Raw genomic sequence first — 144,179 nt, forward strand, 5'->3', positions numbered from 1 at the left:
CTTTAAGAAGCCTCTCAAACACCTTTATTCACTAACCCACTTTTTCCTCCAGGCCTAAATTCTTAAAAAGCCCTTGATTTCTTAAGAGTATTGTAAGTCCAAATGATTAATATCTGCATTTGTTTCTAGTTTATGCAGCATATTTTAGACAGACTAAATAAAGTCGATGAAAAATATTATTAGAGATTTATGATACGGGTATATTCCAAACATTATGTATCGACTGGATGATATCAGGGATCCTGAGAGAATCAGACCACTATGACCTGCCTTGTGCTCCATGATTAAGAGAACTGAGCCCACCAAGCTGAGGGTACCCACCCCCCACTTCTCATATTCACTATTTATAGTTTCCTTTAAAAAGAAGAGCCCAAGACCCCCAAAGCTTTTATCACCTCAAAGCTTTTATCTCCCTTTGAGTGCATATCCTGCACTACAGCTTGCTTTCCTAGATAAACCTCTTTGCCTTCTTAAATACATGTTTGTGCCCCTTTTGATGCATCCTGAAATTCCTTTCTGTGGCATAAGTCAAGAACTTACCAGGGCTGAGGTGAGGTCCATTTCCCTTTTCTGGGGATCCTCTGCAGACCCTCTTCCAGTGGCAAAATTGCAAATTTACCTAACAAATACTAGCTTTGCAAGGACTAATTATGGTGGGTGGGGTTGGGTAGAGGGCTAAGTGATAATAATAGTATCCTCAGGGTGCTCAGAGCCAATGGTCATATACATGTTTCAATATACAAAACAGAAATTTCTATCTTTGAGAGAGGATGGAGACAAGAGTTTAGAAGTAACAGGCAGTTTATTTATGGCCTGAAGAAAATTAGTTATGGAAGAATCATACAGAGGCATTTGAACCCAGATATAAAGGATATGGGTATGTAGAGGGGTATGTGTGGAGAGGAAATGGTGCTCCGGGTAGAGGGGACAGGTGGGTAAAGGCACAGAGGAGGGGAAGAGGGGATGGCAAGTTTGGGAGTTTGCACTCCATGTGGGTAAGCTAGGAGGAAGAGGGCTAAACTGATCAGGGACCACTCCTTTACTTACAGGGTGTGGGGGAAGAAGAGCGAAGGAGCTGGCAGAGGAGACCAAGAGCACAGTGTGATGCAGAGTTCAAGAAAGTGACAGAATGGCATCCCACAGAAGGGTTGTTGGGTGTGATGGACATCTGCTGACTCAGCATATGCTCTCATCCTTATTCTAATAGCAGTCACTGAAGTTGCATTGGTGGGAAGTCCCTCTCCTGCTTTCCCAGGACACTTGGCTTGGTGGAACTAGGGGACTGCTGGTCTTGGGATTGAGCTGCTCACCCAGCTCTGCCTATCCCAACAGGACATTTTCGCAACAAATACTAGCTTTGCAAGGACTAATTATGGTGGGTGGGATTGGGTAGAGGGCTAAGTGATAATAATAGTAGTCATTGTAGTTGCATGGGTTCAGGGGTGGGCATGAGCCCCAAAAAGACTAATTATGACCAGGGAGAGTAGATCCCAAGATTTCTGTTAGAAGGAACAGACAAGAGGCTTATTCTTTCCTGCTGAACTTGAAGCCAGGAGGCATGTGTGAACAAGAGACTTGTGGGAGCCATCTAAACAACACAGGGGAACAGCCCTCAGTGAACAGAGTGAACATGAACAGCAGGAAGGAGAGACAGTGATACACTGGTTTCTCGAGACACTGAGCTCTGAAAACCAACCCTACCCCTTCCCTACACTTCCAACCTTTTGCATGAGCTGGTTTGCTTCTCCTGTTGCTTGTGAGAGTCAACTGACAGAGACTAGGGAGATGGTTGGAGTTTAAAGATTCAATGTCACACGTGACCCAGAGATAGTATTTGTAATAGTAGAATGCAAAGTATTATTATTGCTAAATTTTCTCAAGCCCAGATTATCCAAACCTCCAGATAATTAAAAATTAGAAAGCATCAATAATATAAAAGCTCCAATAGATTGGGCTGTCAAGCCAGGAACAAAAACCCAAGAAAGTTACACAAAGTATTGTCAAGGGACCTTTGTATGAAGGTGAAAGGGGGTAATTATGCACATAATGAAACTCCTACACACTGCTCAAGTCAGCACCACCCAGAGAAAGCAAGATTGGATGTCAGTGGCGACATCCTTTCTGAAACGATTCAGATGAATGATTTCAAAAAGTTTCTTTATCTTGGACATTTTATATCATGAAATGCCCAGCAACACAACACAGAACGAACTTCCCACCTTAAATTCACTTCAATGGTTGTCAGAAAAGGGGTTCTTGGAATGTCACCTATTGGAATAATTTTCAGTTTACAGCTAGCAGCTAGCAGCTATGTGCAGCTTGGAGTGCTTGAAGAATCTACACTTGTTCAGGCCTGATAGGAATGCCTGCAGGATAGGGTGCTCTGCTCTAGCGAGCCATTAGTGAAACCACATCCTTAGCACTTGTGGTTAGCGTTGCCAAACTGCCAGGCAAGGAAACTGAGAGCCAGGAGCTTCAGGCATTAAAACTTCTTAGAAAACCCCTCCCCTAGGGACAAAGACCCTTCCTGATGATAGCAATACTTAGAGCATCCTCATAGTGTGGTTACATTGGCAGAAGATGATTGGCTTATGGATACTATCTTGCTTTCGAATGATTGATGGGCACGCCCCACTCGAACCCTATAACGATTGTATGCATTCCAAAAATAAACTGAGCTACTGGACTCTGACTTGAGGATTATCTCCTGCCAGTTCTCTCTCCAGCTCCTGGAGTCTGTGTGTTGATTCCACATCTCTACCCGCCGCGACTGAGGTAGCCGAGCAACATCAGTGACCAGAACAACAGCAGTCACCAAAGTAGGGGGAGGGATTATTCATTGAGATTCACCAGCAGTAATAGAAGAAAGAGAACATTCCAGAGAGAAATGCTGGCTGGCAGAACAGAAAGGGGTTTTCCCCTTTCTAGCCATCATTCCTGAGCAATGTCTTGCAGGGCAGAAGGCTGAATGGGACTAACACGCTCAGCAGAGGAAGCCTGTCCTTGGAACTTCTGTTTTCTTGCCCTACACCTGGACCCTCAGGACCCTCAGAGGACAGTGATCAAGAATTATGGGGATATGATGTTGGCACTGGGAGGAAGGCAAGAAGCAGGACCCCTGTTGTTTTACATTCTTGCTGGGGAAGTAATCAATTTGATTGAGTTAATTATCCAGACATGTCTGAGAACACTTTGCTCCTCAGAGGAGTAATTTGAAAGAAGGATTAGAAAGACTGTTGAGGCCTAAGAGACACACATCTGCTTTGAAGTAAAGATGACAGCAATCTGCAGGAAGAGCTTCCCAGAGCTGCCACAGAAATCCAGAAGTGCAAGCAGGTCTTCCTTCACGGAATGGTGCTGGTGTTTTGGAAGCCCACCAGGCCCTGCCGTCCTCAGCTATCTGGAGGTGCCCAGTTTGCTTTTGCTATCTCCTGCTCCATCACCCACACTCCTCCCACAGGCTCCTGAGGGTCATGAGAAGCTTTTCAGACCATCAATTCTACCTAACAGAAGAACTCTCAGTGAGGCAGAAGATGGGGCAGTGTGAGGGTATGTGTGAGCAAGACTGAGCAAGAAGATGTGGGTATCTCAATGGCACATCTAAGCTAGGATCTGTGGAAACTCCAACTCTACGGCCCGCTCTGTGATCGTTTCCTGGTAGGGTGATGAGTTATATCTGGATCAGTGTGGGGACCAGGGGTGGAGAAAGGTAGAGAGCACAGAGGGTTGGAAGAAAATTGAATGAGAAAATTGAATGAGGAATTTCATCCTGGCTCCCATGTCAACTTCTGGTGTGACGCATGGGCAAGTCACTTCATCTTGGGGCCTTGGTCTCCCCGCCTGGAAAAATGAGATCTGGGTTGATGAGAGTTTATATCTCACCCTTTGCACTTTCAGAGTTTTGAGTTTCTGTGAAGAGGGAGTGCATTTCTGGTGTATTTCTAGAATTGAACCTTCTTGGGTCCTGATGAGTGAATGGAAGACCAAGTTTCTGGGTCAGAGGGATCACTTGGAAAGGGAGCTATGTGCAGGGTGTAAAACCCACAGTCACCAAGGGGTGATGCTTGGTGGGTGCTGTGGTTTGAATGCTCATGCCCCTCCATAATTCTCACAGTAACTTAAGTGAGTAACTAGAAGTGAGCCATGATATAAAGAAGTGGACCCTTTGGTGACTGATTAGGTCATGAGGGCTCCTCCCTTGTGAATGGGATCAAGCCCTTAACATAGGAGGTTTAATATGGTATTTGGCTCTTTGCCCTTACTCCCTTCCACCATGAGAAGACACAATGTTTGTCCCCTCCAGAAGATAGAGCAACGAGATTCCATCTTAGAAGTAGCCCTCACCAGAACCTTCTAGCCTCTTGATCTTGGGTTTCCCAGCCCCCAGAACTGCAAAAAATAAACTTCTGTTGCTTGTAAATTACTCAGTCTCAGGTATTTTGTTACAGCATCACAGGTGGACTAACACAACATGGCTGGCTTTAAAGTTGTAAAAATGAATAGGGACATTTTTATCACTGCTCAGTGATATGTGAAAAGATAGGCAGGAATGACCCTGATTCTGCAGATCTATTGAGAGAGCTGGTTCAATGTGCAACTCCAGAGTGCAATCATCCCTTAAGCACTGCACCTGGGCAGGAGAAATGGCTGCCCTGAAAAACAATACAGCAATAGCTTAGTTGGTTTTTTGTTGTTGTTGTTGTTTGGTTGGTTCTGTGGATTGTACCTGGGGTGCTTTACCACTGAGATACATCCCAAGTCATATAGGTTGTTAAGGCTGGGTTGGAATTTGTGATCCTCCTATCTCAGCCTCCCTAGTTGTTCCAGGTGTGTGCTACAGTGCTCAGCTAATTGCTAAGATTTATTGAGCACTCACATTGACAGTATTGGGCCAAAATATTTACCTGTTATTATTTTACTTAATCCTTACAGCAACTCTTTGAGCTAGGTACTACTTCTCCCTTTAACAGATAACCCTTTTGAGATCAAATGATTTACTTGGGGTCACACAGCAGCAAAGTTGGAGGCAAGCCTTTCATTCTGGAACCTGTAATTTATGCCTTAAGTAACACCACACTCCAAAGCCAAATGCTTACCAGTATTTACTTTTTGTTTTAAAAGCCATTTGTAACTTGGAAGTGCTGTTCCTATCCCTGCAAATATAACAAAATTCCATGATGTCAAGGTCCAAGGCCAAAGGTAGAACTTTCTGGGATTTACTACCACCTTTCCAGGAATCCTGGGAGGCTCTGGCTGGAGCAGGGAGAGCAGGTGCTACTTCAGAGCCCTCAACATTTTATTAGAGATATGTAGACATGATGTTGTTAGGACGTAGACAACCTCAATGTAAAGAAGCCAGACCACAGGGTACAGTGAGGGCAGGGAGGTGTGGTTCCTTTCACCTGCACTTCCTCCCACTTCCTCTGAGGTCAGACCCCTTCTCTCTCTGCACTGTCTGTGCCATCTAATTTTACTATTTTTGTTTTTCTCTGATATAAATTGAAGGTGATGGAGTTGTGTATCTTTGTCACTAAAAATGTTGTTCTCATTAAACAAATATTTCTAGGGTAAAATTTCTCTTTTGTTGCAGGAGGTACTCATTTAGAACCAGACATGGTAAGTAAGGTGATTTTGTTGTAGATCAAGAATAACACCTGGCTATCTAACTCTTACACAACCGTGTACTTAAGGAAGCAGTCTGTGAAGTTCTGGAAAACAAAATCTGTATCAGATATAGTTTTGGATTCCAAGACCTACTTCAGAGCTCAGTGGTAGGTAAGAAGAGCTCACTAACCTCAATTTCACCTTGTCCAACTTGTCTTTACTCTGGTGAGACTTTAGTGTTTGGTCTGTATTAATAAAGACTACAGTTAAGAATCTCTTGAAAACTTCTTTGGATCTCCAAACTCACCTTTAGCATCATTTCTTTTTAATTTGACTTTTGGCTTCAAGGTAATTAATTTGAATGTTAAGAAAAACAAGTTATTGAACTAATTGTGTTGGGAGAGAAATAATTGTAATGCTGAAATAAACCACTAGATGGCTTCTTGAAAAGACCAACTATTCCTTTGGCTTGCCAGGCAATTTGCCATGGAAAACACAATAGAACAAAAAACTAACCATGGGGCTGCTGCACTGCTGTGCCACCCACCCACTGCCCCATCTCCAAATGTGGCCTCCTCCATTTGGGGACACCAGCCAGGTCCTGGAGGTCCATTGTCTAGGTGCCTGTAGCTTTGGTTGAACCTAGGGTTCTCCTGCTGGGTGTGCTGATAGCCACCATCTTGATGCAGAGGTGGGAGAGAGCCAGACTCTCCCCAGCTCCACAAGTCCTGAGGTGCGAGCCACAGCGGGTTGGAGGGTTGGAGGAGGGTATGAGGGCATCTTGCTCTCAGTTCGCCCAGCCAGCTGGTCCAGCACTCCACTGGGTTCTGGGCCCACTCCAGCCAGCATATGCTGGGCCCTAGCACCAGACCAGTCCCTGACTCTCTCCCCAGTGGAATCTACTAATCTCCTTGTCCCGCCAGGTCCAGCATCAGAACAGCACTCCCCAGCTCCCTGGTCTCCTGTTTCCCAACCCCTCCCTATCCACGAATCCAGCCCAGCCTGCACAGCTATGTGACCAGCCTCAGTGCCTTGTCCTGATCTGCCCCATACAGGATAGCATTGTAAGACAGGTGCACAGGTCCTGGCACTCAGCCCCTGGGCCTGCCAGTGAGAGAAGCGCTTGATGTTTTAATGGGAACTATTTGCTTTAAGGCTTTGTATTTTTTGCATTGGTGTTAATATTGATCTCCCCCTTAAACGTATGGTAATGGAAACCTTTAGGGACACTATAAGTCTACAGCATAGAAACTCTCCTGCCTCAGATCCACACTGCTAGATGGGAAGACACACAGACAACATGAAAAACAAGGGAACAAAGCATCCCCCCCAAACCAAGATGCTCTAATAATAGAATCCATTGACAACACAGTAGAAGTGTCAGAGAAGGAGTTCAGAATGTACATATACTGATACTCGACATAAAGAATGATGTAAGGAGTGAAATTAGAGATAAATTTCAGGAGGTGAAAGATCACTTCAATAAAGAGATAGATATTCTGAAAAGAAATGAAGCAAAAATCCTCAAAATGAAGGAATTAATAAACCAAATTAAAAATTCAGTGGAAAGTATCACCAACAGACTAGACCACTTGAAAGACAGAACCTCAGGCAATGAAGACAAAATATATAATCTTGAAAATAAAGTTGACAACACAGAGAAGATAGTAAGAAACCATGAATAGAACTTACAAGAATTATGGGATAACATGAAAAGACCAAATTTAAGATTTATCGGGATAGAAGAAGGTATGAGGATACAAACCAAAGGAATGTACAATGTTTTCAATGAAATAATATCAGAAAATTTCCCAAATCTGAAGAATGAAATGGAAAATCAAATGCTAGAGGCTTAAAGGACCTCAAATATATGAAATTATAACAGACCCACACCAAGACACTTATAATGAAAATGCCTAGCATATAAAATAAGGACAGAATTTTAAAGGACAAAAGAGAAAAGTATCAGATTATATACAGGGGGAAAAACCAATTCGGATCTCAGCTGATTTCTCAACCCAGACCCTCAAAGCTAGGAGGTCCTAGAACAACATATACCAAGCTCTGAAAGAAAAGGGATGCCAATAAAGAAATTTATATCTAGCAAAATTAAGCTTCAGATTTGAAGATGGAATAAAAACCTTTCATGATAAACAAAAGTTAAAAGAATTCACAACTAGAAAATCTGCACTACAGAACGCTGTCAGCAAAATATTACATGAGGAGGAAATGAAAAAATAAAAAGTGAAAACCAGAAAAGGGAGAAACTACACTAAAGGAAAAGACAATAAAAGGAAAAACTAAGTCAAATTAAGAACCATAAATAAACCAAAATAAATGGGAATATAAATTGTATTTCAATAATAACCCTGAATGTTAATGACCTAAACTCATCCATCAAAAGACATAGACTGGCAGATTGGATTAAAAAATAAGACCCAACAATATGCTGCCTACAAGAGACTCACCTCACAGGCAAAGGCATCCATACACTGAAGATGAAAGGATGGGAAAAAACATACCACTCACATGGATTGTGTAAACAAGCAGGAATGTCCATCCTCATATCAGAGAAAGTGGACTTCAAGCTAAAGTTAGTCAGAAGGGACCAAGAAGGACATTTCTTACTGCTTAAGGGAATTACACATCAACAAGACATAATAATCATAAATATTTATGCCCCCCCCAATGAAGCATCTATGTACATCAAACTCTTCTCAATTTCAAGAATCAAATAGTTCACAACACAATAATATTGTGTGACTTTAATACACCTCTCTCACTACTGGATAGATCTTTCAAGCAAAAACTGAACAAAGAAACTATACAACTAAATAATACAATCAATAATTTAGACTTAATGAACATATATATAAAATATTTTATCCATGAAGCAGAGAATACACTTTCTTCTCAGCAGCACATGGATCCTTCTCTAAAAGAGACCATATGTTATGCCACAAAGAAACTCTTAGCAAATACAAAAAAAATAGAGATACTACCCCCATTCTATCAGATCATAATGGAATAAAATTAGAAATCAGCAATTAAAAAAAATAGAAGCTACTTTAACACCTGGAAGCTAAATAATATACTACTGAATGATGAATGGATAGCAAAAGAAATTAGGAATGAGATAAAAAAATTCTTAGAGGTAAATGAGATCTGATACAACAAATCAAAATCCCTTGGACACTATGAAGGCAGTGCTAAGAGGAAAGTTCATTGCATTGAGCTCACTCATTAAAAGAATAGAAAGTCAACGAATAAATGACCTAACATTACACCCCAAAGCCCTAGAAAAAGAACCACAAATCAATACCAAAAGCAAAAGATAGGAAATAATTAAAATCAGAACTCAAATCTAAAATTGAAACAAAAGAAACAATTGAAAAAAATTGACAAAAAGTCAGTTCTTTGAAGAAAAGAAATAAAATTGATAAATCCTTGGCCATGCTAATGAGGAGAAATAGAAAGAAAACTCAAATTACCAAAATTTGTTATGAAAAAGGAAATATCACAATGGACACTACTGAAATACAGAAGATAATTAGAAACTACTTTGAAAATTTATTCTTAAATAAAATAGGAAATCTAGAAGCCACTGACAAATATGACATATCCAAAATGAGTCAGGAAGACATATAAATTTAAACAGATCAATTTCAAGCGATGAAATAGAAGATGCCATCAAAAGCCTACCAATCAAGAAAAGCCCGGGACCAGAAGGATTCTCAGTCGAGTTCTACAAGATCTTCAAAGAAGAATTAACACCAATACTCATCAAATTATTCCACAAAATAGAAAAGGAGGGAACCCTTCCAAACTTATTCTATGAGGCTAGTATCACCCCGACACAAAAACAAGACAAAGTCACATTAAGGAAAGAAAAAAACAATATCCCTGATGAACATAGATGCAAAAATTCTCACTAAAATCCTGGCAAATTGCACCCAAAACCATATTAAAAAGATAGTGCACCACGACCAAGTGGGGTTCATTCCAGGGATGCGGGATTGGTTCAACATACAGAAATCAATAAACATAATTCATTGCTTCAATAGACTTAAAGACAAGAATCATATGACCATCTCAATAGATGCAGATAAAGCATTTGACTCTTTATGTTAAAAACACTAGAAAAACTAGGGATAATAAGAACATACTTCAACATTGTAAAAGCTATCTATGCTACACTCAAGGCAAATGCAAAATTCTAAATGGAGAAAAATTGAAAGCACCCCCTCTAAAAACTGGAACAAGACAAGGATGCTTTCTTTCACCACTTTTATTCAACATTGCCTGGAAACTCTAGCCAGAGCAATTAGACAGATTAAAGAAACTAAAGGGATACAAACAGGAAAAGAAGAACTCAAACTGTCACTATTTGCCAACAACATGATCTATATTTAGAAGATCCAAAAAAATTGCACCAGAAAACTTCTAAAACTAATAAATGAATTCAGCAAAGTAGCAGGATATAAAATCAACAACCATCAATCAAACATGTTCCTATACATCAGTGATGAATCCACTGAAAGAGAAATTAGGAAAACTACTCCATTCATAATAGCCTCAAAAAAAAAAAAAAAACCAAAAAACTGGGGAATCAGTCTAACAAAAGAGGTGAAGGACCTCCATAATGAAAACTAAAGAACACTAAAGAAAGAAACTGAAGAAGACCTTAGAAGATGGAAAGATCTCCCATGTTCTGGGGTAGGCAGAATTAATATTGTCAAAATGGCCATACAATCAAAAGCATTATACAGATTTAATGCAATTCCTATTAAAACCCCAATAACATTCTTCATATAAATAGAAAAAAAATCATGAAATTCATTTGGAAAAATAAGAGACCCAGAATAGCCAAAGCAATCTTTAACAAGAAAAGTGAAGCAGGAGGCGTCACACTACCAAAAAGTGTGCTGGTGGGACTGCAAATTGGCACAAACATACTACAGAGCCATAATAACAAAAACAGCATGGTATTAGCACCAAAACAGACATGTATACCAATGGTACAGAATAGAACACACAGAGATAAACCCACATGAATACAGTTATTTCATAGTAGACGAAAGCACCAAAACATTTATTGCAGAAAAGATAGCCTCTTTAACAAATGGTGCTGGGAAAACTGGAAATCCATATGTAATAAAATGAAATAAACCCCTATCTCTCACCCTGAACAAAACTGAACTCAAAGTGGATCAAAGACTTAGGCACTAGAATATAGACCCTCCACCTAATAGAAGAAAAAGTATACCCAAAGCTTCACCATATTGGCTTAAGAACTGACTTCTTTAGCAAGACTCCTAAAGTGCAAGAAATGAAATCAAGAATCAATAAATGGGATGGATTCAAACTAAAAAGCTTCTTCTTAGCAAAGGAAACACTCAATAACATGAAGAGAGACCCTACAGAATGGGTGAAAATCTTTACCATATGCACCTCAGATAGAGCATTAATCTCCACTGGAGGTATATAAAGAACTGAAAAAAATGCAATATCAAAAAAACAAAATAACCCAATCAATAAATAAGGTAGGATACTGAACAGAAACTTCACAGAAGTTTTTTTCAACAAATATATGAAAAAATGTTCAACATCTCTACAATTAGAGAAATGCAAATCAAAACTACTCTTAAGATTTTATTTCACTCAGGTCAGAAGTCCAAGTATCAAGAATATAAGCAACAAAAAATGTTGGTGAGGATCTGGAGAAAAAGTCATACATTGCTGGTGGGACTGCAAATTTGTGCAACCATTATGGAAAACAGCATGGAGATTCCTCATTCCACCATTTGTTCCAGTTATCCCACTCAGTTTATACCCAAAGGACTCCAAACCAGCATATTACAGTGACATAGCCACATCAACCATTATAGCAGCTCAATTAGCCAGACTATAGAACCAACTTAGATGACCTTCAACAGACGAATAGATAAAGAAAATGTGGTATATAAACACAATGGAATATTACTCAGCTGTAAATAAAAATGAAATTATGGCATTTGCCGGTGAATGGATGGAGCTGGAGAATATCATGCTAAGCAAAATAAGCTGATCCCCCCAAAACCAAAGGCTGAATGTTTTCTCTGATATGAGGATGCTAATTCACAATGGGGAAGGGTGGGCAGCTAGGGAAAAATAGAGGTACTTTGGATTAGGCAGAGGAGATTGAAGGAGGGGAGCGGGGTATAGGGGTAGGAAAGGTAGTAGAATGAATCAGATATTATTACCCTATGTACATATATGATTACATGAACGGTGTGATTCTACATCACATATAAGCAGAAGAATGAGAAGTTACACTCCTCTTATGTATGATGTGTCAAAATGCATTCTACTATCATGTATAACTAATTAGAACAAATTAAAAAAAGATGATCATAAGAAAAAACAAACAATGGTGTCACTCTTGGGGAACTGATAAGTGTAATGATATATAGTTTTTATTCTGTCTTCAAAATAAAAAAGGAATATGACCCGTTTCTTTGTTGCCTTAAATATGACTTAACACATCCTTTTATGGATATCTATATGTTACAAGTCCAGCTTGATAATATAGGATTACAACTTTCTGGATTTACACAATCAATGTATTCTTCACATTAAACAAAGTTTTCAAGTTATCTTTAAAGAACCCATATTTGAGCATGATTATTCACTTCACAAGATTTGTTACGGGAGTTCTTTATGTAATAAGCTCTGTCTTGCATTTCAATATTATGTAGTCCACATACATTTGACTTACATAACCCCATAGTCAGGTATTTAACTTTCACCTTAGCTGTACTTGAATATATCAAGTATACTTAATGTGTACTTGAACCCTTGGGGAAATCTCAAAATGTTAATGCCACATACAACAAAGTAACAAGAAACCACATTTGTTTAAAGGCGGGGGCGGGAGCAGAGAAAGTTATTCCATCAGTCTCTAATTTTGAAACATCTCTAAAATTATTCTCTCATTCTTCCATCCCATGTGTTTATTTTTTGAATTAATTTATTCCTATTTACCTTTTTACCTAGGAAAAGATTATTGTGTATTGCATATTATACATTGGAAATCTGCATAGATGACTTAAAAATGTAAAGCATTTTTATTGTCATTAAAAAACCCTGAATTTTCTTTACAACGAGTCTTCAAGGGAACAAAAAAAAATACTAGAAATAAAATAAATATGCACAAGTACTAAAGGCAATAATCTTTCATTTATTGTAATTTAAACAAACCAGTATTCAAAAGGAAAGATAAACTTTCAGAGTTACAGCAGTGTACTTTGAGCTAGATGGTTTATAAAAGGAGAAAAAAAAAGTTAAATGGATTATAATTAGTCTTTCAATTAGTAAAAATTATTCAGTGTTCTTAGGATTCAAATTTGTTTTGGATACCGTTTCATGCCTGTCAGGATGAGCCCTGCTCCTAACATTTGTAGTGCCCAGGGTGAGGGTATGAACAGAACTCTCACCCCTTTTCCTCCCACCTCAACTCCATCCTGTCCTGTGAGAGGCCTTGTGGTCTTCCATGCACGTGGGCACCCTAGCTGTGGCAGCTCCACCCTGGGAAGACAGATCCAGAGAAGAGCCGGGCAGACCCTATATGTGGGCTTAGGCCATTTGGATAGGAAATTCTGGGATTCTGAGTATTAAAAATGTGGTTTAGAAGCTGGTCGGGGCTATCATGTCTCCCTGACCCTGTGGATTCCTTGCCCTTTAGGGACACGTTAGAGGAGAACCAGGAGAACCTTCTAAGGCAGGGTTCAGGGTGTCAGGTCAAGGGTAGAACTAGTTGGAACAAAACTAGTCCCTCCATAAATATTTATGGAATAGTTGGTGAGTTTGAATAGGCAAGGCATTGGATTTAAGCCCTCGCACGTATGATCTCATTTCTTCAAGAACTCATTGGGGTAGGAAACATTGCTTCCATTTTACAGATGTACAAACTATGGCTCAAACAGGTTAACAGCCAAAGTAATATAGTTACGTTGATTAGAATTTTAGGCCAATGGTACCCTCTACATTGTTGACTAAACAAATGAAAATGAGCAGTATTTTCTGTTTTTAACTTGGCAAAGCAACTACTTTTCTCCTGCAGAATAAGCAAGGTTATGTACAGAGGAATAACTATGATTTAATTCCAAAAGCAAACTGGGAAAAAAAAGAATGTTATTTGTAATTTTGTTTTCTGATCTTTTAGAAACAGCTTTATTGAGATACAATTTACCTACAATGGTTGACCCACTTGAAGTACACAATTCAGTGGTTTTTAATAGTTTTGCAACTTTCAGTCTAACCTTACAAAATTCTCACTGTCCTCCAAAAAAGTTTTTTGTGTCATTGACTAAGACAGTCTTAATCTTCCCCAACTTCACTAAACTTCATAGGATGACTTCCTAACTATAGCTCCCCACCAGCCTTTTCTTAAGAGCATTTAATTCAGAAAACCTCTTTAATTGCAAATTATTTCTTTGTCTCTTTGGAAAGCAGGTACAATTTCTCCTGATGTCTTGCGGGCTTTATAATCTAGAAAAGCTTTTTCAAGGACTTAAAAGTAATCATTAAGGAAGATGGTGTCATCAGCTCCCGCCTCTGTGGAAGGATAGGAGCTTAACCTCAAATAAGAAGACAATTTGGCAAATGCAGATGACCTAATCACACTAAGTGGTCTCCCTCTCCTGTCCTCCAGTACCTCTCTGCTAGCTTGCCCAGCCCGAAAAGGCCCCCTACCTTTTGTTTCAGTAGACTCCAGTTGGCTCTCCTCTGTTGCAACAATCTTGGTCTTCCTTGCCTATTCACCTCTGTCTAGCGCAACTTTTCTTTGACATCCACCTCCTCTCAAATTCCTTTCCCCTTTCTTCAACCCTAAGCAACCACTACTCTATTTTATGTCTCCACAGATGTGCCAGAAATCTGTGACTTGCATATAAATGGGATCATACAATTTGTGTTTTTTTTTGTTGTTGTTGCTGATTATCTATTTATCAGGTGATGAACATTTGGCATTTTCCCACTTCTTGCCTGTTAGGAATAAAATTGCTTTGAACATTTATGTGTAAGTTTTTGTATGAGCATATTCTTATTTCTCTTGTGTATATCTCTAGGAGTAGAATTTCTGGGTCATTTGATAACTCTATATTTAACTTTTGAGGCACTGCCAGACTGTTTTTACAAAGTGGCTGGCTTGTTTTGCATTCATGATGTATGAGACCTCCAATTCATATACATCCCTGCCAACACTTACTAGTTATTTGACTAGAGCCATCCTAGTTATTGTGAAGTCATAATTTTTCAATCTTTATGTGTTGTAGAAAACATATATGGTTATAAAATAAAACAAAGAAACCTTACTATATGGCCATTAAAATTTTAAATAGAAAATAAAATCCCTCTACAATTGCATAAATGAAAATATGGTAATTAGAGTTCCAAAAGTTACATTGCTTCCAATCCCAAAGGCAAAGTCACTTATTAATGCTATGTGAGGTCTGAATGGATAATAACAGCTGTTACATACTTGTTCTGAGGATTAGAAGTGAAGTACTTAAGCCATGTTGTGTTGTGATCGGTACGAATAAATGTTTGCTTTCACTGTAAACCAAGGAAATGGGGATAGGGAAATGGAAATTATGTTGGGTAGTAAAAATATCAAGTAAATACGGCAAAAGTGCTAAGTCGAAACAAAGGAAATAGGAATGGAATGCAGTTAAAATTCACAAAATGGAACACAACATGTAAAATTTACATTGAAGTAGACAACTAAATCTATAAACTAAATTAGGTAAGCAATTTCTGTTTACCTGAAATAGGCTCAGCAGATAAGATAGAAACATGTAAATATTATTATAAAAGTTGATTCCACTGTATTGAAATCAAGAACAGTATTGAGTATTGTTTACAGGCTGCTTTTAAATCACATTTCTGAATGGAAATAATTTCCGTAATTTCTAGCCCAACATGCGACGTCCATAGGAGGTAGTCACGTCTTTCCTGGTCTGAGGCTCCACAGAAGTCCTTCATTTGACTTCTTCATAGTAAAAAGGTCTGTGCCAAGATCCACTTTTACTCATTAAACCTATTTTTTCATTGAGAAACAGTCATAAGTTGCCTTGTAATCAAGAGAGCAGGACAGTGACTATAGTAAGAAAACCACCCTTCAGGGAGCTCAGGTGACACACAAGCACAGTATAAATGGAGATAGCTCTGAAGAGTGCAATTGCATTTAGAAAATTAATTTGTAATATTGACAATTAAAATGTAAAAAGACATATGCATAGCTCTATTTTTCTTTGATCATTTTGGGAACCATTAAAGGATAGGTGTTATGCATTTTTCAGATGAGACAAGACTTGACTCTTTGTAGTGGAACCAGAATTCAAACTGCCACGTGCCTGATTCCAAAGCCCCTACTTTTCTATCTCACTGTGCTATATTATTTCTCTTAAAATAAAGCTTTTAGAAGGATATTAACCTTCTTTAAGCTTCAGCTTCCTTCCAACACATGGGGAAACCACCCTAACTGAAGTATTAGCATCTTTACTTGAAAACAATCTTATAAAATTCTTTTTGAAGGGTATTTCATTATTAATAAATCTTGTGTCCTACATTAACACAGGGTGACTGTAATGTGCTAGATCTGGTTTCCAAATTTTATTAATCCTCAAGACCCTTTGTTCAAATAAAAATCATAGGGGGAAGTCCAAGATACAAATATAATTACTGTTAGAAAATATTAAGGTTGAACAGTTTACCAACATTCCTACTCTAACCATAGCCTTGTTTATTGAGCATTTACATATGTACTTAACCAACATTGCTCTGCCTTATGGACAGAGTCATTAACTCCTCTAAACTACTATTATGATCGTATATATCAGTAGATCAGTTGAGGATGTTCCTCTGTAATTGAGAAGCCTATCATAACTGCATAAATATGCAGGAGTTTATTATTATTTTTTAATAATAAAAAATTAGCCAGACCAACACTGATGTAGCTGCTCAGCAATATCAGACTTTTTTTCATCCTTTTCTAACACCCTTAAAATGAGGTTCTTCTCACAGCTATTGAGTATGCAACTAGCAATATTTGCTACAATGAAGGAACTAAGTCATCTGACAATTACTAGGTTCCACAGTCCTGTAAAGAACTCACTGGGAAATTTCCTCTGGCCCTGGGCTCTAGAGGATCCTGTGTGTCCTTAGCCTTGGAATTCCACTGGACTCATCACAAATGGGCAGTTACATTCCCTTCTCCCCTTTCTTGCTCTTTCTGACTTCTGTTCTGGGTTGCAATTCCCTTCCAGGATTCCAGGAGTAAGCACTTTTATGTTTCCATTTATCTTCAGAAACTACTGTTATTTTAGGACTTTCCACATCATCTTTTATATTCAATATATCTTCTATATTCAAACTTCAGAGATGTTTTCTTTTTAAGATTTAAACAATGGTGATACTAATAGCAAGCTGTTACAAAGCACTATGAGCCAGGTGCTGTTCCAAGAGCATTCCATATTTTAATTACTTAATTCTCCAATAGTCCTATTATTATCTCCATTTGAGACAAAAAGAACTGAGTCAACAGTGATTAAATTACTTGCTGAAGGTCACATGCTAGTAAAGAAAGAATTAAAATTCAGGTAATCTGGCTTCACATTTTTGCCCACTACACTGTTGTCCCTAAAAAAATTTAAAGTAAATATTTTATAGGTTATGATAACATATCATGCTACAACAGAAGCTATTTTAAATGTAGTTGAAAAATTACTTCTAATTGATAAATACTTACCTGATGAAATGTATATTTAAATGCTATGACTTCTGACTGAATATGCTAAGGCAAATTGTTTTACCCTGATATTTGTAATAAATATAAGACATAATTAACACAGTTGGCATATGACTGAGAAGCTGATATGCTATTAACAAATAAATTCCCAATGAATACAGTAAATTTTTATCCTTAAAATATTAACTATGGCAACTCAGTGTTTTTTAGGAATCAGGTACTGTGCTGTGATGAAAGATGTGTCACAAGTTCTTTGCAACTGTTGCTGTTGTCAAGAGTGGAATCTCTTTCTTTCCCCACTGAATCTGGATTGGCCTTAGTGATCTGACAATTGTGGTAGAAGTAATATTCTAGGACTTCTGAGTCTCAGTCATAAGAAGCTTTACAGTTTCTGCAGAGGTGTAATGAAACACTCTTGGATCACAGCTTCTACGCTCTAAGGAAACACAAGCAGCCAGGAGAGGCCCACCTGGAGAACCCAAGGCTCCCGTCCTAGGTCGCAGCAGCCAGCCATGTAGGTCAGCTCTTTTAGGAACATATCCTCCTATCAAGCTGATGCAGAGCAGGATGAACCAATTCCACTAAGCTCTGCTTGTATTACTGTTTTGTTAGTGGCTGAGGTTGCTTTACACATAAAAGTTGGGGGTAGTTTTGTATGCAGCAATAGATGGCCAGGACTGTGCTAAGGCTTTCACCAATGCTCTCTTAATTTATTTCTCACAATAATCTTATGAAGTGGTGAAGCAGACCAAGTACCCCCACCCAAAAGATGCGTGTCATAATTTAGCTTTTCTTCTTGTCAGAAAGATTTTTACAAAGGGTGTCAACAGGTATTGGCAAAAAATTCTGCAGAGAGCATTCTGGTTTGAAGTTTTCCCTTTCCTATAAATGCCAGGTTTGCAGACAAAACATGAAACCTCTATCTAGCTTAAGAATATGGGACAAGAAGTAACATTCCACTGAGTATAAATCTAAAAGAATTTTCAGACTTGAGGTCCAGAGATTTTTAGGGGTTAGCCCCTAGGGACCACTGCAGCTAAAAATAAATCTGCTTCCTGAAAATTCCAGCCTCATCTGTCTTACATCAGTAGCTACCATACTTCAGAGAAGAACCTGAGTCTCAGTGAGCTTGCATGATAATCCAGGTACATCAGCTCCAATGTCAATGGGTATTTCTCCTGATTGATAAATTTCACTTCATTTTATGATCCATGCTACTCACAAGACAGCTGTTGAGGGAGACATGACTGACATTAAATCTTAGTTCTGTTCTTGGATAAATAGAAGCAAGTTTGTTTCATAGGATTGTGAAGATTCCAAAGACATATAAAGGACTGTGATGAAGACAGGGACTCAACGATGAGTAAATATTATCTGCTTGGAAAATTCTTTCCCACAAGAACAGAGCAGATAGTGGTAAAAGGCTCTTAGAAATTGTCTTTGAGAATGGAATATACACTTACAACATAGAATATATACTCACATTTAGGGGCAGGTAATATTTCAAAAAAATAATTCTAAGGAAGAAAATCCTGCAATACACGATGGTAAACCATGTGTGCATATACCCCTTGTATTTACAAGTGTGTATACGTAACATGGGTATATAACAGATTTACAGAAAGTCTAGAAAGTTTCTCAATAATCAGCTATTGTTACTTCCTCAGTTTAAAAGATTTCAACCCCAAAACTTTGTAAATTTCACTTTGCTTCCTTCTACTCAACCTTGGGGAAAAACACAATCACAGTCAATTTTCAACTGATGCACTGTCCATATTCAATTTATAATCTATATGCTATCCCTGAACAATACCTCAATGCACTGAGTAAAGACATTCCCCTCACTGCCTGCTTCTACCAGTTTTTGAAAATGGGTTCTGCCTGAGTAAAACAGGTCCCATCAAGTTGCTGTCATCTCACTTTGAATTCAGAAGAAAGGGACTGAGAACGATGAGGCATATTGGATAGAAGGCAGCAAAGAGCTAAACAGCTGTAAACATTACTGGGTCTGCAGAAAGTACTCAATATATACCTCATAAATTGAATGCATGCATTCTTCCTTTATCCTTTAACCTGTCTTACCTATTTATTTCCAGCTTACAGTGGATGAGAGGAAGCAGTAGTAACCAAATCCTCAACAGCTTATAGAGATAGGGCATGAGCCACTGGCCTACAGCACACCTCCGAAACAGTTCTTTTGCTTCTTTCTTCTTCCTTCTCACTAACACTAGTGACTCTGACTGACAGAAGACTGGAAGACCAAGTTACTGCACAGAAGACCTGAACAACAAATTTAGCTAACATCTACCAACATGTATATCCTGTAAAAAGAGAATGCACTTTTAAAAAGTTATCTAGGAATCTTGGAATATTTTAAAAATTCAAGACAATATACTTCTAAAAGCATATTTTATATTCATATTGTTTTTGATGCCATAAAAATAAAAATAAAAGAATCAGAAAACAAAACTATCAGCTACATCAAAATAATCCCATTATTTGGGGAAAAATGAGGGGGGATTTAAAAAAACAAAAAGAACAACAACAAAAAAACCTTTTGGGTTAAAGAATAAATAAAAAATAAAACCTAAGGGCTTAGAATATAGCCCTGTGGTAGAGGCTTGCTTAGCACACACAAGACCCTGGGTTTAATCCCCAGAACCGAGAAACAACAAATCCTGAAATTAAAAAACATCTAGAAAATAATAGCTAATTATTTTATTAATAATTAAAATGACAACACTAATGCATCGAAATGGTTTAGCTTATGCAGTACTCAGAATTAAGTCCATGCTTTAAATTTCATATTAATAAGTAAAAAGAAATAAATGAATTGCTAATTGAAAAGAGTTAGGAAAAAAGCAGCAAAATAGGATAACAAAAGCAAAAAAGTAGGAAATTTATTGAAGTGAAAATCAACTAATTAAAAAGAAAAAAAATAGTGACATACAAGAAATGGACGCTTAACGGAAACAACATACCATGTACACACACATACACACGTCTCTTGTGTCCCTTGTTAGTTGTTCGAGATAGGGTCTTGCCATGTTGCCCAGGCCTTGGGCTCAAGCAATCTTCACCTGTCTCCTAACTAACTGGAACTAACGGTATGTATCACCACACCTGGCTAACTTAGTTATCTTAGCCAAGCAATGGAGGAGAAATCATAATACACAAGGAGGAAAGAGTCATATACAGAGGATAACTTTGCTCAACAATAGCCAAATAAAGATGAAATGGGTAAAAATGGTGGTTCCTGATAAAATACAAAAACTACATAGACCAATTACCACAGAAAACAACAAGGATTTGTTGAAGAGCTATTTGCCAACTGTCTATCAAAACTAGATAATTTCACTGAAATTTTAAGAACCAGAAAATGCCAAAGCTGTTTAAAATGTTCTGAATCATAACAAAGCAGGAAAATTTTATGCCACTAGATAACATTAATATCAATTTTCTCAAATATAACATGTGCACACACAGACACACATCTATAAACTTATTTCACTGACAAATATAAATATCTCAAATAAAATGGTAAACATAATCTTGCCACAAATTAAAAAATACACATGGCTAAGTAGAGTTTATCTCAGGAATGCAAGGATGAGGATGGTTTAATATTACAAACTATATTAACAAAATTCATCATATTAGGACTGGAGGAGGAGAATGATGAGTACCCCCACAGCTGCTGAAAAGACGTGATAAAATTCAACATGCAGCCTTAAAACCTGTTTAAAACTGGGATCAATGGATAGTCCTTAATATGATTAAATGTCTGTATTTCAACCCATTTCATTATAGCCATTGTTATTTAACATTAGTCTAGAAGTATGAGACAATCCAAACAAGACACAAAGTATGCACACTGGAACAAAGGTTAATTATCAATGGTTGCAGATGACATGATTGTGTAGCTGAAAAAACTCAAATAAGTTAATTGAAATACTATTACAGACTAAAAAAAGGTATCTGGTGGCTAGGTGGAAAATTAACACAGTAAGTCCTCAGCCTTTACATATACCAAAATTAGTCTAAATTATAAATGGAAAGGATCTCATTAATAATGGTAATAAAATGATGAAATCTATAAGAATAAACTCTTAAAAACATATAAGATCTCTGTAAAGTAAAATACAAGTGAAATATTTGAAAGAAATAACAACAACAAAAAAGCATTAAATAAATAGGTGTCATTTGTAAGGAGGTCACCATGATTTAGATAAAAAGTTTTTAACATGATAAGTGTTGTCAAATTCTCTAAGTTAACTTGTAAAATTAAAACTAGTCCCTTCCCACAAAAATATTTTTTTTTGGAATTCAGGAAGTTGATTCTAAAGTTTATATGTAAAAATAAGCAAGAATAGATGAAACATTTTTAAATGATGGTTATTAAAACAATGTATTATTGGTACAAAAAGAGGCAGATCAACTGAAGAGAATAGAATTGTCTATGAACATTATTAATACTGTGGAAATTTACTATATAAATTTCTATTTTAAGTTAGTAAAGAAGATTTATTATTTAATAAGTAGTTTTGGGAAAACTAATTAGACTCCTAGGAAAAAAAACAAAACAAAACAACAAAAACATAAAAATCTCCCCTTGAGAAAAGTTGTAGAAAAATGTGCAGCATAATTTGCATTATGATATATGGTATTCATATGCATATGAATACATTTATACATTATGATATTTCTGGAGGAATATATAAGAATCTGGTGTTGGTAAGTATCTCTATGAAAGGGAACTAAAAGACAGGTGTCAGCAGTAGTTACTCTCTGTATACTAATACATCTCAGGAAGATGTATTAGTCAACTAAAAAAATAAGTTAAAACATACACCAGAAAACCAAAAACCTGAGAGTTGACAGTTGGTAGAATCTAGAAGATTAATTTGGGTTAGAATGTGCTAACCCAAATTCTGCCATTATTCTATAGGAGTCTGAAATACATACGAAAATAATATGAAGAGAGAATGGATTGAGTAATTAACAAGATAAAACAATTAGGAGGCAGTTTTCTTAAAGGCAGTGATATTCAGGTCCTTAGGGAATTTTACGTTCAGTATGGGTGTATGCTACTACTTTACTACAAAGTGGTGAAACAGAATATACTTCCTTTCATTTTTCTCCCCAGATGTATTACATATTTTATGGCCTGAATCTGTATATGCACCAAAATTCAACAAAAATAAATAGCAAATTTGATTTAAAAAGTACCTCAAGGCAATAAAAAAATCATTTTAATTTCTGATACATATTAAAACATTTTAGTCAGTTCTTCCTGACAGCATAACACGACAAATACACAAGACCTCAAACATGCTTTAAAATGACATTCAGCAAAGTATTTAAAAATTTAATAAATAGCAATAATCACACACAAATACATTTTTCATACTCAATCATTAAGCTACTAAAACAGACGGCTAAAGAATAAATAAACAGGAACTGACAATAAAAAAAATAAATGGAGTTTTGCAATTCACTCTACTTTAAAAAGGGGGGCACAATCCGAGTGATTTCTTAATTTGCTTTTCTTCAAGATTATAACATGACCCCCCCCAAGAATAAAATATATTGAGAAAAAAATCACTCGTACAATAATGCAGTTTTTAAATACAACAAATAAATATGAAACTTGCAAAGCAATATCAAGTTGTAATAAAAATGTTCCCCCAATCCCCAAAAGCTATGGAAATATATAGTCACTGTGGTAGCAAATAATAGTATTTAAAGTGATAGTGCTTGTGCACTGAACTCATCTGAGACCTTGAAACGATTTTAGTGCAAATCCCTAGGGTCCAACACGAGCATAACCCTATATTAGGGAAAGACATTATCAGTTGGAACTTATCATGTACAATTTTTGTACATATTTTATAAAGTTCAAGATTTAATGCATAGTAGAATATCTTCATCCGCTTAATTCTGTTCCTAAATAGAGATGAAAACAGAAATGACTTGGGATTTTATCATTTGGTTTGTACCATATTAGAGTATTAAAATCAACAATAGAAAATCTATAAAAGAGTTTTGTTTTTGCAATTAATTTATCTAATTCTACCAATTCCACATCACTGTATGTTAAACGTAAGAGAAAAATTTTGAGGAAGATTTTTTCCCTTTGACAAATTGATATTGTGATGAACTCCAATAACAGACAAATGTTATACAAACAAAAGAGTGTGAGGGTTTGTTTTCTTTTTGTACATTAACAACCTTCACATTTAGTATATTAAGTTACAAGATGTATTGGCAACAGCATAAAAGATTCAATTAAAAGAAGGTATTATTTTGTACAAACCTTTTAACGTAGGATAGATAAAATGACAGTCAAATGAGTTTAAGCAGCCATATTTCTACTATGAACTACAGTACCAGGATAAAAACAATTAGAAACAAATGGAACAACATTACTGAACAATATGAATACATAATGCAATTTTAGCTGCTAAATTAGTAAACTCTAAGTTCATAGAGTTGCAAGTTGTTTAATTTAACCATGCAGGCTAACATATAATAATAAGAAATCACCCTGCATCTTGTTTTTTCTCTTTTTAAACTAAAACTAGTTTAATTTTAAAGTTAGAAAACAATGAATGGATATTGCTCCAACTTGTATACAATCTTCCTTATGTGATTTGTACCTAACAAAGTAACAAAGCCTCATCATCGCTTGTTTCATTCTTCAGTGTTGCTTCTAAGCAAGTGTCCGGTATCTGGGCAGTGTGGACAATACCACAGCGCTCACAGGGGCCATCTCGATTACTTGGCCTCACTCCAGGGTTTGATGCACTGTACGGTTGTCTAAACCCTTGTCCTTGATCTGAGGAAAGATCAAGAAGTGGTCTTGAGCAGTCATTGACATCAATGTCTGAAGCTCCATCAGAAATTGGAATTAGCATTTCAACATCATCATCTTCTTCTCTTCCATTTACCCCATTATCAAGTTGTCTCAAAGGACTTTGGTTCTGATTTACGGAACTTGAGCGCCCTAATGTAAAACGTACCCAACGTAGCCCCTGAGTCATACGACTTAATGCACTTGTAAGCTGGTGACGTGCTGGACTTACACTTGGGGGTTCCACACTTGTCACATCCCTTCCATTATCTGTATGACCAGCTCGGGTGTTCTGAGTTGAAGAACTTCCACCTGCTCCCACTGTGGCTTCTACTGCTGTTGTGGGAGGAACTTTTTGGGGCAAAGGAGCTGCAACTCCACCAGATGCTCCTGCTGTATCTCTTCTCTCATTTTCTGTGTCTGTGTCATCAGACTCCACGGAAAACAAACTTCTGTGAGTATGGTTTCTTTCAGGTTCTCTACTGTTACTCTGACTAGGGACAACCTCATCTCCATCTGCTGAAACCAAAGCCAAGGACCCTGAATGACGTGATCTTGCAAAATTAAAAATACGATTCCAAATATTGCTGGATCTGCCCGCCATAGGAAGCCTGATTGAAGTAAATCCAAGCTGAGATCGTACAGCTAGCCTCAGGTTTTCCAAAACAGAAGCCTACAAAAATAAGAAAGATTTTAAGACAGCTAACAATAAAGTATTGAAATGAAAAACAGTCTTCAGAAACTATTGTGGCTAAAATCCTACTACCCATTGTTACTAGAGTCTAGGGAGGATGAATTAAATTACCTCATTCTTATTCATTCATCCCTCTACGAAATCTAATCTATAACTTGAATCATTGCTTACTGTATAAAAAACTTCCTTGATACTTAATTTTATACAATCAACTTTATTTACAGTGATATTTAATGTCAATTGATAAGTTATTTTGTTTAAAACCTCATATAGTAGCCAATTCCTAAAAGTATACCAAAGGTAGAAAATAAAATTGATACTTCTACAACTAGCAACATAAATAAATTTCTACCATATTTTAATAAGTGACCTACTGTGCCCTATGTGTTTTTTGGTTTTTTGAAATAAAGTATAAGTTAGACTTGATTTACATGGCTGAAACTTTTCCTAAACATGGTGAGAATTACTCTATTCACAGAGCTGGTTCTCAACAATTTATTGAATGAATGAATACTAAGGATTTAATTATATTGTCACAAATAAAGGAATTAATATACTTATATTAAAACACAGAAAACAACAAAAACAATAAGAAAAGATAAAGAAATTAACTTGTTTATAGCATTCCACAAAGATATCTAGACATCTGGATTCTTTCTCAAGCTTTAAGGATTAAGTTTTACTTTCTACAGTTTAGTATTAAGCTTAAATCATATTATACTTTGAAAAACTGGTAATTTTTAATTAGTACATGTGGAAAGTAGGTACACTGTTCAACGGAAAGAAAATCTATTCTTTTTTCTAGATGAGCTAGATTATTTTTTTAAATGCACAACATTTAAATGGTCTTTAAGCTCCACCTAGTGGTTATAAAAAGAGTATTCAAACAGAATAAACAGCTTTTATCAAGCTGGCATGTAGCATTTACAATATAGTATTTCTAGGAAATAATGGTGAGTTAATATACTCCTCCTTCAAATGAAATCTGCTTCCCTGTCAAAACTATCTGTTGCCTCTCCTCTAATAGAGAAAAGAAAGAAAGCAAAGAAGGAAGATATGATAACTTATGTTCTCCATTTGTCTTTGTGATAGGCATTGAATTTATTTGTGATTTCTACATAGGTCATTCCATAGTACTGAGAACATAATTCATGGAAAGCAAAGAAACTACTGACATAGGAACATTTCATGGTCTAGTTTTAGTAAAGCACAGACTGTCATTAAGAAATCTGAATATCAACATACATGGACTTATAGTACAAATAGGTCAGATTTTTTTCACCATTTGAGGTGATATAAATGTTAATTTAAGTAAAAATAGTGATTCACATCCATAATGCATTTCTCCATAGATGTAGCATCCTCAAAATCTAGCATTCAAGTTGAGTGCTGTCTGTATAAAGGTTAAGATACTCAGGAACAAACAAAAGTTTCTTCAGTTCTAGCCTCTTGTGTTCTCAGCTGTCACCCATTAAGATCAACAATGTCATCAGCATACTTTAATAATGACTTCAACATTTAGTTAAAAGTCTGTTTAATTAAAAGATAGCCAATCTAACAGCAGATTCTATACGGGGATCTCATGGACATTCTAATTTCCTATGCTCTTTTAGCTTAGAAGCAGCAAACATCTCTCATAAAGTATTTCATTTTAAACAAGATAGTAAATTACAATGTTATATTTTTATAATTATATGTATTATGTATTATATTCATTCTGACAAAATAAAACATGCAAGAAATTGGTTTTTAATCCCCATTTCCCCTCTTTCCTTCCTTCCTCCTTCCCTTCCTTTCTCTCCTCTCCTCCACTGATTTCCTTTATTAATTTATCTTTGGATGGTATTTTCTGTATATACATACAGGTGAAATTCTTTTTGATACACACACACACAAATACACATACACACGAGATGGTTACGTTCATTCCATATTTCTTTCCCTTGGTTGTTTTTCTTTTTAAAAGCTGCTATGGAGGGCTGGGGCTGTAGCTCAGTGGCACAGCGCTTGCCTAGCATGCATGAGGCACTGGGTTCGATCCTCAGCACCACATACAAATAAACAAATAAAATAAAGGCATTCTGTTCACCTACAACTACAAAAAAAAGTACATGTATGAAGACACCAATTAGTGTCAACATATTTTATATACAACCAGAGATATAAAAAATTGTGCTGTATACATGTAATAAGAATTGTAATGCATTCCGCTGTCATTTATTTTTTTTAAATCAATAAAAAAATAAAGTTCTGAACTTAAAAAAAAAGCTGCCATGGAAATCTGACAACTGTATACAAAAAATTTCTAACAAGTTTAATCTCATTATGTGAATAAAATCTACCTGATCATTAATGAAAGTATTTTATTTAAAGTGCTGTTGGAGTAGAATTCTCTCACAAGGGTAAATCACAGCCTAGAGGATAGGATAGAATGTAGTTAAATAATGTAATTTTACCCAAAGTCATTTGTCCTTGGTGTCTGTGATCTCTAAACCCATGGAATGCCATGCCTGGTAAAAGTGTTCTTTCCTGAAGGCCTTGGCCCAGCCACAGAGCAACACTGTGGCTGAATCATACCAATGATGTGATGTAGGGTGGGGGATTTAGTTAGAAGGGGTTTTAATTAGGTGAGCCTTCCCAGGCTGGTAATAGTCCCTGCATATTGTCACACAGCTGTCAACAGAGTCACACATCTTTGTCAACAGAACAACACTCTTCTGTCTCATGTGGTAAAAAGACAACTGGGAGGTCCAACTTTAGTGCCCTTCTGAACTCTGTCTTATGCATCTCTTCCCTTAGCAGATTTTAATTTGTATCTTTTTCCTAGTAATAACTTGCAATCATGAGTAAGCTTCTGGTGAGTTGAGTCTCTCTAGTGAATTATAAAACATGAGGATGGTTTGGGGAACCCTCTGATCTTGTAATTGGTATCAGGAATGAGGGCAGCCTTTTATTGGTTGTGATCCCTGTAACTCCCCAGGGTTCAGGGGCAGCATGATTGACGGCGAACGGGTGGATTCGTACCTATAAAGAAATCTTCCCCATGGTAGGACCAATAATATAAAGAAACCACAACCTAGATTTTTTTTTCTATTTTGCCTACAGAATTTCAAACAGTGGAACTTGTGAATTATAAATTATCTCTGCAGAAACATTTGAAAAGCACAAATTCTCACCAAGAACTTCCTAGAGGACTCAAGTAAGGTGAGAGACTGATCAGAAATTTCATGCATGGAAAGTGGGATGCTTTTCCATTTTGAACACAATTAAATTATCTCAAATAATATTCAACATTTTTTAAAATTTTGAGGATAATTTGTATTCATATAATTTATACATTTATACACTGGATAAATTTACAGTTTAAATAAACATAAACTCTTATGCTTAAAATGAACTCAGGTATATTTTTAAGCATTGGAAAAGAAAAACTTAAAAATCTGATGAGAAATCTTAAAAATTAAGAAAGATTAATAAAGAATGAGTAATTATATAAAGGAAATGGGTTAAACTCTTATTAAACAGTATAAAATCTAGTTTAAAAGTTTTCCCTCAAGTGAGATGAAAATGGTGACATAATTTCAATTACTGTTTCTTATAGTTGGTTAATCTAGCATGTAATATTACTAGTATATTAATTTTAATACTGATTCTTAAATCTCTGAAATGTTCAAGTAGAAAATAATTTGCTAAAGTTACTCTGAAATTTCAGTGCACTAAATTATCCTAAACAGTAAAATGCCTTAAAAACATACAACCAAATCAAAAGAGTAAAAATTATATTTTTGAATTTTGTAGTATTTTTTAAATATAATGAAAAAAATGTTAAAATTTAATTCTCCATATATTTAATCCTTGACTTTATTACAAAATCCTAATAGTCAAGGGAGCTTGCTTTACCATATATACAGGGTATGGATTTTATTTCAAGAGACACTGAAATAGAAACCAGAAAGTACAATATACCTGATTAGGTGAACAAACAGGAAAATCTTCCACTGGTGGAATTAACCCCTGAGCAATCAACTGACCATAAGAGGGAGGAGCTTCTCTTCTTAACAATTCTGCTTCCACTCTTGACAACTGGGTTTCAAATGATCTTTGAGAGAAGACAGGGATAAAAAGTGTTTATAAAAAGGCAGGTCAAAGCAGAAAATTTCTATTGTTAGTAATTAAAACAATCTGAATATTAGCATATCTGATTATTTGTAAAGCTTAGTCATACATATAATACATATAATCCCTACACTGGGAATACAAAGATGTAGTGGGCAATATGTCCACAGGGGATTTTATACTAGTAGAAGCTGGGATCCCCATGTTTTAATACATTGAAAAGCCTATAAAACATCAAAGGAGAAATAAAAATACTAGATTTTTAAAACCCAAAGCAAGCAGGTAGTTCTAGACATAAGGTAACATTATTTGAAAGGTCTCAGGGAACACTTCATTAAGTTTTTACATTTTTACATTTCTTTTCAGATAAGAGTGAAATGAGTCAACACACTATCTGGAATAGCTAGATCTTGAACTGAAAACCTGACTCTTCACTGTGCTCTTTTGTTACAAAGTGATAAGGAGTTTTCTGGTCATTTATACTTAACCAAAGAGAAGTTGCAGTAGTGGCTATTATGACACTATGCATCAGTGTGACATCTGTTAACTTGGCTGTCTGGTATGCTCTTTGTTAAATCTATTATTTGTAATTCTCCTGGGTCTGAAGATAATTGTTTACACAATAACCTCATAGAGGACCTCTCTGCCATTAAATTCTGAGGTTCAATTTATCCTGCTCCACAACGAAAACTACTCCCCCTGGAGGGTTGCCCTTTAATGCTTAACCATTTCTCACTGAACTGAGAACTCTGAAGCTCTCAATGAACATCCTTGTGTCTGTCCCATTCTTACCTACTGCATATGTATCTATGCTCCGATCATATGCTCATTCTCCAAGCAGTGCTGGGCATTCTACTACTCTATATACTTCCCCAGGCTTTTGTTGAGCCCCAGCACCCTTCTCCATCTACATTCTACTTACACATTTAATATGGCACCTAAATGTGTCATGTGGAAAGCTTCCACATCTCCCTATCAGACTACATGTTTCCGACTTTGATATCATGGTTTCACAGCTCTTACAGCACTTCTGTTTTCGCTGTCTTATTCCATACACCAATGTCTTCCTAACTATAAACTGCTTGAGATTATGCCTTACTTGTTTTCTTTTCACTTGTAGAGTGAATGTAGTAGGTTCTCAAATATGTGGAATTATTGAATTAATACATAAAAAACAGGTTAAAAATTATATCTGAGCGTTAGAGCTTGCAAAATTTCTGATTGCATTTGAAAACAGGAGCTGGTAAATATAGATTGGCTTTCCTCATCTCATAACTTAAGTATTTAGTAGTTTGTGCCTTCAGTTTTAGGTTTTTCACATGGATTTTGTAAGTTATAATAGTTATAATCCCTAAACTAACATAAAACAAAAATGTATTGTCAATCCTATTCAAGGACTTGTGGCATACATTTGATCAATGTTTTTATTGCACAGAGCATTATCACTATAGTTCTGTCTTGATACTAACCTTCGTTCAAACATTCTCAAAGAATAAAGCTTACAAGTACATCCCAACGCAATGACGAGTAACAGGCCACAGATAAGGCTCCCTATGACGGCTGCAGTTATGACTCTGGTAGGCACAATTACAGGGCAATTCTCTTCATCACTGCCATCACCACAGTCATCTTGAGAATCACACACCCAGCTTTCAAATACACAGCGATTGTTTTTACAATGAAAATTTCCTGGCTGGCAAAAAAAGCAGTTTTTTTCATCTGAACCATTTGGGCAATGGTTTTGGTAGTTGCAACGATCAGAACGAGGATAACAAACACCATTTCGGGAACATGGAAATTCTTCCTTCTGGCACATGGTACAATTGATCTCATCCCTTCCATTTGGACAATGCCAATACCCATCACATCGTTGCTGCTCAGTGTAACACCCCCAGTTACCTCCACAGGGTATTTCCCATGGCAAACAGAAGCCATCTACTTGGTAAGTAGCATTAAATCCCCTGGCGGCATTTACTTTATCAGCACAAAAATGTACCCTTATCTGTCCAGAAGAAGAAACAACTGTAAGAGGTGCGTGAGAATCAAAAGCAGTTAATACACGTAAAAGTTTGTGTGGATTCTCCTCTAATCCATCATATATTTTGACATAATCACCATAACCAGTACCATCAAGTTTAAAGTCAGTAAAGCGTAAAATGACTTTACGATGATCACCAGTGTCTATTAACCAGGTGCAATTGCTTCCAGGAGGATAAAAGTCTGGATAATTGGGAGAATTAAAAGTGCCATAAAAATACTTCAACCATTGCCCACAGGTTGGCACATCACAGTCGATCTCATCTCCTAGGTCAAGGCAGTCAATGTTCCCATCACATTTTAAAGACTCAGGGAGGCAAGTGTAAACTTTGGTAAAACGGGACAGACACTGGAATTGGTTGTAAGCACAGGGTTGAAAGGAAGCAGCTGTTGGAGGATTAGCTTCTTTGGCACAGATCTCTTCATCGGAACTATCTCCACATTCATCCATGTTATTACATTTCCAGGCTTCTGGTATACACTTTCCATTACCACAACGAAACTGATCACAAGCACAGTTTGGCTCCTCAGATTTTCCTGGTAGGATATAGGTAATGGGAAATAAATAGGGGGAAAGAAAAAAACATATTTGTCAAAAGGTATATAGTAAGTATTTTTTATAACAAATTTTGATTAATCCTAAATTATAAGGGTTTTTAAAAAAATCTTATAAAAAACAGGTTAAGTTATAATGACAAATTAGTACAGGCACTAATTATTCAATAATTCAATTTACTAACTGTCTACTATTTTTTCCATAAAGGTCTTTATATCTTGATCTAAAGAGAGAAAGGATCAATTCTGTTTTGCAGACAGCTATTTTAGTATAGAACTTAGTAAAATGATGTAAGATATATGAGCCAATAGGATACACTGCCTAAGAATTTTAAGCAGCATTGTATAAACATTAAAACTGTGACAAAATTTTTAAATAAAAAAATTAATCTAAAATAATCACCTTTTCAAATATTTTTTCATATTCTTCTCTAGTTCTTATCTTTATACACAAATATTTTACCATGTACATTATAGCATATCTTGCAGATTCATTAGAGACTCAAAGTTTTGCTATGATTATTGCAAGATTAATCTGAAACTGTCTATAATGCTCAATGTAATCATAACAATAATTTTAATTTTTTAAACTGCAAAATTTTGCACATATTTAAGCTAAAGATACAAATTTATTCATCAAAATAAAACGGGAACAAAAAAATTTGAGGTGCCTATAAAATTCTAGTTATCTTAATATATCATCCTAAGGTATTTAACGACAGCAGATTTCCATAGTCTCCAAAGTGACAATTTTGGGCTAATATGTATTTGTCCAACTCACAACTTATTCACTGGCACATGGGTGACAGAAAATGTGCTTCAAAAGCTAAATGAATATTACAAAGACTAACTTTTTAAGAAAAAATATAAAAAGCATGTAAAATAATTTCAAATATGTAAAATAATTTGCAGCAAAAAAATACACTTAACTCTAATGCTATGAATTTTTCACATTTCTATGATATCTGGTCACTATTTTTGAATCCAGTTTTAAAAAAAAAAGCAAAAGACTTTTCTTTAAAGTCAATTACAATTGTGAAACCAGTCCTCTTTTCTGGAAAGTGTAAAAAAACTGGTAATTCACATAGACACGAAAATATTCTGAAGTAACTTTTGCAAAACATGGGAAGGTACTTAATAAGATATTTTTAAAATAAATACATTTAAGACCTTTAAAAAGAAAATGGACTTCAGTTTATAAAATGCTCATTTCATTATTAAGATACAAAACACCTTCTGGAGACCTAGTTCTAAGGTATTTTAGCTTCTTATCTTCAACCTTGGCTACCTTGAGGATCTACTCATAACTATATGAACATTATTCAGAAGATTATCCTTGAAAGTCACTGAGCAGATAATACTCAGAATTTGGTTTGATATCTTTCTTGTTTTTAAAAACACACCTGAAAAATATGCCAGTCTGAAACCTTTTCTAGAGACACTGTCATCTGAATGGAACCTTATCCAGACATGGTCTTGTGAAGAGATATATGGAGGTGGAATTGTGGAACCACAAGCTCTGTAACTTTCAATATTTTTGTATGTTTCTATTGTCAACCAGTCCAAACTGCATCTCCTGGACCCTTGAATATCAAAATCCTGAAAACTACAAAAAAAAAAAAAAAACAAAAAAAACAAAGGTCAGAAAAGTTTCATAATACAAAGTAACTGAAAACTTTATTATAAACCTCTATATATTCACTGATTCCAGGTAGATAACCAAATCAACAGCAAGAAATATTGCTTCTATGTTCTTAATATTTATATCTTTTCCCCAGACTCCAGAATAGCACTTCTTCATAAATAATACAAAATCCCCAAACAATGCTAAAGAACAGATGATAGCTTGTAGCTTTTATGCCCATTCTGTGTGCATATTTGGGAAAACTAACATCTAATTCAGGATTTTCTAAATTGTTCTAAGTTTGAACCAGAAGTGCTACTCTGTAATCTGATGAATAGAAGTACACAGAGAGAAAGCTGTTTACTAAGAAATACTTTCCCCTATGTTTATTGGCAATTTTTATCTTTTCCTATGTACTGACTTGCTATATGCCTTCATCTATGAAATTTTTTCTTATTTAAGAATTCTTTACACATTATATACATGTTCAACTGTAAGATACATGTATGAGACGTGTTCATTCACCCACATTCATATTCTTTTCAATAGTCAGTGTGATGGCATCCCCCGTTATGGTTCTATTGTGCACTTTCCTTAAGACTAACTACACTGAACATCTTTTCATGGGCTTATTGGCCTTTCATATTTCTTCTAAGACACTTCTGTCCAAGTCTTTTAGCCATTTAAAAAATTTAGGTGTTTTTTTTTTACTTACAAAAATTCTTTTGATATTCTGGATTAAAGTTCTCTGTTAGATATGTATATTACTAATACTCCTCTAGTCTGTGGTTTGCTTTTTCATTTTCTTAATGAAATCATTTAATATGCAGAAGTTTTCAATTTTGTTTTTGACAAAGTTTAATTCATTATTTTTTCCTCTGCATTTAGTGTTTTTAGTGTCTTTCCTTTAAGATACTTTTGCTTACCCCAAGGTCTCAAAGGTACTCCCAATGTTTTTCTTTTACATTTTAGAATTGTAGCTTTTATATTTAAAGCTATGGCTTATCTTGAATTAACTTCTGTGTGTCCTCAAGTAGGGGTTGAGACTCTTTCCATTACTCTTATATTTATGTAGAACACAGAATATAAAGTACAAGTTTTTGTTTTATCACAGTTAAATTACTATCTGCTCATCCTCAACTTATGGAATTCAGTTTTACATTGTGTTTGAGTAGGTTAGTTCCTGCTTCAATCTTAAATCTTCAGTAAATTCTTAGTTTTAAGACATTGTCTTTACTTGAAAACGTATAGTACTTCCAGAGTTTTGATAAAAATTCCAAGATATTTTATAAAGTCTGTTATGGTTTGGATATGGCATGCCCCCCAAAAGCTCCTTTGTTGAATGTTCAGAGGCTAAACGATTGGATTATGAGAGGTGTAACCTAAACAGTCCATCCTAACTGTAGGCAGGCAGGGTATAGTTGGAGGAGGTTGGTTACTGGGGGTATACCCTGGAAGGGCACACCCTACCTGAGGCCCCTTCCTCCAGTTCTGTTTACTGACTTTCATAAACTGAACAGTTTTCCTCCAATGCCACTGCCCTTCTGCCATGATGTTCTTCCCCACCTTGGGCTCAAAGTCATGGAATAGGCCGACCACTGACAAAATCTCTGAAACCACTGAGCCAAAATAAACTTTTCCTCCTCTAAGTCAGTCTTGTCAGGTATTCTGGTCATAGCAGAGTGATGCTAAGGTGACTAACAGGAAGCCTCTCTATGACAGCAACTTTCAAACTCTAAACTCTGTATCCCCTACAATGGACAGGATTCAAACTTCGAACTTCTCCTCAGCTGTGCACACGCACACCAAAAATCCTTGCACAGTCTTTTCAGCCTTCACCTCTTAGCTTCCACAGCATTCCTTTGAGTTTGCTTTAAGCAAGGTTCATGGATCAGCCAAGGACTTGAGGAGAATTTATATGCATATATAATGGCCTCCTGCTTTTCAGCTCTCTCCTTTCTAGGGATTTGCCTTTAGTTTTCAGCCGTTTCAGCAGTTCCAACTCTATCTTTTGGTGCCCAAATGACAAGACCATGGCAATCTGCTAGAGTTCTGGTTACTCTAAACTACACAGGCTATCAAGAATCTTCAGGGAGTTGGTGGAAAATAAGCCTCTCTTGCCTAGTGCAGATTCTTCTTTCAAAGGTGAAATCCTCTCCAGTTTCTGTCAGTGTTTAATTACTCTTCACTGACTTCAATTTATGGTTTTTGTTTTGTATTTTACCCAGAATTGGTAACTATTGTATAAGGGAGGGCTAGTCCAATTCAAACTAGGGAATACCTAATTAAGATGCATTAAAGCAGGAACATTGTCCAGAATGAGAAATAATAAATATCTGTTTATGTATACTCTATTGGATTTAGATTGCTAATAATTCATTTAGAATTTTTAAAATGTATTCATATGTGGATTAGTTTTCAGCTTTCTTCATGCTTTATAATATCTTACCTGATAAAGTACTGATGGACACATCTGTATCTTGTAACTCTTTAGAATATAGTTTTAGGGTTGCAAGTTTTAATTTTTTCATACTTTTTAAATTTAATCAGCTTTTCCTAAACTTTTCTGAGTCAGTTTTGATCACTGAAGTTCTCTTAGAAATTATTCATTTTATCTTGGCAAAATTTATTTCTATAAAACTGTACTCAGTATTTTTATATGATTTAAATATTTTTCATTTCTATAGTCTTTAAGTATATTTGGATTTTCTATGTAAAAAAAAAAACCCTATTACTGACAACCACTGAGTTAAATGCTAAGCTTGTTTATTTTCCATCTTACTAATTTTTAAATTGATGCATTAAAATCTGTAAACATTTCTTTAGTCTTTCAATGTGTTCCAACAGTTTTAACATGTAACATTATCACTAAGATTATTTTAAAATTATTTAGTCCTACTGTAGTTTTTTTCTTTAATTCAGGAGCTATTTATTAGGAACATGTTTCCAAACATATGAATCTTTTTTCCCTTTATTTTAAATCCACTGTGGAAATGCATTAAGAATTCCTTTGTTATTCAGTACATAATAAATTTTAAAAATTTAGTTGTAGATGTACACAATATCTTTATTTTTATGTGGTGCTGAGGATCAAACCCAGGGCCTCACACATAGCTAGGCAAGTGTTCTACTACTGAGCTACAACCCTAACCCTCAATACATAATCATTTTAAAAACAAATATTTTACATGCCTGCAAAAAGGTATGTATTTTCTGTTGAAAGAGGCATAAGCATTAAAGGTGTGTTTAAAATCTTCTATTGTAACTGTGGACTAGTCAAATTTGCTTTCTAATTCTCTACATTTTGCTTTGCTTTAGGATGTGTTTTTAGGTACATAAAATTTACTACTATTGTATCTTCCTGGTGGACCATAACATTTGTCACTAATATATGTGCCTTAAGTGACATTATATCTCATGCTACTCTTCTTTTTCTAGCTTTCTCATGGTTAGTATCTCTAATAAAGCTAATGTACCTCCTCTTTTTAAATTTTCTGTATTAGTTTTGTTTTAGGTATGTTCTTACAAGCAAACTCTCTATAGCAGGATCATATAAAATAACCAATATTATCTGTCTTTTAAAGGTTTGAGTTAATACATTTGTGTTTATTTAATAATTTGAGGGAAAGTTCTCAATTTCCTTCTTTCTTTTTTTTTCATTAATAAAATCTCTTAAACTTTTCTCTTCCTCTAATGAATATTCAAAAGTGTCATTCCAATTTTTTTTCAATAGTTATCTTCAGATATTTTAATTCAAATTCTAAAACACATGTTTGCCCCTAACAACCAAGTAAGAGTATTCACTATTTTGATTCTCCCTCCAAATCCACAAATTGGGTAGAAATAATAAGTAACTTTTATTTCCATTAACCTTTAACTGAAATATATTAACATTTCCATTCACTTATAACAAACCATGATAATATTTATAGTACCTATCATTTCATCACTACTAAACAGATGTTTTTATATTACAATTCCATTTTTATAGACATCTAAAAATACTATATATGCACAAAATTACTTTGAAATTACAGTAGTTATTAGAACTGTCACTTGCTTTGGTCAATGTGTTAATAAGGATATATTACTATTGAAAATACCTGATAGCTGTTATTTTAATATAATTGCATTTTATAATACTACGTGTTTTGTGAATTATTCTGGGGGAAAATTCATGGATTTTATTATATTACCAAGCATCTTTAGCACAAAAAAAAGGTGAAGAAAGAATCCCTGAAGTCTTACAATATAACGTCTGGGGTAAATTTGTATTCCAGTTTGATTTTTTTTTTTGGGGGCTATTTTTCTTAGCATTAAATTTTCTCATACATTCAGGAATTTTCAGATTGTGGGCTTATTCTGGGGAAGGTTTTTGGTTCTCTCTTTTTTAAACCCTCTCTCCCTGCATGCTCCCTGACCTGGGTCTCCATGCCACACCTAGTCTTAAATAGTGGTTTATAGTAGTCTAGATCCTGCCATGGAACTGTAGGTAGCAAAGTCCCTCATATTTGTCAGGGTCTGTCCTCACACTAAACCCTCAACCCCAAGTAAGTTCAGGCAGTGATTAGTGGAAGTCTTAAAAACTGTTTTCTTGAGCAAAACAGCTTGACCCTAGTCCTTGCCTTCAAGAAGGATGCTAGATTTCAAACACTCGTTATCTCCTAGGGCTAAGCTGGCCTTTGTTGATTTGGGTGGGTTTCGAGGAAGAGGAGTAAAGTAAAAATGCCTTAATCATCATCTTCACCCAGTTTTAGAGGTCTCAGGATTGTATGTTGGTACTTTGTAAATTCTGTTTTCCTCTTCTGTCCAAATTTTTAAATTTTATCTTTCTATCTATCTATCTATCTATCTATCTATCTATCTATCTATCTATTTATTTATTTATTGGCACTGGGGATGGAATCTAGGTGCACTGAACCACTGAGCCACCTCCCCAGATCTTTTTATATCTCATTTCGAGAGAGGGTCTCGCTGAGTTGCTTAAGGCCTTGCTAAAATGCAGAGGTTGGCTTTGAACTCCCATCCTCCTGCCTTGGCCTCCTGAGCTGCTTGGATTACAGGTGTGTACCACTGCACCCGGGCTTATCCAAATTGTTTTAAAAACCATGTTTCTAATTCCATTTTACTAAGGATTTTAATTCTAAATCCAGGTTTAATCAAAATATTATAAAGCATCTATCTATTCTAAATAATATATTTTTTCTTTTGTCTTATTAAGAAAGTAAATCAATTTAAAATTTTCAAACACTAACTTATTTGCATGTCTTCATGAGCTGCACTGGATTATGGCATAAGAGTCTTCTAAATATTTAAGATTTTATACCAATAATAACATGAGAAATTTATCTTTGTGTACATTATACGTCATTTTTAAAAAGTTTTGGTATTACATAATAATAAATTTATGTCTAAAAATTGCTTTTTTATCTGTGTAAATTCAAAATCATTAGCTCCTTCAAGTATTTAGGAAGTATCCCTCTAGATATAGGTTCACCACCAATTTTGTTCTACCTTTCAGTATTACACTTGATTTTCAGTGTATCTTACTTTGTGAAATTTCAAGGGTCTAACATATGATCGAAACCAGATGGCATATCCATGTAATTCTGTGCTGGCAAGAAATTTCCAAGTTTTATATAACTCAGTTGGGTAAACTGCAAGCTTAGTTTTTAGGTGAAAAGATTAAATTTTCTATAATAAATTCCAGTTTTATGTTAAAAAGTACAATATTTGGCAAAGGTATTATTTTACAAGCACATTTATATTTAGTCATATCAACAAAGTAACTGAAAATAGGCACATTGTTCAGATTCCAGTACTAGTACTGATGCAGAAAGTACCTCAATGGTGCATCCTACTGATCATTCAGGCAAGAGAATCTCACTTTCCACAAAAGAAGATGTAGTGTGCCAGAATACGTAGCCTGGAGTGGAGGAGAGTAAAACAAACTACAAACTACGGGGCTCATTTATAGCTTCTACAGAGAAATGGAGATAGGAAATAGTTATGTTTTTTAAGGGAGACTGGTTCTATCTTCTATCTTCTCTTTTTATATTACTCAAGAATATAAAAAGAAAAGATAGAAAAAGATGAAAAGTAGGCCAAATTTATAAACCTATTTTTAAAAATGTAATATGAAGGAGCTTGAGTCTATGTCTGCAAAGTCCCTTCTAAATCTAATATACCAAAATTCCTACCTGTAAAAATGTAATACATGAAATGATGTCAAAGATGTCTTTGGGCTGTAGCAGGACACTGTCTCTGTGATGGGACTGTCATTCTTGTTAGTGTCTCAGTCCAATGCAGTTCTTTGTTTAGGCACACTGCTTCCCTCCCCCACCCCCCACCTGTTTTGGGCCAGTATTTTTTTTTAACCTAATAGCTTTGCTATAATTTCCTTAAGCAAGCAACACACAGTCTATTGAATATTCACTGCTTAATATCTTATTCCCACACTGTTTCTCTCTGTAATTAACTAAATGTTTTAGAAATTAATCAAAACCTTTCTTATTTGTATATTTATTTACTGTTAGAATCTTAAACTTATCATTTCACCTAAGAATACCTTTCACTGTGTATTCTTAAATGTGCTTTTGTTTTAAAGTTATAAAAAAGAGAAAGATTTTTACAGATGTATTTATTCATTATCAGCATATTTCAAGTTTTACACACACAAACCCCTACTTACCTCAAATCAGGCTTTAACTCCTTTAGGTAGAAGACTCAACTAATGAGACCAAGGTTATGGGCCAGAACTCAAAGTAGATTTGTTTGTTTGTCCCATTGCCAAAGATTACTCTTGAAATAAGCTGTTTAGCGAGTGTGTATCTTTTATTAAAAAGTAGCTTTAAAGAATATAGATAACTCACTGTAAATACATTGCCAATATTAGAAAATATTCATAACACAATTGGATGGGTCATTACCTTAAGATGATTCTGATGGCTACAATTTATATCTTCTGAAAAATCTTTTAATATTACTGCATGTTAGGCAATGATATTTGGAAATCAAATTTATATTTTGTAGTTAAATATTATAATCATACAGAAAGGAATCAGAATTACCTTATAGTAATAATTTCCCCTGGATTTGCCCTTATGAGCCAGCTACAGTTGATTTTGGCAGGATACTCGGAAGGCCAGCCCGGACTTGTGATTATACCACTTGGTGCTCGAATTTGTTCTGGAGTCTCTCCACAAGCTGGAAGATACCCAAAGCAATCTTAGCTAATTATTATACTTTAGAATACACCATTAAGTAAATTAGCATTTATTTAAAAAAAAACAACACTTCAGATATCAAATCACACACAGTAAGATGTGGTATTATCAACTGTCTATTATTTCAGTGTGGTATTTTAATTTCTTCCTTTTTTATTTATTTATTTATGTATTTATTTTTTTAATTTCTTCCTTTTTTAAAGAAAAGAACCTTACCCTAATTAAGTACATGTTTTGGGTAGATTAAAAAGTTTTTAAGTTCTATCATTCAAAAGTCAGGATTACTGTATTTAGTCATACAGATCAATTGATCCAGTCATCTATCTTCTTTCAAATATATTTTTGTTTTCTTTATTATAAATTACCTAAAGTTCAATTTACTGAAACATTGTGCTTAGATCCTTAGGACCATTTTGCTGCTCTTAGGGCAATTTAAGTAAACATAATCATATTCTGGATTTTTTTTTGTTAGTAGATGATCGGATAAAGACAACAAAGCATTTAAAATTACTGCAAAGTAGTTCTTTGATTTACTCCATTAATACCCCCAAACTTTATTACAGGATCATAAATGATTCCTAAATGATTAGAAAAACACAATTTTGAAATAATGCTTTAAAATATCACAATGTGATTTGATATCTGAATATCATAGGAAAAAAACATGCGTGTAAAATAATTAAAGTAATGACAATACTTTCTCAGGTCACTCTCGTTGCATTGTCTTGAACTCACATTATACAGTTAACATTTTACCTATATAGAATTTAGCTGATAATCTGACAACTTATTCTCTCAACTAAAAATAGTCACTAAGCTAAAAACAAAAATAACACAGATCTATGTTGAAATCTTCAGCAGAATCTCAAATCCTGCAACCTCTTATTTAATACAGTTTCAACAAATTAGACTATCTGATTTTTGAAGTAACAGCAGCTATAAAAGCAGCAAATGAGAAGTGGGAAAGAGTAGCTGACAGGGGTACATACAGAATTATCAGAAGTGCTGGGATAATTTCAGAAAAATAATCAAAACTGTATATTGAACTTAGAAATCATACTGTACTCAAAATATGAACATACCTGCCTATCTTCCAAATGGTAAGAGAAAGCTGTTATATCAGAAAATTAGTTAATTAATTCATATTCATGCCTATAAAAGTTTCTGATTCTGTGTAAATGAATCAAAGCCAAGTACCTGAACTCATACTTTTTGAGCCCTGCTGTTACATTGAGAGTCAAGTAATCCAATTTATAGATAGCCAAATATCCTTATCACAACTGTAAACTGAAGAAAATGCCTTTTTTTTTTTGTAATAGTGTTATATAGTCTATTCAATTAAGGAGAAGAATGCTAGGAAACATACTATGTAATTTAAAAAAAAACTTTATCCATAATGACTGAAACAAAGTAAGCTCTATTGATTAATCAGTCAATCTTTATTCCAGTAGAATAAGTAGTCCTCTGAAGAAACAGGCAATCAAGGCTTTAAAAGTGTATTATACTGCAGGAAAAAATGTTCAGGCTGAAAAGGGGTCTACTCAGGAATTAGGATATATTATCAAAAAGATCCCATTTTGGGGCTGGGGCTGGGGCTTAGTGGTAACACACTTGTCTGGCATGTGTGAGACACTGGGTTCAATTCTCAGCACCGCATATAAATAAATAAAAATAAAGGTCTATCAAAAACTAAAAAAAAAAGTTAAAAAAGAGCCCATTTTGAATCATTTTCAGAACATGGAGATTCAAGGCACAGAATATACAATCTATCAAGTGCTTAGCACTCATTACCCAGGCACAAAGTTTCCAGAGTTTTGTTGTTGTTACTTCTATTGTTTCAGTAAGAGTAAATTTCCCTTAGAAGAACACTTTTAATTTTAATGAGTACTGTTTTAAAAAATGACTAAATTTCTCCGAATGTAATTTTATGTCATAAGCTTATTAATAACAAAGTGCCAGTTTTGTTTCCACTTTGTTCTGAGTTATCACCACCATAATTTAATAAAAATACTTAAAGTCAAATATAAGACCTTCTTTTTCATGATCTCTTACAAAGCATTCTGCATTAGTATACTAAATTAATTCTTACACTTATGAAGATACGAATAAATATACAAATAAACAGGCAAAGGGCTGAGGATATAGCTCAGTGAAAGAGAACTTGCCTAGCAAGATCAAGACTGTGGGTACAATCCTTAGTACTGGAAACAAACAAAAACAAATAAACAGCCAAAAAAAAGTATGGATAATTATTTCCCTAAATATGGGCAATTATTCATTTTCATTAACAGATTAACTTACATTAAAGTGAATAATACAATTCTGAGTTAATTTACATTTAACTTAGAATTATAATACCACATTGGCATAAAAGTACTCACATTCTTATTAGCTGATTTAACATTTACATATAGCCAAAACTAGGTGGGAATATTTTGTGACAAAGCAGAAAACTGCTAACCTTCTTTAAAAATATATACTAATTACAGGGAAAAACTAGAAAGAATTTTGTTAGCTTTTGTTCTATTAGGTTTTGTTTTAAGAAAAAATTTCTAAATACTTGAGAAACCCATAGGTGGTGCTCTTACACCAAAAACTAATTACTCAAAAATACAGGTAAATATTTTACTTTCATACAATTGCACAAGAATAGAATATACCATCATAAATAATGGTTAAGATCCACTACTTTATATTTCTAGTTCCATGTGTTCTTTTATTAAAACTATTTTAAAATATTAATAATTGCCCTGATAAAAAAAGTCAGCTTTTCCCTGAATTTGTTATGAATACACACATTGCCTTAGTTTTGCACATTTGTAACATGACTGAATTTGGCATTTTGTTCAGTGACTTTTTAAAAAGGTATTTTTTGATACATAAAAACTTTTTCTTAACATATTAATAGGACACCATGTAATGTTTTGATATATGTATATACTGCAAAATGTTTAAATCAAGTTAAACATAACCATGTTCTCAAATATTTTTCATGTCTTTATAGTAAACCAGTGGCTTTTTAATCAACACATTTCTGCAAGTACAATATAGAGGTATGCATATAAATATGCTCTAGCACAACCATAACGTATTCTCTTCGGTATCTAAGAAAGAGTAAGTTCAATTGCTAAAAGAAAACATTAAAAAAGTTTTTACTCTCCCTTTTGGGTTAAAAGTTTGCCTGTATATACTGGTAGATGTAGAATCACAAGAGCTAAATGCTGTCTGTTTCACCTGCCGCTTAGTGGCTTTGCCACAGTGTAAACTACCAAAACTTATTGGATCTTAGTTTCTTCAATGTTAAAAATAAGGAGTTACTATTTTAATATAGCCCCCAATCATGTACCTCTTTCCCTCCTCATCATTATGTATTTTCACTTTATTTCCAAAAGTTCATCAGGAGGCACCAATACACTTCTCATTTCCTCATTTTGCATTTTGTGTCTGACCCACTGAAATCAACTACCAATTCTTATCCTATTTCCAAAGAAACCAGATAGCAGCAAAGGCCACCCTCACCTCATCACCAAATCCAAAGGGCCCTCAGTTGCTAAGGTATTTGATCTTTCTATGGCATTCGACACTGACTTTCTGTTGATACTGGATACTACCTGGGCTGACAACATGTCATGTCATCTGGTCCTACTCCTGACTGCTCTATGCTACTCTAGCACTACATCCTCCTCTCAGCCAACTCCTGACATGGTGGTAATCACGGTTTGTCCCCAAGCCCTCTCCTCTTTTCATTTCCGATAGACGACCTTGTCTATACCTACAATTTCAACTGTAATCTACAGGTAATGGGCTTAAAATCTCTAACCCAGAGATTGCAAAGGTCAAATGACCACTAGACATTCATTTCAACCTCAAATTCAGCATAATGAGAACTGTGTATTTCTTAAAACCTTCTTTCATTCTGTATTCTGAATCTTCACTGTCTTATCCATCATTTAGCTGAGAAAATAGGCAGTTAAGTAAAAAGAAAAAAAGAAGGAAATTTACTTTAAGAATACCACAGGCAATCTCCACAATTTAAGGACAGGAAATAAAACCTCAAAATAACAAAATCTGGAGATTTCAAAGTCAGAAACCGAGCTTGATTTTCCCCACCTCTTAAAGAGACTCAAGGACCCCAGTCCTCTATTTTTTTTTCATTATTTCAGTGCATTATAGCTGACCACCTAATCCCAACCCATCATCATACTTTTGCTCCAGCGCCTAACTTCAGTTATAATTTTATTTTTTCTTAGTTTATTATGTTTATACATTTGTTAATCATTTTATCTTTTTTTTTTTTTTTTTTCAAAAGCGGGGGCAGGATGGGCAGGCTGATCAGATAGATGGAGCTTCTGGACAAAGATGGAGCCGGTGCCTGCTTTATTTATATTGGGAAACATCAAAGGCCTTCCCTAGAATGTTCTTCACCAAAATAGGATAAAGGTGGGCTGTTTAGTTCCTAATGGGATACACCCAACACTCTTTAAATTATTTCATCTATTTTTTAAAAAAATTGAAGTGGCTTACTGTGATCAATTTGATAAAACTAAAGCCTCCATTTCCTCACTTATAAATAGGGATTAAAACACTCCCAGCACAGAGGATATTGAAAGATTAAAATTATTTTTGTAAAGGACTATAATACACTATTTGGATTACAGCAAAATGTCAATAAATAATATCAAATGATCTGCCAAAAGAGATTGGTAGCTAGTCACTAAGGCTGGGTTTGGGATCCACGGGAAAGAGGGAAGTGATTATTTAATACATGTTGGTCATCATTATGCTCTAGAAAGAATAAAAAATTATGCTATGATTGACTCATCTAAAGATGGGTTAGAACACGTAATCACAAAACATGAGGAATAATCTCTCTTTTTTTTTTTTTTGTTTTAAACCAAAATGTTTATATGGCTTTGCTGGGTTGAATTTCAAACCTTTCTAGATTTTGACAATAACTTCCAATTTATGTTACTCTGAACCTGACCTTCTTTTACCTACATTCATTCTATCCATGTCTTCTCTACTGCTAATACATAATTATTTTAGCTATGGTCTGGTTAATTCTTCAACAAGAATTAGTTTATATGTAATTGGCAAATAGAGGAATCTTGTCAGTATAAACCAAAATTATATAGGTTTTTATTCCCAGCATGCTAATGATTTGAAATAGCCAGAGCTAGGAGTTTTCATAGTTAAGAAAAAATACAAAAACCCTACCTAAGTGCCTGCCTCATTGCAAGAAGTGGCTACTTTATTGGCTTAAGGAATTGCTTGTCTTTCTTCTATATGGGCAGCTGTAAGCACAGATGGAGACATGAAGACATTATTCCATATGAAAACAAAACAAAACACCTTACTGATATAGAATGTCTGAATTATGTTTTTTGTTTTGAGTTGATTGTATGAGTCTCTGTTAAAAGTAAACGTATTTAAAAGGAAGCATGAAACAGAGCACATACAACTGCAGAATGGATTAATTCTAGGTATAAATGTCTGTGAATCTTATTCTGTTACTGCTGTGTTTGGAAAGTTAAGAGCTGTTTAAATGATCTGTGTTAACACTACTTTTCTCAAAAGCCCTGTCATCTTAATGGTGATTTTGCAAAACATGAGGCTTCCAGGAACACATAAACGATGTCATGTCAGAAATGACTGTTTTTAGTCTATGTTCATTTTGCTTCCTTAATACATCTCTTATTTACCAGTACCAAGTATGTGTTCTTGGAACAGACACATCTCAAAAAAGTCTATTTAATTGATTTCGGTCAGTATTTTCAGATATAAACAAAAATTTAAGCATTTTAGATGATGATATACAGCTACACTTTTTATATAAATTTCCTATTAGCTTCAGAAAGAAACCCTCCAAATAAGAGGTTGTAAATGTTCATTCAAATGACAGCAACCTTCAACTTGGACAGAATCTTCTTTGTAGGCATAGTGATTACATTATCTGATTAATGGCTCCCAAAAGCTTTTTTATTTAATTGATAGTGAATCTATTGTGTAGGACCTCTGGGATCCAAACTAGGAGACAGTGACATTATTACAATGTTAGTGGCTAAGTTACACTAAAGACTATTCTAAATATATGCTGTTTTTATTTATCATGTACAGTGTAAATTAAAGAAGACTGAATTTACTGAAGAATAAAATAGGTAGAGGTTCTTTGATGGATTTCTTAGTAAGATTTTGATAATAGTTTCTGGGTTTAAAATACAAAGGTCTCATAAAATATTTAGAAAACAGTGCAAAATGAATGGATCACGAAATATTCAAGACTTATACATGTTTATAACAGTTCAATAATTCCACAGTAAAGTATGGAACTATGGTTTTAAAACTATGGTTTTAAAATATCATGCCTATTTTTCACAACAATCATTAAAAAAACTGGAAGTGTTTAAATGACCTATTAAGTGCAAACATGAGAGAGAGGAGAGGATCACTTCAAAATACTGTCAAATAAACTGCCCTTCAATTTGAGATTTCATAGTTTTTAAAGGCCCCCCCCAAAATAAATAAGTAGGCAAAGAAATCTATGATTACAGCTGAACTCCTTGTAAAGAAAAAGTACAATTTCCTGTTCAAAAGATGAAAAACTGGGTTTCTTTTCAAAACTGACAAGGGTTGACACTTTATGATGAAAAGTAGAGACTAAAAGTGACATGAAATCTGTGTGCCTTTGGTTTTAATAAATCACAAAGCTGAAATACAAGTAAAAATCAGCTTTGCTCACTGACCACCTAACTTCATAAGGCAAATGTGAAGGGCAGAAAAGCAGTAAACAGAATGCATATTTTCCTGAAAAATCACAGTTTATTACAATGATGCATGATTATTAATTGAATCCAAAAAATACTTAATAGTGTAAGAGCACACAAGACAACATAGTATAGTACTAAATGATAAAATGCAGTAAGCAATTTTAAATAAAATGTCACATGTAAAGTTAAACATGTGGTATCATCAAACAGAAAAAAAAGCTTACCAAAAAAATTTAATTACATAAGTACAAAATAGGGAGGGTTATTCTTGACTATGAACAAAGGATTTCTTTTATAGAACAGAAGTAGATATAGCTAGAGTAAAGAGGCACATTCCAAACTAGTTAGAAAAATTTAATGACCCAATTCCACAGAAACTAGTGAAACCAAGGAGAACTTAACTATGAAAAGTAGAGATGTGATCCAAATTTATAAAGATTACTTTGCAGTGTTATAACCTGTGGGAAGAGAAACTCGTGAGGCAGAGATTAGCTAAAAAGAAAATATAGAAACTCCTGTTTTTAAAGAATTTTACTTTACAAAAATTTTACCATGGAGTAAAAAAAAAGCTCACTCTGCTCATAAGCAAAGAACAGCACCAACAGGTTATGGTGGTCATTTTCATTTGGCTGTCTTAATTTTTCAGAGTTTAGAATATTATCAATATTATTAACTTCATAATTGCTAATGAATACAAAAGCAATCCCAGTTGTTTGAAATATTAGTAAGAAGGGAAAAAATATCACCTCTGAAAAAATTCATAAGCAAATGGTGACTACTGAATGGTCACACGGGTTGAGAGTAAGGTGAATCACACAATGCATGGAAAGTACTGTGCCCATGAGAACAACATAAAGCACTAAAACATGGAAAAATCATAATGTATTTGAATGATTAGGATGAAAATCAGATACCTACTGACCCACTGTTAACTTAGAATTAATTACATTTTGCAGTTTGAAAACTTAACAGGTATGGCAGAAAGTGCTGAGGATGAGATTTCTGTTGCAAGTTAAAAGTTTATGGTTCATAAGTTCAAGACTTGTGAATATCATCAAAGTGAGAGTAGTTAAGGCTGTAGATTCCATGACTGATGATAATGCTAAAAATGAGCTAACATTTCTGAGTTCTTTCTTTCTTGTCAAGTACTTCCTTGCTCTTGTCTTTTCTCATTTCTTCTTATCATTATCATCTCTATTTAACAGATGGAAAAATTGGAGGAACAGAGAAATAAGTAATTTTTCTAAGGTCACAAAAAAGCTATTGTCATAGTTGGGAATCTGGGCACAAGGCTGCAAAATCTATGCCTTTAACAAGTGAGGCACATGCCTAACCACTAAGGAGCTCCCTACGATGCATGGGATTATTGTCTGCAGTGAAGGGCATGGAGCAGAGCTGCTCCAAAGAATTTCAATAAAAATAAAAGTGATCTATATTGAAAAAAAATCTATTGGTCCTATATTAACATGAAGAGAAGTGATATATAGAATCTATAATTAAAAAAGAAAAAGGGTATACATAGCAGCTTCCAAAGACTGTCTCTTACTCGATAAAAATCTACTTAGGGACAGTAGGCATTACTAAAGTGCTTCCTATGCTTTTGGGACTGAAAAAAGACTTTATGAACAGCATCTGTTACAGTTTGACTCTTGAATATTCCCCAAAGGTTCATGTATTAAAAGACTAGTCACTGGCCTGTGGCACTACTGGAAGGTAGTGGAACTTTTAGGAGGTGGGGCCTAGTAGAAGAAAATTAGGTTATTAGGGATGTGCCCTTGAAGGGGATATTGGGACCCTAGCTCTTCCCTCTCTTTCATTATGTTTCCCAGACACCATGAGGAAAGTCATTTTCTCCACTGTGCGCTTTTGCCATGATGCACTTACTGCCTCACTTCAGTCTCAAAGCAACAGAGTCAAGTGACAACAGACTGAAACCATGAGCCAAAATAAATCTTTCTTCATCAGTTGATTAATTCATTTTTTTTTTTGGATCAATGGAAAGCTAACACAGCATCCTAGAACCTGCATTCAGTGATAGAATGTACATGTAACTAATTATGAGCAAGATGCTCATAGTTCAAACTAGAATAGCAATAAAGGGGATTAAGGGGTGGCTAAGAAAGATTTTTTTTAAAAAGAGAAATGAATAAAGTAGGGGAAAGCAGATAAGGGGAAAGCTGGTAGCATTCTCAAATATGTTAATATGAGATGAACAGTTTGAAAAGCAAGCATGTTGAATGTAGTCTATAGCCTACTGAAAACACAGAGAAGTGACCAACTGAGTACTGGTATCTAAAAAGATGAACTAAGTATTATTGTAGCCTTTTGTCACAACGTCATTGTAAGACAAGTAAGCCTTGTAAACTGAACAGGAAACATAAAAGGTTAAAGCTAGGAAGAAAAGACTTCAGTTTGTCTGTTTGAACTCACCCTCCATCCCTTCCTCCCTTCTTCCAGTACTAGGGATTGAATCCAGGGCCTTGTACAAGGTAAGCAAGAGTTCCATGACTGAGCTACATCCCCAACTCTAAATAACTTCAGTTTGAAAATCCTCTTCTTTCAACTTGACTGGGTTTGTTGTCCATATTAGTGTCTTGATTTATCTGACCATTTGTTATTCTATATTTCTTAAATGAGTTTTCTGACCATGTGGCACCTGAGCAGAGCTCTGTCATAACAGAAATGCTACATCATCAACAAACGGAGAACAGTAAAGAGTTTGAAGGGACAGAGATTGGACATGAGTAGTATTTCCTAAGAAATACTCCAAATTTCATTCTTTTATTCTTTTTAAGAAGTCAGAGGGCTGTAGGTATAGCCAAGTGGTAGAACCTCTGCCTAGTATCCAGGAGATTTCCAGCACCATAAGCAAAAAACAAAAACAAAAATAAAAAACAAACCCACAAAAACCTGAACTCTTCCCTTTATGGAACTCATCACTAGCATTGTAATAGCAATATTTACTAGTCTGAGATGGAAAAATTTTTAATTTTTAATTATCTGTTATATAGTAATAATTAATACAACAAAAATGTATAAAGTAATAATTAATACAACAAAAAAAGATATTAATCTATTATTCCCACTCAGGACTCTTGTTCTCTCAAACCAATTATTAGAAATCACACATTCCTATAGCAAGTAGGAAATCCTACATCTAGATGTTTATAATATACATGCATATCCTCTGTATTAGTACAGACACTTAAGGATGAATGCAACAATATAATCATTCCTATTATTCTAAATGACTATTTTTAAGGACCAAAATATTTTACTTGGCCTTTAGCTTCAATCAAGACAGGTAATTCTTTTTTTTTTTTTTAAAGGTCATTATGTGCCCAACACACAAAACTAAAAGGTCAAATGGCAATGAAACAAAACATAAAGTCAGAGGAGGCACAAAATATAAAGAGAGGAGGAGGAAAAAAAAATAAAACAGTACCACAGCACAATCTAATGAGAGCAAAGAAAGTAAATATATCTACCCTAAAAAGAAACTATCTAACCATTCACCCCAAAATTCCTAAGTAGTAAAGATAATTTTTAATTTTGCTAGCAAAGCATAAGCTAAATGATAAACAGGAAGGATTCATCCTTTTATGATCCTTTTTTACAGGCATAAGAGGGCCTCCCCAACAAGGGCATACAAACTATTGATATAGTTCTGAATTTTATAATTTATTTATCCCAGAAGACTAAAATGCTAAGCATGCTACTGCTTTTATTTTCTGAATGGGAAAACTACTAATTTTTGAAGTTTACTGTGACTCTTGCTAGAAGCACAAAAGAGGTAAAGCAAATATCAATATGTGAGTGAACAAACTGGTCTTGGAACTCATGACTTTCTAAGCCATCTCTGTTGGCTATGACATAGGTTTTAGTATATTCACATCTTCTAGGAGTGTTCCAGCCATTGCATTCTTTGTCAAGGACTATACCCAGAAATAAATATAGTACAGAGAGTGTGTTTACGTGAGGAAAAAGGAAAATCACCATCTGCTTTGTTCTGAATACTATATTTCTATTACTAAAGTTCATGATCAAACTGGCTTCTTAATTATATGGGGCATTAGTAGTTACCTGAAATCCAAAGTTCAGTTTGCTTACCAGCTGATTTAGTCCATTTTCTGCTACTATAACAAAATAATTAACTTATAAAGAGAAAAAGGTTTATTTTAATTTCTCATAGTTCTGGAGATTTCAGTCTATGATCTATTGGCCCCTTGTTTTGGGATTACGGCCAGGCAGCACATCATGGTAGGAGGCTGTGATATAGTAAAAATGCTCACTTTAACAGGAGCCATGGTGCAAAGAGAGAAAGAGAAAGGGACTGGAATCCAATAATCTCCCTTGAGGGTATACCTCCAATGACCCAAAGAACTCCCACCAGCCCTCATCTCTTGAAGGCTATACCACTTCCTAACTGCACTATCCTGAGGACCAAGTCTTTAACACACGGACCTTTGAGGCACTTTTATCTAAACTATAGTAGCTGTTAGTGACTATTTTTTGTACAACAGATGCACAATACTTCCAACTCAAATTCATGCCTTAGCAAAATTACATATAGCTAATATACAACACACTCTGAAGAATTGTGTTTATTTAAAGTGTTACAGTGGAAAGGAAAATATTAAACAACTTAGGTTTATGCCTTTACTGTGTCTGGCCCTCTCAGTGGAATGAATGCACACATCAAGAACAATTTAACTTTCACCATGTAGCATCACACAAGCTGTCAGAATACTACCTGCTTTGTCTATAGTCCAGGTACTCATATTGTACCCTTCTAATACTGAGTCTATTTACTGTCATTTTAATAACATAAAAGTACATATAGTTTGTTAAAATATAATTGTTCAATAAATACTTGCTAGCATAATAAACATTGATTATGAAATAAAAATGTTTCCCATAAAATATATTATTGTATAGTAAAAGACGGTAAGATTAAACTATATAGTATATAATATGAAAATTATAATATTACTACTGACTTCCTTTCTAAAACTTGAAGGGAGCCAAAAGCTAAAGTGTTTCATAAATAAACTCTGTGAAGGTAGGTCACGACTTAAAAAATTAATTGCATCCTATACTAAATGTGTGTGTATGTGTGTGTGTGTTAAATGAACTGTCTTGTATTCCCCACTTCCTAAAGTGAAGGAGAGTTTCTTGGGTTCACACTAAGTTCTACCTTTGTATTCTGAAATCCTAGAAACCTTAATGGATTATCACCTTAAATAAAGCTCTTTTTCCTTTCTTCATTTGAACATGGGTAAAAGACACTATGAAATACTGGTCAAAACAATCAGCAAAATTCTTCTTAGTAACTCTAAGAAGAGGTCTATATCCTTGATTGAATTGGAAAATAATATTAAAATTCCATTGGAATGGTGCAACAGAGCATTTGACCTGCTGCTTACTCAGGTAACTTTTCTATATTTAAAACATAACTTTAAACTGCTACCAAGTAATTACAGGTTAAGCTTTATTTCCTTTCAGATTCTTTATTTAGAAGATCCTAAGAATTCTAGAATATTAAAGATTTTATCAGACTAGATATTCTTCCAAGAAAACTTCCCATATAAATATTACAATATTTAAACTTAAAGTTTAAATATTGTAATATTTATATTTTACTATAGTACTCTACACTACTACAAAACAATGTAATCTGAAAACAAATCAATTACAATTTAGAAAATAACATGTCCCAATGTAAAAAAAAGCCACAACTAAATTATAGTTGTAAAAGGCTTATAAGGTTCAGCAGTGCATTAGGCCTTTCAGTACTGGAATAGGAACTATAAAATCAAATACATAAATGCAAGAAAGAATGATAATTTCAATAGAATAAAATTTGAACAAAGAAAAATGTTTTGAAACTACTTGAAGACCATTTTATATACTCTGATAATTTTATTAATATGAACAAGAATTAAAGAAATTCATATGTGCTAGCTCTCTAATACATATATATAATTTTCCCCCCTCAGCTCAGAAAGACAAAAGATTCCAAGTCAACTGTACAGTAGACTCAAGAATAAGCTAAATTCAGAGCTTTCAACTAGTGATGTTAAAAGGTAGGAACATTTAGAAGCTATGTAACGGGTGAATTGGGAATAACATGTTAATCCTTATATGTTACAACAAAAAACAAAAAGCCTTCTATCTGAAAAAGTAGCAAGTCCCGATACCAGTTCCTATTAACAATCCAAATACACACACACACACACACACACACACACACATATTAGATTTCAGGCTAGTTTGTTCATAACAAGGAAAGACGATCACATTCTTTTTCTTTGCAATCTCCCAACTTCAGGCCACAAATCAAAAATAGAACTAAATAGTTACTTTTTCTTTTTTAACAGAGTGGTGGAAATAAAAGGCTGGAAGGAAAACAGTTAAAGGAGAAAAACATGATCATACCCAATGTAAATGCCCCCCATACACAGTAAATAGCTGTCTAAATTAGTTCAACCTGTTCTGAAAGCAATCTGTCAAAAGGTTTCTAGAGTCATTAAGGTATTTATGACTTTTGATACAGTAATTCTATTTCTAGAAATTTATACTAAGGATATATTCTTAGAAATATAAAATATAGGTTTTATCACTGTATGCCTTGGCACAATCCAAATGAGAAAAGACTTATTGGAAAGAACCCGTTGATATGTTTATAAAAACAATTACAATGGAGCCATGTGAGGAAATTTTATATATTTATTAAAATAATGGGTATAAACACTAATACAAAAATAAATCATATTCTATAACTGTTAAATAGAAAGGGCAGGAGATAAAATTAGTCATAATTCAAATGCTATGCAATTATTTTCAAGATGCACACAGAAAGAAGGGTAGGTTTAGTGGGTAGTAGTCTTAATTTTTGCTTTAAATTTTTTTCTAAATGTTTTAATGAAACCTATAATAAATAAATAGAATTTGTAAAAACAAACTTGATTTAGAAGTAATCAAGAGTAGGAAGAGCACAATCAAATACTATTGGATTCAAGTTATTATCTCAAATTATAGAGCAAAATACAATTTGAAGTAGATAACTTAAAAATAAAATATATTTGTTTAATGTATATAAAAGGACTTGCTATAAATCAACCTGACCTAAAATAAATCTCATTCAATGTAGCAGATGAGCAATATGTAGTTATTTAATATAATTAATGATGGGTTTAATGTAGAAATACCAATCTTATTAGCCTTCCAATTTACTTGGTTATACTTGTCTAATAACTTATTTATTATTTACTCTTAACTTTATATCTACTGCAATGCCTGAATCTTCTTTTTGTGTGTATTGTAAAAAAGCTTGGGTTTATAAAATGTATACATTTTAGAAAAAATTAATATAGATATTCAAAAATTTACACATTTGAAAAAGAACATGAGATATAATTTAGGCATCTTTGTTTAAAAACATTAAAACAGTTTTCTCCTCTATCTACATTTAAATTATTTGGTAGTTTCTATGATAACATATCATGATTTTCACATATTATTAGGCATAAAAATATTGTTTGTCTTTTTCTCCTTTCTCTATTTTATATCTGAAGAAAGATGTAAGATTCTGGCCCATGAAAAGTTCTTAGTTAAAAGGGGGAAAAAAGCATAAAAGCACGATTTTTTTTAGTAATTCTTTCCCATTACATGATCACTAGATATGTATCTTTGATAATCTAACTAAGTTATCTTATGGCAACCTATAGAACCAGTAAGAAGACAAAGACTTCTCTTTCTTGGCAAGAATTTTAGGAGGAAAAAGACAGAAATGAACAGAATATTAGAAATACAAAAAAATGTTTCAAGTATGGGAACCAAAAATAAATTATCAAAAATCAATCCCGCCCCCAAATTGCATAAATACACAAAACTAAGCACATGGTACTATTCTTAATTATTAAAAAACTTGATATTAAGTCATTTATTTTTCACTAGACATTATACAAGGATATTTATAAATCATTATCTAGTTTAATATGACCATTATTTGCCATAGGATTTACCATATTAAAGCTATTTTGCACATGTTTACTTCCTTCCTTAAAAAGGTTCCTGAAACTGGACATGGTGGTTCATGCCTGTAATCCCAGTGGTAGGAGGATGAAGCAGGAGGATATTGAGTTCAAAACCAGCTCCAGCAATTTACCAAGGCCCTAAGCAACTCAATGAGATCCTTTCTCTAAATAAAATACAAAGAGGGGCTGGAGATATGGATCTGGATTCAATCACTGATGCAAAAAAAAATCCTCAAGACAAGAATTTTACTTATTGCTTAATCCCACCATTCTTGGCAAAAGGCCACATCATGTGCTTTCTTGTATGCAGAATAAAATTAATTAATTACAGACAAGTAGACTATACACCCAGGAGAGTATAGTCTTCTAGAAGAGTACTGGTTTTGTCAGTGGTGACAGTATAATTAAAAAGTAGCAAACCCTCAATTTCAAGGTATCCTGACGTAGACAATAAATTACTCGACGACTATACTAATTGCAGATAAAATTCTAAAATTGTCAGCAGATTTTCCAAAGTGCAAACGACTGGAATAGGTCACTGAGCACCAGCAAACAGAGTAGCAGAGGTGAAAGAGCAGGTAATGAGCAGAAATAGGCAGCACCAAGGACTAATAAGGGAGCTCACCATTTCTGTTGCTACTAGTCTCAAGAGAAAGCATTTCCTACATTCTGATATTCTTCAAAGGCTAGTTCTCCATTTAAAATTGTATTGAAGGGGCCCTACATTTTACTGGAAGTGCAAAAATTTCAGAAAGCTTACTCAGTTTGAGCTCCCCTCATCCAAAAATTAAAAATGCTCCAAATACAAAATTTATTAAGAATCATGTCAGCATTCAAAAACTTTCAGATTTTGAAGCATTTTGGATTTTAAATTTTTCAATTAGAAATGCTCACTCAGTAAATTCGTAAATATTCCATAAACATTCAAAATCTGAACGACTTCTGGTCCCAAGCATTTTGGAAAAGGGATAATCAATGTAAAATACTACATTAAACATTACATCTATAGCTCCACACTGGCCAAAGGAAAAAATGCAGTGAATCCGTGTACCCCAAAGCACCTTTGAAACAGCATCCATTTTTTGTTTAATGGTATATCTGGAGCAGATTTCATATGCTGTTTCATCTCATGCCACAGAAAAATGATTTTATAAAATCAGAAAAAAACCTCATTAAATAGGGTTTTGCCAACCTTTGAAGTTTTTTTTTTTTGTTTGTTTGTTTTTGTTTTTGTTGGTACCAAGGATCAAAACTGCCCCCTTCCTCACAACTACACAGTAGCTCTACCAGTGAGTCATGCATAATCTGCAACCCTGAAATGGTACATTTTATTGATGTATAAATACACCCGCAGCCCTAGTAAGGTAATACGTATTTCTAAATACATGCCCGAAAAACCACAAATAGAAAATAAGATTAAAATATATAAAAACATCTTCAACACAGTTTGAAGTGCTGAGTTTCTGCTGATATTTTCAAATAGGAATTTAAGAGCAGTATCTGTGCTCAACAAAAACCTAGGAATAATCTGATCTCAAACAAACAGATAAAAAAAAAGGTATAATCGAATCTTTAAGAGTTGATACTAGATCTGTCCAAATTTCTAGTTCCTCACACTCTTTATTAATCTGCATGACTCAGCAAATCAATATTTTGCAAATGACTAATGCATACTGTAGAATCACAGGTGGTAAAAAAAAAAAAGAAAAAAAAATTCACTCAGAGGGTTTATAAACGCCTAATGGCTTTTAATAGAACAAAAAGTTTACTGATATGGCTTCAGATTCTATATTGTAACTAACCTTTAAGAAACTACTACTTGTTGAATTTTGGTGGAATATCAGAATATTCACAATTATCTGCAAGATTATTAAAACAAACCTTTCTTTTCCAGTTACACATCAGCTGAATTGTCTTCACATGTGTCAAACAACATCATGTTGCAAAAGACTGAATGCAGAAAGACAGGAAATTTTTACAAAATTACAAAACAATGCTATTCTTATTGATATTTTCATTTTAAAAGATGTATTTTTCAAAAAGTTAAGTTACTGACATAAACGTACAGCAGGTTCATTACTATTAATTTTAAACTGAATTTATGTTTTCCTCAGTTTTAATTTCTAATATAGTAAATATTGGTAGTGACTGCTTATATAAATAAAAAATCTTCCAAGTCCTTATCATGAACTGAATTCAGCCCCTCTCAAAACAAATTTGTTGACTACCTAACTCCCAATGTGACTGTATGTGGAGATGTAGTCTTTAAGGTGGTAACTGAGGTTAAATGACAGTGGGCTTCAATCCAATAGGACTAGTGTTCTTCTAGGAAAAGGAACAGTAAAGACCTCTTTTCTTTCACTAAGCACTCACAGAGGAAAGGTCAGTGAGGCGACAGTGAGAAAGTAGCCATCTGAAAGTCAGGAAGAGAGGCCTTACCAGGAACCAACCCTGCCAGCACCCTGATCTTGGACTTCCAGCCTCCAGAACTATGAGAAAATTATTATATGCTATTTAAACCATCCAGTAATATTGTTATAGCAGCTGAACGAATTAATGGTCCTATTTTTTTTTTCTTTACAAGTAGTCCTGAGACCAAAAGTTTTGACAACCAATAAATTAGTCAATAAACACTGGTTGTATAAACTAAAATGCTTGTAAATAATATTATTTCATAGTTATAACCCAGAAAAGTAATCATAATTTTCAGTTATTCAAAATAGAAAGAAAAAGGAAAACAAAGTCATCTTTAATGTTATTTTTACTTGAAGTATGTAATGTAATCACATCATTCAAAAGCATAAGAAAAAAGTGAAACAACATGTGAAAGAATTAATGCTAGCTACTGAGGCACTCACTTTTCATTTCAGGAAATCTGGCTTGTTGATGTGTTTGATGAGTGCAAACTAATCCTGAGTAGGTGATGAGTCTATTAACTTTATATAGATACAAAGTCATATACAAAGCAAAACATCAAACCTTAAGTTTTTGTTTCGAGTGAGGAAAAATAACCAAAGAAATTACAGGATTTGTAACTGAATCAATAAATAAATACACTAAGTACAATTTTTTTTTTTTTTTTGTACTAGAGATTGAACCCAGGTACACATAACCATTGAGCCACATCCCCAGCACCGCCCCCAACCCAAACTTTTTTTTTTTTTTTTTTTTTTACACATTTTTGTATTTAAAGACAGGGCCTTGCTAAGTTGCTGAAGCTGACTTTGAACTTATGATCCTTCTGCCTCAGCCTCCTAAGCCACTGGAATTACAGGTGTGTGCCACTGCGCCTGGCAACTATGTGCAATTTTTTTAATCATGTAAACTTATCAAGAGTATAGGGGGATAATAAATTGGTAATAGTTATTAACAGTAAGAAAACCTATTTTAGTATATGCAAAGGTAAATATTTCTGTTCCCATTCATAAGTGGAGTCGATGTAGCACAAATAGTAACAAAGTTGTGGAAGTCACCTAAAAAAATGAAAATTTTGATAGGAAGAAATTTTACATAATTAAGTTATAAAAGCTTAGATGAATGAAAAAAGGTATATCAGTAAGTTTCTGAATTTCATGGACACACATTATGTTGGTGGTTTGCTTTTAACAGAAAATAAATTGTGTATTCAAGTACAATAATTTTATGTGGAGTAGTACTCTAACATAAAAATGAAGCAAAATGCATAATTTCTAAGACTCTAAATCCTAGAAATAAAATTCAAAATTACATTTTAATAAATTTCATTTCATATAACTTTCATAGAAAGAAAATACTAATTCAAATTGAGCTAACTTTTCTCTGGTTTAATGTTTATATGAAAAAATAATTATGTACTCTGTTTGGAAAAGTATAATCAATCCAGGACATGCAAGTATCATTTTTATCTTATGAGAATTTCTCCATGTTCCAGTTACTTCATTCCTTATTACATGCTGCAAAAAGCAGTAATAATTTTTATAGCCAAATATCACTTTGTAAGATACCAGGTACCTTTCAATATTTACTATATAAGTCATGCATGAAATTTAAACATTACAAAAAATGACTTACCAGTTGACACTCCTGAAATATGCACATTTTCAGAATGTTCTGCAAGAGCACCATTTCCTAAAATTAAACATAATAAATAAACTAATTTCCAAGATAAAATTTATAAAAAATTTCAGATCCTCTTTACAGCAGAAACAACTACACAGAGCTGTTCTTAATATTCAGAAACTAAAGTCAAATATGTAAATATGATTAACACCAGAAATAATTTTCTATCAACTAATAATCAAAAGGGTACTAGTAGGAAAGAGGAAAACATCACTTTTTAAAAACAGCCTTCCTCTCAGAGTGTCTAATTAGCCACAGGTTACCATGTGATGACTGGTAGGGCCATATATGTTGGTAACTTCTTTTTATGTTCTGTATCTTGAATTGCCTTAGAAATCTTTCAACCTTTCCTCACCAATAATTCTAGTAGTCTTAAGAGCAGAGTAAGAATGTATCTTATTTTGGAATCCCCTGATTTTCTAAACCGCATTTCAGAGTTGGACAAATAGAAGCATTCAAATAACTTACCTTATGCTACCTAATACAATTAAAGCATGGCTTTAAAAGACTCCCATTTAATGTACAGAGAATATTTCCTCTCTCAAAGTAATGTGAAGAGTATCCCTTCGGGTATTTATTTTTTAAAAATATTTTAATTTTATTAAACAACATTTTTACTGGGTGTGGTGGTGCACACCTATATTCCCAGTGACTCTGGAGGCTGAGGCAGGAGAATACAAGTTCAAGGCTAGCCTTAGCAACTTAGCGAGATCCTGTTTCAAACAACAACAAAAAAAGGCAGGGGGCGTGGATATGGCTCATCTAAAACCAAACCAAACCAAAATGAAGTATTTTTATCTACTTTTTTTTTGGGGGGGGGGTACAAATTCCTCATCATTTCTAAAGTTTTGCCTCTCCCTACCTATTAGCTGCACCTGTCATCCCAACAGTTCAGGAACACAACACATAAAAATAATTTTCCTTGGAGTGGGGTCGGGGAGAAAGCTAGCTGGAATAAGCTTAGATGACAAAAGCAGAATTCTCTTTCCTGGTATAAAGTAGCAAATATTGTTAACTAACAACTTTTCTTTTACAACTACCACACTTGCTTGATTATGACTGCTTGATTATTGCATGCTCCACTGCACTAAGCTGCAGGAGAACAGAGTCTGTGTTTATTTGGCACACCACTGAATGCACAGCTCCAGAACAGAAAGGATGCTCAAATAGTTGATGGATGTATAAATGAGGATGTCATTATAATTATGACAATTAAAATGAAATCATACCCATTAAGCACTAAATACAGTATTTGGCAAACAACACTGTTGAACAGGTATTCATTTTTATTAACTATGTAAAGTAAATTACCATTACTTAAGAAAAAATAACAGTAACAAAACCGCATTTTAAGTCAACTATAACTATATAATTCAATGAAAAGAAGAATAATATAGTACAACAGGTAAAAGAGATGTGTATACTAGATTAAGTATACTGATTACCGTTACTTAAGTACTGTGTTTTAATACCACATGAGGCACAATGTCATTTTCCCAGCAATGTTAAATGCTACATGTATAGAACTGAAACTACTAGAAAGAGCACATCCAATTCTTTATTATATACCAGTTATAAAAATAGGTAGCAGAAACAAAATACGACACAAATTCAACAAAACACCTACCAAAATCAGTAAAAATACTTGCCACTCACAAATACAACAGCTCTGGGATTCTTGGGAGATTAAGTACATATAAAACTATTAGTTTTAATATTAGGTGTATTTTATATATTAAATTTATATATTAAATTTTTTTCCCAATTCAATAAACAGAATAAAGGTAGCATAATGTAGTATTTAAGATTGTGAATTCTGGACTAGATTGATAGAATTCTAATTCCACCTCAAATACTTTGTAATTTAAGTCAAGCTACCTTACCTTTCTGTTCCTCAATTTAATTTCCATCTTATAGGGCTAGTGAAATTCTTTGCAATATAAAAAAGAATTCATCTAAACCTACATTGACATGCAAATAAGTACACAGTACAGCCTTATAAAATATTTCATTGAATAAAATTATCTCTATGTGCTTATGGGTAGATATACAAATAAAAAATGTTACAGAGCAGAGTTAGAATATAATCTAAATTTAACTCCAAAACTATGTATGTACAGTTTATAATACATGTTATCTGTATATGTGAGTCATATATACGTATACACACACACATACACATATGTATTTACTTAAACATGGATGAATGTAAAGGCATATATAAACCGTGGAGAAAATTCTCTGTAACAAGAATTAAAAAGACTTGTATACTTTAAGACGGAATTTTGTTACAAAGGCACAGATATCTTTAAATTTTTTCTTAGTATTATTAAAAAAAGAAAAAAAGGTGATCAGATAATTCTGGATAAACAAAAATCTGATAAATACTGTGCTAAATATTATAATATCAGAAAAGTCTTAATAATTTTAAAAACTGGTAACACCTTAATATATAAAAGTAGTACTATTTACTATTAATTTCCCATATATTTACTATAACTTAAACACAGTCCTATTCAGAAGTTTAAAAAAATGATAACTTCTATTAATATCAAATTTTTTTTTGCTGTTTCATTAAATGTTTCTGATTCTGAACATAACTTGAAGTGGGCTATATGTAATTTAGCAATACGCCTATTCTAAAAAAGTGTTTGTACAAATTATGTCAGTTACATAATATGATTATTTCCATTTTGCCAGCAAATAGCCCAAAGAAAACTGCAGTGATGCTAAAAAACAAAAATTCTCCCTAATGCCCCTCTTCTAAATCCCAGGAAAATAACACTTCAGATATATGACTATAAACACACTTCACCCATCTTACTACAACTACAAAGTTCACATGCACTCTCAAGATAGTCTTAGAAAAGTCACCTTAAAGGCAGCAAGTGCTAGAAAAATATATAGTCTAATAAAACATTACTACTATAAGTATACATTAACAGCTGACTTATAAATCAGCTGATTAAGTAGAAAACTTCTAAAATCCAGTTTTTCAAGTAAGAAAAACTTTCATTCACTATCATATAAAACATAATTAAACATAATTCTTTTTTATTCTAGTCCCACTAACTGCATACAAAGAGATGATCAACTTCTCAATTATTATTCCTCTGGAGTTTGAGTGTAATGAGAGAGAATCGATTCAAAGAGATGATTCTTTAGGAGTTAAGTAAGCCATAGAGCAGTGACAGAGTGTGCACTGGACTCCTTGTAATCAAACCCCAGCTCTACTATATTTACTCACAAACCTTACTTAAACAACTTTTCTGCCAGACATGGTGGTACAGGCCTGTGATCCCAGCTGCTCGGGAGGCTGAGGCAAGAGAATTGCAAGTTCAAAGCCAGCCTCAGCAATGGCGAGGCACTAAGCACTCAATGAGACCCTGTCTCTAAATACAAAATAGGGCTGGGGATGTGGCACAGTGGCTGAGTACCTCTGAGTTCAATCCCCGCTACCAAAAAACAAACAACTTTTCCTAAGATCTGATATACTCACTTGTATAATGGGGATGTCAACATGAAAGACTGCATAAATTTACAGTCTTCGCATTCTTGTTGTATTTTTCTTTGTTTTATTTATTTGTTCCTTTTTTATTTATGGCCTAAAATTCCTAAGAAATAGCTAATAAATACACCTAAGATTTGATAGATACTTACCTATACAAGAATTCCCTCAGCCAATCCTTTAAATAATGTTCCATTTTACAGATGAGAAAACTGAAGATTCTCATAGTTTGGTTATTTTTTCAAAGTGCTAGTAATCAAATGAAAAGTTTGAGCTTCTTCTTAAGAATAATTCTATACCGATTTCCACAGCATTAAGAAATCTGTGTTTTTTTACTTTAAAAAAATATTTGGACATAATTATAGTTCTTGTTTGTAAAAGAAATAGTGCTTAGCTCTCAGCACTAAAACCCACCTGCCACAACTATTTAAATTTGGAAGTAAAAATTAGTTAAAAAGTTAAATGATAACTATAACTAATGAACTTGTTCAGCATTATACAATTTCTTCTCCACTATGCAATGGGTGCAGTCACACCTAAAAGCATATACACATACACTAAAAAAGCAACAATTCTTCCTATTTTATTGTATCCAAGGAAAAAGTCTAAAATCCTAATAGGATTTGCCAAATTCTCCAGAGTCTGGTTCTTTTAACCATTTCTAAAACTCTCTCTCTCATTGTATACTTTTCCATTCTATCTCCTGTTTACAATAATAATAAATTTCCTTTGGAAAAATGTAAGCCTTCTCTCTTGCCTTTGAACTTTAATATCATTTCTTTGGGGAGGCATCTCTTGACTCCTCCATTGCAGGTATTATGGTTTGGATATGTGGTATGCCCCAAAACTTATACATGAGACAATACAAGATGTTCAGAAGTGAAACAATTATGAGAGCTATAACTTAATCAGTGGAGTAATCCATTTGATAGATTAATAATTTGAATGGATTAATGAATGCTACCTGTAGGCAGGCAGGGCATGGCTGGAGAAAGCAGGTTACTGGGAGTATAATAATATAATCTTGGGGATTATATTATCCCTGGCTCCTTGACCTCAATCTCTTTGCTTACTGATTGCCATGTTCCTCTACCACAACCTTCTGCCATGATGTTCTGCCTCACTTTGGGCCCAGAGCAATGGAGTCAGCTGATCATGGACTGAACCTTTGAAACCATGACTCATAATAAATTTTTTATCCATTAATTTGTTCTTATTGCTTATATTAGCCACAAAAATGCAAAGCCAACTAACATGGAAATTAGTACCCGAAGTGGGGATGTTGTTGTAACTAACCTGACCATATGGTTCAGAAGCATTCAGAACTGGTTTGTGGGAGGAGTTTTCAAAAGTCTGGAGATGCAGACTGGAAAAGCCTTAGAAAAGCAGATCTAAATGGGCAATTCTAGTGAGAGCTGAGAAGATGAGAATGTCAGTAAGACTGTAGACTAAAGAATGGGATGATGATGAGGAGGACTCTACTGGAAATTGGACCAGAAGTCATTCATGATATATTCTGGCAAAGAAACTGTCTACATTTTGCCCATGCCCTGAGAATTTCTGTGAGGCTGAATTTTAAGGTGATGGACTAAGTAATCCATTACCTATGGAAGAGGAATTTCAAGGCAACATAGCATTCAGGCAGTGATATAGATATTTCTGGTGGCTATTAGATAAATTTACTGAGATAACTGGAAGCAGAAAGCACAGAAGATTTAAAACTTGTAAAAAAAGAGAATGTAAAATGGTCCAAGAAAGGTGTGGGTTGATGAAGAGATTATAGTCACCTCAAAGATGCTACATAGTTTATACAGAGACAATAGGAAAGATGTCTTGAGAGAATTTCAGGAATTGACAAGACCACACCCATTTTAGGATCAGAGTGTAAAAGTAAAAATTCCTTTGATAAGAGATCATGGGGGAAACCTTGCTTGTACAGGGAAGCCTAGGAAGTTGTTTCACTGTGTTCAGCCTCACAGGTCCATAGAAGCTGCTGCAGTTGTCACCCCAGGAAGCCTGTTTGAGATGGAGGCAGATCTTGGAGTTGTCTACATGGTGCTAGTTCTGCAGGAAAACAGGATGCGGGAGTTAGGGATTCATGGAAGCCTCCCCCCATGATTTCAAAGGAAGACTTGGAGACCAGGCAAAGTGCACAAGGTCAAAATCCATACACATAGCCCAAGAGGGTGATGAGTAAAGATATGAGAAGGAAGTCAAAGCTGCAGTGGAGATCACCAAGACTAAGAGACGCCAGTAACAGTAACAACACTTCTGAGGAAAGCCGCAGAAACAAGCGGAGAGAGGCCATGTGAGCTGCAGCCAGGGGCAGCCAGAAAGGCCATAGGGGCAGAACTACATAAGCCCTTTGGAGAGAAGATCACAAGGCCATGTGCCTCAGAGGCTGAATGTGGAGCTACAGAACTGGTTTTCCCAGTTGGATTTTATTCTTGCTTTGGTCCTATCCTTTATTGATATGCCCTTATTTCTCTTTTTTGGATGGAAATAGTTTCTCTGTGCCATTATATACTGAATGTATGCGACTTGCTTTTAACCTTTATAGGGGCTCACAGCCAAAAGTTTGCCTTGAGTCTCAGATATGATTTTGAACTTGGAACTTTTGGGCAATGAAAAAACTGTTAAGACTACAGGAAGTCTTGGAAACAGACTAAATGTATTTTGCATTGTGAGATGGATATGAGCTTTTAGGGATCAGAAGTGGAATGTTATGGTTTGGATATGATGCAACCCCTGAAAGCTTATGTTTGACACAATGCAGGAATTCTCAGAAATGAAATGCTTAGATTAAGAGAGTTGTGAGCTGATCAGTAGATTGATTCATTTGCCATGTTAATTTGAATGGATTAACAGGTGGTTAACTGTAGGTAGGAAGGACATGACTGGAAGAAGTAATCACTGGGGATATGTCCTTGGGGATTATATTATCCCTAGCTCCTTGCATTCAAGCTCTCTCTGCTTACTAGTTGCTATAGTTTGAGCTGCTTTCATCTGCCATGCCCTTCCACCATGATGTTCTGCCTCACATTAGGCCCACAGCAATAACGTGAGCTGACCATGGGCCAAACCTCTGAAACAACTGGCCAAAATACTGTTTCCACCTCTAAGTTGTTCTTGTCATGGACACTGATCACAGTGATGCAAAGCTGACACACTGGGTGAGGTCACTCTGGTAGGCTACTAAGGCATCTACTACTATCACTTTCTAAAAATTTATCACATCTGTGTAATCTATGTAACACTTGTAATTCTCTATTAGAGGTTCTATTTTGGGGGGAACAGGGAAAGGAAGAAGGAGTGGGACAGGGATACAATTGCATTTTGTTGTTTTGCAGCCCTAGTGATAAATACAGAAAGTTATACATGATAGGGACACTTAGTCTGTATCAACTCAAATAAATGAATGATTAAGTTGATATGTAAGTAAAAGGTATACATAGCCTCTGATCCCAAACAGTTGACAATCTGTTGAGAAAATAAATGAAAATACATGAATTATAAATAATGAATACAAATCGAAATAAAATTAATAAACTTAGAGACTTTTCTACTAAAATAGAAATGGAAGATAGGGATGCCCACTACAGTTTCAGTATTAGCCAATGCTAAAATATGTGAAAACAACTATGGGCATATGAATTGCAAAAACAAAACAACAACAAAAAAACATAACAACATAAAAGTGTTTATTTGCAGATGATACAACTATATGTCTATTTGGAAGATGAAAAACATTCAATAACAGAAGAACTATAAACACTAATAAAGTAACAGGATATGGAATAAGAATACACAAATCAAACAGAAATAAAGACCCTATTTTGGTAGCAACAAAAGATTAAAAATAGAACTCAGACTAAGGACTCTTGCTGCTGCTCATATCAGAGTAATTGGTAATAGACCAGCAAATTTGCTGTGAACTTAAAAAGCTTGGAAAAATACATGAATAAAATTCAGATACAGGACAACAGGTTATATAAGATTATGATTCCTGAGAAAAGGAAAACAAACCAAGATGACCTCTATTATTACACTCGCTTTCTTCCTGGAGTTATCCCAGAACCTGGCACATTGAGGGGAACCCAAGCAAAGGATGGAGATCAGGCTAAACTGAAGAGACAGAGATTTGAGTTGACAAAGGCTAAATCAGCTGAAATGTTCAGAGTACTAGGGAGAAGAGAACTTTGAGGGGCAGAGACAGAACTTCAAAAATATGCAACACAGTCCTAGTCTTAGGCTGCATGCTAAGCTACACATATGTAAGGTGAGATTTCATGAACACAAACTACTGGAATCTGGAAGCGCACACTCTTCCATCTCACTAAATTGGAAGATGTTGAAGTTCTGACCAGAAGGAGTGAAAGAATGCTCAAGTGAAGAGCCCCTGATGAATACCTGGGCATTACTAGCAGATTAGTGTGGTTCCCTTATGGGTAGTGCTAAGTTAGCTCTAGACTAAATGCTACTCCATAACTTGCCCTAACAATGCTTTAAAACAAGTTTCATCTAGAACACACAATAAATAACTTGCTGATGGGAGTATAAAAGAGTACAAGAAGTTTAGAAAATAGGTAAATAGAGTTTTGTCTGTCTGTTTGTTTTGTTTTGTTTTGGGGTACTGGGGAATGAACTCAGAGGTGCTTTAACACTGGACTACATTCTCAGACCTTTTTATTTTTTACTTTGAGACAGAGTCTCAGTAGGTTGCTTAGGGCCTCACTAAGTTACTGAGGGTGGTCTCAAACTTGAAATCCTCCAGCCTTAGTCTACTGAGTTGCTAGGATTACAGATGTGCACCACTGTGCCAGGCCCAGAAATAGTTTTTTTGTCAAGATGAACATGTTTGTATCACCTAACAATTCCACACCTAGGAAGAAGAAACAAAAACATATGAAAAAAGATAAAAAGGAATAATAAATACATAATGACCAAAAGAAACCAAACACAAAAGATTTTACACTGCATGATTCTATCACAGAAAGTTCTAGAACAGGAAAACACTAATCTATGGTCAAAATGTTCTGTATTTTGATTGGGTTATGTTATATGGTTGTAGAAGTTTGTCAAAATTCACCAAAATGTCACCTCAAAATGGGTGCATTTTATTGTATGAATGCTATATCTCAATGAAGCTGATTTTAAAAAATTAAATCAAGAGGTAAACAAGTGATATTCACACATGATTTGATTCCGAGATCTAGTTTCCTTTCTCTTTGATTCTGTTGGCTATATACAGGCTTCTTTTATCAACCTAACAAAATGGATGTAGGTGTTTTAGCTGAATCAACAGGAAGAGAATATTTGGGATCATCATTTGCAACCAAAAGCCTTCATATTCATTCCATTTGAAACAACTAAGGTCACATGCCCATCTTTGTCAAGGAAATGAAAATTTAATAAGACTCAACAATGACTAGGAGTGAGATGTTGTTAAAAAAAGAAAAGGAAAATTAATTGGATGATAGCATTTTTCCTTCCAAATGAAGTCCAACTCCTTATCCTGGTATTCAGGATCTACAGTCTAGGCTCCAAACATCCCTTTCAATTTTAACATCTTCTATTCCTTTGATAGTAAAAACATTCTTCTTCCACCTTCTGATTAAGACAATAACAACAACAACAAAATCTCTTCTCAAATTTTTAGAGAAGGTCAAGGCTTAATTAAATGTTAACTCAGCTATGAAGCTTCTGGGAATCACGCCACTGAGAAGTGACTATTTAAAACTCCTATGGTCAGCATTTTGCATCCTTTTAATGAACGAATAGACCCAGTCATTGACTATCAACAGCTACTAAAATCAGAAAGAAAAAAGACCATGAGACATTGTGTGCCTTCAAATGGATAAACACACAGAGAAAAGAAAATTGTATTTGATCAATCTCTACCTAAGGCAACTCTTTTCAACAGACTTTACTGTAATAATAGAAATGCACTACAGATGCACTAATATGATAGCCATTAGCCATATGTGGCTATTGATCACTTGAAATGAGGCTAGTATACCTCCGCAAATAAGTTAATTTTATTTAATTTTAATAATTGAACTTTAAGATTAAAATAGCTTATATGGATAGTGGAGACCTATTCGACTTATAACTCTAAGTCCAATTACCAATGTATAGGAAAGGCAGGAGCATTTTCAATCAACTATGGGACTTCTGGGTGAAATAGAGGTGGAATAGAGGTGGAATACAGGTTTCCTTGGAATGACTCTGCATGTGAAAAGAAACAACACTGCGAAGAAATAAAGGGAGGAAGAGCTCTGGGAATGAAGAAAAAGAGGTGGCAGGAAAGCTAAAGAGCACAGAGAAATAGAAAGGCAACTCAGAGAAAAGTATGAAGGGTATGCAATTCAAACTCCAGATGGTGGTGGAAGGACTCTACATTACAAGCACAAGGTAAAGCCAGAGAATGCAGACAGCCCCAAGGATAAACAGAGAACCAGCAGTCCTAACTGCAGGAGAAACCCACGATTCTTGCAAGCTTTAAATTCAGCATGAGAATATAGACTGCTTGGCAGGCTAGCTTCAAGGGAGAAAACCACTGTAGCACCCATCATTTCTTTAAGGGCTATAACCAAGAGCCATGTTGTGTGTATGTGGGGGGGGCGGCGCTATTTGCGCTATTTGGGACTGAGCTACTTTGTGCATCAGAAAACATGAAACAGTCACAATTCAGAGTTGCTGAGGACACCATGGCAGGATGAGCTCATGACAGAACCCCATGACTGGATAAGAGATGATGTTTTAGCTTTTCTGATGCTGTGACCAAAGGACCTGACAGGAACAATTAAGAGGAAGTTTATTTGAGGACCACGGTTTCAGAGGTCTCCACTGACTCCATTCCTTGGGGCCCAAGGTAAGGTAGGACATCATAGCGGAAGGATGAAGGTGAGGAAAGTAGCTTAGGGCACTGTACCAAGAAGCGGAGACAGCTTTCCTGACCAAGACAAAATATAACCCTCAAAGTTATGTCTCCAATAACCCACCCCCTCCAGTCACACCCTACCAACTTCTGGTTATCATTCAGTTAATCCCAATCAGGGGATTCACTCACTGATTGGGTTAAGGCTCATAATCAATGCCCCTCTAAACCTTTTTGCATTGTCTCACACATGAGCTTTTGGGGGACACTCACATCTAACCCACAACAGATGACGAGGAGACAATCCAACCCTTCTCCTAAGAGAAGAGAGGGATCAGTCACAGACCCACTGATAAGTTTAAGCAGTGGGGAGCTCAGGTTGTGAAGGGCATAGTGTCAGTGGCATCACTATCTGAAGTGAGCAGTGAAACCCATTTCATGCAGTTTACCTAGGATGCAAGTCTTAGTGCACCAAAATTGAGGCCAGGAGGTTGCTTAATTCTCACAGCTGCCCACTCCAGTGCACAACTGAGAGTTTATTTTGCTTTCCTCACTCTCAGAGGCATTTGGGGATATGCCTTAGCTTGCATGTCCCTGAAGAGCACAGACTGAAGGGCCTTGGAAGTAAGTGAGCACTTATTGGTTCCACATATAGCAAAGCTACTTGAAGTCAGCAAAGATTCTGGAAGCACCAAAAAAAAAAAAAAAAAAAAAAGTCTGGTAGGAAATTCAGGGCAAACCTCAGTTACACAGCACCAACCTGTTTAGTGGGACCAGAGAGGAATTTCAACAAGTTCCAGCTCTAATGATCTGCACACCTCCTCTAACCCATGAACTCCATTATTAGAGCACCTAGAAAGAAACTTCTCCAATATAAGCACTGGGACTAGGAAAAATGATTTGGACTTATTTCTCCTCTGCCCATCTTTTCTTTTTTCCCCCTTACTGTTATAAAATTTTAACTAACTTAATTTTTAGTCTTGGGTTGGGGATGTGGCTCAAGCAGTAGCGCGCTTGCCTGGCATGCGCGGGGCGCTGGGTTCAATCCTCAGCACCATATAAAATAAAATAAAGATGTTGTGTCCACCGAAAACTGTAAAATAAATATTTAAAAAAATCTGCCTCCTTTTAAAAACAAATTTTAGTCTTTAATTAGATTTATTTTTCCCCTTTTCCATTTTCTCTCCTCTTCATCATTCTTCTCCTTTTTAAGTATTGCTGCTTCTTTCTTTTTTCCCTTTCCTATCCCCCTTTTATTCTCATTTTATTATTACTTCCACCCTAATTTATGAGTTTTCAGTTTATTATTTTCACCCTTTTCCTTTTTATTGGTAGTATAATTGTTGTTTTTAAGTGTTTTTTACTGTGTTTCCATATCCAGTTTGTCTTTGTGTTACTGTTTGTTTTCTTCTGAGAAGTATTGGGGACCAAGCCCTCAAAAGACAGCTGCTCACTAAGGCAATCACATAAAAGTAGAAGAGATATCCATCCCAAAGATGCAAAAATCTCAACACAGAAACCCAAGAAAAATGAAAAAAAACAACATGTTTCCTCTCAAAGCAAAAAATAACTCTAGAAACTGATTCCAAAGATATCAAAATAGTTGAAATACTAAAGAATTCAAAAGGTTGGTTGTTAAAATGATCAACAAATTCACAGATAAAAATAAACAGCTAAATGAATTGAGGACAACAATGCAGAATATGAAAGAGGAATTCAATAAAGAGACAGAAATTCTGGAAATTAAAAGTACAATAAGACCCCCCCCCCCAAAAAAAAAAAAACCCACAAACAAACTCAGATGAAAGCCTCACCAACAAACCAAATCAAGCAAAAGATTATCAGGGCTTGCAGACAAACTTGCACATTCAGACAGTAATAAAGAAAAAAGGGAGCAACTACTATCAGGACATACAAGAGCTCTGGAACAACTTTAAAAGACCAAGATTATGACTCACCCAGGATTAGAGGAGGGAGTAGAGCTACAGGCTAAGGACAAAGAAAACCTATTATGTGAAATGATAGCATAAAATTTCCCAGATCTTGAAAAAGATATGTACTCCCAGGTAAAGGATATGTACATCTTGGTACATGTGTGATTAGTTCAGTAAACCTCTAAGATAAATGAGAAGAAAAAAAAATGAACACAGATCATTCAAAAACAACCAAAAGGAAACAACAGAATGACATGAAGTAGTTCCTATCTGTCAACAATAACCCTGAGGGTGAAGTTAAATGGTCTGAATTTTCCAAGTAAAACACACAATCCGCTGATAAATTAGGAAGCAAGACTAACTGTTGGTTACCTGCAAGAAACTCATTTCATTAGCAAAACATACACACACTAAAAGTGAATGGATGGAGAATATTTCAATCAATGGAATCTGAAAGCAAGTAGGAGTAACCATACTTGTGTTCAACAAAACAGACTTCAAGCCAAAATCAGAAGAAACAAAGGTCCCGAACATACTGAAAAGAGAACAATTCAATGTACAACTGTAAATATATATACATTGAATATCAGACCACCCAACTTCATAAAACAGAAACAATATGATGTAAAGGGAGAGACAGGCACCATGTGACAAAGTGGGTACCTTCAATATACCATTCTCAGCGATAGGAGGATCTTCCAGGAAAAAACCCCAACAATGAAACATCAGAGTTCAATTACATTATAGACCAAATGAACAATGAATATCTGCAGAATACACATTCTTTTCATCAAAACACATGGCTTTCTGCATTGTATTTGTCCATAAAGCATTTCTTTACAAATAACAAAATAATCATAATTTCTTGTACCTTATCAGACCATAATAGAATGAAACTAGAAATCATCAACAAGCAAAACTGCAGAAAATATACAAACACATAAATGATACACTTCTGAATGAGCCGAAATTGGAGGAACTTTTTTAAAAATTTTACAATCAAGTGGAAATGAAAACACAACCTACAAGAAATTAGAGGACAGAAAGAACAGTTCATAGCTATAAGTGAGTATAACAGAAAAACAAAAATCTCAAATAAATAACCTAATGATACAGTTCAAGGCCTTGGGGGAAGATAAAAAGAAAAGAAGGGCTGGGGATGTGGCTCCAGCGGTAGTGTGCTCAGCTGGCATGCGTGGGGCACTGGGTTCGATACTCAACACCACATAAAAATAAAGATATTGTGTCCACCTAAAACTAAAAAATAAATATTTAAAAAAAGAAAAGAACAAGTCAAACGCAAAATCAGTAGAAGAAATAACAAAGATCAGAGCAGAAATAAATGAAGTATATATAAAAAAGAATACAAAGGACCAATGAAACAGTTGTTTTTTTGAAAAAAACAATTGACAAACCTTTAGTAAACTAACCAAAAGACAGAGACAGAAAAGAGATGAAAAGGGGGACATTAAAACAGATACCACTGAAATCCAGAGAAGTTAGTGAATATTTTGAAAAAGTATGTGCCCATAAATTGGAAAATCCAGAAATGGACAAAATTCTAAAAACATTTATGACTTGCCAAAATTTGAACCAAGAAGCCATAAAACTCTTAAGTAGATGAATATTAAGCAATGTGACAGAAGTTAGTAATGCAGTTCCAACAACAACAACAAAAAAATCCAGGATTAGATGGATTCATTGCTGAATTTTACCAGTTTTGAAAAGCCAACACCAATTCTCCTCAAAATATTCCATAAAACAAAAGGGAAGGAATCCTTCCAAACTCATTCTATGAAGCCAGTATTATTACTCTGTTACCAAAACCTGATAAGGACCCCCACAGAAAAGAACATCGTAGACCAATATCCTGAATGAACATAGATGCAAAAATCCTCAACAAAGTTCTTGCTGATTTCAACTTCACATTAAGAAAAGATCATACAGCATGATTAAGTTGGTTTCATTCCAGGGATGCAAGGTTAGTTCAACATATACAAATCAATAAATGTAATTCACTACATAAGTAGAATCAAGGATAAAAATCATGATCATCTCAACAGACCCAGAAAAAGTTTAATAAAATTCAACACATTTTCAAAATGAAAACACTGTATAAACTAGGTATAAAAGGATCATAGCTCAACATAATAAAGGCCATAACTGACAAACTTAGAGGCAATATCATACTGAATAGGGAAAACCAGAAAGCATTTCCTCCAAAACAGGAGTGAGTCAAGGATGCCCACTCTTACCATTAGCTTAATCAACTTAGTACTGGAAACTTTAGCCAGAATAAGGCAAGAGAAGGAAATAAAAGGGATACAAAAAGGAAGTAAGTTCAATTATCCCTGTTTGCTGATGATGGTTCTAGATTTAGAAAACCCTATAGTCCACCAAAAGAATAGATAAACCAATTCAGCAAAGTAGCAGAATGCAAAATCAATTTGCAACTCAGTACTTTCCTATATACCAAAAATGAGCTTGCTGAGAAAGAAATCAGGAAAACAATCCCATTTAGAATAGCCTCAAAAATATTTAAATCATCTAGGAATAAAACTAACCAAAGAGGCAAAAGACGTCTCCAATGAAAATTATAAAACAATGAAGAAAGAAACTGAAGATGACACTAGAATTTGAAAAGACACCCCATGTTCATGGATTGGGAAAATGTATATAGTTATAATAGCCATAGCAACAAAAGCAATCTATAGTTCAATGCAATCTCCATCAAAATACCAATGACATTTTTTACATAACTAGAATATACAATCCTAAAATTCATATGGAAGCACAAAAGGTCCCAAATACCCAAAGCAATCCTGAGCAAAAACAAAACAATGCTGAAGGCATCATGACACGTGATTTCAAAATATATTAAGAGCCAGGGTAATACTGGCATAACAATAAGCTTATTGAAATATGGAATAAGATACAGGACCCAGGAATAAATAAGCAGTCTCTTCAACAAATGGGGCTAGGAAGACCATATGATATTATGTAGAAGATGAAAACTGATCCCTCTCACTCTGTATAAAATCAACCTGAAATAGATCAGAAATCTTAATGTAAGGCTTCAAATTGAAACTGACAGAGGAAAACAGTGGAAATACTTCAAGATATCAGTACAGGCAACAGTTTACTGAACAGGACTCCAATAGCTCATTAACTATTAGCAAAAACTGACAAATGGCAATATTATATCAAATTTAAAAAGCTTCTGCACAACAAAGGAAACAACAGTGAAGACAGCCTACAGAATGGGAGATAAATCTTTGCCAGCTATTCATCAGATGAACTATTAATCTCCAGAATATATAAAGAATCAAAAAAGTTAATACCAAAAGAACAAGGAATCCAATCAATACACGTGCCAATGAGCTTAACAGACACTTATTAAAAGAAGAATGAATGGCCAATAAATATATGACAAAATGGTCAACATCTTTAGTCATTAGGGAACTGAGAATCAAAACTATTTATAAATTCCATCTCACCCAGTCAGAATGGCTGTTAGCAAAAAACCAAAAAAGAACAAATGCTCATGAGGATGCAGGAATGTAAATTAGTATAATACTTATGAAAAGCAGTATGGAGGTTCCTCAAAAAAACTAAAATAGCTACCATGAGATACAACTATACCACCAATGGGTATATAACTTAAGAAGTCAAAGTCAGCATACAACGGAGATATCTGCAAACCTACATTTACTGCAGCACTACTCACAACAGCCAAGTTATATAATCAACCTTGCTGCCCATCAATGGCTTATGGATAAAGGAACTGTGGTTGTATACATGCAAGATGTAATATTGATCAGACATAAATAAAGAGGAAATCATGTCATTCACAGGAAGACAGATCATCATGCCAAGTGAACTAAGTCAAGCTTGTTAGAAAGAAGTGGTATCTAAGAGAAAAAAAATATATGACATATAAGTAGAAGGGGAATTAAAGAGAAGAGGAAGGGTATTAGAGGGAGAAGGAATAAGAAAGGATAACTAGAAGGGTGAATATGATCAAAATACATTATGAAAATGTCACAAAGAGACTCATTATTTTGTATAATTAATATTAGCTCTAGTAAAAACAACAACAAATCATACTATATGGAGATTCAATCAGCAAGTGCCAGACTGAAAAATTCTAAAGAAAACTTGTCTTCAACAAATTTTTCTTTTAAAGGTTGTGAAGAAAGTCACAGTTTGAAAAAGGCTTAAAGGAAATATCAAATAATTACAAAGGTGTGGACATTACTTGGATTCTAATTCATAAACAAATATTTATGACATTTATGAGAAGACTGTAAATTTGAATTTAACTAGATTTTTTATTGAAATGAAGAAAAACAATATTCTCTGAGAAAATCACATCAAACACTAAAAAAAGGGCATCCTAAAATACTAATAGGTGAAAACAATGTCTGATGTTTTCTTCAAAAAGTATGAGGGAGGAAGAATGTCATAGGGCAATGAATGGGACAGGAGATTAGCTCTGGGTTAAGTTGTAAGGGCATATGATTGGGGTGTATGAGGGGGTTCATTATTCTATCTACCTTCACACAAATATTTGAAATCTTTGATCACAAGCAATATAATAAGTAAAAAAAAGAACTCTGAAACTATTATGAGCATACTCCAATATACTATTTACATGGCATACAATATGCTCTATATTATAGATTTGTGCAAATGGCAAATTAATCCTAAAACACATAGATGTCCTACGATCAGGTTTTATTTCATATGCATTGTTTCATTCCCTTTAGTATCTTTTTTTGGGTGGCAGATACCTAGGATTGAACTCAGGGGCACTGGACCACTGAGCCACATACCCAGTCTTATTTTGTATTTGCTTTTGCTGAGGCTGGATCTGAACTCTTGATCCTCCTGCCTCAGCCTCCCCAGCCACTGGGATTACAGGTGAGTGCCACTTCACCTGGCCACCTTAGTATCTTAATCTGGTATATTAAACATGTAAATTACACAAAATAAAACATTTCTGATCATTTATCATAAACTTCATTTTACTGTTCTCTACAGCACTGTGAAGACATTTATAGACAATTCATGTTAAACTATGTGAGAAGTCAGGCATTCTATAATCCTAGTAACTCAGGAGGGTGAGAAAGAAGGATTGAAAGTTGCCAGTGTTAATAACTTAGAAAGACCCTGTCTCAATATAAAAAAAAAAAATAGAAAGGACTGTGGATGCAGCTTAGTTATAAAGCATCCTAGCTTCAATCCCTAGTACCAATACAAACAAATAGCCCCAATAAACAACACTATGGGAGAAGATAAAAACACAAGGAAGGAGGGCTCAAAACCCAAGTCCTTAAACCCTCTGAAATGTTATGTATAGCCTGACCATTACCTTTTATTTATAAAGATATATATATATATATTGTGTGTGTGCATATATACACACACATGCAAAAAACTAAGCCAAGCAATTTTATTTTTAACTACCAATGAGGCTCTTATCCTCCAAACCCTAATACTATCTGCTAGAAACAGATAATGGAGGGCTCATTTTGCCTCAGTTACATGACCACAGACTTAAGATCTAGTATCAAAATGTGCTTTCTCATTTCTGATGCTTGGCCCTGTTAAATAAGGTCCTGTGTGTTGGTGTCCTAATCAAAGAAAGCTGGTGTCCTTTTAAGAGGAAGAGACATCAAGAGTACCTCTTGATGCAAAGAGAAGATACAGTAAGAAAGACCCTGCAAGTAGGAAGAGGAATTCTCATCAGAAACCAACCCTGATGGCAGCTATATCTCGAACTTCCAGCCTCCAGAACTGTGAGAAAATTAATTTCTGTTGTTTAAATCACTCAGTCTGTGATATTCTTATAATGTTCCAAACACATATATACATACACTTCTCCTAGGTATGGCTGAATCCTTTGAAAGAGTATGAAGAATTTAGTACATTCTTTTGAGGAAAGGCTCCATAGTATCTAATGAATATCTATAAGGAAATGTTCCATTACAAAAAAAAGATTAAGAAACCTCTGGGAGATATAACTGTATTTTCCTACTTCATTTAATTACTAGAATTATAAATTATTAATTCTATAGCTTTTTAATTGCAGTCATCCATTACAGATTTTTATGAACTGACCTGAAATGTACCAGTTGCCTAAAATTATAGGAATAATTATTTATAACAGTATTTTTAATGGAAAACACATAATTTTAAACCACTTTCTCAATGGACATTTAGGATCTCAATGTTTTTAATATGTTTAGACTTCCTGTAGTAAGATGTCAGTAAGATTTTATTTTTGAAAAATTCTTAGAAGATAAAGATAGTATGACAACGAGCTATTCAAAGTACAAAAATTATACAAACACAGGCTCCTAGTATTTAGAGAATGTTTCATACCCTTTAAATAACGTGCAAAGATCCTTATGATTCCCATGGCTAAGCAACTAAGTATGTGCTTATGCAAAGGAAATAATTTTCTTTTTTTATAAGATTAGTTTGAACCACTGGTATAAGAGCTCATGACATAAACTAGAAAAAGAATTTTAAGACTATATGAATTTAATTAGTCCTACCTCTGATTCTAGTGTCTTAGAAGAACAATATATAAAGATGTGAAGGGATTAAAAATTCCAGAAAAATTACAGACCCATAATTATTAATTACTTTATCAAGATAATTTTGTATATCATAATATTCATCTTTTTAAAGTATATAATCCAGTTATTTTTAGTACTATCAAGAAGTTGTATAACCATTAAACTAGTACCTAAATATTTTCTCTTCACCCCCAGAAAGAAAGCTTGTTCCTATTACTCCCCTTTTCAACCTTCCCTCCTGCCCCTACCAACGGCTAATCTGATTTCAGTCTCTGTGGAGTTGTCTATTTTGGTTGTTTTAAATACACACACTCATAGAATATGTGATCTTTTGAGGTTACTGTACATCTTGTTTATTTTAGTCATTGTAGAAGGGATGAAGTGATATTTCATAGTTTTGGTTTGCATTTTCCTAATAGATTATGATGCAGAATTTCTTTTCATATGTTTATGGCCATTTGTATATATTCTCTCACGAAATATTCATTCAAATCCTTTGCTCTTTTTAGTTGGCTGGCTTGTCTTTTCATATTGTTGAGTTATAAAGTTTCTTTATATACTGTGAATGCTAATTCCTTTACCAGATACATGATTTGCAAATATTTTTTCCACTTACTATAACTTTTTGCTTTCTTGATGTTATCTTTTTGAAGCTCAAGTATTTTGAGACAATCCAATGTACCTAATTTTTCTTTTGTTGCTCATGCTTTGGTCATAGTTCATAATGATATTTATACTGTATTACTAAATTTGGCTTGCTGGTATTTTATTACATGATTTTTGCACCTACATAAATAAGGGAGATTGATCTGTGCTTTCTTTTTTGGTTTCAGGGCTAAAAATGGCCTCATGGAATAAACTGGAAAAAGTTGGTTAAAGATTGTGTGTGTGTGTGTGTGTGTGTGTGTGTGTGTGTATGTGTGTTCACACATGTGTGTATCACAAACTGGGTGCTGTTACTTACACATTTTATTCTCATTTAAGGAAATTAGTTTGTAAGAATATATTTAAGTATGCTGTTTTTCTTCTAAATATTCTTCTTGGCTTATTTTCTTCTTGCTTTAATAAGCTAAAACTTCATAGCTTACTGTTGAACAGTAGGTAATAAGCTTGTTGATTATACTATGACATTTCTGGAAGTGGCTAGTGGCTGCTTTGCTCACATTATATATCAAGCATAGCACCCAAACTGATAAATCTGGCACATAATCAGTTTAGTCAGAAGGAAAGTGTAATGGACAAATAAGGATGATTTTTCCTTACTTTCTTCCCTACAGGCACAATCTTTCACTGGGGTCTGTGACTAAGGTTGAGAAGACACAGTAACAGAATTCTGGTGAAAAAAATGCTGGGAACCTTTGACAGCAACTCTATTTTATTAATAGTTGATAAACTTGAAGTACAGAGAAAAGGCAAAGGCAGTTACTTTTTTAGAAATAAGCTTTGCTGAGATACGATTTTTATGCAAAAAGTTCATGATTTCCAGAGTAAAGTTTGATGAGTTCAAACAAACATACACAGTCCTACAACCATTTCTACAATCAGGATATAACATTTCTAAAAGTGAACTAAAAGTTCACTGATGCCCCTTTGCAGTCAATCCCCATTCAACATTCTACAAGCATGATGCATGGTTTTGAACTAGAGATGAATTATTGAGTCTTCCCCATGAAGATATAAGAACAGATATCATTATTCCCAAGTCATGAACGAGGAAACAGACCCAGGCTAAGTCACTCATCCAAGACTCTTCAGCTGGTAAGTGGTACAGACAGAGTAAAATCCACATCTACCTAATTTCAATAATAGAAACAGTTTTCACCTAAATGCTGTATCACTAACTTTTTAAAAAAAAAACTTTCAATGTTTATGTGTGTGTATACACATTTATTTATTTCATATACCTACTGAGCTCATCTGTGGTTGACTTCTATCAGAAGGACACAATTCTTTGGTGCCCAATGACCACCACTTTCTATTATTTTGACACTGACACCATGCTCTTTTCATACATTTGTGTTACTTTCTTGGCTTCTATCAGCCCTTGAATGTGTGGCCCTTGATGTATTTTGGAGTCCATTTTTTTAAAATTAAAAATAATACACACATATACAACTCCAATTAAACGTGTAAAAAATATGTGGAAGGATTTACAATAAACTGCAAACACTTTAACCATCCCCTTACTGCCATCCCCAAGACAGAAAGACGGGACAAAAACAATTAGTTTTTATTCTTGATACAATTCTATGATGTTTGATTTGTTAAAGTACATGTATTATTTTAAATATCAGAAAGTATTATGTCACTATAATGCTGTTTTCTGGAGAAAAAACAACATAAAGTTCTGTGGCTGTGCAAATTTGTTTTTCTTAATATAACATTGTAAAACGTAATTGTAGGTGATACTTATTTAAAAAATATTAGTGACAAAATGGTACAAGAACTATCATTTAATATAAATATTAAAACATTCACTTTATAGCAACAGGTCACTTTTTAAAATGTTCTTGTACATGAGATTCAATGAGAAGACTAGTAAGTGGCTGAATCCTATTCTTATTGACATCACTAATAACACTACAACATTTTACAAAAATTAATGCAAACAAAGAGAAACAGTGTTAGATTTTGTAATAACAAAGCCAAGTGATTGTTAAATTTATTAGAATGCATAAAAATAGCTCTTTTAGTTTTGTTTTTTGGAGTTTTGTTGCTGTTTGCACTGCTAGGGATCAGCCCCTGACTTTGCACCTGTTAGGTGAGCACTCTACCAACCCAATCCTGGATTGTGGAGTCATTCATTGTTCCCTCTCTACTTCATCTTAAGACCTTCCCTCTCTTCTAGTTCCTCTGTCTCCTCTTAGGTATTTATTGTTCATTAAAACAAAACAAAACAAAATTTCTTTCTTGTCAATGTACCTCCTTTCCTGTCTTGGATTTTCCATTCTCTGCCCAAATTTTCTTGTTTATTCTTTTATTTTTAGATAGTTTTTGAAGGAATTCACATTCACTAATGGAGCTTCCTTACCTATCTTACTCCTGAACCCTCCTTATTCTAGCTTTTATCCCTAGCAAATTTCTGAAACTTAAGTAGCAAAGGTTACCAATAACCTCCCTATGAAACATTTTTTTTATTAGCTACACATGACAGTACAATGATCTTGATAATTCATACATTTGAATCAAATGGGGTATAATTTCTCATTTTTCTAATTGAAACATTTTATCCTCAGAAATAGCAATTCTGAATCTAGTTCCTAATAGTTGGAGAAAACCATAGGCTATGAGGAATCATGTCATTATAAATTCACTTGGATGGGAGCCCAGCCTTCCGCCTGCACGGTAGGCAGACCACATGGCCCGGAGAGGGGGCACAGCCGCCCGCCTGCACAGTAGACAGACCACCCCAACTGGAGGAGGGGCCCAGCCACCGCCTGCGCGGTAGGCAGACCATGTGACCCAGAGAAGGGGCCCAGCCGCACTTCCGTGTGGTAGGCAGACCATCCCAACTGGAGGAGGGGCCCAGCCGCCCGCCTGTGCGGTTACCGGACCGAGCTCTGGACAAACATAAGGTCTCCCCAACACCCCCCACCTCATCAAACACCTTATGAGAAAAACTGATGGAACTCATCTTGGAAAATCCCACCAACCCTTAAAACCCATCAACCAGTGGGCATGGCTACCAGCTCGGTTCTGCAGCGGATCAGGCGCCTGGTTTACATCTCAGAGAATAAGAGTAGAGAAGCCACAGGTGGAAGCTCAAGTCCTCTTATACTGGCTACCACCACCACCCTGAACACGGAGACTCAAGCTAGGAATACATAATGCCATCTACTGGAAGAAAAGAAAACAGAGTTCTGAGAGACTTTTTTTTTTCTTTTTTTCTCTTCTCTCTCTCTTTTCATCCATTCATCCAGTCTCCTCTACCCTTCCCCCTCTAGTCCTCGCAACCTCAACATATGTGAAACCAAGAATTGTACATGAAAAAGGTTATTAACAACTGAATCACCAGAATAATATAATATAGAGGAATTGCATATGCCCCACCTCCCTCCCCCCTTTTATTTCTTTTCTTTTTTCTCTTATTTTCTTTTTCCCGCTCTCTTTTTTCTCTTTCTTTCCTTGTTATTTGTTTTTCTCCTTCTTACTCCCTCTATCCCACTTGCAACCCCCTAAAGTTTACTATTTATAAGTAGGGTAACCTTATAAATACAGATAGGGGTTTGAATCTATACATTCTTCCATAAATTACCCATCTATTGGTTAGAGCTCTCCAAAGTTACTAAGTTAGATTAATCCCATACCCTCAGTCCTTTCCCCATAAACATAACATCCTACACCTGAAATTCAGTTTTCTTCATGCTACCAGAAACGGTATGCTTTTCATGAAACTAATGACTATATTTGTAAATGATAATCAAAACCAACATTTGTAGACATAGAGTCTAGCTATAAATGTAGTAATAAGGAAAACGTGTGTTTAGAGGATGTACTATTGATATTGGGAACTGTTAACATTGTCTTTCTCCACAAAAGGGAGACTTTGGAACTATACAAGAGCAATATAAATATATAGGGGGAAAATCAATAACACAACAGTTTTACAAAGCAGAAAGAAACATGAGCAGTATGAAAAGACAAGAAAAGAAAGGACCACAAGCAATGCAGGTCAACTCAACTTTAGAAGAGGTAATATCTGCAGCAGACGGAATGTCAGATAAAGAATTCAGGATATACATGCTTCAGATGATCTGGAGTTTCAAGGAAGACATTAGACAGCAAAATCAGACAATGAAAGATCACTTTGACAATGAATTACATAAACAAATCCAAGAAGCAAAAGATCAACTATACAGGGAGATAGAGATTATTAAAAAAAAACAAAAAAAACAAAAAAAAACCCCACAAAACAGAAATCCTGGAAATGCAGGAAGCAATAAACCAAATTAAAAACTCAAATGAGAGTATTACCAGCAGAGCAGAACACTTAGAAGATAGAACATCAGACAATGAAGACAAAGTATTTCAACTTGAAAAGAACATCCAAGAAATATGGGATAACATAGAGACCAAACATAAGAGTTATTGGGGTATAGGAAGGTATAAAGGTCCAAACCAAAGGAATGAGCAATCTGTTCAATGAAATAATACGAGAAAACTTCCCAGACTTGAAGAATGAAACAGAATTCCAAATCCTAGAAGCCTACAGGATGCCGAATGTGCAAAATCATAATATATCCACACCAAGACACATTATAATGAAGATGCCCAACATACAGAATAAGGAGAGAATTTTAAAAGCTACAAGAGAAAGGAAGCAGAATACATTTAGGGGTAAACCAACCAGGGTAACAGCTGATCTTTCAACACAGACTCTGAAAGCTAGAAGATCCTGGAACAACATATTTCAAATGCTGAAAGAAAATGGGTTCCAACCAAGAATCGTGTATCCAGCGAAATTAAGCTTCAGGATGGAAGATGAAATTAAAACCTTCCATGATAAACAAAAGTTATTCGCAGCTAGAAAACCAGCTCTTCAAAACATCCTTGGCAAAACATTACAGGAAGAGGAAATGAAAAATAACAATGAAAACCAACAGCGGGAGGTAGTACAGTAAAGGAAAAAATAAGCAAAGAGGAAAAACAAATCATGTTAAGTAACATAAATAAACAAATATGGCTGGAAGTACAAACCATATCTCAATAGTAACCCTAAATGTTAATGTCTTAAACTCACCAATCAAGAGACACAGGCTAGTAGAATGGATCAAAAAAAAAAAAAAAAGATCCAACAATATGCTGCCTATAGGAGACGCATTTGATAGGAAAAGACATACATAGACTGAAGGTGAAAGGTTGGGAAAAATTATAGCACTCATATGGACCTCAGAAGCAAGCAGGAGTGTCCATACTCACATCAAATAAAATAGACTTCAAGCCAAAGTTAATCAAAAGGATAAAGAAGGATACTACATACTGCTCAAGGGAATCATATACCAACAAGACATAACAATCATAAATATATATGCCCCAAACAATGGTGCAGCTATGTTCATCAAACTCTTCTCAAGTTCAAGAGTCTAGTAGACCACCATACAATAATTATGGGAGACTTCAACACACCTCTCTCACCACTGGACAGATATTCCAAACAAAAGTTGAATAAAGAAACTATAGAACTCAATTAATAACCTAGACTTAATTGACATATATAGAATATACCACCCAACATCAAGCAGTTACACTTTTTTCTCAGCAGCACATGGATCCTTCTCCAAAATAGACCATGTATTATGTCACAGGGCAATTCTTAGAAATTATAAAGGAGTAGAGATAATACCATGCATCCTATCTGATCATAATGGAATGAAACTGGAAATCAACGATAAAAGAAGGAAGGAAAAATCCTGCATCACTTGGAAAATGAACAATATGTTACTGAATGATCAATGGGTTACAGAAGACATCAAGGAGGAAATTAAAAAATTCTTAGAGATAAATGAAAACACAGACACAACATATCGAAATCTATGGAACACAATGAAAGCAGTTCTAAAAGGAAAATTCATTGCTTGGAGTTCATTCCTTAAAAAAAGAAAAAACCAACAAATAAATGATCTCACACTTCATCTCAAAACCCTAGAAAAAGAAGAGCAAAACAACAGCAAAAGTAGTAGAAGGCAAGAAATAATTAAAATCAGAGCTGAAATCAATGAAATTGAAACAAAAGAAACAATTGAAAAAAATTGACAAAACTAAAAGTTGGTTCTTTGAAAAAATAAATAAGATCGACAGACCCTTAGCCATGCTAACGAGGAGAAGAAGAGAAAGAACTCAAATTACTAGCATACGGGATGAAAAAGGCAATATCACAACAGACACTACAGAAATACAGACGATAATTAGAAATTATTTTGAATCCTTATACTCCAATAAAATAGAAGATAGTGAAGGTATCAATAAATTTCTTAAGTCATATGATCTGCCCAGGTTGAGTCAGGAGGATATACACAACCTAAACAGACCAACATCAATTGAGGAAATAGAAGAAGCCATCAAAAGACTACCAACTAAGAAAAGCCCAGGATCGGATGGGTATACAGCAGAGTTTTACAAAACCTTTAAAGAAGAACTAATACCAATATTTTTCAAGCAATTTCAGGAAATAGAAAAAGAGGGAGAACTTCCAAATTCATTCTATGGGAGAACTTCCAAATTCATTCTATGAGGCCAACATCACCCTGATTTCTAAACCAGACAAAGACACTTCAAAGAAAGAAAACTACAGACCAATATCTCTAATGAACATAGATGCAAAAATCCTCAATAAAATTCTGGCAAATCGGATACAGAAACATATCAAAAAGATCATGCATCATGATCAAGTAGGATTCATCCCTGGGATGCAAGGCTGGTTCAATATACGAAAATCAATAAATATTATTCACCACATCAACAGACTTAAAGATAAGAACCATATGATCATCTCAATAGATGCAGAAAAAGCATTCAACAAAGTACAGCATCCCTTTATGTTCAAAACACTAGAAAAACTAGGAATAACAGGAAAATACCTCAATATTGTAAAAATTATCTATACTAAGCCTCAGGCTAGCATTATTCTGAACAGAGAAAAATTGAAGGCATTCCCTCTAAAATCTGGAACAAGACAGGGATGCCCTCTCTCACCACTTCTATTCAACATAGTTCTTGAAACACTGGCCAGAGCAATTAGACAGACAAAAGAAATTAAAGGCATAAAGATAGGAAAAGAAGAACTTAAATTATCACTATTTGCGGATGACATGATCCTATACCTAGCAGACCCAAAAGGTTCCACCAAGAAATTTCTAGAGCTAGTAAATGAATTCGGCAAAGTGGCAGGATATAAAATCAACACGCACAAATCAAAGGCATTCCTGTATATCAGTGACAAATCCTCTGAAATGAATGAGAACAACCACCCCATTCACAATATCCTCAAAAAATAAATAAATAAATAAAATAAAATACTTGGGAATCAACCTAACAAAAGAGGTGAAAGAACTATACAATGAAAACTACAGAACCCTAAAAGAGAAATAGAAGACCTTAGAAGGTGGAAAGATATACCTTGTTCATGGATAGGCAGAACTAATATCATTAAAATGGCCATATTACCAAAAGTACTCTATAGGTTTAATGCAATGCCAATCAAAATCCCAACAGCATTCCTCGCAGAAATAGAAAAAGTAATCATGAAATTCATCTGGAAAAATAAAAGACCCAGAATAGCAAAAGCAATTCTAAACAGGAAGAGTGAATCAGGCGGTACAGCGATACCAGATTTTAAACTATACTACAGAGCAATAGTAACAAAAACAGCATGGTACTGGTACCAAAACAGGCAGGTAGACCTATGGTACAGAATAGAGGACACAGAGACCAATTCACAAAATTACAACTACCTTATATTAGACAAAGGTGCCAAAAGCATACAATGGAGAGAGGATAGCATCTTCAACAAATGGTGCTGGGAGAACTGGAAATCCACATGCAACAAAATGAATCTGAATCCCTTTCTCTCGCCATGCACAAAAGTTAACTCAAATGGATCAAGGAGTTTGATATCAAAACAGAGACTCTGCGTCTGACAGAAGAAAAAGTTGGCTCCAATCTACATACTGTGGGGTCGGGCTCCAAATTCCTTAATAGGACACCCATAGCACAAGAGTTAAAAACAAGAATCAACAAATGGGACTTACTCAAACTAAAAAGTTTTTTCTCAGCAAGAGAAACAATAAGAGAAGTAAATAGGGAGCCTACACCCTGGGAACAAATTTTTACTCCTCACACTTCAGATAGAGCCCTAATATCCAGAGTATACAAAGAACTCAAAAAAATTAAACTATAAGAAAACAAATAACCCAATCAATAAATGGGCCAAGGACCTGAACAGACACTTCTCAGAGGAGGACATACAATCAATCAACAAGTACATGGAAAAATGCTCACCATCTCTAGCAGTCAGAGAAATGCAAATCAAAACCACCCTAAGATACCATCTCACTCCAGTAAGATTGGCAGCCATCATGAAGTCAAATAACAAGTGCTGGCGAGGATGTGGGGAAAAGGGTACACTTGTACATTACTGGTGGGACTGCAAATTGGTGTGGCCAATTTGGAAAGCATTATGGAGATTCCTTGGAAAGCTGGGAATGGAACCACCATTTGACCCAGCTATTCCCCTTCTCGGACTATTCCCTAAAGACCTTTAAAGAGCATACTATAGGGATACTGCTACATCAATGTTCACAGCAGCACAATTCACAATAGCTAGACTGTGGAACCAACCCAGATGCCCTTCAATAGATGAATGGATTAAAAAAAAAAACATGGCATTTATACACAATGAAGTATTACTCAGCACTAAAAAAATGACAAAATCATGGCATTTGCAGGGAAATGGATGGCACTATAGCAGATTATGCTAAGTGAAGTTAGCCAATCCTTAAAAAACAAATGCCAAATGTCTTCTTTGATATAAGGAGAGCAACTAAGAACAGAGCAGGGAGGAAGAGCATGAGAAGAAGATTAACATTAAACAGGGACAAGAGGTGGAAGGGAAAGGGAGAGAGAAGGGAAATTGCATGGAAATGGAAGGAGACCCTCATTGTTATACAAAATTACATATAAGAGGAAGTGAGGGGAAAGGGAAAAAAAACAAGGGAGAGAAATGAATTACAGTAGATGGGGTAGAGAGAGAAGATGGGAGGGGAGGAAAGGGGATGGGGGATAGTAGAGGACAGGAAAGGCAACAGAATACAACAGACACTAGTATGGCAGTATGTAAAAACGTGGATGTGTAACCAATGTGATTCTGCAATCTGTATACGGGGTAAAAATGGGAGTTCATAACCCACTTGAATCAAATGTATGAAATATGATATGTCAAGAGCTATGTAATGTTTTGAACTGCTAAAAATAAAAATTAAAAAAAAAGAATTGAAAATGTTGGGGCTGGGGTTGTGGCTCAGTGGTAGAGTGCTCACCTGGCATGCTTGAGGCACTGAGTTCAATCCTCAGCACCACATAAATGTAAAATATTGTATCCACTTACAACTAAAAAATAAATATTAAAAAAAGAAAAGAAAGAATTCACTTGGATGCTCAATGCTGCTAATTTTTTTAATAAAGTCTATTCAACTATACTTTTCTTGAAAAATCAGTCTTCCATTATTCCATTGTAGCCTCCAACTGCCTTCCTCTACCAATACTCAGTGAATTACCTCCCTTACCAACTATTCAGGATCTTTAGGCATACTATCTTTTCCATTTCTAGAAACTGTCTTTTTTCAGTGCATATGTTTAAATGTTCCAGTTCTCTATGTTGACATTACTTAAAATTCTACTTATAATCCAAACCTTTCTCCAGAGGTACAAATTTCTGACTCCCAGCATTCATTGTGCATTTACCTTGAGGCAATCATCATAGTTGGTACTTTCCATTTACTATTACTAATCCTTACAGAATCACTGTAAAACAGATGCTATCCTCATTTTATATGCAGAGAAAGTAAGACTTAAAGTAAGAAACTTGTTCAAAGCCATACAATTGGTAAGTGGTACTGGCAAGATTTAGGCCAATTTTTTTTTCTAGTTCAAAACTCATAATCTTGAATTAATAATAATAGCAGCTAACATGACAATACACTATGTGCCAGATGATGGTCTAAGCAATTTCCATGCTTCAGTACATTTCATCTTCACAAATTCCCTATGAAGGAGCTGCTATTATTATTTCTAAAGACTTCTTTTAAACTTCTTACTATATTTTTTTGCCTTAGTATTTCATACTCTTATCAAAATTATTATGTGAAAGTCTTAACTTTTAGCCCTATCAAACTTATTATGTGCAAGTCTGCTTCTCTTGTATTCCTAACCTTGGTGAATGACGCCAACATTTCCCAGTTGTCAAAGTAGAAGTCATTTAGATTTCTTTTTTTTTTTTTTCTTTTTTTGTACTAGGGATTAAACCCAAGGGCACTTAACCACTGAGCCATCCCAGCCCTTTTTTTTTTATTTTTTATTTTGAGACAAGGTCTTGCTAAGTTGCTGAGGCTGACTTTGAACTTTTGATCCTCTTGCCTCAGCCTTCTGAGCTATTGGCATTACAGGTGTGCACCACCATGCCCAGCTCCACATTTCTTCTTTACCATCTCTTCCTTCCCCTCGAGCTCCATATGTTTAGTTCTCTTTATTCTTTTTAGTCCTCCTGCTATTTCGTTAATCATCATGTTCCTGATATTTCTTTTCTGTATCTTGCATTAAATGTAAGCTCCAAAAGGACAGAAGCACAGAATAATGCCTGGTTCATATCACAGTTAAGAAATATTTCCTGAATGTAAGAGTAAATAAATTAGCTTACAAGTTGGTTTTTTTGCTTTTGATTTTGTAGGTCTGATCTTTTCATTGCTCTCTCATGAATCTTCTCATTCTTTGCATAGCTACTAAAGATCTTTTTAAAAGGCACATCCGGTGTTAATCTTAAAAAATAAACTGTTTCAACTCATTTTATGCATAAGAACCTGTAAGACATCCATGACTGGGCTCTTTATTATCTCATCACCTTAACTTTTGTTACTCTTTTCCCTTACAGGTACATATTCCAGTTTTAGCACTGCTGAAGTACAATTTTTGAAATTCTGATTTTTTGAGCATGATGTTCTCTCTGCTTGGAGCAGTCTAATGCACTTAGGAAATAGATATCTCTACATGTCAAGGTAAGTTAGGGTCCTCCTTGTTTCCACAGTAATTCATAGTAGTACTAAATTGTGAACATATAACTTACCACAGTCCTTGCTATCTTTTTGAGTTATTAATTTAATTGCTAGTCTCCCACAACAAATTTTGAATGCCATAAGGGCAAAGGAGGTCTCTTCCCTTTCTTTGTTCACTCTTTTCTTCTCTTTTTTACTTTCTCCTTTTCTTGCTATTCCCAAGCAACTATTTTCCAGTTTCTGATTGAGATCTCAGTAAACATTTGTTGATTTAATGATTCAAATTATCAGATTTTGAAATAGGGCATCAAACATTCTCTGCACAATTAAAAATTTGGTTTCATGCCATAGTTCATTAGGATGGGAAAGGGACAGAAGGAAAAGGATACAAGTGTAAGAAGAAGATAGGCATTCTTTATAAGTGAATAAAGTTAGAAAGCCACAAGGGGGAAGAGAATCCAGATCCAACTCTTCACTTTCATTAGAGGCTTTAGAGAGTGATTTCTTATCACTGTCCTTCAAAATGTAAAATAGTCTGCACATGACTAAAGATCTTGAACAGCTTCCGACTAAAGGACTCTGCATTGCATTAGGTTTAGCATGTGTTGGTTTAGGGCAGGGAAGGAGGACACCAAGGAAAAGGCATGTTTTCATCATTTTTGACTCCCGAGTTCTTAAGAGCTCAAAAGCCTATTGACTTAATAACTATGTTTAAATGACTGCTTTTTCCTCTCAGCCAACAGCTAGTTTTCCATTTATCTTTACTGAAGCTCATCTCATAACTTAGCTACTCTTTCACACATCCTTAAAATAGTGTCTTGCAGTTCATCCTGACAATTTAGCATTATCGTATGCAAGTATCACATGTGAGGTTGAGGATTACCCTTCGTCATATAACTTTTTAAAATGATCTAATGTAAATATAACTACCTCTGCTATTTAGGTGTACTTTCCCAGGTGAAAAGAGAGGAAAAATTATTTAGCTCTTTACTCTGTATCTGTTGGCATAATACCTACTTTCAAAATTGCTTAATTATTAGCACAAATATTTGACATAGGTATTATCACCAGTTTACAACTTTAGAAATTTATAGTAGTAACTTGCTGAAGGTGACACAGCTAACAAACAGAAACTGATATCCAAGCATAGGTTGGATACACTAAATTCCATACACTAAATTCCCTCACTGTACCTTCCAAAATATAAATAGGTCTTATTTTGGCTAATGATTTCCTCATTTATAAAATACTTCCTAATATATCCTTTTATTTTAAAACAATTCCAGGAATAACTAAAATTCTGATTTTAAGGCCCTGGAAGTTGAGATGCAGCAATTAAACTGACAAGACTAAATCTAATAGTTACTAAGGAATAGAATCAAGTATAAAATACAAGGCTCTTCTGCCACCAAGAGCAGAAGATAAAGATCCACCCTTGTATAGATGCTCCTCTGCTAATGATGTACACAGACACAGTGGAATAGGAAAGAAGCAGTGGTGTACTTAAAATGACAAAGAATCCAAAGGTTAAGGGCATTTTCAAAATATAGGTTGGTGGTGTTGGTAATTACTGTTGAAAGCAACCTAGGAGAGAATACTAAAATCTACTATAAACAGTACACGATGACATGATTGTACAAAAACTCTATGAGTCTTGGGTTTGACTTGTACTTTTGCTCCTTTTTTTTTTTTTAAAGAGAAAGTGGGGGGAGGGAGGAGAGAGAAATTTTTTAATATTTATTTTTCAGTTTTCGGTGGACACATCTTTATTTTATTTTTATGTGGTGCTGAGGATTGAACCCAGTGCTCCGCACATGCCAGGCGAGTGCACTATCGCTTGAGCCACATCCTCAGCCCTTTTTTTTTTTTTTTTGGTGAATTATGTTAAAGTAAATGCTACATCTCATTTTATCTACCTCACTATATATATTTACCTTTCCCTAAAGCTATTACTTAAAGTCAATAATTCTTGATATCTTTTAATATAGTCAGCCTATCATCACATTTTCCTGATTATCTCATAAAATGTCTTTTTATAGTTTGCTAATTTGAAACAAGACTCAAAATCTCAACACCACATTTGGTTGGTATGTTTAAGTCTCTCTTCCTCTCAAATGATGCTCTCATGCCACTGACTTTTTACAGAAAGTAAGATGATCAGTCCTATAAAAGCTGCCCATTTTTTATGATGCCACTTCCTTTTGGTGTCACTTCACTTTGTTAATCAGCAAACCTCTTCTGTAAATGGACAAGATCAGGAATATTTTAGCTCTATGGGCCAAATAATTTGTTTTAATCACTCAACTCTACCACCACAGTCCTAAACAATATAAAAATGAGAGTGGCTGTTTCAATAAAATTTATTTTAAAACTTTGCCTTAACAATGTTATTTGCTTACTCTAAAACAGAGTTCATACAGAGAAAGGGAGGGTAAATACTCAATTCTTTTCCTCATAACTGCTTATTTTCAGAGTATGAATTGATTGTTCCCACTGGTATCCAGTGATTTGTTGTTACAATGTTGTGTATCTTATTGAAGTCTACCATTAGGAACCAAGGAGTTTTTATGTATTAGTGTATTTTCAGTAAACTGTTCTTTGGCAAACAACTCCTTTATTTTGGCCTTTTGGCATAAACTATTAGTCTTTGGTAGTAGCTTCTTTGTTTTATGAAACAACAGAATATTCAGCTTCATCTTTTGCATTTTCTATCTCAGGCTAGAGTCAGTGATTTGTCTAATGAACCTTGGACCCTATCAGTAAGAAGTGGTATTTAGAGACCATACTTATTGTTCTAGTGCTCACTGCTCTGTAGTGCTATTACTGCAACTGGGGAGGCCATAAAAAGATATGTGGCTTTTTTGTTTTGTTTTATTTTTTTCCGGTATCATGAATTTAACCTGGGCGCATAACCACTGAGCTACATCCCCAGTCCTTTTTTATATTTTATTAAGAGACAGGGTCTTGCTGAGTTGTTTAGGGCCTTGCTAAGTTGCTGAGGCTGGCTTTGAACTCACAATCCTCCTGCCTCAGCCTCCCAAGCTACAGGAATTACAGGTATTCGCCACCATGCCCAGCTAAAAAGATATGTCATCTTAATCTATGGTCAAAGGCTTATATGTAATATAGTCTTTCTGGAAAGCAAATCCTAGCTCTGATCATATGAAAATCATTTAATTCCTTGTACTTAAATAGGAGTCCACTAAGTCCCATTTAAATTGGAGTTAAAATAGGGTTCCCTTTCATAGTTTTGATAAAAAACACAGCATTTAGAGCAATAATTAACATATGAGAAGTACACAATTAAAATTAGGCATCATTTTACTTTTATTGAGAACTCTGAAAATATTCCAATCTTTGATTCAATAATGCTACTTTACAATGCAATCATAGGGGAAGTAATAAAAAATTAATACAAGTTTGCTAATTATAGAATTATTTATGAATGTGAAAAATTGTAAGAAGGGGCTGGGGCTGGGGCTCAGTGGTAGACTGCTTGCCTCACACATATGATGCACTGGCTTCAATCCTCAGCACCACGTAAAAAACAGATGTATAAATAAAAATATTGTGTCCATCTGCAGCTAAAAAAAAATATAAGAAAACAATCTAATATTCAATATCAGAAAAATATTTATAGAGAGAATGTGATATGGGAAAATGCCCAAGCTAGGTTACATACACCAAAAAGCTCATGAACCAAAGATTATCATTTCTACTAGTCAACTATAAATGCTCATTTCCTTGAGCCCAAGCCAGTTTTATTTATATGTCTTTATTAATCATTTTTGAACATTTGATATAACAGTTTGATTTTTACATCTTTACTAAACTGGTAGGTGGCATTTATTTGCATTTTTCTGACTGCTTTTGCAGTTAATCTTTGTTTCTAATTTTATTAGCTCTCCAATTACTATTTCTATAAATTACCTTTTGTCCATCTACTGAGCAAGGAATAAAATTAATATTTGATGCTGAAAGTATTTGCATAAGTTATTTAATAGCCTTACAACAAATCTTAAGGGTAGGTAATGTAAAATTCAATAACTCAGCATCTTGCCATTTAGAAATCCCAATTAATAGCAAACCAGATTTAATTCAGAAAACATTAATAATCTGGCATCTCTGGCTCATATATCAGAAGTATCATCAGAAGATAAGTTCTAGTAACAAATTAAAAACAAAGTAAATGCAGAAGGAATTAATCAGCTTGCTTATAAAGCTGCACTGCTCCAAAGCAGTATGGCATAATGATTAAGAGTATAGATTCTGGGACCATGCCACATGGGTTCAAATCATCGTTCTCCCATTTATTTACTCACTATTTGACTGAGGCCAAGATACTAACTTCTCTGTGCCCCAGATTTCATATCTGTAAAGCGGATATAATAGTAGTATCTATGCTGACGTTGTTATGATAAGTAAATGAGAGAGAGAGAGAGAGAGAGAGAGAGAGAGATAGATAGATAGATATTTGAGAAGTAAATGAAAGAAAGAGAGAAAGATGCATATAATCTCTATATAGATGTCTATCTGAATGAAATAAAATTGATAGTTGGGAGTTAAACTCTCACAATTACAGTCAGTTGATTTTTCAACAAACGTATCAGGAAAATTAAATGTGAAATAATTTTCAACAAATAATGGAACAACAGGAAGTCATATACAAAACAATAAGTTGACCCCTATCTCACACCATTTTAAGAAATAAATCAAAATGGATCATAGACCTAATATAAGGGCTAAATTATAAAACTCTTAAAAAGAAAACAGAAGAAAACCTTCCTGACTTTGGACTAGAAAATGAATTCTTAAGATATGGCACAAAAAGTACAAGGAACAAAATAAAATACAGATAAATTGTAATTATATCAAAATTGAAAACACTTGTGCTTTGAAGGGCATCATCAAGAATGAAAAGGAAAACTCCAGAACAGGAGAAAAGGATTGATATCTACAGCTCAGCTAGGCATAGTGGCACATGCCTATAATCCCAGTAACTCAGGAAGCTGGGGCAGGAGGATCCCAACTTTGAGGACAGCCTCATCATCTTAGTGAGACCCTAACCAACTCAATGAGATGAGACCCTGTCTCAACATAAAAAATAAAAAGAACTTGGGATGCAGCTAAGTGGTAAAGTACAAATACTCCTGGGTTCAATCCCCAGTACCAAAACAAACAAAAAAACTCCAGTATACACACATATCTGTACAACTCTCACAACTCAATAACAAAAAGACAATTTAACCAGTTAAGAAATGAGCAAATGATTTGAATGAATATTTTTCTAAAGAATACAGACATACACACACAAACCCACACACACACACACCCACACACAGTCCAACAACACATGTAAAAAACCTCAACATCATTGTATATCAGGGAAATGCAAATCAAAACCACAATGCCATACCACTTCATACCCTTTAGGATGAATATAATACAAAAGAGAAAACAAAGCATTAGTAAGGATGTGGAGAAACATAACCTTCAACACACTGCTAGGTAGAATGTAAAATAATACTGTTACATTTGGAAAAGTTTGGAGTTCTTCCAAAAGGTAAACATAAAAGTTACCCTATGAATTAGGAATTCCACTGCCCTGTATATACCAAAGACAAATGAAAATATAAGCTGACACAAAAATCTTGGTACGAAAATATTCACAACAATGTTAGCTAAAAAGTAGAAACTACCCAAATGCCTGTCAATTGATGAACAGATAAAATGTGTCTTTGCCAGAGATTGGAATATTATTAGGCCAACAGAAGAATGATGTACTGAATTATACTATAATATGAATGAATCATGTAAATATTATGCCAGGTAAAGAAGTCAGACACAAAAGACCACATATTATATGATTACATTGATAAGAAATGTCTAAAACAGGCATATATATTATAGCATCACAAAGTTGATTCCTGATTGCCAAGGGCTAGAGGGAAAGAACAGAGTCACTATGCCACATATAGGGTTTCCTTTTGTGCTGAGGCAAATATTCTGATGGTTGCACAAATCTGGATATACTAAAATCAACTTAATTGTGCAATTTAAAAAGTTGAAGTTCAATGTACAAAGTTTTTATACTTTTTAAAGAAAGCATATTACACCATAACTAATTGGCTTATCCTGAAAATGAAAAAGTTAAATATTAAAAAAAAACCAATCAATGGAATTCACTATGTAACAATCTAAAAAGAAAAGTCACATAATGACATCAGTAGACATAGAAAAAAAAACTTTTCAAAATACAACATTTGCTTATGATAAAAACTTTCAGCACACTAGGTATAGGAAGGAACTTCTTCAACTGATGAAGGGCATCTATGAAAACCCTGCAACTAATATACTTAATGGTAGAAATTGAATCCCACACCCCATGGTGGAAAACTGGTAAGCATTCTCACCACTCCAACTTTACTTAGCATTTAAAAAGTCTTAGCCAAGGCTATATGTGGAAAAAGAAAGTGAGAGAGGGAAGCCAGGCCAGCAGGCATATAGTTTGGAAAGACAAAAACAGCACTGTTCATATTAATGGATGAAATAACTATATAGGAAATCCCAGAGAAATTTAAACAAAAACTCACAGAATTAATAAGTGAGCTATCACATTTCATATATACAAAAAAAGAACAACTGAAAACCAAAATTTTAAAGTAACATCATTTTCAATATCTGCCCCCAAAAGAAATGAATATATAGGTAAATACACAGATGTATACACACACACACACACACACACACACACACAGGATCTATATGACAAAACTATAAAACACTAATAAAAGAAATTAAAGGCTTGAAGAGATCAATCTTGCATTCATGGATTAGAAAACATAACATAATGAAGATGCTGATTCTTCTCAAAGTCAACTGTAAAACACAATACCATTCAAAATCCCAGCATGAGTTTTCAGATAAAGACAAGCTGATTCTAAAATGTATACAGAAAGGAAAGGAGTTAGAATAGTTAGGAAATTTAGACAAAGAATGAAATTAAAGAGATTATACTACCCAATTTAAAGACTTAGTATAAAGCTATAGTAATGAAGACTGTGGTAATGGCAAAGTGATTCATACAGAACAACGGAACTGAATGGGGAGCCCAGAAATAGACCCATGCAATATGGCTACTTGATCTTTGACAAAGGAACAGAGGCAGCTCAATGGAGAAAGGATAATTAATCATTTCAACAAATAGTATGAATATGCAAAAACAGAGCCTTTACAATAAACCACACACCTTACAAAAAGATAAATAAAAATGGACCTTAGATCTAAATGTATAGCATAAAATTCTGAAACTTTTAGGAAAAAATTTTAAAAAATAACTTTCTAATCTGGGGTTAAGCATACAGTTTTTAGAAATAACACCAAAAACCATAATTCAAAAAAATCTGTTAAGTTCGACTTTATCAATTGCAAAAACTTTCTGCTCCCAAGGTAGCACTATCTAGAGAAAAAAAAAAGTTAAGATATAGATTAAGAGAGGAAAAAAACATTTAAGTCTTCTCAAAACTCAACAGTATAAACAACAACCCAATTAAAGATGGGTAATGAATGTGAACACTTCAGTCAAGAGGGCAAAATGTATGTGAAAAGACGTTTAATATTATTGTTCATTTTTAAAAATGCAAATTCAATTCAGGAAGTATCACTACATAAATTTTAGAATGACAAAAAAAAATATTGAGAATACCAAGAGTTGGTGAAGATCCACAGCAAGTGGAACTCTCTCTCACACATTGCTGGTAAGAATGCAAACTGTTAACAACCACTCTGGAAAACAGTTTGGTAGTGTCTTCTAAAAGCAATCCATACATAAAACTTAGGACACAGCAATTCTACTTCTAAGTATTTAACCTACAGAAATAAAAACTTTCCACTCACAAACCTGTACAAGAATGTTTACAGCAGATTTATATATTATAGTCCCAAACTGAAAACAACTCAAATATCTATGAAATGAACTAGTAAAACTGAGGTACACCCATACAATGGCATATTGTTTAACAACAAAAAGGAATAAACTATTGAGTTAAGCAACAATGTGGATGAATCTCAAAGAAATTACACTGAGTAAAAGCTCCTGTCTCAAATAGTTATATATCATGCAATTCTATCTATACGACATCCTCAAAAAGACAAAAAATTATGGTAATAAACCCATCAGTGATTATCAAGGATTACTTTGGGTAGGCAGAGGATGTAATTAATCATAAAGGAATAGCAGGAGGAACATTTCTGAGCTGTTTTGTATCTTGAATTTGGTGGTAGCTACGTGAATCTATATAAGTGTTAACATCAACAGAACTTTACATTAAAAGGGTAAAAAAGTCAAGTTTATGTAAAATTTTTAAGCAAAATTTTTTAAGAATCAGCTTAAAAGAGTAACAGAAGTTAATAAAATAGAAAACAAGGAAATCAATACACCATGTAAATGAACCAAGAACTGGTTCTCTGAAAACATCTAAAATAGAGAAACCTGTGATAAGTCTTTTGAAGAAAAAAACAAACAGATGGGTATGAAGAATGGTAAAGGAAATATAGATGTAGAAAATATTTTTAAGATACTATTATTTATAGCTTTAAGGCAAATATAGAAATACAGATGAATTAAGAACATTCTAGGAAAACATAAATTAACGAAACTGACTCAAAGAAGAATCCTAAAAAATAGTTATTCCTCCAAAGTCATCATGCACATATACTAAACTTTTAGAGTTCTTCTAAACCTTCAAGAAACATAACATCATATATTTAGTATAGCTAATTAGATCCCTACTTAAATCAGAGAATAAAAATAAAACAATAAAATACAAAGCAGAGCTAAATCAAGCAGTCTGATTCTAATTCTCTCTAATCCACCCATAAACACCAATCAAATAAAATACTCTAGAGAGAGGTTGGATAACGGTACCAAAATTTAGTTATATAGAAGAAGATCTAGTACTCTATAGCACAGAAAGGTGACTACAATTCACAAGAGTTTATTATATATTTTGTAAAGAACTAAAAGAGAAGAGTTTGTAGGTTCCCAACACAAAAAAATGAAAAATGTTTTAAGGAAATGAAAATGTTAATTACCTTGATTTAATCATTAGATTATCATTGTATCCTATAAATATATACAATTACACAATTGTATATATACAATTTACTTTAAAAAATCAAACATTCCTCATTGTAATTTGAGGGAAAAAGTAATGTGAAATGGAATTCTAAACAAATCTTTTCAATTTTATCTATAGTCATTTGTATTTTTCTTATGGGTCCTAATTACAGCCAACCATCTTATCTGGTGCTCAAAGAAACCTCTATACTAATGCTAGAGAGAAAACTGGATGTTTTATACTTAAGAAAAGTGTGCCATTCAGCATCAAATACATAAAACAGGTACACTGAGGTGATTTAAGAGACACTGACTTGAGTTCAATTCACATTTAGTATTTCTATCCCCCGCCCAACAGCTCCTGCCTTTCATATGTGAGTTTCACTTACCATGGGACCAAGCCATCTCCACTAAGGTTTTTACTGACTTATTAATATATTCCTAAGGCCTGTTCACAGGTAAGGATCTACTTATTTAAGGCTCATCTCTATAGATTTTAACCACACTAGGAATGAAAACATTTCTCTCATCAGCTCTTATTAATACAAAACTATTCATCTTTGTTTTCCTACTATAGTATTTACACTATTCATGAACAAACACAACTCTTTTACTAATAATAATAGAGAACACTAAAATCTTTTATACTGCTCCTGATCACCAAAATCAACAACAAAACTGACTATAAACTGATCTCATCAATATAAATGCAAAGTCTAACAAATATTAGTAAATGTATCTAGCTGATTCAAATGTATCATTACCATTTTGGTTTGGAACTTTCATAAAATCAAAAATGTTTCAACACTAGGAATCACATGAATGTAATTTACGCCAATTATGGGTAAATGAATCTACTTATTCAATAAGTATTGTCTGGCATAGGTATGTGTTTCACACACATAACTCTAGCTCTATAGTAATGTGCATAAATGTAAAACAATTCCACTCATTAGATTTTTTTTGTTTGTTTTGGAAAACATAGCTATTTTTCATTTTATAATTTTTATTTAACATGTTATTTATAGTAACATGTAATGGGTTTCTTACTGTCATTTTAGATGAATTAATATCTTAACAATTTCTCAATTTTAATTTCTGATCTTGTCAATGCACATATATCCCCCGTTTAAAAAAACATTTTTTGGATTCCCCAACAATTGTGGAATCCTGAGATCTACCAGTTTGAAATACTGCTGTACTATATTCCTTTATGCTAACATACCATAATTTATTTATCCATTCTACCACTGATGTACATCATGGCTTGTTTCTATTCCGGGACTACAACAAATTGTTGAGGCTAGAATATTCTTGTACATATCATTTGGCACCCACACTGCATACCTTCTTCTGCTGAGTGCATACCTAGAAACAGCACTGTTGGGACATCAGGGTTGTTATTCAGCTTTAATAGACACTGCTTTTCAAAGTGACTACAGATCATTCAAAACATGACTACTTTAATTAAGATGAGCTGTAAGTATAAAATTTACACAAGATTGTGAAGAGTCAGCATGAAAAACTTAATTCAGAATATGTCATTAATAATTATTTTCTATTGATTGCATGTTAAAATGATAGTAGTTTAGATATTCTGGGTTAAATATATTATTAAATTAATTTCATCTGTGTTTTTAGTGTGGCTATTGGAAAATTTAAAACTAAATGTAATGATTTACATTTGAGGCTTACATTATTAAACAGATGTTTCCCTAGCTTTGAATAACCAAGAAAGACTTTTCCAAGAGGGCAACATCTGAAGGAAAGCCAGGTGATCGACAGGAGTTAGCCTATTGAAGAAAGTAATGCAGGAAGGAAGATAAACCAGGCAGTGGACACAGTGTGTGCAAAGGTCAGGAGTCAAGAGAACCCTTCAGTATAGCAGGAAGGTTGTGTAAGGGAGGAAAAAAGAAAGCTATGAGAGCTATGAAGGGCAGTGACACAAGATAAGACAGAAAAGTAAAAGCTAGACAATCATGAAGGCTCTGGTGAGTTATATTGGTATTTTAAGAATAGGAAACTACTGTTGGCTTTTACCAAAGAAAGCTACAAAATCAGAATTATACTTTAGATGTTGCCTGGCTGCTGTTAGGTATGAGGTGACTGAATCAGTCCAAGACTAGAGACAAGACTAGTTTAGCAGCCACCACAACAATGAAGAGAAAACAACAAAACAAAAAACCCCACAATAATGGTCCTCTACAAGAAGAGGAAGCAGAAGAGATAAGAACTGGACACAAAATCATTACTCTCAAAGATTCGGTTTCTTCTAATAATACCTACACTTCACATTTATTTTGAGGATTAATCACAGCATTATTTTGGAAAGACATTCTGTATTTTAACTATTAGTAAAAATTTTAGTGTCATGAGAACAGATAGTAACAATTCCAAGAAATTGAGGGCTGAAGTTTTGGCTCAGTGGTACACTGTTTGCCTGGCATGCGTGTGGCTGAGTTTGATCCTCAGTGCCACATATAAGTAAAAAATAAAACATCCATTGACAACTAAAAAATATATTTAAAAAAAGAAATTGGATTATATTTCAGAATGTTTCATATACAAAGATTCATCTTATCTTTCTGCATATTTTCTCTGACATAGGCACTCAAAACCTGAAAGATGCTTTAACTATTAATGAAGCTGTCAGATGAAAGCTTACTCTTCCTCATATTTGAAAAGGTAAATTCCAGTTACTAAACATTTTACATGTTCCACTTAATTCTAATATTAAAATATTAACACTATTTTTCATTTCTAAAAACTAAAATGTAAATGAATTAAAGGTAGTCTCCTTCGTGGTAAGTACATCAGTGTAAAACAAGTTCACTTCTTCACACTAGTTCTAGTGGAGAAGCAAGTTATCAAATATTTAAGAGGAAAACTAGAAAACTATTATGTCAGATTCATTTACTTTTAAGTTTTGAGACCTTCTAAAGTTCTATCTTTCAAAAGGTACATAATCCAGGTTAAAAAAAAAAATGTAAAAAGGTCACTTTGTTCTTCTAAATGTGTTCTGAAATTCACTTACCTACTAATATATTCTTGACTTCCAAAAACATGAAGCAATTTTTATTGGCCAAATAGTTCAAAGCATTTAACTTGGGAAAAAATATTCCTGAAATCTAGTTTTTGTTCTCCCCTTTGCTTCTTGCTAAAGACATTTCTCAAGCAGACAAAAAGCATAGCGCTATGAGAGTTAAGTTCCTTCCAGGACCCTTCTCAGTTTCTCTTTCTGTACCTTAACTCCTCATACCTTCTTGTTATCTGTTGTACAACTACTCACCACACTATCCTTTCTTGCATTAGGTTTTCTTAATCTTTTCTTTTCTAGAATAAATAACAGAAACTTAGCTTCTAAGGTTCCAAACTTTTCTACTATACTGAACACACACACACACACACACACACACACACACACACAATCTCCCTCAACCTCTCAGTTCTCTTCCTCACTCTCAACAAGTCATCTCATGTCACATTACTTTGAGGAAATAGAACTATCAGATGTAATATCCACCTTCCCAACCCCAGACCTAAGGACACTTAGACAAATATTTCCCTCTTTCCCTCCTATGACAAAGAGGAAGTATCTTTTTTCCCTATCAACAGAGCAAATCCTTGGTCCAAACTCCTGGATTACAACCAAAATTTCCTAACTATGCCCTTCCTACTCTTGCCTATTTCACAATATTCTACACCATAACAATAAAAGTATTTCAAAACACAAATCACAATATATCGCTTCAACCTCTTCAATAGTTAATACTTAAAATAAAATCCAAATTCTACCATGATTTTCAAAGCCCTCAGTTTCTGCACATCATTCTGACCTCATCCTGTCCTTTAAGGACCACTATTATCCAGGTACAGAGATTTTATTAATTTACTGGTAATACACCAGCTCTTTCATAAGTTCTTTGCTGATTCTGGGCCTTTCAAATCTTATGCAAGGTTCTCTTTCTCCAACTCTAACATGGTTAGGTGTCCTTTAGGTCTTATAAATGTATGCTGGCAAAGAAGTCTTCTCCTAATTACTATTATTTACTGTCTGCTCTTTGTTTCTGCTAGAGAATTTATTACAACTCATTGACTGGACTGTAAGCATCATGAGGACAGAAACTATGTTGTTTTAGTCAGCGTTTTTGCTGTAGGATCTGACCAGAACAACTGTAGAGGAGGAAGAGTTTATTTGAGGGCTCACAGTTTCCAAGGTCTAAGTCCATAGAAGGCCAGCTCCATTTCCCCAGGCGAGGCTGAATGTGGCCCAACAGTGTGACAGAGGGAAGGAGTCATGTCATGGTGATCAGGCAGCAGAGAGGGACTCCACCTTTTTTTTTTTTTTTAAAGCATATAAAGCAAGGTTTATTTAAAAAAGGGTAACATAGACTTCTCCCAGGAGGGAGAAGGGGCCACAGCTGGTATCCTGGTATCCCAAGCAGTGAGGGTGTTCTGCCTCTTTACATTTTCTAGGCTTCCTTTGTTCTACTGTTCTCTTCCCCCTTAAGTCTCTCCATTCTGTGTACATAACTAGGCCCAGGAGATGCTCAGTGGGATGTCTGAAAGGTGAGAAGCAGATGGGCTGGAGGGGCCAAGGTGGAGTGAACTGGACAGGACAGTGGACTTAATTAACAACTCCCTGTAGGGAGGGACAATCCTTGGGACAGGTTACCTTACACCCTTCAGATACAAATACAAACGCCAAAGCCACATCCTAATTCCCACCTCCTCCAGCCACACCCTACCACTTTAGGGGATTAATTCACTGATTGGGTTAAGACTCTCACAACCCAATCATTTTTCCTCTGAACCATCTTGGATTGTCTCACAAATGAGCTTGGGGGGCGGGGGCATCTCACATCCAAACCATAACATATGTCCATCATTGTGTACCTAACACAGTACCACACAAAAGCAAATGCTCAGCCAGTATTTGTTAAATGGATTAATAGTGAAGAGACAGGATTAGGTTGTAATACTGACTCTAGTATTTCCTAGAAGTTTGATCTCAGATAAGCCACAACTTTTCTGAGTTTCCATTTTCTCTTTTATTAAAAAGGAGTAAATGCCCCTACGATTGCTAAATGAGACCTACTGAAAATTATCAATGAGTAAAGACTGAGTATAGTATCTTAACTTGGTAAATGCTATAATGAACTTAATAAATGTTAGGTGCCTTTTCTCCCTTCTATAGCTTAATGAGAATTCCTTAAGTTATTCCTGTGTGGAAACTATACATATATTTGCATCTACTTAAAAAAGAATGACATGCACCTAAACAGATTGATAACATGTATTTACAAAATCTAATCCTAAATCTTAGAAAATGGGGATAAGTAATGTACATCTATTTACCTCTCTCTCTTAAAAAGGGAGGAATGTGGGAAAAAAGGAAAGAAACAGAATTGAAAGGTAACCTTAGAAATTAGAGATCATCAAGTTTACTTCAATTCCTAAATTTAGAACAACTTTCATACAAATAAAAACTTGCACCAAGACGAGGAACAATAATCTAAAAATCTAAAGTCAAAACATTTTCTATTTGCTTAAACTTATATAAATCTCATCCAACTTTTAATATATTGGCCTCCTTTTTTACTTTTTTCTTTAAATTGTTAATATCACTGATGAAATTTAAGAAAAAAACAAAAACAAAATACAATAAGCAAAAAAAGCAATAATAAAACACATAGGATCAGAAACAACAATTCTCCCCAATCCCTTAAATTCTTGATACATTTTAAATTTCTATGTACAAAAATTAAAATCAATATTTTCTTCAACTGCTGTTCATTTTTCAGTTTAACATCCTTCTTATGCTTTCTTCACCAATTTTACTTTCTAGGAACCTTCCAAATCATTTACCCTACATCATTCAAATCTCCTCCGTACTCTTCCTGGAATATTACTAGCTGTCTAAAAGTGGTCATTCAATACTTTTTGCCTGATAACCACCTTGAACGTTGTGGAACATACTGTCTCCCTTTGTATTCTCACTAGGATATGGATATAATTTAGATTCTGAACTCAATGAAGAGTTTATGTTAAGCAATTAATTTAGTTTTATTCAACATATTTTATGTAATCAAGTTTGACTTCTTCAAAAGTAATTGCTATCTGGCTTGGACTTTTTTTCTTTTGTTCCAGTTATTTCTACAACCTTTCTAAAATTGGAACTTCTAGTCTATCTTTCAATTGGAAATTTTTAAAGTGCTGCTGAATGTTCCACACAATTCATGGGAAAAGATTCATCCATTAGACACAGAATGCAAGAGAAAAAGAATATTGTACATTACCACAACATCTAGAACATGCAATTAAAACTTTTACTTATAATAAGTTGAAAATCAGTTAAAAAATGAATTTTATCATGGGTCAGTCGGTGTACATCAGGAAGAGTTCTGACCGCTACAGAATGCTTTGGCAACAGATAACCAAAAACTAACCATCTGCAACTCTTCAGAGATATTGTAAAACCAAAACAAACATTCTAAATTACATCTTAAGACTTCACCTAGGGCAGTTTTCATCAAACTAAGGATTATAATTTATTAGTGGGTCTAAAATTAGTGAGTCAAAACAAGCAAATAAGGAAAGGAACAGTGGGAGGGAGGTAGAATATATAGAAAATATCTGGGTGTATCACTGGTAGTATAGGTATTATTTTCATAAACTTTGTTTTGTTTTCTCTCTCTCTCCTCCCCCCCCTTCTCTATATATATATCAAAAACAATGTAAATTGAATTCTAAGAGTGGGTTTTAGTCAAAGTCAGAAAACATTGATTTGGGAGACAAAGAGAAGCAGAAAGAATAAAGCAATGTAACTGCCACAACTAAATTGTGGTTTGGGAGGTGAGCAAGACCAACAGTTTCTAATGACTGGAAGTCACAAAAAAAAATTACTCTCTCCTCTGATGGTAGGCCTAGGACAATGCCCAGCTCACAGTTGCCACCACTAATGTTTTTATCCCTTCAAACTTTGAACTGCTACAGAGGTCAACCGTCACTTTCTCCTCCTTTTAGGCACTTTCAATGCAGTGAAGCTATATTAAGTTCCCAAAAGATAATTATTGGTACTTGGACAATTACTCCTAGAAAACATTAACTGTAGGCTATTGTAAAAACTACATAGTGTATTTCACACACTTTAGAGTTTCAAATAAGATTTTGGAATCCAGAAATATAATTCAAAACATAATAGTCACATATCATAGTGCATGAAAGATGGTTAAATGAAGAGTAAAAACTCCAAGTAAGGATACTTTTTATAAAGGTATATAAAATGTTTCAAAGACTCAAGGCACCAATTGGAACCCTTTAATGTTGCAGTTAATAAATATGAATCACACTGTAAGGAATTAATATTGAAATTCCCTAAACACTAGCCAATAAACCTCCTTTTCTTCACCAGATCTATATTAAGAATGACGCGGAATAATCCGTCATTTTGACAGCATTTCCTAATTATTTTTGAAGTCACTTTAAAAAACAAAAACACTTTCTGACTGTATAAGGGGGCTTTCAAAAGTCACAGCTAACATCTGTTCTAAGAGGCTTATGGTAGTGACTCTTTTTCAGGATGCATCTACTATTCATCACAACTACATATTCCAGTCACCCAAATCTTATTATTGTTATAGAAGCATATCTCCTACTACTGTTATATTATTGTAGCTTTTTTTATTGATATAAATCCACATTTGGTTGGAGACAGGATACACAGAGAGCTATACAGAGAATTTCCTCAGTTGCAGGTGAAGGATTCCTTTAATCTCTGCTGATACAAAGTTCTATCTGGCTCAGTACCTCCTTTTTTCTTATACTTTGAAATTTATTGTGGCTTGAGACATCAACCTTTAACATAATTACCTGCTAGTGTAATTATGTGGTCCCACACTATTGGAATAAGGACTTTCAGTCTTTGACTATTAACCATTCCTCACTCAACACAAATTCCCAAATGATAAACCTCTGAGAAGCATCTACCAGAAAGCCACTTTGTATGCAAGTATAAAAAACGCACCAAGACAAATTATAGGGTTCACAACCTCTTATCTATAGAGGCAAAAGACTTTTAGTCCAAACAGTAATGATGCAGGTTTTATTAAAAGAAGAGCCATTTATTTATCTAGTCTGATCAAACATCACAGGAATTCACTTCTGATTATAGTGCAGCACATAGACAGCTGGACATTCCTAATCACCTTAGATTAAGGATTCCACTCACTTTCTTCTCTCTCCTGGGCCATTACACCAAACTTAGAACACATCTATACCCACCTTCAGGCTAAAAGAAGCAACATAATAGCTTATTGATCTCTGGTGTAGACCCAAACCCACAAGTCACCAGGCAAGCAGGGATTACAGCTACTTCATGCAACTAACAATCCAAAGTCATACACTGGGTTTTCTGGACCCACAAAAGCACATCATTAACAATTACTACATCATATGTGGACCAAACTACCTTCTTCCCAGAAACAAAAATAATATATGACTCAGGAAAGGGAAAAAACACATCGTGAATTACACTGAAAAGACTATTTGTTGGCTCCAATTTAGGTTCACAAATTTTTTTTCACTTAGTGTAATTTCTCAGGCTTTAAAAGTTATCAACACATTCAATGCCACAGATAAAAGCTTTCAAAAGAGATGATACTTGCTTCTGAAATACATATCAACTGAATCCCTTCACCACCACCATTATACTAGTCGAATCAGTTTATGGCAAAAAACTTAAATTAAAAAAAATTTTTTTTTAGTTGTAGATGAACATAATGACTTTATTTTATGTTTTTATTTTTATGTGGTGCTGGGGAGCGAACCCAGAGTCTCACGCTTGCTATGCAAGCTGAGCCATAACCCCAGCCCAAACTTGACTTTTTATAAGTAAAATTTACCAAAAAAAAAAAAAAAAAAATGGTAACAAGTTTATTTTCTTCTGGAGAAATCAAAGCGATACTCCAAAAAGAAAAGGTTGACTGTTTTCTCTGAAACTGCCTATCAACGCGTTTAACTGATGAACTAAGGACAGTGAAGTCAGAGGGGGAACTCAAATCTCTCAACCGAAGAATGTCCTCTCCAATTAATTCCACTTAGATCTTGTTCTGACCCCCAACGCAATGTAAAAACACAGTCCTGACAGGACTTCACAGTTCAGCCCTCGCTTAACCTGAAAGGGTATCCCTAACTCCACGGATCTACAAGACTAGAACAAGGCAGTGACAACAGTAGCGGACGATGACGGATGAAATGACAATTGTGCTACGACTGGAGCAGTCTTGCACGCCCTAAGAGGGAAAGACTGAGAAGGGGCTGGAAACTATTTTCTGGCCTTCTCCCGCGGGCTCCTCCCGGTGAACCAACAGGACCCTACACGCCCGGGACCCACGGAGCCTCGGGCCCTCGAGGTGGAGAGGCAGGAAGAAAGCAGCGGGGTGCTTGCTTTTCCAGAGACCCTAAAAGAATCGGTGGGGTGGCAACATCTCCAGGGCGAGAACTTCCAGATCCAAGAAGGGCAGGGGGTGGCAGGACCGTCCCGGCGGCGGCGGGGGCGACCTCCCCTTCTTTCTCATAGTCGCACATCTTTGTGTGTGTGGACTGCGCCGCGGCTGCGAGCGCGCGAGGAGCCGGCGCCGGGGCCCTCCTGCTCAGGTCGGGAAGTCCGCCGCACCCCCTTACTCCACCAGGCCCCCTGGCCGGGACCCCCAGCCCCTGGCCCACACCCCGAGGGGCTCGAGGTAGGCGAAAGCATCTCCGTGTGGGGACAGCCCTCGCGCCGCATCCCCCCCCCCGCCCCCCGTCTCCGGTCTTTGTCCTGCCAGCGGCCGGGGTCTCCCCGCGGGTCTCCCGGGAAAACCCCGTCTTGGAGGCCTCGGGGCCCCGGGTCGCCCCAGCTTTGTTCGGTCAACACGGAACGAGGGACGCGGACACTTACCATACACCCCAGCGAGGAACAGCAAGACCAACGCAGACCTCCACCGCGGAGACTCTTTTGTGCTCCAGCGACGGGCCATAACCACGGCAGATGGAGGGAGCGAGGAGATGGAGGAGGAGGAGGAGCTGGGGCCAGACGCCGCTGCCGCCGCCGAGCCCCGGGCTGCTCCCTGCGCTCTCCGCGGCGGCGGGAGGGGGAGGGGAGGAGGGGCTGTAGCCGCCCGCGCGCGCTCCCTCCCTAAGCCGCGCGCCCGTTCGCACCCCGGGCGGCGCGAGATCCCCGCGAGGAGCAGCCTTCCCCGGGGCAGGGGCAGGCAGCGCGCGCGCTGGCGCGAGACAAGGGGCCGGCGATCACCGGGCTCGGGCCTCGAGCCGCACTGGGTAGCGGGCGCCGCCTCCCGCCAGACGGAGCGCGAGTCGGCACCCGCGCTCATCCGTGCAATCGGCAATCCCCTGGCCCTCCTGCCTTGGTTCCCGCCCCGCGCTCCGCTGGACTTTACGAGTCCTGGTCCGTTTTCCCCGCGACTGGAGCCCGAGGAGTGAGGCAGTGCCAATCGATGAGCGAGCGCGCGAACGCCGGTTGCTGTTTTCCCCGGAGCTGGAAAGCGGGCCCCTAAGCAGAGCTCCGTCGCTGTCGGAGCTCACCTCGCGGGCCACGCGGGTGGGGCGGGGCGGAGTTGGGAGGGTGAAGGTGGCCACGTGTGGGGGAAGAGTAGGTGGTTGAAGGCTGGGAACTTGGGAGTTCCTTTCCCTACCCGCCACCCTGTCCTGTCCCGGCTTTGGGATCGGCGCGGGCTGAGGGTGTCACCAGTTAGTGCGGGCTGGCGGCACCGGGCGAAGGGTCGCGGGTAGGTGGTGGGTGGAAGTGAACGCGGGCTGGGGAGCTGGATCTGACGCCCACGCTCAAGGTGCGGGGGATGAGCAGAGCCAGGTTGGTGTGTTCCAGTCGGGCGGGGAAGCTGTTTGACATCTCGCGGCGGGGGCGGGCGTCTGCAGGACTCCAGCGCTGGGTTGGAGCGGACCTTGGGGTCGGATGCTGGAAAGAGGGATCATTGGGTACTCCCTAATTTCCCTAACACCCCCGCCCCCAGCTCCCAACAAATGTGACCCTTCTTCCCTTAGAACCCCTTGACACTTGTAAACATATCTGTAGTGACACTGGTGCAGTACATCGTCCGCCTTGTTTTTTTAAAATGCTTGCCCAGGGTCTTATCTCTTGTTAGATTTATCGGTAGCCTTTATAAGCAACGATAAATTATTTTATTATATACTGTCCTACTGGTTATCTCTCTTTAGTCCATAACAATCTTGTAACATAAATATTAATCATATTTTATAGATAAGAAAATAAGACTCATAGAGATTAAATTACCCGAAAAGATAGCAAAGAAATCGCTTGAAACAGTTTTTCTCATTCCAAAATCAATATTATTTCCCTGTACCACAGCAAACTCAAGCACAATGCTTAGGGCATAGTAAATGTTAAATTTTAAGATATCCTTTTGATGAATACATATAAGACTTTCCCTGTATCTGCTCCTGATTTGTCTGCTTTAAGATCCTCCCCCAGAAAAAGGTATTCCAGAAGAAAATAAATGTTACAAAATTATAATTAAGAAATCGTGTATCATCTGGCAAAATAAATAAATGATCAGAACTCCAAAAATGTTTTCCATTCTCTGGAGAAAAGGAAGCAACTTCAGTGCTCACCCAACAACCTGCAGATATTTCTGGTTTTAGGATCCTACCCTCCATTTGCTTGTTTCTTGAGATCTTATAAATTGTGCTGTGTTTTGGTGGTGTCGCTTGCAAAGCAAAGAAGTAGACTGGGCTGCATCCCCTCCTCCACACCACTTTCAGTACCATTCCAGCAACCCTGTCCCCAATACAAGACACAGGATGGATGTCCTCATCAGTCCGTTACTATCCCTGCATTAACACCCCTTCTACTCCTACACTTTCTCATTTACCTTAAACTTGTTATGTCTTAAACTTGTCAGGTTCTCAAAACTTTGGAAAGCAGGCTCCTTTAACAATCTTAAAATTTAGCTCGAAAGAGCTTTTGTTTGGGTCATATCCATTGAAATTTACTATTCAGAAATTAAAACAAATTTTAAGTATTTGTAAATTATTTTATAATAAAAATGTGTTACACGTTTACATTGCTATTTTCTAAAAAATTAGAAGAGTGGCATTGTTTTCTATCTTCATAAATCTTAATCTGGTTTAAGACAGCTGTTTTCTCATATGCATCCAATCTGTTTCAATATGTGGTTTTGGTTGAAGTATATAAAGAAAAGACAGAGATATATAAATTGGCAAAGGAAGGACTTCGTGTATCATTTGAAATACAGTCTCAGGGCCAATCCCACCAAATATAGGCTAAGTATCCCTAATCTGAAAATCTGAAATACTCCAAAACATTGAGCTCTGAGGGTCAATAAGTTTCATAATTTGGAGCACTTTAAATTTCAGATATTTAAATTAGAGATGCTCAACTAGTAAAGTCTATGCACATTTTTCAAAATCTAAAAAACTGAAATATGAAACTTCTGGCCCCAAGCATTTCAGATAAGTGATACTCAACCAATTTAAAATATTCTTTGTCTATCTTAAAATCTTTGTTGTTTATTGGAAAGGATGCAGTAAGTAGATACAAGGATGTTTCATGGAGGAATCTTTTTATTTACATAAAAATAATTCTAATAGAATATCAGACATTGGTAAGGAAAATGGTATGGAATAGGTACACCTTTTTATCACCTCATCTACCTACTGGGTATCTAGGCTATTAGATCAAGTACTTCATCTGAGGAAACCAAAATCCATTAAAACTAACTGTAAAGTGGTTTGTATTGGTAACAGTTCCCCTGTAGTTAGACTACTGATTTTGTTTGGACAGTCTTCTGATCTGCAACCTATAAATAAAGCATAAATCATGTCCCTGGGACCCATGTGGTTCTTTGTGTGTGTGTACCCACAGGCTTGTGTTACTGAAGATTTAACCCATGGTAGTCTCTCACTGAGCTACAACCCCAATCCCCACAACCCTTATATTAAAATTTTTATTTTGAGACTGATTCTTGCTAAATTGCTGAAGTGGGCCTTGAATTTGTGATCCTCCTGCCTTAGCCTCATGTGTCGCTGGGATTACAACCAAAGCCATCATACCACAGATCCATAGGTGAACTACAGAGAGTCTCCTATGTTTTCCAAGATTGTATTAGAGTTGTGTATTCATGTACTTTTATAGGGAGAAGATAATTTTCAGTAGATGAAAAACCATGTCAACCAGTAAAAACATGTTTAAGAAAAATTTAGTAATGCAACTTTTTCAGTTGTTTCTCCAGTGGATCTTCAACTTCTCAAGAACGTGTAATTGGGAGTGAAGTAGTACACAGACTGCTTCTTTCTCCCTTAGCATGTTGGGAAAAGCTCACAGTCCTCTCCACTTTATGGTGGTATGCCCCAAATCTTTTTTTTGATTTTGAAATTTTCTACTTCTCCCTTGTTTATCATCTTATACAGTGGTTAAATTTTTACTCTTGTCACCCATAAAAATTCATTCCAGCCCAGTGTAGACCCTGCTCCATTTATTAGCATTTGAAAATATCATCTACACTATGAGCTGAGACTGGGAATTTTTCTACCATCTTTTATTGGAAAAAAAATTGATGATAGTGGATTTTCTACTTGGCATGCTGCCAAACAAAGCTGTCTTTAACTAACCCTCAAAGGAATGTTATTTTTTTTTAAAGAAAAACAAATAGCACATGTAAATAACTAAAAGGGAAAGAAAAATTCTTGTAAAGATGGTAGTTAAATAAGATTTCTTTACAAGCAAATTGTAATTTCCATTGGAGTTGAATAACATCGGGTAGTAAATGAGATCCATCAATCTAGGCAACATCTATACCAGTTCTCTAGCACATTTATTGTGATTATTATTTATTATGTTCTGTGCTCTGACAGCATGCCAGCATTGTACCAAGTAGTCAAGGCATAATTCTGGCTCTAAATTAAATAGTCCATTCCACAGAGATTGAGTTTTGCCCTCATAAACCCAACTTCTTAACTGTAAAACTAGACCAAAGAGCATGCATGAACTTAACAATAGTAATAAAACTTACTCTTGTTCCCACCAAGAAAAAAAAAAGGAATCGAGAATCCATTATAGAAATTGGTAGTGAAAAAGCAACACTTAAGACTCTTTGTTGTTGCTTAATGTTAATTTTCAAAATGCACACTTTGTGTTTAAGCTCTTCTTGTAACAGATTGAGGATATGAACTGGAAATGCTTATAGGACGGAAATTCATCCCAAGTTCCCATGAGCCCGTTAGCAGTAAATTTGGCAATTGTGATGGCAGTTGAATGGTTCTTTCTAGGGAAATATTACTAATTTCAGGTGCATATAACTCATTTATTTGTAATATGCTCAAATTCAAAAAGAATTTGAGGTTACCTAGTATATTTGGCATTTTATACAGTATACTGTAGTGGGTAAAGGAATAGATCTGAAGAGTTTAACAGGGCTTCATTTGATCATGTGTTTGACGTTTGTAAGAACCTAACTTCTTGTATCTCATATTTCATCCTATAAAATGGGGGAGGGGGTGATGAGGCCTCATTTGATGATATGCTTTAAGTGAAATAACAATAATTGTTAATATATATTGAGTGTCTATGATATGCTACGCATTTAATCCTCAAATAATCTTTTGACATAAATACTATTATTATCCTTATTTTTAATTTTATCTAGGTCACACAGAGGTACATGGCCAACATTTAAACTCAGGTAAGTCTGAATCCCAGCATGCATATTTAATCGTTCTATTGTGTTGTATGTAATGCACTTACAATACCAGACTCTTACTAGGTACTCAGTACATGGCAGCTGCACCTATTAAACCCATAGAGATATAAGCAAAACAGTTCTTATTATCTAATATCACATAATTCTTTCTCTTTTATTACTTTCTCTTTTATTTTCCAGAAGTAGCCAATACTGCCTTGTGTTTTGTTTAAATTAAATAGGCATATACCTTTTTTAGAAAAAAAAAAATTTAAGAGAAAAGCCTGCTTTTAAAGTTTTATTTCCTTGAATTTGGGAAAACATCAAGTATCAATTAAATAAAGCATCCGTCTGGCTTTTTGTCGCTTGTACTAATTTTTTTTCCAGTGACCTTGGAGTCATTATTTATAGTTTCTTTGAAGATCAGAGAACCCTAGGTTGCATATTGCTCTAATCTTCAGAGAAGATCTATGACAGATTTTTCTGATCTCAAAGAATATATCAAATCATATGAAACTGCTCAGTTACCAGGCCATGAAAACAGAGGTCATTTCTACTAAAGAATAGATTACTCCAGCTTCATCATGAAAAGAATATTCTCCTTGGAAATACCCAGGCGGGTTTGCATTTTGAATATGTACCAGCTGTGATGGAAAAGAACAGTCTAAGCCTTTGGATTCCCGTAGTCCGTGGCCTCCCTTGCACAGCAGGGAACATGAAAGAAATTGTATCAGAAGCATTTCAACATAAAAATTTTATTTTCATACTCAATCAAATGAATTAAGTAACTAAAAAAAAATGTTAAGCACTTTAGAACATTTGTCAGCTCCTTCTAGACACCAAGACACTTAAATATAGTCACATTATTACTAGCTCTGCTTAAATCCAAACACTCCAGAGGTGGTAACCCCAATTTATAAATACTTATATATACAAAATTTCACAAATACTTTTTGTACTTTAAATGCATGGCTTAAGGCAGTTCATGGTAATTAGCAGGTAGAGACCTAGGAGGCTATCTCAGCTGTCCTGTGAATGAGAGGAAAGGGCAAAGTTCCAGAGTAGTTGTGCTGACAGCTCCTGGCTTGGATTCCCAACAGCTCTAACCTTCAGTACTCTGGAGGCCAAGACTTATGGGAATAAAGTTCCTCTGGACATTTTGCCCTTTTATCATTGTTTCTCAAGCAGGGAAGCAGGGAGCCAGGCTGCCTACCATGCACACTTGTTATTCTCCACTTCTATCCCACCTTCCTATTCAGTGGGTAATGTCTTTCAAGATATCCCTTTTCACATTGTTGTCCACCCTTGTTAGGATAAAGGTTTCCCAGGAGCCTCTCAGGACAGCTTTCAGAACTGTTCTGGCAAGCCACTTCATGGACATCCCTTATTAACTTGGAAAAGACCATATTAAGAATTGATTCACAGCCCTCTCTGAACAAAGAAATGTTCTGCATGCCAAATCCCATCTATAGCCTACAGCCTGGTGCATTTGCTGATCTGGAGAATAGACTTAGAATATTCTGATTCTCCCATCTTCATTGAGAAAGAAGAAAGATGAGAAGGAGAGGAAGTTCCAAAGAGACAGGGACTTTTATCTGTTTTGTTCATTACTGAATCCTTAGCACCTTTATGAAGGCCTGTCATCAACAGATGCTTGATAAACATTTATTGAGTGAATATATAAAGGAACTCAAGAATGAAATAACTCCCTGGGGAAAATGAAAAGCAAAGACGTTAGACAGTGTTAATACAGAAGAGAGAGAGAGGAAGAGAAGATAGAGACTTGTCCTAATATTAGTGCCACAAAAGCCCTGGTAGCTCTGGAGCCCAAGAGAAAGGAGTGATGGTTGTTCTTAGGAAGAGCCAATAAACTTCACTGCAGGACAAAGCACATGTATTCTTGTGCACCGATATTCAAGATATTGTTTAATGAGGTTTTAAAAAATATTCTAGCATTGAAGCCATAGTTTTCTATAATTTTATTATTAATGTTTAATGTTTTTATTGCACTAGGTAAAATGGGCTTTTTATGGCCTCGGCTATCCTTATATGATCTGTAAGTTGGACACTATTTTATTGATTATTAAAATAATTAGGACGTTTGTTCTCTACCCCTGCAGTAACCCTTAAAAAAGGCTATTCTCAACATCTTCCTTCAGCAAGCTATGAACTAATACCTTGTTCCAGGTGTGCAGAAAGATTCCAATTCTATTGTCTATGACGTTAAGCTGTTCCTTAGCATCAGTCTGAGGTGATGAAATTAATATCCAGTACAAAGTCAGGATCACAAAGCAGATAAGGGAACCTAGATGGCCAGATCTTTGCAGTACACATTGAAGACTGCTAATATATTATGAATTTCTGGGCCATCAGTCACTATTGTATTAAAGTGTTAAGTACAAAGAACACTTCCCAACTTCAAAACCTCAAAGTAAATTATCTGTACTGCTCATCATTTGTTATTATCAATATTGCCTTCTCTCCATTAACATGGAGCTGCTAAAGTTGATTATTCAGCAAAATAGCATCAATTCTCTATAATTAGCTGGAATACTGTTGACATTTTGTAATAATTCACTTCATATTTTTGAATATTTGAAATATGCTGAAGATTATAGACACTGTAGTGGTCGAAGACATTACCTGTCTCATTCACTTAGCAGTAGAAGTCCTACTCTGTCAGGCTAGTTATTGTAAATACAAAGGAGTTTATATAGTCTGGTGGGAAACATATCAGTATATATGCACAACACATGCAACGAAAAATATTTATCAAGCACTTGTTAAGGACAAATCATTGTTTCAAGTGTTGGAACTGCTCAGTAAACATATATGGAAACTGCCATGTTAGAGATATAAGACACCAGAACCACAGGGGAGAATTAGAGAAAGCCTCACAGAGGAAAAACAGAAAAATGAAGGATGAATAGGGGATTACTAGTAAAGAAGGAAATATGCAAGGGGTAATGGGAAAGCCTTCCAGGCAGAGGAACAAGTGGAGATATGAAAGGAGAACAGAGTGTATTCTGGGAATGGAGGCGGGTGGGGGGTGGGGAGGGAGAGGGAGGGAGAGCAAGAGGGAGGAGAGGTAGATGGGGAAAGAGAGGAAATTCACAGATAATTAGAAATTACCTCATAAAAGGTGGTAAATAACATGCTAATGATTGTAGTTTTCTTTTCTTTCTTTCTTTTTTTTTTTTTGTACCAGGGATTGAACCCAGGGACATTTAACCACTGAGACACAACCCTAGCCTCTTTTTTATATTTTATTTGAAGACAGAGTCTCATTGAGCTACTTAGAGCCTGGAAAAGTTGCGGCTGGCTTTGAACTCACAATCCTCCTGCCTCAGCCTCCCCAGTGGCTGGGATTACAAGTGTGTGCCACCATGCCTGGTTTGTAGTTTTCTTTTGTACAGTTAGGGAGATGGGGAGCCTCAAAAGAATGTTGAGCAGAGGACTTCATTTACAAGGGAGGCTGAAATGGGAGGGGAAGAAATCTGGAGACCAGCAGGACAATGATATTGTCCTAAGGAGATGCAACAGGCCAATCAATGTGTAGAGCAGTGCAAAGACAGAGTAGATAACACACTGAAGAGTTGTATGGAAGACAGAATCTGCAACTCCAGATTTCTTGGTTAAGTACCTAGATGGTAGCAGTTTCTCCTCTGATGGGAAATATGGGGGAAAAAAATCTAGGAGGGGAGAAAAGACAGAGAAAATGAAGAGTCTCACTGTGCCAGCACATTCAGGTGGTGAATCCAGTAGGCAGTTGATATACCAGAGGAGCAAAATGAGCACAAGGTAGAAAACTACTGGCATTAATGATAACTTCTAGACAGAATAAATTTGCCCTTAGAGAATATAAAGAAAGCATCTGTCTTTCAGGGGCAACAAGTGGTAGAGGGAAAAGAGCCAGCGGTAAGAGGAGAACGAGAGGGAGTGGCCAGTTAGTAAGAAGAAAGAGACACAGAAAACCTAGGATCACAGAAACCAAGCAAAGGGAATTTTGAGAAGGAGGAGAAATAAAGCAAATCAGTGCCAGAGAACTCTAGAAATAAAAGGTCAAGATGTGGAGAGGAACCAACAGAATTGCCTACAAGAAAGTCTAGCATGCGTATCTGAAGGCTCCTGCAGAACTCTGTGTGGCCTTTAATTTAGATCAAAGCTGAATTCTGGGTGACCTATATATTCTTTTCTTATCTCATCAAGCATATTCTCCCCCCACTCCCTCCCTTTCTCTCTCTCTTCCCCTCCTCCACTACCTCCCTCCCTCCCTCCCCCTCCTTCCCAGTCTCCCTTTCTCTCCATCCCTTCCCACCTCTCTTTCCCATCCTGTGTTTCCTACAGCATTACGCATTTTGAATTTTAAACTTAGGAATTTCTAAGTTCAGGATGGATCCTGGACACAGCAGTGAAGTACATAAAATTTGTCTTCACCATCCAACGGTTCCTTTCCTCTCCTCCTATCCTCTTCCCCTCTCCTCTCCCCAGCTTTGCTTACATTCTCTTCCTCTGACTTCAGCCTTCTGACAGGTTCATGTTTTTCTCACCCTCAGTTTTCCTCCATTAGCAATGATTCTCAGGGAAAGAACTTTATAAGCAAATCCATCTTGAAGCCAAATATGGTCTCTCTCCCCGAGTATTTATAACTGAATAGATTGTTAGTGGAAATTTCGGGGTGGAATTTCAGGGAGAGATTTGGGGTCAGGGAAGTTTCCCACTGCCCCTCTGAGATCACTCTTCCCACAAGGCAATCCTTGCCTCACGAGAAAGATAAGTCAGTGTAAGAATGTCTGATTTTTTCCTCCCACCACCGTACTAAACCTTTGAAAGACTTAAAGGTCACAAACATTTATTGCATCCGTAATGTTCTTTTTGGAAATTATATTTTTGGCTGATAGTATTTCAATGTACTTAGTTGCTAACATAATAGCCAAAGAACACACATCCTTTATCTTGTTTAATGCCAATTACTCTGTCACTGTTTTGCTTGGAGCTATTGGAATAACTTCAAAAATGGCTCAGGACAGACAAGCTCAACTCTACAGAGGCCACATATATCTATGTTTCCCGAATCAGCTGTTTCCTATTAAAATTTTTAAGCAAAATTAATGACTGACTTCTGTATAGCCAAGTTGTTTGATCATGCTTTTTATTTAATTCGGTTTAGGGAAGGAAAACAATCTCATTAATCATTTTTTAAGATTCAGTTTATGCATGCAGTAAAAATATCATGTTTCCTACACATTTTTTTTTTTTGCTGAAGTTCTCTGATTAGCAAGAAAGAATAGCTCAGTGAGTAAAAAATTCCATTATGAACTTTATTTTTTAAAGCAAAATAGATGAAAAGAGGATTTTCCTCTCTGATATGCAATGGAAAACTATATTAATTTTTGTTCAGTGTATCATTTATAATGTGTTATGCTTTCATGAATGTTTTGTATCTCACGTAAATTAGTTATGCTCTTAATCCTCTATTTACACTTAAGCCTCAGGGAACAAAGTTCCTAATAAATGCATTGGGTAAAAATATGCTTACTAAAAGAGAGGAGGAAGCATACCGGTCCAAAGATATCCAAACCAGCAAATGCCTAGTTCCAGAGGACTGCTTGGGACCTGGCCAGAAAACACAGTGACAAGCACCTGAAAGGTAGAAAGTTATTGATTAGCAATGCTTTCCACTAAAGTTCAACTCATATAAGAAATGCAGAAGAAAAAAAATCTTAAGTACATCTCTTAATGATCTGGACAGACTAGGTTAAGTGAACTGATAATAATTATAGGAGTTAAGGGAAAACACTAAGAAATAGAAACATTACTCAAAGGAATGATGAGAATTTTATCATCAGAAAAGAGAGCTAGGCACAGAAACGTTGGAGTGGAAATAATTTACTCAGGACCTGGTGTGATCTTACTTCCTCTGAGGTGATGTTTAGGGCCATTAAGTAGAAGAGGCATTTATAGAATCATAAGACTGCCAGAGCCGAAAGGGTCATCTCTAGTCCAATCTCCTCATTTTATAGGGGAGAAAACCAGCTCATTCATGCCAAGGTAGTAAAACTTTGTGAATTCTGTTGAGGGACAGGCATTTGGGGAGAAATGGGCCCTAGAACTAGACCTCCACACTCAGGTGGAGATGGGGAAGGAAAGAAGCCCATTCTCACAGGAGGAGCAGGGCCCATGAAGGGCTGAGGTGGCAGGAATACCCCAATGGATGTACAGAGAGCACATAGCTGTTTCTAGAAGGCCAGTCAGTTGGAACCTGCTGATCCAGGTAGGTAGCGAACCCAGGAAACTGGAATTTTTAATCCAGAGACAGGTGCCGGGTCCCTAACAAGATGAAACATCTACCTAGAGCAAGACAGGGCTCCAATCCCAGAAAGACTGAGAAACCAATTGGGTCAAAAATAGATTAATCAGCCTTAAATTAGAATAGATTTCAAGATGGGGAGTTCAGTTTTAGAGCAAGAGAGATTCCTGGTACTGGGCACGAGGTCAGAGCTGATAGAAGCAAAGGAAAATAATGGTGTGTTCTAAGATGCTAGGACAGAACATTCTTAAGGGGGAGACTTTTCTAAGAAACTAGGAATTTGGTGGCTCTAGCTGTGAGGAGAAAAGCGCTTCAAGTCTAGGAGAGCACATTGAGTCACTTCTGACATCTCAGACCTAACTTTGCTCAAAACATTTTTGTGCATTATCAGGTGACTTTTCACATTTAACAGATGTCTTAGTCTATTCAGGCTGCTATAACAAAAATACCCTAAACTAGGTGGCTTATAAACAGTTTATTTCTATGAGAAATAAGATCAATATGCTGGCAGATTCACTTTCTGGTGAGGACCTGCTTCCTGATTCATGGTCAGCTAGCTTTTCTGTAACCTCTCACGGTGGAAGGGTACAAGGATATTTCTGGGTTCCCTTTTATAAGAGCATTAATAATATTCACAAGGGCTTTGCCTTCAAGTCCTAATTACTTCTCAAAGGCTCCACCTCCCAGTATTATTACATGGAGGTCAGGATTTAACACATGGATTTTAAGAATACACAAACATTTTGTCTGTGTAATCTAGGGATTTTACACGAATAATTCTCAAGTATAGCTTAGAATTAGCATCATAAAGATGGAGAAAGAATTAGAAAACCTTTTTCTCTTTGCTTCCTTATTAATATTAAGAATTATTATCCAGGTGAATCTCAGCAACTTGGGAAACGTTAGGCAGGAGGATCACAAGTTTGAGGACAGCCTGGGAAATTTAGAACTGTCTCAAAATAAAAAGGGCTGGGGGTGTCGCTCAGTGGAACAGTGCCCTCGGTTCAATTCCCAGAACCTGAACAACAAAATGGAAAACAGAAACAAGAAAAAAACTAATCGTTCTCATGAATTGCAATAAATTTAACAATAGAACTTTGAATCATGGCTCTTGTTTTTATATCCAGCAAAAAGAGAAAAGTGAAGAACAGTGAAAATATAGCTAGATTGTCATACAGAATTTCAGATGAGTGGGATAATCTATGCTGTTTGAGAATTAAGATTAATTAATATTATTCAGTTTACCATTTACTGGCACCCTACTATGTGAAAGAGCTTTGAATTGAAGGTTGAGATGATGAGATGGTTTAATGTTATATGTCACCTTCACTAGATTATGATGCCCTGTTATTTGATCAAAGACCTGTATAGATGTTGCTGTGAGGGTATTTAAAAAACATAACTAATATTTAAGTTTGTAGACTTTGAGTAAAGCAAATTACCCTCCATATCGTGAGTGAGCTTTGTTCAAGCAGTAGAAGGCTTTAGGAGCACAGACCAAGGTTTCCCAAAGAAGGAAATCTCAATATCTTAGCACCATGAAGACTCTCCCTGGATTTTCATTCTATTGCCCTGTGGAATTTGGATTCAAGGCTGCAAAAGTAACTCTTGTCTGAATTTCCTGCCCTACAAATTGCAGACTTACCCACACAGGGGACAGTTCTTTTTTTTAAAGTAAATCTCTATCAATCATCTTTTATCTATCTATCTATCTATCTATCTATCTATCTATCTATCTATCTATCTATCATCTTCCTTCCTTTCTTCTTAGTTCTGTTTATCTGGAAACCCCTGACTAATACACATGGCCTGTTTTCTTACTGAGAACCAATCAGATGCAGAAAAATTGTCAATATTTCAAGCTTGATCTAGTTATGCTAGTAGCATTCAAATTTCTTTTTTTAATTGTTATTAGAAAAACGACACATCTCAGAATATTGTACTTCAATTTCTCATGCCAAGACTTGATTAGTTTTGTCTAAATTTGAGTCATAATAAATCTTGCATCTGCTGAATCCCTGCCATTTTTCCTTTCTAAAGATCTTTAAGCCAAGTTCTCATAGGGACACATGAAAATATCTGGGAGGTCAAAGCAACTAGGGGGAAGCTGACAATCTTCAGGGCACTTTGATGAGCAGCCTAGATCAGAATGGATTAAGTATTGCAAGCATTTATTATTAAGAAAATGTTGTCAATAAATTGATTTATTATTTGTCATCAGTCACAAAACATTTAAATAAACAACGGATTTAAAAAATCTTTTCCACATATATTTTTATGATTTCTTAAAAGTTGAATGCAGCCTAAAAGGATCTAGCTTACTGGTTTTACAAATAGCACAGAGAAATTCAATGATTTTCAGTAGTGATTTATTCTCAACCAGCTGGCAGAGTGAATTTTTAAAAACATGTCAAATCATGTCACACCTACTTGAAAATGTCCAAGGGCTTCCTAACTCACTCTGAGAAAAAACTAAAGTCATTTCAAGTTATACAAGCTTCTCCTTGATCTGTACCTTCCTTCTTTTGTCTCCTGGTTACCACTTTCACTTCCTTTTCTACTCTTTATCTTCCTAGTGCCTTTAAGTTCATGTATATGTGAGAGAGAATGATATTGAGATTTTTTAAACAATTGATCCATGCAGTTGTGGGGGCTGGCCAGTCTGGAATCTGGAGGGCAGGCTGGAAGGCTAAAGACCAGGGAGGAACTGATTTGGAAACTCGGGTCTGAAAGTCTGAAAGTCTGGGGTCAGAATTCTCTCTTCTTAGAGGAGCTTTTAGTCTTTGCTTTTAAGGCTTTTAACTGATTAGATGAGGCCTACACTATGTAGGATAATCTGCTTTAGCCAAAGTCTACTCATTTAAATGTAATTCTTATGAAGAAATAGATGAAAGCAACATATAGACTGATATTTGACCAAATAACTGGGTATCATGGCCTAGTCAAGGTGACACATAAAATTAATCATAATGGTTTGAAGAAATGAGAATCAGAGTTAGGAAGACACAGGCAGAATTATGTAGAAGCAGCAATGGTGAGCAAAGAATATGCCCACAGATAGCCAGTCTGACACACTGCTGGTGCAATTTGCTACTTAACATGAGTTTTATTCTTCTAATGTGCATGAATGGGGTTGGCTCCAGAAACAGGAACCAAGTAACCAGGTAGGTGTTGTTTCCCCTGGGTGTTGTAGGATGTGGTCCCTGTTCTACAGGAGCAAACTCTGTGAAAGAACAAGAAATGGGTAAGATTCAGGTAATCCAATGACTACCTGAGGGAACACTCAGAAGTCAGGAAGGAAGGCAAGGTCAGAGTGATGCCTGAGATCACACTTAGGGTGTGCTTGGCTCCAGATCAAGGACAGCACCAAGAATGTAAATCAGTGTCACTCCTGCTCTTTGCCCTCTTCATTCTTTGGCTTCTACAGCACATAGAAGACTCAAGGTCCACAGGTGCGGTGAAGTGTTTGGGGTGGCATGACAGATGCCAGCATGCAATGTAATGGGAGTATAAGATGACTCATTCATTTTATGGGGTGGGGAAGCTTAGGAAAGCTCCAGAGAAGGTTAACCTTGAAATGTGCCTGAAAAACAAGCAAGTGCTCTGTGAGTAAATAAGGACCAGGACACTCCAGGCCTAGGCTTGTGGGTGAACACATGAAGGTTGGAAAAAATAATTTTAAAAAGATAAAATTGATGGGGCTTGGTTGTGGATTAGAATAACAGAGAGGGAAGATTCCAAGATGATTCCCAGAATCCTGACTTACGTGACTGGATAGATGGTGGGCCATTGGTTAAGACAGGGAAAGTGCAGAAGAATAACAAACACAGAACAGAGATCAGTGATGATTTTGAGACATCTGTGAGTAATCCATGTGGTAAAATAGATACTTCTGTATCACAGGTGAGAGCTCTGACCTAGAGGAATGGATTTAAGTGTTACTGCATGTTAGTATCAACCCAAACTTCAGGAATGGATAAGATTACATAGGAAAGCATGTACATTAGAAAGAAATGTGGATGTGATTCCTGGCGATTCCCAAATTTAAATGACCAGTGAGGAAGGGGATGTGGCAAGTAAATCTAAAAGGAATGACAATGCCACTAGCCTGAGATTCAGGAGAACGGTTTCCTGTTAACCAAAGGAAGAATGATTTCAAGTGAAGAAATGGCAATATGGTCAGATAATGCACACAGGTCAAGATGTTGAATAAAGAGACCAGGGAGTTAGGATGTCAAAGATGACCTTTGCCAATATGGTGTCAAGGGAATAGTAAGAACAGAATCCTGCAGCAGAATCTAAGGGCAGAAAGACTATTCTCTGGAGCAACTTAGAGAGAAGGGACAGAGATTGCTAGTGGAGAATTAAAAGCCAAAGCCTATATGCAGTCATCCCTTAGCATCCATGAGGGGATTTGCTCCAGGACCCCAGAGAATAACAAAATCTGCAAAGGCTCAATGCCCTCATATAAAATGGCATAGTATTTGCATATAACCTACATATATCCTCCTGCATACTTTAAATCATCTTTCAATTATTTATAATAGCTAATCAGTATAAATGGTACATGAATTGTTGCTATATTGTATCATTCAGAAAATAATGACAAGAATAAAAGGATTTCTTTTCACCCAAATATTTCAATCTGATATTTATTGAGTCCGTGGATGTGGAAGCCGTGGACATAGAGGGCCAACTGTACTTTGAATAGCAAGTTGACTTTGTTTAGACATCTGAGAAGAAGTGTGTGAGGAGAGAGAAAGATGTCAAAATACAGGAGAAAGAGGGAATCATCTTTGAAGCCAGGTGTCAGAGGACATGGAAAGTAATGGATTCAGGAGCCCAGGGAGAGAGGTTGGCCCAGAGTGAGAAGAATTCTTCTTCTTGTAAGATGTGTGGGAAGGAGCCTAGTTCTTGCAAGCATGTACCTAAGTATCCTTGAAAGCATTCTAGTCCATATCCTCTTTATTATTTTATTAACATATACTGAATCATTTGAATGTTTTCTTCAGGTTTTCATTCTTCCTCTGATATTTAATCAAACATAGGGTGCCTGTTTATTAGTTATGTTTTCATGTTTTTATTTTTGTCAAAGATGCAGTCTTTCTGCCACAAGCATTTGCAAATTAAGGGTTATTAAATCCACAAGAGCTGAAAAACCCTGATTGCCAGCCTTAATTACCAGCTTTAATTCTCTCAGTTGTATGAGTGTTGGTGTCACAAGGCAAATCCCAAATGTCTGCTTACAGAAGTTTTTCTGATATGATGTTTCTGAAAAATAGAAACTGAAGTTATTCTCCTTTTATAAAAGGTTCTGAAGTTTTCCTGTAAACCACACTCTCAGTTTCTGCTTACCTGCAGTTTGTCTCTCCTTCCTTCCTTCCTTCCCTCCTTCCTTCCTTCCTTCCTCTCCTCCCTCCCTCCCTCCCTCCTTCCTTCCTTCCCTCCTTTTCTCCTTCCTTCCTTCCCTCCTTCCTTCCTTCCTTCCCTCCTTCCTTCCTTCCTTTCCTCCCTCCCTCCGTCCCTCCCTTCCTTCCTTCCCTCCTTTCCTCCCTCCCTCCCTCCTTCCTTCCCTCCTTCCTTCCTTCCCTCCTTCCTTCCTTCCCTCCCTCCTTCCTTCCCTCCTTCCTTCCTTCCTTCCTTCCTTCCCTCCCTCCCTCCCTCCCTCCCTCCCTCCCTCCCTCCTTCCTTCCTTCCTTCCTTCCTTCCTTCCTTCTTTCCTTCCAGTGTCAGTTTATTGGGTGCTACCATGTTCCAGGCCCTGTGTTTGGTCCTGGAAACACAACAGTGGGCAATCAGACATGGCTTCTGTTCTCATAGAGCTTATGTTCTAATAGAAAGATGGAGAATAAGTAAGTAAATAAAAACATGAACAAAATAATTATAATTTGTGTTATAAGGTGCTGCAAAATAAATAAAGATAGTTCTGCAATAAAGAATGAGGTGTGTTTAGGGGAGAGTCTTCTTTAGAAAAGGGAGTCAGGAATACCTCTCTAGGGAAATAACATTTACTATTCAAAAGGAAAAGGAGGGAGCAGCTGTGCAAATAAATAAGGAAAGAGTGTTCCTAGAAAGGAGAATAAGAATCTGATGGGTCTAGTAATAATAGGAAGGCCAGGGCCAGGGTGGCTGTGATTAAGGGAGTAAGATGCTTGTGGGGGAGGTGTCAATAGAACAGGTCAAGCTCAGGTTGTGTGGGGCTTTACAAATCACATTCTTTGGATCACATTCCAAATGCTCTGGAAAGTCAAGGATTTTTGTTTTTGTTTTGTTTTCCTTCAACAAAGGGAGTTACACAAATCTCTATCTATCAGCTTGAACAACAGAAATTCATTTCTCAGAGTTCTGAAGATTACAAGTCAGGATCAGGGTGCCAGCATGACCCTCTTTCTTCCTTTGCACTGTATCTGTCCTCACATGATGGAGGAGCTCCAGATACATTTTTAAGGAGGGCTTTGACTGCTGGATGAAGAATGGATTGGAGAGGGACACATTAGAAGCAGAGAGATCAGCCAGATGTTGAATGGATTAGTCCCCATGAGAAATGATAGTGACTCAGCGGTGGCAGTGAAGCTAGGCAGAAGTGGAAGGTATTCCAAGTACAGTACAGTGTGGAGGCATAAGTGACTGACAGACTGAATACAGGACAGCTGTAGATGTGGGCAAGGAAAAGATTAGGGTTGACTTATATATTTCTGCCCCTTACCATGACTGGGAACACCAGGAAAAGACCACATTGGGGAGGTGAAAAATGAGGAAGAAGCCAAAGATTTGTCTTGGATATGTTAAATCCGAGAAGTATGGAGATGTCAAGTAAGCAGTTGGAGATATTTATTTATTTATTTCATGCCCAGATCCTGGAGAGATAAATTTGGATGTCATAAAAAAAATGGTAAATACTTAAAGTCATACTGATGGATTGAGGTAAAATGTACAATGAGGAGAGATGCTCTGAGACTTGGCTCTGAAGAAGTGCAACATTCGGGGGTTAAGTATTGGCAAAAGAGATGGTAATAATGGGTAATAATGACTACAATGAAATTGAGGTGAGACAGAGGAAAGTTAAAAGAAAAGTCATGCAAGAAGAGTGTGTCAAGAAAGAGAAGTACTTCTCTGTACAAAACTGAGAGCAGCTGCTTAAGATGAGCACAAAAAAGTACTCATTGACCTTGCCACACAAAGATTGTTGGTGGTCTTGACAAAAAATAGTTTCCATGGAAGAGAGGCAGCAGAACCCATATTGGAGCAGTCTGATAAAAATTATACACTTCTTCATTTAGAATTCATTTACCTTTTCAGAGATCATAACCAGAGCTACCTCAGGAATATGTCAACATGTGTTTTTATTATTATGGGCATATTCCCAGGAGCTAAGGTTATGGTGGTCTTTATAGAAATCTCCACTAACTATAGCCAGCAGTCCTACTAAAGTTACAACCCTTTCACTAAAGTTTGGTTTGGTATTATTTAAATTTTATGAATGGCTTACAAAAATTGGCTTATAGTATTGGCTGATTGTTTTAGTCAGTTTTTTTTTCCTGCTGTGACTAAAATATCGGACCAGAATAATTTTAAAGGAGGAAGAGTTCATTTGAGAGCTTAAGGTTTCAGAGGTCTTCGTCTATAGAAGGCCAGCTCCATCCCTCAGGGCTCAAGGTGAGTTTGAACATCATGGTGAGAGAATGTGGCAGAGGGAGGCAGCTCACATCATGATCAGAAAGCAGAGAGAGAATCCACTTGCCAGATACAAATATATACCCAAAGCCACTCTGCTAATGCCCCACATCCTCCAGCCACACACTACCACTTCAGTTACCAGTTAATCCCCATAGGTGATTAATTCACAGATTGGGTTAAGACTCTCACAACCCAATCATTTCTCCTCTGAACGTTCATGCATAGTCTCACATGTGAGACTATGGGGAATACCACATCTAAACCATAACACTGATGATAACAGATTGAGTACATTTGTGCATGCCTTAATAACAGGGATACAATCTGAGAAATGTATCATTAGGCAATTTTGTTGTGTGAACATCATAAAATTTACTTACACAAGCCTAGGTAGTCTAGGTCAAGCATTTCATGTGGCATCTTGATATAAGTAAGAGACATGATAACCATGAGATGTAGGGGGCTGCTGTCAGGATAATACAGCATGCCATTTTAGAGTAAACTTCATTTTTTTTTTTAATGTAGAGAAGCACACTCTAAAATAACGATAAACAGTTTAGAACAGTACACACATCAACCCATAACACAGTTGTTTATCATCACTATCAAGTACTATGTATTGTACATAATTGTGTGTAATACACATTCATACAACTGGCAATAGGTTTGTTTTCACCAGCATCACAAACACTTCAGTAATGTGTTGTGCTATGCCAGTATGTCATCTGTAATGACACTAGACAACAGAGATTTTTCAACTGTGTTACTGTCTTATGGGACAGTACTTGTATACATGGTCTGTTGGTGGATGAAAAGTCATTAAGCAGGGCGTGGCTGTAGCATGATGGTCCCTTTGAAAATATAGGTTAGAATATAAATTTCTATGAGAATAGAAGCAGAATGGAATATACACAAGGACAAATTCAGAAGATCTTCATATCTCAAGCCCATAACTTACTTTTGAGCTTCAGACACATTTCTATTTTGAACCACTTTCGTGAATGACCCAGAATCAACTCAAAATTCAATAGACCCTACCCTGGAAAATCACGATCTTCTTCCTTTAATGGCTCATCCCTCTTCATGCAACTGACCAAATTAGGGACTATTAATTGATCATAGATTACTTACTACCCTCCCCTTATCAATAACCACAGATGTCTTTCTTTTCTATGTTGGAAATCATTCTATGCAGCAATAGTATATATAGAGAAATATATATATTTCCAGTTCTTTCTTTCAGAGCCTATCATTTCTTGTTTTAATTGTGGCAACCATCTCCCAACTGGTACTGTTGCCACAGGTCTTGATTCTTTTTTGTCAACCTTTTATACACCTACTTATCTGCAACACAGAGACTATGGTCTTGGCAAGAATGACTTTAGTGAAATGGGCTAGTGAAAGCCAGAGGGGACAGACTTCTCTTAAATTTCCTCAAGAACTTCATGAGTCTCGTTGACAGCACAGAGATGGAATACATTGCTGCAGATTTATGTTCCATCTCCAGCTTAATCTTTCAAAGACTTGACTCCCTACACTATATTTTACTTTTTCCACACTTGTGCATAACTGAAAATGAGTACTTTTGCTTGAGTGCTTTCTTTTTTCCAGAAATTCCATGTTTTCTCATATTCTCATGTTCCATTTTCTGAAATGCTTTCCATCCTTTTTCCATCTAGCCTTGCACACCACTTATTTTTTATGGTGCAGTTTGAATACCATCTTCTCTCTAGATCAGTGTCCCAATTTTCATCCCATTGTGTTGTCATCTAGAAAGTGTCAGTTGTTATTTCAAAGTCAATGGAGTAGGGTGGAGGGAAGGATTTCTTGTGGTTTCTACTCTGCCTCAAGATAAAGCAGTTGCTAATCTCATTTGAAAGAAGGAAGCCATTACCTCAGGGTCCCATCCCAGTTGTTTACTTGTCTGCTTCCCTTGTTATGTCTGAACTTCTTAATGGCTGGGTCAGTGTCTTATTAGATTTTGTATTCCCAGCACTTAGCTCATGGAAGACACAGATAGATGTGGAATAAATAACATTTAACTGCATAAATAGGTGTTCCCTAAGGATTGGTTTTGTCCATGTGTGACAAAAGGTAAAAGGGAGGCATTAGATCTGCTAAGACTAATATGCATTGTGGTATTATTATATTTTGAAAGACACAGCAAGATGTTTACTAATATGTAGAAATGAGCAGATTCTCACTCCAGTCAAAACTTACTCTTGACCTCATTAACTACAGTGCACATGTGGTTTTAAGGCTCACAAGTCAAGTATAACTCAGCTATTTTGAAGCCTGGAAGAAGAGTTCTATGTAAGACATTATGCATTCATGAGAAGAATCGTTCTCTTACTCATATATTTTAAGGCATTTTAAGACAGATTCTGCTTACCATGTGTGTGTGTGCAGTCACGTATGTGTGTACTTGTACAAATGTGTAAAGGGATATTAGCAGGATTTTTCTCAATAAAAGAAGGCTGGCTAAAATTCTTAAATTTTGTTCTTTCTTAATTGGCAAAATGAAAAATTACATGGTACAGAAACCAAATTGACTAAAAATGTTGACTAAAAGCTATTCTTTATAATACAAATTGACTAAAAGTTATTCTTTACAATATCAATATGACTATTTACAAGTACTTAGTATGCAACTGTCACTTTACCTTCCAGTGTGCAGAATGCTATAGATAATTCTGTCTTAAAGACAATTCTGTTTGAAAACAACTTTTGCAAAATTATGGCATTATGAAAGATTAAAAATTAAAAGAGAGACCTCAAGAAAAAAAGCAATATGGATGATGATGATGTTTGAAAACAAAATTTAAAATTTGATAGTGTAAACTATAAGCTGCTAGTATCAGAGTAGAAAACCAGACCAGAGGTACATAATATATAAACCAAAAACAGACACCATAATATATGAGAATTTAATACAGAATAAAAACATGATGAAACAGTAGTGAAGAAGTTGATCATTCAATAAATGATGGGATTGTTGCACCATGAAAACATATCATTCCTTCCACCAGAACAACACACAAAAGTAAATTTAAGGCAAATAAAAGGTTAAATATAAAGTCAAACTGTAGATAATCTAAAAGAAAATAAAATTTACTCTTCATGGCCTTTTTTTCTGAAAGAGGGGAACTTCCTAATTTTGAAAGCAAAAGAAAAAAGTACCAAGGAAGAGATCAAAACTTTGTAGGTAAATGTTTTGCACAGTCCCTTTTAAAAGAGCAAAAACTTAAATCCAACCTGAATAAATTTGCAAACAATAGAATAAAAAAATATTATTAGCAAATTTAAGAAACAAAAATTTAATGTTTAGAAAAAATTTACACAAATCTCCAAAAAAAAAAAAAAAAAACTTTGCACACATACAAAAGAAATAAAACTGATAAACAAGCATGGCAAAATATGTATCTTCATTATCATCCAAAGAAATATAAATCAAAACAAGACTGAAGAACTATTTTTACATATCAAGATAGCATACATTCAAATTAATGAAAATATTTAATGATGCAGAATAGAAACTATTGTATAATAGCAGTGTTTATAAGAAATTGAATTTTGAAATCAACTTAATAACTTAATAATCTTCATAAAGCTCTAAAAAGTCATATTTTTGATCTGTAATTACACTTTTAAGAATCTAATCTAATAACTTAATGCTAAAAAAAATAATCCTCCCAAACCAATCCTTAGAAGTATGACTGTGTTTGTATTAATTTTCTGTAGCTGCTGTAACAAATTACTATAAACCTTGTGCCTTAAAAAAACATAAGTCCAAAATCAATAGTATGCCTGGGCCAAAGGTGCTGGCAATGCCGTGCTTCCTCTGGAGTATCTATGGCAGAACCTGTTCTTGTTATCTTCCAGCTTCTGATGGTTACTGGTTTTCCTCGGCTTGTGGCCACATCACTCCAACCTCTACCTCTGTTGTCATATGACTTTTTCTTTTCTGTCTGTAGTAAAGTCTTCCTCTAGTTCTCTCTTATAAGGATGTTTGTGATTGCCTTTAGGACCCACCTGGATAATCCAGAATAATCTCCCTATTTTAGGATCCTTAATTAAATCACATCTACAAAGATCCTTTTGCCCAGAAGGGAACATTTACAAGGTTCTAGAGATTAGTACTCGCATATCTTTCTTTTTTCTTTTTTCAATATACCACAATGAATGTGTGTTGAACTCCAAAAATTCTCATAGAAGACCACAAATGAGGTGTTGGAGATGCAACAGATATCCAGGACCTCATGTCTAACCTCCAGGAGCTTATGTTCTGGTGGGAAAGCCAGATAATAAACCAGAAATTTCAGTTCACAATGAGGAAAAATCCACAGTGCTAAAGGGATCTAGTTTTGAGAGTGCCAGGGAAGGGAGGCAGGGACTTGTCATTTACAGCTTCAGTAATAAGTGGGAGTCAGCTAAGGGATGCATGGGGAGGAAGGCGGAATACCACCCTGGAATTTTAGCTCTCCTTATGCCCCATGCACTAGCAATTTTGCAACTTTGTTCCCTTTGGACCTTTACATGAGCTCTTAGCAATTCTTGGAACACCTTGATAACCCCTTTGTGGTCCCACAGCACTCCCTTCTTTTGACATCCCGTGAATTACACCAATTCTAATTGCCTATTTACCTTTTCAGATCCTCTAATAATTTGTTCATTCTGTGAGATCATGGATTATGTCTGTATCGGACACTATTACAGTCTTAGTTTCCTATCTTAGTAGAGTATCTCACATATAATTGATGCCAATGAGGATTTGTTAAGTGAGTGTGGGGAAAAAGTGAATGTAATGGATGGGGAACTTCCAATGGAGGAGCATCCACCTACCAAGCCTCCTTTTGGCATTGAAATTCTATTAAATATGCAACTTATCGAGGTAGGCAAAGCACTAGACTTGACATAGGTCAGAGAGATGCAGGTTCAAGGTTTGTTTTTCCTATCCCAGTTATGTGACTGTCACTGAACGTGGTTTTGTTTTGTTTTTGTTTTTCTGATCTATAAAAATTCAGGGCTTGGATTGAAGTACCTGTTTATTCTGTAGTTCCATGATTCTTGCCTGGTTCCTGCCAAACTGTTGCTGTGCATGCACATTTATTTGGAATGCCTCTTCTCCTTCTGTGTCCCTTGGAGAACTCCAAATAACCCTGAAGGCACAGCTCATATATCTGCTGCTCTCACTTCTCCCCCAAAGCCACAGGACCCCTTAATACTCCTCTATCTTCCTAGAGCACGTGTAAATGTCACTACTGTAGCATGTACCACATTGTATCATGATTGTTCATGTGTTTCCTGTTCCCCTTCCCTCCCTACCCCTTCACTCTTAACTAGAACAACCGTTTCTTGAAGCAGGTATCATGTTTTTATGTTTTAAATCTCTGTAATTCTATTGAGTGCAGTTCCATCATCAGTTAACAGTGAATGCAAATAAAAGAATTTGTTATCTTTTTTTTCTCCCTCATGTCACATTGGGTATTTTAGAATATGGCATAGGAAGAAAGGAAGAATGATGTACATATTACAAGTCATTAGTAACTGATACCAGCAGTGCACTGCAATCTTATAGTTTACAGGACTGTTTTCTTCAGTTGTATAAATTCAGTCCAAGTGGTTGCTCTGCTTAAATATAATTCTCAATGTATTATAAGAAATAGATGGACTTGACTGGGGTTGCTCAGAGCAGATGGCTCACCTGTTAGTAGGAAGTTAGTTGCAGGTATTAACCTTTTTGTGCTACCTGGATCCATTTGGTAATTTACTCTTAGTAAATGGCTTAAATAGAACCTTAGTGGCCTAGAAAGTTAGCACATCTGCCTAAAAGTAAGCAATTTACTCTCCTCTCAGTTATTGGATTAGTCCTTAATGGCCTCTTTAAATCTTAATGACTTCCTCAGAATGGTGTAGTCCTTTATGGTATTCTAACTAAGCATTTCAAATCAAATCACATATATTTATTGAGCTCTGTGCAAAGCATGGTACTTAGCTGTGGGGCATACAAAGATGAGTAAGACATGATTGCTATCAAGCAGGGTATTATTTTGCTAAGTACACATTACCAATGTATGATAAATTAAATAATAATAATACACAAGTTAAAAAAACAATTCAAGAAAATCACTGAAAATATTTCACAAAGTAATTGATTAACTGGTAGGTTAATTATTCAGACTACATATAATAGAGATTTGGGAGAACCCTTCAGGTCATGTAGTTTTACGAAGAAGAAAATATTTGCTTACATCTTTAAGAACATCTGGTAAGGGAGAAGGAATCTGTACTATTTGGGAACTTGAGTGGAGATAACCTGTTACCTGGTTGGAAAGGTAACCTTATCAGGAAATAGTAGGTGGTGGGTCAAGCATCAGGATCAGACAGATTTATTGCTGTAAGGGAGTTCAGTCTGAAATGCAGAACCCAGAGGAATACCGACAGCCAACAGTTTGTGACATGGTCTGGGCAAGAAGTCAGTATCCAGAGATCCAGCATAAAAGAGAGAGACATCAAAATGATTGATTGTTCATAAGGAATAGCTAATTACAGCAACAAAGACATACAGCAGCAATAAACGTGGCAGCAGCAATCAGCAATTTTTGTGTGCTTACTAAGTGCCAGGCACTTACACATTATCTTATTTTATGCACTAATCCTTCTAATGGTTATTAATTTATAGATTAGGTACTATTATAATTCCCAATTTACAGATAAGGATATTGGGGCATTAATCCATAAGTAAAGGATAACAACTAAACAACATAGAGAAATTCTATCTACAAATAGTATCTGGGCAAAGGCTGTCTCAGCAACTTCCAGTCCTAGGAGAATGTACGAATTAGATAGGAATTCCAGGCCCTAGGTCATCACTCAACATTCTAGGTCATCACTCAATATTTCACACAAACTCATGCTAGGGCTTCTTCCTCACTATTTCCCTATGCACGGATGGATGCGTGTGCATATGTGTAGATTCAGACATGAACAAAATTTGGCCCATTTGGGAATCCAAGAGTTTGACTGGAGCAGAGTTCTTCAAGGAACAGAGGAATATGATCCTGTGACATTCAAATTGGCATCAAAATGGGGAGGGCCTTTTCTTTCTAAATATGTAAAAGGTAGCGTCAAGCCATATTTAATGTGAAGATAACTAAAAAAATGTGTCTTGGATGCTTCAATTCTGGGCTATGTCTGCAAAACTGAAATCACAGATGGGATTTTTATTAGGTAGATTTTTCTTTCCAGTTTCAAGGAATATATAGAGCCCCAGGTTATTTTAGATCAGTCTTTCCTAAGAGATGATTTATTGGAACATTAGACTCAGATATATAGAATGAAGATTTCTAGGTCATGCCTCAGATCTACCTGATCAGAAATTCGCTGGAGTTGGAACTAGTAGATTATTAATTCAAATCTTGGGTAAGTATTACACATACCAATTCTTTAATCAGAGGAGACCAAAGAACACTGGAGTCACACAATCAGGTCTCATGGAGAGCTGTAAGAAATTTTGTGATTCAGGGTAATTCTAGTGATGGTTTTTGCAGGATTATGTTTTTTTTTCTAATATCATAAGATTGCAATGACTCTACTTTTTATTCCAAGTCACGACCTCTTTGGCTCTTACTACTGCCATTTTCTACTTTTTTACTTGCTTCCTCCTGGCTTTTCCCCCCCCACTTTTATTTCTGCTTCTCCTACTCAACAGCGTCTGCAGCCTCATGGCTTAGCTTCCTGCCTTGTTTGTGCATTTCTGTCTGCTCCGCCTCTGCTCCTGACTGGTGATTTTTGTTGTTGTCTGTGCAGAAGTTGTTGCATAAGGTTTTTAATCAGAGATTAGTAGATCTTCACACAAGATAATGCTCAGAGATTTTATTTGTGTTTCTTTTCTATCCTCATGAATAATTTTAATATTTGCAGGATTATGGAAGAAAGAAAACTGTGATTTGTACATCCCGGGTTTTGTATTTAAAATCACACATTCTGTCATGTTTCCCTCGTGCTTCTCCTTAGTTTCCTCTGCATCTTACATTTAAACTCCCTGACCAGAGAACCTAATTTGTTTAGTTGGTCCTTTCCCCAAGTAGAATAGCCTTGCTGACAGAAGTCTCATTTCATAGACCACTACCAGCTTTGGATCAGGCAGCTGTGCTTGGTTCTATTAACTGTGGTCAGGTTAATAGGGTCACATGGTCATCAGCTTTCCTTATAAAAGAAAGAAAGAAAAAAAAGAAAGAAAGAAAAACTATGGATCAGTCATGAAACTGGAACATTTAGTATGTTGACATATTCATATTTGGGGCTTTGGGGGATGGCCTATTGTAAAATAGAGTCTAAGACATCATCACCTGCCTCAAGTATTTAGATTCAATTGGGGTGGCTTTGGTCCTACAAAGAACTGACATCCTGCTACCTCACTGGATGTTTCTCACCGTGACTTTACAGTAGAAATGCAGTGATGAGGCTGAGCGTATTCTGAGAGTCACACACTACTACTTCTCTATTCCAGAGAGGTTGGATGTACAATATAGACTCATGAATCTTTATTTCAAGGGCTGGCTAAAAGCAAGACAATAAAGTCAGTTGAAGAATTCCGTACCTATAAAAATATCACAGGCCTAGAGCTTCTTCAGATCAGAGGATCAATTACATGCTGGATTCCTTGAGAAACCATGCATTATTATTTATAGCAGGTATGTCAATTGATGATTACGGGCTGCACTTTAAAAAACAAGAAGTCTTTATTTACAGGCACCTGTTCTCTCACGGTGAGTATGAAATGCTGGTGCTCCCGGTGTTCATGAGACAGGAAAAATTATTCAACATGTGTCATGATAGTCACATTATAGGAAAATCTAAATGGATAATTATTTTTCTGAATAGTAGCTGTTAAACATATTACGTGGATCATGAAACTCCCATTTAAAAAGTATTGCTCCTTACAAGAGGTGATTCAAAATTTATATGGTGTAAAGTCTTTTCTACTGATATTATTGCAAGTATTTACAATACAGAGGAAGTTCCCAACCATTCACTCAGCAAATATTTATCAAGAGTGCACTATCCTATTTATGGGCAAGAGGAAGTCCTTGCTTTTATGGAGCTTGTCTTCTAGTGGAAGAGCACAGAAACAAGTAAAATGATTTCAGATAGAGAGAAGGTCTCAAAGAAGATAAGTCAAACCATAAGAATATGGATTGGTTGGGGTTCTTTAACTAGGATGCCCAGGAAAGGATGCCCAAAGGAGATAAAATTTCAGCTGATACCTGGATGAAGAGCAACTATGGATTTAATTAATGCCCCAAGAATGTATATGAATACCATATTCTGGTATAATTTATGGAAAGTAGAAGGCAAGAATGCCCTGTGACCCAAAAATTCGTCATAAATGCCTATAAAGTTGGGCCAAAAATTATATACAAGAAGTACCTGTCTACTTGTGTACTTAGTAATGATCTCACATTTGTGCTAACATCACAGTGCTCAACACTGGGGGTGTAGAGTTGGGATGTACTGTACAATGTTTCTGACTGCTACTGATTTACTGAAAAACTTATTGCTCCAAACAGCTACAGTGTTTTAGTTTCATAGACTCAAACTATAAACAATGTAAATGTCAATCAACAATAGAATGCATAACTTGTGTAATTTCATACAATTCAATACAGCAATGAAAATGAATGAATTATATCTACATACTTATGAATAAATCTCAAAAACACAATGTGAAGTGTAAAAAGCCAGACATGACAGAACACATAATATATAATACCATTTACATAAAGTCCAAAAAAGAGGCAAAGTTAACCTCTAGGGTGGATGGGGTGCAAATCTAGGTGGTAAACCCAAACACAAGTAAGGTGGCAATTAATATATAAGTCAAAGTAGTTTAGATAGCTTTTTATCCACAGCTTCTACATCTGTGGATTCCAACAACCATTAATTGAAAAATAACTTGAAAAAATTATGCTAAAAATACATAGACTTTTTTTCCTTATCTTATTTAGTATGTCAACTAGTTACATAGCATTTACATTGTATCAGGTATCATAAGTAATCTAGAGATGATTTAAAGTACACAGGATGATGTGTCTAGGTTATATGTAAATATTATGCTATTTTATAAAAGGGACTATAATATTCCTAAATTTTGATATCTGCAGAGGATTCTGGAACCAATAGATCTCTGAAGCAACTGAGACACAACTGTACTTATCTCTGGAAGGAGGGAATTTTAGTGTTTGGAAGTGGATAGTGTAAAGGGGAAACTTCTAGGGTGTTGACAAAGTCTATTGACCTTCTGAATAAACAAACTCCTATTCTGCTAGTATCTACTGACCAGGGTTACAGGTCTTCCTCTTGTGACACTTCATTGAACTTTCCATTGATATTTTGTACATTTAACTATTTATATTTTCCAAAATAAAAAGCAATTCATGAAAGCACAATCCATGTATTATCTGTGCTACTTGTACAGTAGAATTAAAACCACATCAAAACTTATACTTCAAAAAGTTAAATATGAAGGAAAACAAGTACAAAGAAGAACCTTTAAAAATTAATGACACTTTAATGTTGTGCTTCTAATGTTTCAATTATTAAACACAAATATGATTTTACTTAAATAGAAAAAATGTTTTATTAATTTTTTATTTGCTACTTTATTACTGTTTACTTGTGAAAGATATTGATGATTTTTTTTCTTATCTTAAGGCATACCAGAAGGTGTTGTAGCTATTAAATTAGTAATAGGAATAAAAACAATATTTTATATAATATCCTTTATATTAAGAATGCCTTAAGGCACAACTCAGAGTAAACATTGGTGGTGAATAACCTTGAGAAAATTTTACCATTGTTATGCATTTAAAACTCTATACATATCATATAAGAAAATGTTGGCCAAAATGCAAGGTTTTGGTGATTATTATTAATATTTATTTTTAAGCCTCCAAGGGATGAATATATAATAAAATATCAGCTAACCTAATAAAGGTCAAAAACCATAAAAGAGATATATAGCTGTCTACTTACCTACTTGGTCATGATGGTCATACTATGCTAACACTGCAGTGCTCACTACTAAGTTTGAGAGTTGGAGATGTGTGGCACAATGTATTGATAGTTATTGAGTTACCCAGTAACTTAAGGCTCACACTGCTATGATGCAGGGAAATGCCAAGGTACACAGCAATCTCATTACAAAGAAAAAAAAAACTTTGTATTTTTTTCTTTGTTCTGTTATAAAACCTGTAATTTCTTTTTTTCTGTGTAATGTGTTCATGTGTGCATATTTGTTCACAAAAAAATGCACTGTATCTATTAACTAGAGTTTATCACCCCAAATAATAAAATCTAATATCCCTTTGTCACATTTGGTCTGTTTTTTACCTCAACTATGAAATTAGAAGGTTTCGAAGACAAGGATGAACTAAATGACATTAGGAACCCCAGGACCCTCTAGGACAGAAGTGATTGTGATGCCCTCAAATTCAATATTATACAAATTTATTAAAGCAGCCACTTGGTCTTGAGTAAGACCAACAGGGTAGGCTAAAAACATCAATGATAAAATCATGAGGTAAACTATCAGGTAAGGTAGGAAGACATAATACAAGGGGCTTGGCTTGGGCAATAGTGAGATGGTTAAAGGACAATGATTTTTCTGGGGTCTATGAGACAGTAGACATGAGAACCTACCTGCTCACACCTAGAGAGCAGATTGAGTTCCGGGGAGGTATCTGAATAACTGATTCTAAGAATTACAAGCCAAGCCAAGGAACCCAGGCTAGAGAAAGTATTCCGAGAACTAGTGCAGTTTGGCTAGGAGTCTCCACCACAGGGTGGTCCCATCCAGCTCTCTTGCTTTGGGTTGGATGAACAGGGTTTATTTATATCCTTAAAACAGCAAAAGCAGAAAAGGGGATGTTTCTTGAGATATAGTATTTCTCTTTCCAAGCAGTCCTGGAAGCTTCTCAGAAATGTTCCGAAGACCCACTCCAGGTCTACTGAATTAAAATCTCTGAGAGTGGAGATCAGCCATTTATGTTTTTACAAGCACTGCAGGTGAATCCAATGCTGGCTGAAGTTTGAGATCACCATCCTAGAACGACCGGCATTTTATGGTTGTGGTAGAATGTTCCAGTTTCAATGTTCTACCAATAAGGCCAAAAGCAGTGGTTTTTGAGCTCTGGAACTAATACAGCATCAGTAATTAGTCATAAGTCAGGGGCAATGGGCTGTCTATATGACGGTGGCAAAAATAGCATTACATTAACTTCCACAGAAGTTCAATCTTCATTACTGCTGGGATTCCACCAACTTTAGGAAGTTTCTACGAGGTCTAGTTTCAATGTAATTTGAGTGTAAGTCATCTGGAACTTTGAACTCCAGAAAGTAGTCTTTTTTTTTTTTTTTTTTAAACATTCAGGGGAGATGGATTTAATAGGACCATAGGTGGTGCTCTTTCCAACTAGTGTTGAGTGGGCTCCATCCTGTGTTGCATGGAAAGCCCTGGGGTTGCTGATTTGCGACTGAAAGTGTAAGAAGAGATACCCTAGGGATGCATGAAGGTATTTTCACTTAATTAATTTACATTTTCAATAAGTTTGCTTTAGAATGTTTAAACTTTAAATGTTTTATTAATTCAAGGATCAACGTTCTGAATAATGGTATTCCTGACTTTCTGTTGGCATCTCTGAGATGGCCTTTCTGTTCAGTCGATTCCAGCAAGAAAGAAACTGGTGTTTTGTCTGGAGGCAGCCAAATTGGAAAGCTATGGCACAGCACTCAGCTGAGACATGTTCCTTCACTAAAAAAGAACTAAAGTCAACATCACCCTCAGGGAGGAAACTCAGTGCCTGCTTCCAGAAAGATGACAGGACCTCTTTCCTGTCCCGATGGCATATGTTATGAGGTATCATGTTAAAAATTGTGACACAGCATGGGACATTGTTAAGATCTAGTATAAAGCAATGTAACGCTGAGCCTGGAGAAGATTGAAGAAACTAAATATATTTATGGAAGGTCTTTTCTGTGTTTACTTTCAAGTACTTTGTAAAATTGCTTTCTTCTCTAAGGGAACATTGAAGAAAAAAAAGATAATTCTCATATCTCAATGTTAAGGACACAACAGATGTTAAAGAAAATGTTATTGCAAATCTGGCACCATTATATTGTATTTTGCATTCTCCTTAATTTCTTTCACTCACCCCTCCACCCCCCTGCCACTGAAGAATACATTACATCATCTCCATATTAAAGGACTGCAGGAAGCTATAGACTTCTCTGCAAAGTTTTTTGAAACTGTAGAAACATCCATACTCGTAAATCCATGGTGCTTAAAATGATCATGAGCTATAAAACCTTACTTTAATGGTTCTGAGCATATAAATGAGAGCAGAATTTGTTCTAAGCGAGTTATTGCTACACTAGCACTTCCTTATTGGGGGCTGTTGGATTCTCTAACCACATATAAATGGTCACGTGTTATAGTGTGGAATAAGTTAGTAGTATATTTTGTTATCCAAAATCTAGATAGTTTCATAAATAGTAATATTGACTTTTATCAGAATCATCAACAGACAGCAGATCACTGTGAACAATTCTGATTTTAAATGTGGTTGGGATACCAGCTGTAGTGAAGGTTAAGAATACTATGGGAAGTTTTTTCCTACATGTGTGCATATATATCCTCACCCCTGGAAATTTCAAGTTATTAGGTCTAGGAAGGAATCTAAGAATATGAATTTTGAAAAGATTCACAGATATTTATATTGATAACCAGGATTTACAAATGCTGATAGACTCTATGTATAATCTACATATCTCTATCTACTGATGGATCTATTGATCCATGTATGTAGATAAATAGATAAATAGTTATGACTAAAATTTATCACAAATTTGTAGTTCCCAAATATATTCTGAGGTAACTACATGACCCTTACAATGTCTGTCGAGGTAAGCAGGGATGTTTAAGGACAAGGACCTGAAGCAGAGGGTATCACGTTGAGGGTGTCTTGGTTTGTAGTTGGCAGGAATGTGAGTCAAGCCTAGATTGTCTTATTTAAGCCTTCTTGCACTCTTTCCCATATCATGCTACAATACAATATGCTACAATAAAGTCTTGCTAACTGTTTAATGGCACAATGCTTCTTCAGGAGGGTGTGAACAATGCCATCTCTTTTGACTTGAAGGAGTAGGAGGAGACAGAGAAGTGAAGTTACCACTTTCTTTCTTTCCCTTTACCAGAACAATCCTGTAGTCTGTGTGTTCAGTGAGGTGATAACCAAGAATATACAGTAGTTATGTTTAGACTAGGGGTTCTTGACCTGATGGTAGGCAATAGTCCCAGAAGATACAAGTAAGAGTTTCAAAGAGTCTCAAACTTTCCAAAATTATATGTAAAAATTTGCATTTAAATGTGATTAGAAAGTTAAATATTTTTGGTACTCTGGTATGCTGCATTCAATTTTATTTTAGTAAAAGTGTCATCATAATTTTTCTTTGAATGTCACTTCTTCCTTATTGGATACCCTCTGGTAAGCTATTAATTAAAGTGTTTGTGCTTTCCTGGTCCAAGTCTAGGCATATAACCTGTATTCAGCTAACTGAATAGCCATGCTTTGGAATTTAAATCATGAACTCAGTGATACAAAACTGAAATCATTTAGAGCTTATTCATTCTAGCAGCGGTACTCTGAGCAATTTCTATAACTGGAACCCTTTAGAATTGCTTGATTCCTACCTTTTCAATTTGTCAGTCTCTCCTTTGTATCTCTGAATTCCCGTGTTAGACTTCTCCAGAGAAACAGAACACACACACACACACACACACACACACACACACACACGGCAGGGGGATTAATTTCAAGAAATTGATGTACACAATTGTGGGTATAGTCTAGCAAATCCAAAATCTAGGACTCAGCCAAGAGTTATTGCTACTGCTCAAGTCTAAAAGTAGTTTTGCAAATTCCTTTTTTCTTGGGGGAAGGTGTCTTTGTCTATTTTGTGCTCTGTAGCAGAACTCCACTGGCTGGGTAATCCATAATGAACATAGATTTATTTCTTCTTGTTTTGAATGCTGAGTAGTCCAAGATCAAGGGGCCCTAGGTGTTGAGGGCCTTAGTGCTGCTTCACAGCCTGGTGAAGGCATTACATGATGGAAGAGAAAGAGTAAAGGGGTTGAGGTCACTCTTTTTGTAATGAATCCACTCCAGGTAAATTGGAACTCTTTCATCCTGCCCTCATGGCCTGATTGCCTCTCACTGGGCTCCATAGCCTAACCCTACTGCAGTGGGAATTGTTTCCAACATATGCTTTTTGGTGGACACACTCAAACCATAGCATTTACAACTAGTGTGTTCATTTTCCACACTTTATTCAGAATTTTAAAAATACCAAGCCTGTTGGGTCCTTTGGTATTATGAATTACATTACTCTAACCAACTTATAAGCTGTGTGAATTTCAAGTATTCCTCATCTTATCAGATAGATGTGAACAGTGTGTCACACCAGGACAGAAATAAATCTTAAGAGAAAATTCTTTCAAGGAAGATTTTTACCTAGTTTTGTCACTCTGGGATTGAGATACCTATACCCATAATAGCTAGAGGTGTTCTTTATCACCTTTGGAAAGTGTAAAGGATTTTTTTCAGGACTATTCAATCCCTAGTCTATAATGACAACTATTTACAACTTTATCTATAGAAATGTATAAAAATATAAATGATATATACATAAGTTATATATATCAATGTAATGATATATGCATAAATTATATATATATGTGTATATAAATATATAAAAGTAAAATGATTCAGTTTTCAGATTCTTCTTATTTTGGAAATTGAATCAGTCCTTATTCCATAGATCTAAGGGGACAGTCTTGGACTCTCTTCTCATCTCCTCTGAGATGTTTGCTACTTGAGAGAGACCCTAATGACCTGGTCTCAGTTTTTGCATATGCATTTACCTTTCATCAAGTCTCTAAGACATGGATTTTTATCAGGGGGCATAGATGGAAAGTTTTATAACCTTTCAATATATTCTAGAAATTGTTGGTTAGGGTTAGTTATTGTCACTTCCTGCTTTGTGCACCAAAATAGAAATGGATATCCCTTTGTATGGGTCAAAAACATGAACAATGATTATAATGATTTTAAGACAAGTCTAAAAATTCTTTGACACTTTTCCCATCAAGTGGTGGGCTCTAGTTCGCTTCCATTTGTGAATAGACTAGCCATTGTGACTCATGACT

At 35.6% G+C, this 144,179-nt stretch overlaps 1 protein-coding gene across 2 annotated transcripts; it reads right to left on the reverse strand.

Annotated features, from left to right (window-relative positions):
* Positions 1–22,633: 22,633 nt before the first annotated feature.
* Lrp12 (LDL receptor related protein 12) lies at positions 22,634–109,471 on the reverse strand. Of its 2 annotated transcripts, XM_076835653.1 has the most exons (7): positions 109,131–109,471; positions 59,354–59,410; positions 40,342–40,477; positions 33,051–33,253; positions 30,525–31,629; positions 28,906–29,038; positions 22,634–24,918 (listed from the first exon to the last, which is right to left on the reverse strand). In XM_076835653.1, the coding sequence occupies exons 1-7, from the start codon at positions 109,207–109,209 to the stop codon at positions 24,052–24,054; spliced, it is 2,580 nt and encodes an 859-aa protein (XP_076691768.1). In that variant the 5' UTR covers positions 109,210–109,471; the 3' UTR covers positions 22,634–24,051. The 2 variants fall into 2 exon arrangements, with proteins under 2 accessions (XP_076691768.1, XP_076691767.1); XM_076835652.1 differs by lacking the exon at positions 59,354–59,410 and having other exon boundaries at positions 109,131–109,355.
* Between the last annotated feature and the right edge of the window lie 34,708 nt (positions 109,472–144,179).

Source organism: Callospermophilus lateralis, chromosome 16 (assembly GCF_048772815.1).
Source record: "Callospermophilus lateralis isolate mCalLat2 chromosome 16, mCalLat2.hap1, whole genome shotgun sequence".
Taxonomy (NCBI): domain Eukaryota; kingdom Metazoa; phylum Chordata; class Mammalia; order Rodentia; family Sciuridae; genus Callospermophilus; species Callospermophilus lateralis.

Coding starts and splice junctions, on each gene's coding strand:
- Lrp12 (XM_076835653.1), bottom strand. CDS start 109,209: ATGGCCCGTCGCTGGAGCACAAAAGAGTCTCCGCGGTGGAGGTCTGCG. Junction 40,478..59,353: donor TATTTCAGGAGTGTCAACTG/GTAAGTCATTTT, acceptor GGTATCTTCCAG/CTTGTGGAGAGACTCCAGAA. Junction 24,919..28,905: donor CTGTTTGTTCACCTAATCAG/GTATATTGTACT, acceptor TTATTTTTGTAG/GCTTCTGTTTTGGAAAACCT.